The sequence below is a fragment of the Lampris incognitus genome, chromosome 18 (genome assembly GCF_029633865.1).
Source record: "Lampris incognitus isolate fLamInc1 chromosome 18, fLamInc1.hap2, whole genome shotgun sequence".
NCBI lineage: Eukaryota > Metazoa > Chordata > Actinopteri > Lampriformes > Lampridae > Lampris > Lampris incognitus.
In genome coordinates, this window is record NC_079228.1 from 16,630,199 (window position 1) to 16,773,860 (window position 143,662).

Here is a 143,662-nt window from a genome sequence, read left to right on the forward strand (position 1 = left end):
CGAGGAAATGGAAGTGCTCCAGAAACAACTAGAGACCGTCCAGCTACAGTCCAAATTCAGCCTGAGGCGATCTACAAGTTCCGATGAAGACATTCGGTTTTACCCCAGGTATGTCCGATTTGTGTCATGTAAATTAATCGCCCCTGGCAGCTAGCTAATATAACCGGTTATTTTCTTGCCCGGTGCGGGATTCGATACGGCGTATACTGCACCACAAGGCGACATCACTAACCGCTCGGCTAAAGGGGCAGACCAGTTAGCTAGGGACTAATGTGTCTTATTACTAGTTTACACTAACTAGCGCTAGCATAGTTCTAATGATGCCGGTACTCACCCTCGTAGTTGTCGCTGTAGCTGGAAATGTACATCTTATACCCCCTTTCTTTTTTGCTCGTCTGGGCTCCCGAGGAAGCACTCGCGATGCGATGTACATCGTTGACCGTGATTTTAGGGAGGTCCTGCAAACAGCGAGTGTAAAACAAAGCCATCTCTTCTCTCAAAAACCAGACCGGAAGTTCTTGTGCAAGTACTCGTACGTCGGAAGTCGAACGACGCCATTTTACGCACCCAGGCTATTTTCCCAAATCGAGAACTTTTTTTCCGATTCCAACACCACATGAATGCACGATTACTCCTCCGCCGAGTGTCATGCCCTCCATCTGGTGATGGGCGGACCGGTTCCTTCGAGCTGATACATGTAAATGTATTGAACCTTTCGAGTTTTGATACGTTTTGCAAAATATGGCATCAGTTTCTCTGTGACACTCCGTTATACACGTTCGACAACTTGTGCCGACCGCCTCACAGAACTTATCTGCAATGCATTAATCAGTCAATCAAGTTGCATTTTTTATAGAGCTTTTCTGGCTGCAACAGCCACTCAAAGCGCTTTACATTACCAGTCGTCATTATAAGCACATTACCATTATATTATTATCATCATTATATTATTATTAGCGCATTACCAGTCATCATGTATAAGTTCACATTAATAAAGATAAAATACTCGTTTTCAGCATCCCACGTGTTTGTAGGTAGACTACGTATACGATGTTACAGAAATGCCACTGACCAACGATCTGGCGTCCTCGGTCGAGAGAGCAGTTCGTTCAATCTCGTTCAGTTTAACCCGCCGTCTGTCTCGACTCGAGTCCGATTCAGTCACTCCCCAGTTCAAGAGAACGGTTCATTTGATCTCGTTCAGTGAGTAGCAGCCAGGCTGTCTCAACGCGAGTTACTCGTTGACGTCCTCGTTCGAGATAATGATTCCCGCTCATTCATTGGTTGTCCCGCCTCCTATGTTTTGAGCGACTGCACCGCCGTAGCAGGCAGCGTGAGCAGAACCCTACGGTACAGCGAGTGGGCGCGGTCAGTATGAGTGGGGGGGGGGGGGAGTCAGGGATTCATGAGCGCTCGGTGCGTTCGACAGGGTGACCCGGTACATACCGGACACTGAAAAGAGTCGTTCAAAAGATTCGTTCGTTCATTTTCGCCCATCACTACCCCCGTCATTTACAGTAACTTTAACGGAGGAGCTGCTGCCCCTTCGTTACACAGGGATTATGACTGTTTTGAAGATGCGGGACCAGGTAACGTTTCCACACGACCATTAACTAGCCTTAATGTTACGTCATTATAGATTTGCTCACGCTACAGCGTCAGTGCCGCTGAATAGCTCTACTAGGTTAGTAGTAACGGCGCATTGCTAGCCAGTAGTTAGCTCTCTGTTACTTATCGTGTTAGCGATGTTGACAGTTTAAAGTTTGACATGCTGACCTAACGCTCGGCAAGATAGGTACCGTTTTAAATAACTTGGCTCCAAGTATAAAGAAAAGCACACAGTGGTTCGTAACTAACGTAATTTGACCTGGTTGCGGGAAGGAGTTAACTGGCGTTAGCCAATAGAACTGGTTTGTGTTTAACCGCTACTTGGTTAGCGGTCGGTTCACCTGCTTGATAAGTTAGTGAGGTTAGTATTAATACACGTTATCACATCCATATAAAAGCATTGGCGTCTTGGTTATGTTTGTATGAATCTATTTTTTCAGCTGCTGCCTTTGTAGTTGTGGTGGTGACGGTGATGGTTAGCTAGCTAATGTTAGCCATTGAGGTTTTCTTGCGTTAACTGGCTTATCCAGTCTAATGTAGTATCACTTGAGCTCTTGTGTCGACAGGGACAAAACATTAAAAAAAAAACTTTCGGCGACACCCTGTTTCATAGCAAACTTAAAGTTGGTTGCACTTGATGAAGCTATGAGTAGACTAGACCTTTGGCGATATTCTGCCCGGAGAATTTTGCTTTACCATTCAATCTAATCTATTTTAGCTTGCCATTTCTCACTTGGGTCTTAAGGGGAAGTCACCTGTTGCAGAGGCGGAGGAAGGCTGTCAGACTAAAATAACAGGTGGTGGTCGTCATGCCAGAACCCCAGGCTGAGTTGATGTACTTGCCACTGGGCACTATCTTCACACTCAGTTTAGCTGTTAAAAAAAGCCTAGCTATATTGACTGCTATAAAGACAGCGATTCCCAGAACAACACTTGGGGCAGCAGACTGTGTTGAGTATCAAGGTCTAGGGTTTATTATTATTATTACCTTTATCGTGAATAAACATGTCATTACCAAGGGACCATTTGGAAAGATTTGCTACCTTATCGCTCCAATTGGTGTCAGCTGGTTAAAGTTTTATCTTTATATATTGCCCACAAATGATGTTGTTTACCACCACTGTAAACAGTGGATGGTGTTGTTTTGTTAGGTTGTAATTACCCCCACAATATGCAATCTCCAGGAAAATCAGCTAAACATGATGGGGAACTGAGGCAGCTTGATGGTCAGGCATATTGACTCTGTGTGTTTGTTCTTGAGAGAAGGGCCAATAACTGAATGAAAATGCTTTTTCACCCCCCCCTTTCCATTCCCCCTTTTTATTGAAGTCTGTTAGAAATAATCTTATTCGTGATGGCGTGGCAGTCTTGAAGCCCAATAGGCTTCAGCAAAACGAGGTCAATGGCAGTGCAGGGCTGTGGCCTGTCCTGCTCTGACTACTCTTCCGGCGAGTCAACAGGCAGTCAGTCAGCGGAAGAGTGTTTGTCATAGATCCCCCTCTCCATTCTCTATTGTTCTCTGTTTTGCTCACTGAAAAAGGACAAGGCAAATTGACAAAAATAGCCGGACACTGCTGCAGCCTGAAAGAGACACAGAGGGCAAGGCTGGAGAGACAGGATGGAATTTCACTGCTGCCAAATACAAACTACAAAGACAGACTCCTTAGTGTCCTCTAGAGGGCGTCCCCTATCTTTTTAGCAGATATAATTGTCTTGGAAGAGGAGAGTGGTGATAGTTAAGTCTCTCTCTCTCTCTCTCTCTCTCTCTCTCTCTCTCTCTCTCTCTCTCTCTCTCTCTCTCTCTCTCTCTCTCTCTCTCTCTCTCTCTCTCTCTCTCTCTCTCTCTCTCTCTCTCTCTCTCTCTCTCTCGCGCACACACACACACACACACACACACACACACACACACAAGAGTGGTGATAGTTAAGACTGTCACTCACACACACACACACACACACACACACACACACACACACACACACACACACACACACACACACACACACACACACACACACACACACACACAGATAAACGTAAGCAGATCTGTTAAGGAAACGAGAATGAATGCATTTTTCCACCATGAGTGTGTTTATCTGTATTTTCAAATGTATCCACAGTGTGTACAAGAGGAATATGAAAGGAGCATATGTGCTGAAATCCAGATCAAATCTTTGCCCCATTGCAACATCTTGTGTGTCTTTCCATGAGGATGAGACATGCTTGTCCCCTGTGCCCTCTCCTACTGCTAAGAAACAGATTACCTTTATGAGAAGTACAAGGTTAAAAAAAAAAGCACAAAAAAAACAGCAAATTTAGTAATACATAATCTTTTTCATCTATCAGCCTGCTCCACTGTATTTAATATGGTACTTTTTTTGCACTATAAAGAATGACGATGATGATGGTGAATGCGAATTGGAGCAGAAAGGGAAATTAAAATTTTGTTGACAGAGCGTTACAGCAAGAATTACAATTTAATTGTTGTTGGTGTGGATTTTCTGGATGACTCAAATGTTAATTAGATGGTTTTAACAATAAAGTCTTATAATAATACTGTAACTTGTTAAGTAGAGTTATATATGGATGTCCATATCAATGTTAAGGCTAATTAAGTTGGCATAATTAAGGAATATTATTTGGTGCATGTTCACATGAACCAGTTACAATGTGAACAAAACTCTGCATAAAAGGTATGCGTAAGCAGGTAAGCTTGAGAATTGAGTATTTGTGTTTACACTGAATAGATTTTTTTAGTCAATTCAGTCTATTAATGTTGAATAGGCATGAGGCTTATAAGGGCATAATTCACAAAAGAGTTGCAGGCAACTCATAGTGGGAGGGCAAATGGTATGACCCCTCTGATAGGGAGTCACAGGGGGGCTGAACGTGGAGTTCATTTTGATGCTGTGATTGGAGCTGAGTGTTTTTCAGGAATTTCTCCGTTTCCATTTTCTCACTGAACACATCTCACTGAACACATTTTAACTTAAGAGCCCTGCTGCTCTTTTTGCCTCCCCACTCCCCCTCTGACTTGGACTATTCTAGCTAAGCATGAGTATTTGAATGAGTGAGTGAGTAGTTAATGAGCTGCTTTGTGAAAAAATGAATGAAAAATGTTTGTAAAGTATTCACAACCTCTGTATAAAAAAAAAGACCGATTGGAAGCTGTGGATGCCAGTAGATTTTTTTTTTTTAGAGATCTAAATAATGTACTGATTTCTTTTTAACATTACAGAGGTATTAAAAGCTTTATATAGGTTGGACAATTTCAAGTGGAATACACATAGGTGAGCAAACAAAAAAGGCCTCTAGCTGGATTCACAAAGGTTTGCTGCTGTGTTTAAAGAAAAAAAAGAATGTGGGCGTCTGGGTAGCGTAGTGGTCTATTCCGTGCTACCTCCGGCTTGGTCGGGCGTCCCTAGAGACACAATTGACCTTTCGCAAAGTACCCGCCCCAGAACGGTGCTTGTCCAATCCTACCTTAGCAACGGTCCGTCAAGCTTTCAAACGCACAACAAAATGCTGAAACGGTGTGCCTATGGGATGTGCAAATCGGATACTAGATATCTGAAAAGTTTGGATGGGTGTAATTTTCTTTCCCTTCCCGAAACCCAGAACGCAAGAAGCGCAATGTCAGCAATAGATTTTGCAGTATAGCAGAGCCCATGACCAGCTTAATCCATCCAAAATCAACAAAAATACCCGTCTGCTGCAATCTAAGCTTTCTACTAGCTATTATTGATAGCTAATACAGCTAACGTATTATTACTGTTACTTTTATCCACACAATGCGCTGATTTCTTCCTTCATGTTTTGGTGTTTTCCGGCTACTTCCTGGATAGTTCTGAAATGCTTGACGGGCAGTAACTAAGGGGGGCGGGACTTTGCGAAAGGTCAATTGCCCGTATCTGCGGATGGGAAGCCGGATGTGGGTATGTGTCCTGGTCGCTGCACTAGCACCTCCCTGGTCGGTTTGGTCACCTGTTTGGGGGGGGGGGACTGGGGGGCAATAGCGTGATCCTCCCTCGTGATACGTGAGGAGTTTCACCCCCTGGTGAAACTCCTTTGGGTGAAAGTCCTTACTGTCAGGTGAAAAGAAGCAGCTGGCGACTCTACATGTATCGGAGGAGACACATGGTAGTCTGTAGCCCTCCCCGGATCGGCAGAGAGGGTGGAGCAGCGACCAGGACAGCTCAGAAGAGTGGGGTAATTGGCCAAGTACAATTCGGAGAAAAGGGGGTGGGGTGGGATCCACAAAAAAAAAAAAATGTTTTGACATGTTGTCCCTATAGTCATGGTCATGGACAGGCAGTATTGTTGGCCAACATTTCAAAGTTGGGCTTCAGACAACGGGACTATACTGTAAATTGTGACACCTTCTGGAGTTCATGCATTGACATTTAAATGAGGATATTTTATTTAGGTGCTTAGCTTGTATTAATTATAAAATGTAGACGACCTGTACTCCCCAGGAAATAACACCTGGTGTTGTCACAGTGAGCTCACAGAATTGGTCTCTTGTTTATTTTGAAGAGTCTCCTTGTGATGTCACTGCTCATAGTTTAGGGTGTCTTTGTAAACCCATGGAAATGACTTAATCTTGTCCAAACACAAACAAAAATACACTTTTGTAAATGGAACTTTTTGCTTGTGTTGCTGTAAAGCCCCTTGGGGCAAATTTGTAATTTATGATATTGGGCTATACAAATGAAATTGACTTGACTTGCTTCTTTCTGCTGTTTGTGAGCGCAAGAAGGATTACTCTGCATTCAATGTTTCCTGTGTACAGGATCAGAGCAAAGGTCTGAACAAGCCTGCATGATTTCACTCACTGTCGCGCTATGTGACCCTCACATATTCATGGTCATAGCTTGTCCCAGATGTGTGCATCACACGTGTGTGAGATTTAATGAATAAGAGAGAGACAAAACTGCACATGCATTCTCTTGATTTGTTGTGACCGTGGTGTGGTGGCGGGCAGTTAGGCTATGTTTTTTCTCAGGGAGCCACTGCTGTGGAAGCACCAGGTCAGCACTATTATAGAGGGTATTTTAAGCCCTTGCTCCCTCCTGAAAACACACACACACACACACACACACACACGCACACACACGCACGCATGCATGCATGCATGCATGCATGTTAGGGCTGGGCAATACATCAATGTTATAATTTATCTTTCAGTGATATATCGGGATGAAATACAGATGTTGTCTTATCGATACACAATTTTTTTTATCTAAATGATCATGAGCATCTATTAACTAACGTTTATCACAAAAATTAGGTTTGAAATATTTGAGGGAGTACTATTTGAAAACCAGTTTTGGTTTGAGCCAAGTAGTTAATTGTGATAAACCTCACTTGGATTCTGAACGTAGTATTTTTGCGTATGGCAGCAGATATCATGACATACATCTATATTATGTAAAATTCCTTTTGATTATCATAATTTTCATATGATCCATAGGATTTTTCAGTTGTCAGAAGTATTACGGCAACTTTCCTAATGTTTTATGCTTTTATGTGTACGCTCACAGCATATGAACTCTCTAGCTCCCCTTCAGGTAATATAGGACTTGCAGCGTATTTCTGTTGATCTGGAGCTCATTCCCATGGTGAGAGGTTATCTAGTGGATAGACACATGTGATGGGCTATTGTGTTACATGCCTAACCTCACAATTATTATTCTGTATTTCTGCCTCTGAAGAAGTTTTAATTTGTCATGACAAATGCTGACAGGGCATTTGCTGTAGGCTGTCTTTCATATTAAGTTTATAAGTGGCAGACTGATTAAACTGCCAATTTAGGCCTGCAGACGGTCTCCGGTTCTCCCTTTCTCTCTCTCTCTTTCTCTCTCCCTGAGTTAATAGGGTTGTGTGGCTTGGCAAGATTGCTCTTTTTCAGATCTGCCTTGAATATGAAGGGGTACTGGCACAGACACACACGTTGCTCTTGTTAGCTGGCTTTGCATTCTCTTGACAAAGCAAGCCATTTTGTTCCAGTTTTATAATGAGGACGTGGGAATGTTTTGAAGCGATGCCACCAATACACCGAAGGGAATGGTAACACACACTACACACACAGAAACCGGCATCCATTTCTATCTCGTTGTGTTTTGAGAGCAATAGATGTCTCTTCTCGTTCAGTAGCTAGCCTCGTGAGATCACGGACCACTTAAGGGTCATTTTGCTGGTTCACTTTTTCAGCTAAACAGTCGCGGTAATGGGTTTATTTTTGCCACTCTGTAAGATGAAGCTGTTTAGCATATGTCAGATTTGGTAATTTTTCTCTGATTATATACAATGGCCTTGCAGCTCTTTCTAAATCCTATTGGGGAGGGACCTCTATCTGTACAGTCTTGTGTACTCAAGCAAGCTCAGAGCTGTGACTACCAAGAGTGGATCAACATTCGTTCAATACTTAAAACATCAAGTAAATAAGAAGAGAAGCTTACGGTACCTAGAGAACTGTGCACATACATTCCTCCCTGACCACTAAACAGGGTCTAATCCTCCCCAGATTCGAAGCATGGCTTGGCTATTAGTAGATAGAGGCACTATTAGGCAGGTTGCTTTGGGGAGACAGTGGATGGTAGAAAGCTGCAGAGTGGAACTCATTGTCCTCTTTTAAGAACGCTTTCCATTCCTTGCTACTCTTTTTTTTTTGGTTGCTATTATAATTTTTACTCCTTTCTGCCCATAGCCCCCGCAGGCATACAGTCTCTCTCAGATTTTTTGAGTTGTTTTGTTTCCCTTTTAACATCTCAAATTCTGTTTTCTACCACGATTGTCACTGGTCCCCTGGTTTAGTCCTCCTCCCCATTCACGTTCAGGTTTTATTTCTCTTCAATGGAAAGGTCAGATTTATGTGTGACCGAGGTTTTGGTACCTGTCCACAATTATTCTCTCTCTCTCTCTCTCTCTCTCTCTCTCTCTCTCTCTCTCTCTCTCTCTCTCTCTCTCTCTCTCTCTCTCTCTCTCTCTCTCTCTCTCTCTCTCGCTTGCTCTCTCTCTCTCTCTCTCTCTCTCTCTCGCTTGCTCTCTCTCTCTCTCTCTCTCTCTCTCTCGCTTGCTCTCTCTCTCCCCTCCCCCTTTCCCCTTCCCTCATTCCCTCCCCTTCTCTCCTCTTCTCTCCCTGTGAAAGAGCTGGTTTCAGCAGACTGACAAGAGCGACACACATGCGCAGGGTCTACAACTCACAGCATTGTCCGCGTTAATCACAGGGCCTATGTCCGTGCATGTGTGTGGGACGGTGTGTGTTCCCGGCTGCAGTGAGGATATGTAGCTTCCTGTGTGCTGCCTGTTAGCCAGGCTCGTTACGCCGCATGCCGCTATCCACCATCCGCCACCATTATGCAAAGGAGTTCCTTCCTGCCTCCGCTACGATCACTCACAGAAGGTGTGCGTGTATGCTAGAGAGAGACAGGAGAGAAGAGAGAGAGGAGACATGCAGCACAGCAATGCTGAAAGATAGAGGACACCGCTGGCTTTCACATTGGATTGTACCTGAAGACGTGCACTGATGTGTTTGCCAGGAGAGGATTTTTGCTGATTTTGCTGACATCGACACCCCAGAATTGTGCACATATGTGACGAGGAACAGTGTGTAATTGTGTGTGTGTGTGTGAGAGAGAGAGAGCGAGAGAGCGAGAGAGAGTGATTGGTGCAGCGTGTGTATGTGTTCCTGATGCGGTCGGAGCGGGCAAGCCGTGTATGTATTGTGGTGCTGGAGGAGGTGGAAGAGGATGAGTCCTCTTCTTCAACCCCACCTCCTCGCCCCAAATCCTCTCCAGATCACAGATCCCATCATGCCTCTCACAAGGCTAGCGCTCAGGAAGACAAGGTGAGAGGGGTCTTCTGGTTGGTTCTCTATCAGTTTGGATTAGAGAAATCGAGGGAAGGGAAAAATCAAAATTTTTTTCATGTGGACATTTAGTTTGTATCAGCATTTGTTGGCCAAAAATGAATTAGTCTGAAATGGAAATTTCTTGTAAGACAGCCGCTTTTTACCTGGCGTGATGGTGAGCTGAACACATTGGACTGCTATCCTTGCAGCAGATGGCCATGGTTTAGAGATGGAACGTTGCATTTTAGTACATGGCTCCTATTGTTCTGTGTGTTGATACATGTATGTACACAGTCCGTTGCATAAAAATACGATACATTGCCAACACATGACCTGTAGTGCTAAATATAGTGGTAATATACTTCCTCATGTAGCTCTTACACGGTAGGTGCTTGCTGGGTTGTGTATATAGATTAACAGAAAGGCCTCTGTAATCCCTCTGGCTGGCCTGTCTCACAGTAGCTGCCAGTGGTTGCTATATGAATTAAGATTTAGCCTCCCTTAGAAATATTTTAGGCCTTGTCGTCCTGTGAAAACGACACTCTTTCAAGTTTACATCCTATAAAAGAAGGAAGGTGGGCCAGCTTTGATGACAGGATTAGTGCTGTTGGTTCATGCCTGCCTTCTCTCTTCCCTTCCACATTTCCAACGGTCATTAATGTGGAAGGCAGGAGACAGATACCAACATGCCTGACAACCCCACTTATTTTTAGGAACATAGAGAGATGAGAGAGATATAGTAAGAAGAGAGAAAGGCCAAAGGCTGGGTGGAGGAATACAAACTACTCAATGGCATAACTTTAAACTCTCTCTAAGCTGCCAGCCCTCGCAGAGGGAAAGGGGACATGTGGAATGAGAGGGGAACACTTTCTCTCCAAGGCCTTAAGTCCTTGACAAATTGCAAACTGGCTGGGCGGTTTCAACATTTTGGAGAGTGGACAAATGCCCTTGAAAAGGCATAAATCTACAATAAATTCTGTACCCAGACATAATTTACTTGATTGAGTCGAGGGCTTGAAAAGGCAGGAATAGATGCTGACTCGTGGTTCCCTTTAGAAAGATGTTTCAGTTCCTAGAGGTAATCCTTCCCCCCAGACCTCTTCTTACTGACATAAATATGGCTCACATTTGGAGTAGGACCATAATAAGGCATTCAGTCTCTCTTGCAAGGTACAGGCATTGATCTAGCAGCATAATTGGATCTTTTTATATAGGTAGGTCCCTTTTTTGGAACAGGGCTTTTCATATTAAAAAGTAAATTATATACCAGATTTTAATCTAAAGCACACTTAATTGGATTTACTGTATGTCACTGAACAATGTTGTACTGATCCCAGTTTCGACACCGTGCTCAATCCTGTTTACCTTTTTTTCCCCATTGTTTTGTTGTTGTTTTTTTGTTGTTTTTTTACACTCAGCACACACAAACAAATGAAACTGAAGGGAATAATGAGAATGCCAATTCTTCAGTTTTTCCCCCTTTTCTCATTCATCCACACCTGACTTGACTTGTCTCAAGTACCTACATCTGTGTTCCCCCTCCTGGGCTCTGTTGCTGTCACTGTGCCAGCTACCATTTAGTCCAGACGTTGTCCTGGGGGAAAGGTGTTGTGAGGAAGTGAGGAGACAGTTTCGTAGACAGATAAGTAGGTAGCTTAGTGGCTGTGATCAGTTTGACTACCACTTGTTTCATGAGACTATTTACATTCTTATCAGCTGACTTCTTACAAGGTGGCAACAAAAGCATGCAGCTTTAACCTCCATTCATTCTGTGTGTGTGTGTGTGTGTGTGTGTGTGTGCGCACGCGTGTGCGTGCACGTGCTCGCTTATACTTGTGACTGTGTGTGCGCATACATGTGAATATGCTGAACTCCAGCATTTACTGTGAAGTAATCAAACTGGAGGGACACTGCCGTTTGTGGCCTATGGCCACATTTCCAGCCTTGAATTATGGTGTGTGTGTGTGAGACTATGTCAGAGAGGATAATTACTGATTTGAAAATCTGGGATGTTGTGTACCAGCTCTTACCAATGTGTTTCTTTTTGTCTCTGTAGCCGTCTCTGTTGAGAGCCATCTTCAATGTGGACCCTGATGAAGTTCGCTCTCTCATATTCAAGAAAGAAGATGTCAACATGCAGGTAGAACCACCAGTTAAAATGCAGTTTCCTGCTCCATTCATCTAGGCTTTCAGTTTTCTCCTCTGCTTTTCTTCCTTCATATGTTTATCTATCTATCTATCTATCTATCTATCTATCTATCTATCTATCTATCTATCTATCTATCTATCTATCTATCTATCTATCTATCTATCTATCTATCTATCTATCTATCTATCTATCTATCTATCTATCTATCTATCTATCTATCTATCTATCTATCTATCTATCTATCTATCTATCTATTTATTTACTTATGTGTTTTGCATTGCCCAGATCCATTGTTGGGCAAGTAACTTTCAAAATGTAATGTATTACATATTACTAGTTACTTTTATTTGAAAGTAACTGGTTACTTTACAACATTGCTATCTGTGTAGAGTAATGAATTACTGATTACACTACTTCCGCGTTACTTTCACCAAAATAACCACAGAGATACAACTATGGAAGAGGGTTTCGTAGCAGTTAATCAAAACACACAAACTCAAGTTTATTGTTTATTACAAATCCAGCGGTGGGCAATACATATTTATAGCCCAATCAAGCACTAAACCTGAAACAGCTCATATTAACCGCTTATATTAACAATAGTATGATGATATAGAACAATTAAATAGCCTAGACCTTTTGAAATAAATGAATGGCCTAGGACAAAGGGATGGGCAGGCAGACAAAGGATCAAAGTCTAATAAATTATGTTCTTGTACTTTTATTTGATAAACTGAAAGTAATGTGGGTATACCCATTTTGAAAACTCTGCAGCGATCGCATTTCGGTTACAGGAAATTCTTAGGGAGATATTTTTTAATGGTGGTTCACTTGTGGAATTGGTACGGTGTGGATGAATTCTTAAAAAAAAAAACAGTTTACACTTAATGTACGGCCTACATACACCAGGCACGGACGTGGCGTGACATGTCTGCCGTGGCAGAATGTGTCCATTATAATCAACTGAAGCTGCTACACTGACCATGGAAGCCACACGCATCCGCACTGCTGAGCTCTATTTTTGCCTCAATGTACCAGAGGGAATTCAACCTTGTGGGCTTTTTTTTTCATTGCACATTAAAATAAATCAATCAAATCAATGTGTATCCAGGATCCTGTAGTTAAAACTATCTAGTTAGTTAATTCAGTACCAATTAAAGCATTTGTCACCTGCCCATTTTCCAAAGTATTCTATTTGGAATTTCTTAAGAAAACTCCTCAGAAAACACGGCTGGCACACATCCACACGCTACACAGACACAGTTGGTGTAGCAGGTAAATAAGACTAGGTTAAAACCTAGTACAGGTCTGGACCGTGATTACATTTAGAAAGCAGCCGTTTTGACATTGATTCCGTCTATGAACAGCAGCTGTACTGGACAGCGGTTTTCAAACTCTGATTACTTAGACAGTTAAATTGCACAAATGTATTTTTTATATGAAATTACCTGGCTACAATCACTAGCTGCCATGATCACTGAAAGTCTAGGCGTTACACCCCTTAAATGCGCTTCAGTTATTGTGAAGACATTAATAATTTTCACTCTAACTGCATGTGGCTATTTGTGCCGTTTATGAATAGGACTTTTTTGCAATGAGGGCTTTCAGTAGTATCCATGAGCAGCAATATATTACGTTTGTTAGCATGCAAACCATTGCGCCGATTCATGGTCAGTAGGGAAACTCCCAATTCTATGTTTACCAGCGATGGCGTTGGTCAGCTGACCAATCATGTAACTTCAGTGAGGTCATTGGTCACCACTAGCTGGAACCGGTGTTGGTCACCTTATAGGGACATTTGTGTTTGTAGGGCTGGCCCCGCTGGCCGGTCCAGCCAAAAACCCGCTCCGCCCCACCTATGTGACGTGCCACGTCCGTGCCTGGTGTATTTCATGTAGTAACACGTTACTTGACATAGTAACTAATAATATTACTGAAGTCCTATTAGAAATGCGTTATGTTACTTCTTTGCTGCTACAAGTAATGTATTATTGTGATGCGTTACTTTTGTAACATGTTACCCCCCAACACTGCCCAGATCACAACCCTGTATATTTGTCTCTGAGACCTGCACATGCACATTGGCAAGTAAAAAATGTCAAGGAAATGAGCATCAGTTAGCAGGTATGGGCATATTGATTCGGGCTCATGTTGACTGATTGACTAGTGCTTGTTGGCAGGTCCTAAACCTCCCCCTCTCAGGGCAGGAAGCAAAGACTGTTGATAAAGCTCAACCCTGTCCCACTGTTAAGAACATTCTCTCTCTCTCTCTCGCTGTCCCTCCCTCTCTAATGCTGGGGTCATCACTCTGAGTCTTCCTGGAGTCAGCAACGCTGACTCGGGCCTATCGCAGGCTGTCTGGCAAGGTCACATGACATTGTTTATTGACCCCCTCTCCTGATTGCCCTGTACCGCACCATAAGTCAGATGAGGAGGGAAGAACAGAGGATGGCTGGAGGGTTAGATGTAGAAGGAGAAAGAGAGATGAGTTGCCCTATCTATCCCCGCAGAAGCAATAGCATGGTTGGTTAGGGACATAACAGTATGAAAATAAAGATAGTGGAAAGATAGGAAGGAGCATAAACATGCTGGGCAGGGTATCATCAGGGGGAAATCCGCATAGGAATCACTTGGTGGCCCTTTAACATTAGATAAAATACCCTGACTGCCACTGGTCATTTACTTCACCTGTCCTGATGTCAGGCCGAAATTTCTCTCCCAACCAGGATTCAACTACCTTTCCTTTGACTGTGCATTAACAATCTCTGCTGCTGCTGTATTTTCCCTACAACTGTATAGGCTTGATGCACCACTGGGCAGACAAAGGTTTTTGAAAATTTTTGAGATTGGATGAGATGTGTTTCCAGATTTGTGAGACATCTTGAGTTTTTGTGAAACACAATCAAATTAGAAAAAAAAAAACGTTTGCTGCCCTATATCTGTTGAAGCAGACTGTGCCTGTTGTAGCTCATACCACCAGGCTTGAACAACATTCTAGGAGAAACACTGTCTTTGTAGACTGCAGTAGTCTTGTTTTTTTTGTTTTGTTTTGTTTTTTCTTCATAGAAATAAAGACTTTTTCGGAAGTGCTCTTGCTCACTTGGATATATATATATATTATTTTTTTTTGTGTGGATTTTCCCCCATTTTTCTCCCCAATTATACTTGGCCAATTACCCTATTTTCCGAGTTGTTCCGGTTGCTACTCCACCCCCTCTGCCGGTCCGGGGAGGGCTGCAGACTACCACATGCCTCCTCCGATACATATGGAGTCACCATCTGCTTCTTTTCACCTGACTGTGAGGAGTTTCGCCAGGGGGGCGTAGTGTGTGGGAGGATCACGCTATTCCCCCCAGTTCCCCCTCCCCCTCGAACAGGTGCCCCGACCGACCAGAAGAGGCGCTAGTGCAGTGACCAGGACACATACCCACATTCAGCTTCCCTATGGACTACGACAAAGATGCCGAAGGGGTAAGCGAGCTGGAGCGCTTGTTAAACTGTGACAGTGGGGATTTAGAACCATGCTCCCGTCAGTCCACTGGGCTAATGTCCACTCTCTGGCCAACAAGATGGATGAACTCCTACTCATAAATGGACACAACTCTGACTTTTCCAGATCTGCCACCCTGTATCACACTGAAACCTTGGCTTAGTGAGCATATAACAGACAGTACACTTCATCTGCCGCAGTTCCAACTTCTCCAGGTGGACTGTGAAATGGAGCTACTGGGGGAAAAAACAGGGTGGCGGCATATGCTTCTAAATAAACAAAGGTTGGTGTACGGATGTCACAGTGTTAAAGAAATCATGTAGCCCTCACTTGGAGACCTTTTTCATTGACTGTAAACCATTCTATTCACCGCGGAATTTTCATCATTTATTCTGGTCAGTGTCTATATCTCGCCCCAGGCCTGTGTTTGCTCTGATGCCTCGGGACGCCTGGTTGCCCCGTCGCTCAGAGGCCCCTGCTGCCGATCGACCCGGTCACAGCTCTTTTCTGTCCTGGCCCAACAGTGGTGGAATGAACTCCCCACTGATGTCAGGACAGCAGAGTCGCTAACCATTTTTCGGCGTAGGTTGAAAACTCACCTCTTCAAGAACTACTACCCTGTTACTTGCTCTTAGCACTTATTTTATGCACTCGTTTAAAAAAAAAAATCTCTTTCTTGTGCTTTTACTTTAACACTGGTTTTGCTCTTAGATACTTGTTTAGAGAGAAGATGCACTTATGACCTCTGATGACGAGTAGTTCTCCTGATTTCCTACATTAAATGCACTTATTGTAAGTCGCTTTGGATAAAAGCGTCGGCTGAATGACTGTAATGTAATGTAATGTAATGTGTTAAAGAGGCGTTAAAACACCTTGCTGATCAATTTACAAACATAGAGCACAAATATCCAGACTCTCTACTCACTATCCTTGAGGATTTTAACAGAGCGAACCTCAGCGACGAACTGCCAAAATACATGTTAATTGTCTTACCAGGGACAAAGCACTCCAAATCATTGCTACACAATATTAAAGGACACCGATCACTCTGTCCCCCGTGCAGCCCTGGGCCTTTATGATCACTGTCTGATTCATCTTATCCCAACCTACAGGCAGAAACTAAAATCTGTAAAGCCTGTGATTAAAACTGTGAGGAAATGGACCAATGGGTCAAAACTAGAGCTTCAAGCCTACCTAGACTGCACTGACTGGAGTGTTTTAAAGGCTGCATCTACAGACCTGGATGAACTTATTGACACTGTTACATCCTACATCAGTTTTTGTGAGGATATGTGTGCCCACCAAAACTTTCTGTACCTTCAACAATGATAAGTCCTGGTTCAAAGCAAAACTCAGGTTGCTTCGCCAGGCTAAAGAGGAAGCCTATAGGAGTGGAGATAGGATCTGGTACAAAAAAGCTAGAAATAACACTCATAAAGGAGATCAGGGGTCCGCGGTGGCGTAGCGGTCTAAGCATCGGCTTGGTGTCGATGCAGTTGCCCACTGGGGACTGGGGTTCGCGCCCCGGTCTCGTCAGATCCGACTATGGCCGGACTCGATAAAGCAGCAATCATTGGCAACGCTGTCTTCGGGAGGGGGGCGGAGTCGGCTTGTGTTCGTCATGTGAATGCGTCTCTGTGTGTGTCGGAAAAACAGTGGTTCGGCTTGGATTCGCCTTGTCACGAAAGTGGGGAGGCGCTTTCCTTCGAGACTGCCGGCCGGAGAGATGCAGTTGGCGAACGCATGCAATACGAGGGTGGGTGTTTGAATTAAAATAGGGATCAATTGGCCACTAAATTGGGAGAAAAAAGGAAAAAATCAGAAATAAATTTATTAAAAAAAAAAATTAAAAAAAATAAAGGAGATCAGAGTGGAAAAAACGTGCTACTCTGAAAAGTTGAGAGACAGGTTTTCTGCCAACAACCCAGCATCAGTCTTGCATGGTTTGAAAAACATTACCAACTACAGGAGACCCCCCCGCACACACACACACACACACACACACACACTGCAGGGAGCCATCAACTGACTGACGATCTAAATGGGTTTTACTGCAGGTTTGAAAAGCAAACTTTCACACCCCTCACCCCCTCTGGCCACAACACACAACCAACTGCACTCCCTGCCAGCCACTGTCCCCTCCCCACTGAACCCCCACCCGCACTCAGGATCTGTGTTGAGGACGTATGCCAGCTCTTCCAGAGATGGAAGATCAGGAAGGCACTGGGCCGGGATGTCGTGTCACTCTCTTGTCTGAAAGTCTGTGCTGACCAGCTGGCCCCCATTTTCACACTGATCTTAACAAATCACCTTGAGCTGTGTGAAGTCCCCTCCTGCTTCAAGAGCTCCACTATCATCCTGGTCCCCAAGAAACCCCGTATCACAGGATTAAATGACTACAGGCCCATTGCCCTAACGTCTATGGTCATGAAATCCTTCGAGAGACTGGTGTTGGCCCACCTGAAGAAAATCATAGGCCCCCTCCTCGACCCCCTGCAGTTTGCCTACCAAGCAAGCATTGGTGGATGCAGTCAACATGGGATTGCACTACTTCTTCCAACACTTCGACTCACCAGGGACATACACAAGGGTCCTGTTTGTGGGCTTCAGCTCAACGTTCGACACCATCGTCCCTGATATCCTCCACTCCAAACGCACCTGGCTCACTGTACCAGCACCCATCTGCTAGTGGATTAAAAACTTCCTACGAGACAGGAGGCAGCTGGTGAGGCTGGAGAAAATCACATCCAGCACCCAGATAATTAGAACTGGCGCCCCCCAGGGATGTATGGTATCCCCTCTACTCTTCTCCCTCTACACAAGAGCTGTCTCCCCAGGTGACCCGTTTGTTGAACTCCTGAAGTTTGCGGATGACACAATAATCATTGGCCTTATCTGGGATGGTGACGAGTTTGCATATAGATGCAAGGTTGATCAGCTCACCCTCTGGTGTGGCCATAACAACTTAGAGCTGAACACGCTCAAAACAGTGGAGATGACAGTGGTCTTCAGGAGTAGTCCCCCAACACTGCCCCCCCACCATACTCAACAGCACGGTGTCTACGGTGAAAACCTACAGATTTCTGGGTTCCACGATCTCCCAGGACCTAAGGTGGGCATCCAACATGGACACAATTATCAAAAAGGCCCAGCAGAGGATGTAATTTCTCCGCCAGCTCAAGAAGTTCAACCTGCCTCAGGAACAGCTGATTCAGTTTCACACTGCAATAATCCAGTCTGTCCTCTGCTCATCCATCACTGTCTGGTTTGGATTGCCCACCAAAAGGGACAGGGACAGAGTACAACGGACAGTTAAGTCTGCAGAGAAAATCATTGGTGCCAACCTGCCCTCTATTCAGGACTTATACACCTCCAGAGTCAGGAAATGGGCTGGCAACATCACTGCATACCCGTCACACCTTGGGTAGAGCCTGTTCCAACTCCTCCCCTCTGGTAGGCGCTACAGAGCACTGTACCCCCAAAACAACCAGATATAAAAAGTTTCTTTCCGTTGGCTGTCATTCAAATGAACGCTTAACACTGTCAAGTAAATTCAACCATTTTGTATGTACTGTACTGTACATTGTATATATACTGGTACACTCTGTCATGTCCATCTACCTCAGGCATGTATATAAGTAACCTACTAACATTTATTTCAGCATCTCTGATATATTCTCTGTACCATTGCACTTTATTGCCTCTTATTTCACCTGTATATAGTTGATCATTTTGTATATATCAATCAATCAATCATTCAATCAATCAATCAATCATTCAAGTTGTATTTTGTTGTGTTGTAGTGTTGTTATTCTATGTTAAGTACACAGAGTACCATGAATCCAGAGTCAAATTCCATGTAGTGCAAACCTACATGGCCAATAAACATGATTCTGATTCTGAAAGATCTCAGCTAGCACCTTCTCTTGGCAGCAACACAGCAACAGTACAGGAAAAACTCATCAATTAGTCACAATCTGGCCATTAGACTGGGAAAAGTGGGTGCAAATATTGTTCCTTTTTCTGCACCTTTGACCAGTACACCAGCATGGATGCAGATGGTTGAACAGTGTCCCAGAAGGCATGGAAAACCTCTTCTGAAGGAAATCTTGTATAGAAGCGGATATCCTCATCAGAGATACAAAATCTGTGAAAATGCAAATGGCCCACTTTGTCGTGTCAGCTCTGTTTCCAGCTTCTGAACGTCTGTGTCCAGTTGCTGTATGCATACAGATACAGCATCCAGTGCACTTGTATGAGATTTTGGGGTAACAAAAAGAGAAGAAAACATACCAGATTTAAATGTTATTAACTGCAGCCTGCTGAGTCAATAAATCTTTGACATAAGCCCATGTGTCACATAAAAGAGCACGCACTCACAAAGTACAAAATATTTAAAAATGTGTACTATATTTGGTGCACATAAAAACATCTACCAATAACAAATAAAACATTAAGTGCCAGACAGATGCAAAATAGTCTACTTCACGTGTCACTCGCATCAACAAACCTGAAGTAGGAGCAACAGCATATCCAAAGGAGTTGAATCAAGTGCAACTGGACTTGGTATTGCAGTTGATTCAACTCCTTTGGATAACCATGACCTGGATGAATGAGAACATTCACAGACAAGCAACAGCATAGTCATGATCAGGTCCAGCTGTTAACCCAGGGGAGATGTCCTCACACTAACATTCTTTCAGAGAAAGGTCGAGACGAACGTCATGGCCTAAGCGAGTTGTTGCTTTATTGTAAATGGACTCCCGTTGTGACACTCCCCAATTATTCCACTGAAAATGGGATGGGACTGTCCCAATTTTTAGCTGCTTGCAACTGGTACCTGGAGTATAGGCCTGCTTCATTGAAATGCCAGCGACAAACAAATGCACTCCCTCGGAGTATTGTAAAGTCCTGATCTTCATCTTGATGAATTTCTTGAGCCTGTTTCTTTCTTTCAGTTATGTCACTAGGGAAGCCTTGAAAACTCAAGTTAGGTTGCTGTTGTTTGTTCTTTTTACAATGAGGCACACAGCAATGATACTTAGACTGGGCTTTGGCAATACGGGGTGTGCTAACCAGAAGTCAGTTTACACAACAATGACTGGTTCTAGGTTAGGAAACCTGCAAGCATGAAAATGGCCTATTTTGGTGGAAACCATGAGTCATCAAGGATGGACTTTGCGCCCTTTCTTACAATGTTACAATTTCATTTAGCAGATGCTTTTATCCAAAGCGATGTACATCTGAGAATTAATACAACACAAGCAAGGATCTAGTCAGGAGGCAACAACACAGTTAAGTGCTAAAAAAACTAGGTTCAATAGTTCCAATAGGACATAGGTGTCAACAGGCAGTGCACAAAGGCCATACATAGGGTGCATAGAAGTGATTTTTTTTTATATACCATCAGGTGTGGAAGTGTTCTTGTTTGCAATGGTTATAGACAGATTGACAGATGAGATTAGGCAGGAGTCTCCATGGACTATCATGTTCGCAGATGACATTGTGATCTGCAGTGAGAGTAAGGAGCAGGTTGAGGAGTGCCTGGAGAGGTGGAGGTATGCACCAGAGAGAAGAGGAATGAAAGTCAGTAAGAGAAAGGCGGAATACATATGCGTGAACTAGAGGGAGGGCAGTGGAATGGTGAGGATGCAAGGAGTAGAGGTGGTGAAGGTAGATGAGTTTAAATACTTGGGGTCAACTGTTCAAGGTAACGGGGAGTGCGGGAGAGCGGTGACAAAGCAAGTGCAAGCAGGGTGGAGTGGGTGGAGAAGAGTGTCAGGTGTGATTTGCGACAGAAGGGTACCAGCGAGAGTTAAAGGGAAGGTTTACAAGATGGTTGTGAGACCAGCTATGTTGTATGGTTTGGAGACAGTGGCACTGACAAAAAGACAGGAGGCAGAGCTGGAGGTAGCAGAGTTGAAGATGCTAAGATTTTCGTTGGGAGTGACGAAGATGGAGAGGATTAAGTACTAGTATATTAAAGGGATAGCTCAGGTTCAACAGTTTGGAGACAAAGCAAGAGAAGTTAGATTGAGATAGTTTGGACATGTGCGCAGGAGAAATGTTGGATATGTTGGGAGAAGGATGCTAAAGATGGAGATGCCAGGCAAGAGGAAAAGAGGAAAGCTAAAGAGGTTTATGGATGTGGTGAGGGGGGACATACTGGTGGTTGGTGTGATAAAGGAAGATGCAGAGGACAGGAAGAGATGGAAATGGATGATCCGCTGTGGCGACCCCTAACGGGAGCAGTCTAAAGAAGAAGATGGCGCAAACAATGAGTGTGGTAGAAATACCAACGAGTTCCCTTATGTGGCTAAAGGTTGTACTGCAAATATAAATATTAAATAAAGACTGGACAAAATTCTACAAATGTATCCATCCATCCATTATCCAAACTGCTTATCCTGCTGTCAGGGTTGCGGGGATGCTGGAGCCTATCCCAGCAGTCATTCGGCGGCAGGCAGGGAGACGCCCTGGACAGGCTGCCAGTCCATCACAGGGTTAGAGTTAATGGTGTCACTCTAGCGGCCGCAGGCAACAATCACAATCAAAAATAACCAAAATCTCATGACCCAGTCTCTTGGAATGACTGCTCTAAGATATAATCATAAAGTATGATGTGGTTGGATATCATGTTTGCTTCTTTTTGAATATCGGTTGTGATAAACAGGTTATGCTGTAAATTATGTTGATATTTTTAGAGGGGCAGATGAAACAAGACTGTTCCATCTGCCCCCTTTTACCTTGGAGCACCTGCCCCTCTAAAGGTCTGATCTGGTAGGAAGGCTAGCAGGACAGACAGGACAAGTAGAAGGAGCTCAGAGATAAGAATGGCTGGATGATGAATTGAGATTCTCTTGTTCCTCTGGGCTCATGTTTCTCTTGCTTTCCCATGGTGTTGGGCCTACTGATTGTGCGGTTGGGTGTGTGAAGCATGTCACAGCTACGATCTTGTGTGTGTGTGTGTGTGTGTGTGTGTGTGTGTGTGTGTGTGTGTGTGTGTGTGTGTGTGTGTGTGTGTGTGTGTGTGAATACTAGATACAATACTGAAAATATGTTTTTGCTAACAGGATAATGAGAAGCGGACCCCCCTGCATGCAGCAGCCTACCTGGGAGATGCTGAGATCATTGAGTTGCTCATCCTCTCAGGTAATATGCTCCATCTTTGCACTACTAGGAACCATCCATCCATCTGTCTGTTCACTTGTTCTGATGTCAGTTAACCTGTCAGTCTACATATCAGTGTATTTATGGTAACACTTTAGTATGGGGAACATAAAAAAACTTAATTACTAGTGAATTAGTAATGATCAAGATGTCACTTTAGTATGGGGAACATATTCTAAGTAACAAAAACTTAATTTACAGTAATTTAACACTATTAACACTTGTAGTTTTGTGTTTTGTTATGTAAGAACAGACCATATTCATTAAGTGTTAGTAAGGGAGAATAACTCTTCTTGTGGTACTACCACCTTATAAAGTCCATACTAAGCAAAGCATATTGAGATGGTACTACTAATAAGCAATAATTCTGAGGTTATAGAGGGAAAACTCATAGTTAATGGCTTACTGGTTGTATAATAAGGCCATGCAGAATAAGGCATTAATGAGTACGTAATAATGACCAATTAAGAGCCAATATGTTGCTAATTTGCATGCTAATAAGCACCTAATTAATGGTGACTACGTTCCCCATACTAAAGTGTTACCGTGTTTATCACTTCACTTATGAGGCTTACACACTTGAACTTCAAGTATGCCTTACCCCACGCAGCCTTTCCACCTCACTGATCATCTTCATATCCATTTAGCTTATTTACCAAGAGACATGAAACAAAAGCAGACAACGCTGTATTAGGGGGGTTCATCAATGTGGTTTTCCAGGTGGACGCTACCTATCATAGATGTTTTATTGAAATAGGACTACAACACCTTCAGTGGTTTCAGTAGTATGAATAATTTAACTACTTATTCCTGGGCCTCATGTTGAACTTCCACTCTCATCATTGATTAGACCTATACTAATATGCACTACACTATAACAGGGTACTTGACAAATGGAGGTGAAAAGATTTTTATGAAATTGTAATGTTCATAGTCTGAATTTGCCTTAACTCTTAGTTTTTGCCAGGTGTTTTTTCTTTTTCCATTTTATAAGCTTTTCTCACAGCCCTGCACATAAATTGTCCCACATTGTCACATCAAACTACAGTAAAAAAAAAAGAGAAAAAATATTAAGTATAAATCAGTTGTAGTCAAAGTTTAAGGATCCCTTTCTGCAAACCATCATTGATGCTCTGCATATGTATATTATTCATTGCGTTTTTTTGTAATTCCATTCTTTACCTGTAGCCTCTTTTATCGTTCACACTAGAGTAACTGTCTTATAAAATGATAACAATCTGATGAAAATGCTTTGTTTTCTTTTTACAGTTAAATTATGCAGTGTTATACAAAAACACGATGATTGGATTAACTGAACCTTCATAAAAGCCTTTTAATTTTATTTGAAGTGATGTCACATAACATGATGTCACACCACAAGATGAAATGAGACACTAGAAATATTAGTAAAAATTTATCAAGTGCTTTTAGAACAATGGAAATTTTGAAATTTGAACTCAAAATATCTGGGATTGTTATGAGCAAGACATTTTTAACAAAATTTTAAGGACATTTTTAAAACAACTGATACTTTGATCAGTTTGGACACATGTTTGGACATGTAACAGTGGTTTTAAAACTGAGTTGAACGTGAGCCAGTCTAGGTGTGTTAATTTAGCTGCTCTACTGTAGGGCTCAGACTCTGAAATTGGCCCAATGATGTCACTTCGAGATCAGTAGATGCAGTCTTCTTTTTCAGGCCACTGGAAAGCATTCTTCTGACCATACTGTGCCATACAATTAACGTCTATTTCCTCTCCATGAATGCTCAAGATCTGGCCCACATATCACTTGTCATCATATCTGACAATGATGAATTGTCCCACCTCCAGCACATATTGCTTATATGCTTCATCTCTGTCCAGTGGAGGAACTGAGCTTGCCTCTAGATCTGGAGCTGTACTGTCGCCTGTCATGGTAAATTTTGTGACCTTGAAGCAGAAGCACACACTTGGATAGTTGGATAGAAAAGCAATGACTTGCCATTTTTTTTCTGCAGCAGCTTTCTTGTTGGATGGTCTTCAGATTATTATTATTATTTTCAGAATTAAAGAAGGCCGCACTAACTGCCTCTTCCTGTAACAGCTTATTTGCTTTCTACTTCTTTCCCTAAGGATCGCCTCATGCCTGACTTCATCCTGGTTTAACCTTTCCCGGTACCTCCTTGTCCTTTTTTTGCTCATTCCTAAAAACTGACAAAAAACACTTTCAAAACAATTCTCAGTGACTGTTGACATTCTGTACACAACAAACAATGATGAAACAGGGAGGCAAATGCATTATAAAGCCTACATTCTAATAACAACAGGCATGTAACGACTAACACAACTGCTTATGTATGTCACACAGTAAGGCAAGGGAAGTTTATTTGTATGCACCTTATCATCGCAGAGGTCATTCAAAGTGCTTTACAGGCAAAATAAAAGCATAAAATAAGATAAATAAAAGTACAGATGAATTTTATAAAAGTACAGACAAGTTTAAAACGGAGTTAGTAAAATGAATAAAAGTGCCATAAAAACTGATTGATTGAAAGTAACAACAATCGGGGCAGAATATATAAAATTAGCAAAATATACAAAACACACTCACACACATACACACCAAGAGCTTAGCCATAGGTTGTTTTGAAAAGTAAGGTTTTTAACCTGCTTTTAAATGTGTCCGGTGTGGGGGCCTCTCTCAGGTCCTCAGGCAGGGCATTCCATCTACTTGGAGCATAAATAAAAAATACAGCTTCCCCTGCTCTAGACCTAGCATGAGGGATGTTTAAAAGACCACTGCCATTGGACCTGAGAGTTCTTGCTGGTTTGTAAGTAATTGGCGTATCTTTTGTATAGTGTGGTGCAAGGCCGTTTAGCACTTTGTATACAATTAACAGAATTTTAAAATCGATTCAATTTTTTACTTGGAGCCAATGCAGAGATTTAACAACATGTGTAATGTGTTCTACTTTTTCGTTCCAGTGAGAACACATGCTGCCGCATTTTGAATTAACTGTAGTTGGCGCGCATCTGATTTTGGGAGGCCGGTGAATAGTCCATTACAGTAGTCTAGTCTACTTGTTATAAATGCATGGATTAATTTCTCACAGTCTGATTTTGATAGAAAGCCCTTTAGTTTTGAAATGTTTTTACGATGGTAGAAGGCTGATCTTGTGAGATGATTGATGTGGCTCGTAAAATTTGGATCACTGTCTATGGTTACACTGAAATTTCTAGCTTCGCTGTTGCACTCCAGAGACAGAGAGCTGAGATGGGCTGCAATTCTCTGTCTCTGAGTCTTTGCACCAAAAATAAGTATTTCTGTCTTGCCTTTGTTCAATTGTAAAAAGTTCTTTGACATCCATAGATATAATATCATCACTACACTGAGTTAGGGAATGTATGGGATCTAGGTCATTAGGAGATAGGGATATGTACGGTTGTGAATCATCTAGATGATTATGGTAATTTAGTTTGTGTTTCTGTATGACATGCGAGTGGAAGCATATAGAGATTGAATAGTAACAGTCCAAGAATCGAACCTTGGGGTACCCCACACATTATACCCACTTTGTCTGAGGAAAAGTCTCCAAGAGACACAAAGAATTGCCTGTCCTGTAGGTATGTTCTAAACCAGTTGAGAAATGCCAGAGAGGCTGACCCATTTTTCTAATCTCTCTAGCAAAATATCATAATCAACAGTGTCGAAGGCGAGCACAAGAACAGATCATTTTTTAGAATCTGTGTTCATATGCAGATCGTTCACAACTTTGATGTGTTGTTTCTCTGCTATGGTGAGATCGAAAATCTGGTTGATAAATGGCTAAAAGGTTGTTTGATATTAAATAGTTATTAACTTGAGAATGAACTGTTTTTTTCCAAGTATTTTGTTGAGGAATGCCAAGTTGGAGATAGGCCTGTAGTTGGCAGTAGCTGTCACATCAAGGTTGCTCTTCGTCAGAAGTGGTTTAATGACAGTTTAATGACTTAAGTGCTGCAGGAAATATACCTGCCTGAAGAGAGCAGTTAATAATTTGTAAACCATCATGTGCTAAGCAATTAAAAACATTTTTTTAAAAATGTGGTAGGGAGAGGATCCAAGCTTCAGGTGTACCTGAGCTGCCCAACAATATTGTCTAGACGTTTAAGGTCTAGACTTGAATGTCAAAGTGAAACGTGGTGCCAGTGATATTTCAGGAGAACTGGAGGGTAGGTTCATTACTAGATCGTGAGGCACTAATGTTCCATCTAATGGCATAATTTTGTTATTGCAGAATGTAGCGAATTGCTCACATTTTTCAGTGGACAGCATCTCTGATGGGTTCGGAGATGGTGGGTTGATAAGTCGATCAATAGTAGAGAAAAGCACTTCACTGTTATCATTATTTATTTTATTTTATTTTTTTGGATTTTTCCCCCTTTTTCTCCCCAGTTGTACCTGTCCAATTACCCCACTCTTTCGAGCCGTCCCAGTCGCTGCTCCACCCCCTCTGCCGATCCGGGGAGGGCTGCAGACTACCACGTGCCTCCTCCGATACATGTGGAGTCGCCAGCTGCTTCTTTTCACCTGACAGTGAGGAGTTTTGCCAGAGGGACGTAGTGTGTGGGAGGATCACGCTATTCCCCCCAGTTCCCTCTCCCTCCTGAACAAGTACCCCGACCGACCAGAGGAGGCGCTAGTGCAGCGACCAGGACACATACCCATATCCTGCTTCCCACCCAGACACAGCCAGTTGTGTCTGTAGGGATGCCCAACCAAGCCGGAAGTAACATGGGAATTCGAACTGGCGATCCCCATGTTGGTAGGTAACAGAATAGACCGCTACACTACCCGAGATTGGGCATCCGGGTTGCATGGTGTTCTATTCCATTGCCTACCAACTTGGGGATCGCCGGATCGAATCCCCATGTTACCTCCGGCTTGGTCGGACATCCTACAGACACAATTTGCCATGTCTGCAGGTGGGAAGCCGGATGTGGATATGTGTCCTGGTTGCTGCACTGGTGCCTCCTCTGGTCAGTTGGGGTGCCTGTTCGGGAGGGAGGGGGAACTGGGGGAATAGCATGATCCTCCTACACGTTTTGTCCCCCTGGCAAAACACCTCACTGTCAGGTGAAAAGAAGCGGCTGGCGACTCCACATGTATCGGAGGAGGCATGTGGTGGTAGTCTGCAGCCCTCCCTGGATCAGCAGAGGGGTGGAGCAGCGACTGGGACAGCTTGGAAGAGTAGGGTAATTGGCTGGTTACAATTGGGGAGGAAAAAAAAAGGGGGGGATCCACAAAAAAAAAATAATGAGAGGTTAACACTCACCTTCCAAGCTTCACATCACAGTCAAACATCTTGAGGAATTCCTAGTTCTTGTTTGACAAAAGGGCCCCTATATCTGTCCATGAAAGTCATGTTGGTCAGTTTTTTCAGAGATCTAGGGTGTGGAATTATCCTACCCCTTATGTATGCCTTTGACGCTTCCCACACCTTCCACAGTCTCTCCGTTGAGCTAATATTATACTCAAAAAATTCCTTAGGGCAGGTTTCCATAACAGTCTTAAATGTGGGGTCCCGAAGCAGCATGCATTTAGTCTCCACTTATTTACCCTATTTCCACTCGACTTAATCACTATGCTTAACTCTACCGGAGCATGATCAGACAAAGCTATCACCCCAACCTTACAAACCACCACTCCCTCAATATTTTCTCTAGAGACCAGGAATTAGTCTATCCTTGAGTATGATTTATGCATATTGGAAAAGAAGGTACACTCTTTTTTCTCCTTGGGGATTGATCAAGCTCCATGTCTACCAGACCAAGGTCTTTCATCATCAACTGTATAGCTAATCTATCCCTTGGCGTAACTTTATATGTTGTTTGGTCTAATTGGGTATCTTGTACTTGGTTGAAGTCCCCAGCAATCAACATTTGGCCCTCCTAAATTTCTCTTATTGTCTTGTTAACCATATGAATAAAAATCCTCTTTGTTTGGAGCATACACATTACATATGTTAACGTTTACCCCATCAATGGTGGCCTGTATACATATCATCCTGCCCTCGTCATCCTTTTTTTGATTAAGTACAACTAAATTCAGTTTCTTATGCGCTAATATTGCCACTCCATTCTTTTCACTAGAAATAGTTATGAAACACCTGCCCTACCCAGTCACATTTAAGTTTGTCTGCTTCTTTGCCCTCCATGAATCCTGAATCAGGGCTATATCAGCTTTGTTAGATTTCAAATAACTTGACCACTTTTTTCTTTTTATCGAATTCTGGGATCCATTAATATTCCACTTAATCGACTTTATATATTTAGCCATTAGGCTACATATTATTATCTAGCATTTAATTGAGACTGTACCCACATGAGAGGAGAGCACCCACCCCCTTGATCCATCATCTGTGCTGTGCATATCACATAAAACACTGTCCTATACAAACCATAACGAACAATAGGAACACTAAAAGTAAACCCCCTTCCCCCATTCCCTCAACCTTCCATAGGATATCCCTACCCGCACATGGTTTGTGAGGCGCAACAACTGGAAATCCCCCCAACCCCCCCCCCCCATCTTGGATACATTTCACTCCCATGTCATAGCTACTATCGAATGTCTTACTCAAACGTACATGGAAGCGAATCCTCATTTTAACAACATACTGCTTATTAACCAGCTCAAAGTCGCTGTTCTTGTAGAAATAAAAAAGAGAAAAAATAACTATCTGTACACCTATATAAATACCTAGGCTACAGGCCATACTTGCAACAGCTGACATCGCAACTAACTCTGTTGTGTCTAGACTGTCCTCCACGCTCCATGCGCACACGTACCCCAACAGTGAAATTAAGTGTTCCAGTCCAGTTCAAAATTGAAATATCACTTCCAGTCTTGACCTCTTTATCATGTTCGTGTAGCATGACACAATAACTTCTCGTCTTAAACGGTTTAAAGGAAGAAGAAAGAAAGACTTTATCTGTCAATGTAAGCAGCCATACAACGAAATTTAACCTCTGCATTCAACCCATCCTATGGTGTAGGAGCAGTGGGTAGCCGCAGTGCAGTGCCCAGGGACCAACGCCAGTTCTTTTTTCTATTGCCTTGGTCAGAGGCACAAGACGATATTGTTTACATTGTAAGCCCCTTTCTGTCCAACCTTGTCCTTTACCTAAATTCTTAATAGTCTCTTCACTTCTTTTGCCTGTATTACTCATCCTCCTATGTCAATTTTTGGATCCTTTTACACACATGTAACCTGTAGCTGCTGTGGCTGTCACTTGACTGTCGGTGACATTGCTTGCTGCTGGTCATTCATCTGATCTGGTGTACCATTTGGTCTTCTGTGAAGTCAGCTTAGCAGGTGGATAGGTGGGAGTCACTGTTGACATGGAATGCTCACGAGGGTAAAGGGGGAGGGTGTGTGTGTATGTGGACTCTGACTCTGTGACGCTAAGGAATGGCAACAGGTGCACTGCCCCCCTCCACCCCTGCTATCTAGGATCAAGAGGGCTTTACACACCCCACCCCCACCTTCCTCAGTGCCAGCACTCGTGGCTCACGAGATCACCTTTCCTGTTAGGAAAAAAACAGCACCTTCTTTGTCCCTTTAAGCTTTCACTTATCTCTTTCTCTCTCACTCTCTCTCTTTGTCTCTGTTCCCTTGGATGTGTCCACCATTGCTGACATTTCTGTCATCTCTCCTTTCCTATCTATTGCTTCCACTCTACACCTCCTTCCCCCAAGGAGCCAGAGTTAATGCCAAAGATAACAAGTGGTTGACTCCTCTTCACCGAGCTGTTGCCTCTTGTAGTGAGGTAATGCATCACACACACACACACACACACACACACACACACACACACACACACACACACACACACACACACAAACAGAGCATATACATATAATCTGGTATCTATCTTGCATCCTGTACCCGAAGCTGTCATTAAACATTTAATCCTCATTTGATAGGAATGATTCATACCTATGATGTTTAGAAAACTAGAAATAGGGGGCGTCTGGGTAGTGTGGCAGTCTATTCCATTGCTTACCAACACGGGGATCGCCTGTTCGAATCCCCGTGTTACCTCTGGCTTTGTCGGGCGTCCCTACAGACACAATTGCACTAGCACCTCCTCTGGTCAGTTGGAGCACCTGTTTGGGGGGGAGGGGGAACTGGGGGGAATAGCATGGTCCTCCCACGCGCTACGTCCCCCTGGTGAAACGCCTCACTGTCAGGTGAAAATAAGTAGCTGGCGACTCCACATGTATCGGAGGAGTCATGTGGTAGTCTGCAGCCCTCTACAGATCAGCAGAGGGGGTGGAGCAGTGACCGGGACGGCTTGGAGAGTGGGGTGATTGGCCAGGTACAACCCCCAAAAAAAGAAAGAAAACCAGAAACATACACATAGACCCTCTGCAACACACACAGAGTATACATATAATCTGGTATCTATCTTACATCCTGTACCCGAAGCTGTCATTAAACCTTTAAACCTCATTTGATAGAAATGGTTAATACCTATGATAATTAGAAAACCAGAAACATACACATAGACACTCTGCACACACATGCATGTGCCCTTTTATAACAATGAGTGATATTAGCACATATGTGCACCCTCTCACTCTCACTTACCTATGCTCTCTCCCTCCTTTCAGGATGCAGTGTCGGTATTGCTGAAGCATAGTGCTGATGTTAATGCCCGAGACAAAAACTGGCAGACACCACTCCATGTTGCTGCTAGCAACAAGGCTGTCCGCTGTGCCGAGGCTCTGGTCCCTTTGCTTAGCAAACGTTAATGTGTCTGACCGTGCCGGACGCACTGCCTTGCACCATGCTGCCTTCAGTGGACATGTAGAGGTTAGACCTCTCTCTCGTTCTCTCTCTCGTTTCTCTCTCTCTCTCTCTCTCGCTCTCTCTCTCTCTCTCTCTCTCTCTCTCTCTCTCTCTCTCTCTCTCTCTCTCTCTCTCTCTCTCTCTCTCTCTCTCCCTCTCTCTCTCTCTCTCTCTCTCTCTCTCTCTCTCTCTCGCACGCACAGCAACATCCAGTTAAAGGCTGTTTGTCTTTTGTTTAGATGGTGAAGCTGCTTCTGTCCAGAGGAGCTAATATCAATGCGTTTGATAAGAAAGACAGGGAGAGCCATCCACTGGGCAGCTTACATGGGTAAGACTGTTATCTTATCAACTTGGGTAACCACTCTCCATGAATCTACTCTAGCTGAAGCCCATACAAACTCCTATTGGCATGTGTTGCATATGCCCCCACTGCCACCACTTGTCAGCCTGTTTATGTCCTCTTGCTTCCTACCTCTGTTATAAAATTTACAAATAATGCCTTCCAGTTGTTTCTCTCAACTCAAGAGTATTTCTCTATAACTCACACTTGTGCAGTAACAATGACTTATTGTAACACGGGGAAACATTTGCATGAAAGTCATGGGTGTAATGTTAGTGTTATCAAGAAAAACCTTTGGTTGAAATGTGCATATATCTTTCATGCTGATCCACCGCACACCTTGTTTTAGGTCATCTGGAGGTGGTGAGGTTACTGGTGGCAAGTGGCGCAGAGTTCGACTGCAAGGACAAGAAGGCCTACACGCCACTCCATGCAGCCGCCTCCAGTGGCATGAGCAGTACCGTCCACTACCTACTGGGCTTGGGTGTCCAGGTCAGAGCAAAAACACACACATATACAGCAAACACGCCCTGGCAGCCTTGGTGCCTTGGCTTCTGGTGTTGTTAGTGCTAAGAGACATTCACATAAACACTGTAGAAAGAAACAAGATTTGTGTGTGGACTTTTTTTTTTTTCAGTGCCACAAAACATTCACGCCAACAACTGACACTGGCACAGTCCTCGCTGTACACATATGGTGTTGTGGATCTGGGACCAAACTAAACCAATAGCCATGCTTCCATCGATATGTTGGTTGTTAAATGAATGGAAACATTTCAAACAAGAATATTTGAATGGAAGCACTAAATTTGAATTATAAATCCCAAAGGTTTTTTTTTTTTTTTTTGCTCAATTGAGGTGGAAAATGTAGCATGTCAATAGATAGATGCTTGAAGGGTGATGGAGAGGTAATTTTTGAATAAATGATGACATAGGGGATAAGCCATTGCCTCAGCTGTTATGATATAGCCCATTGTATTTCCTTGTCTGGACTGCGAGGAGTACGACCAGGTAGAGCCTAAATAAACTTCCAATAACAACACCTTCGATGGCAGTTAAGACTTAAAACTCTCCATTTCCCTCCCCTTAGAGTTAGCACTTAGCTTTTGTGCTAGCTGTTTTTGCTGAGCAGCTATTATTGGCACTCTTGTGATTATAAAGTCCTGAGCAAAAAGAGCTCAGAATATACACATTTGGATGGAAACATAGCTACTGGCTGTAAAATAGCTGAACAACATGGTACTTGGTATTCATACAGTATTGTCTCTGCTTTTGAGATATAAAAATAGCAACGACGTTTTCTTAGTTCTTGAAAAACATGCAGGTTGTTCAAGACACAATAAGCTATTGAAGTGTGCCTGCTCCTCTGTAGTCATACACTGATGAACGTCTTCTGTTTAGATCAATGATGTGAATAGCTATGGTAACTCCCCGCTCCACGTGGCCTGTTACAACGGACAAGATGTGGTGGTCAATGAGCTCATTGAGGCAGGAGCTAATATCAACCAGGTATGAATTGTTAGAGCATATGCGCTTTGTCTGACAGTGATGGTGGGTATTGGCTAATTGCTTTATATCCTGTCTCAGGTGAATGAGAGGGGGTTCTCCGCACTCCACTTTGCCTCTTCCTCCCGACAGGGAGCGCTGTGCCAGGAGTTGTTGCTGGCCAAAGGAGCTTACGTCAATATGAGAGTGAGTACACAGAGCGTGCACATACAGCCACACGTGTGCATACAATCACAGATTTATCCCAACATTAGGGTTTCCTTTACTTATTTAGCTGCAACAACTAAAATGACAGTGTTTGAATAGTTTTGTTAAATCTGTTTTAATCTGTCAGATCTTTTTCATATTTGTAGCTTTAAATATTCAGTGGAAACTAATCTGAAATGATAACGGCATCCTCATTTGTCCTTATCTCTCACTTCTCTGGCATCTCTGCCTTTTTGTCATTTCCGTCTTCTTCCTTCCTCTCTATCTCTATTTTTTTCCATCTCTTCTTCTCTCCACCTCTCTAGAGCAGGGATGGTAAGACTCCCCTTCACATGGCAGCTGCTCACGGCAGGTTCTCTCGCTCTCGGGCCCTTATTGAAAATGGTAAGACCCCAAAGCCCTTCACACACTCTCTTCTGAGTTTATTTGTGTGTGTGTGTGTGTGTGTGTGTGTGTGTGTGTGTGTGTGTGTGTGTGTGTGTGTGTGTGTGTGTGTGTGTGTGTGCGCGCGCGCGCGCGCGCGCGCATGCATTAACTAAACATGATGGACCCATAGAGGGCAGATGTAATGAGGAGCAGGATAGGGCAGCTGGTCGGTATCAGCTCTTAGCCAGTACAAACGGAGGAGGTGCTGCCTTACCTATCCCTGAATAGCTTTGGATGCACTCACTGGCACTGTGAATTTAGCACATAGGTGAACAACAAAATTATCTGTCCTGTGTCTTTTTTATCGTCATTATGTTATATTAATCGGGAAATGTTTGTGTAGGAGCAGAGGTTGACTGTGAAGACAAGAGCAAAAACTCTGCCCTTCATATTGCTGCCCGCTATGGCCATGAGCTCATTATCACTGCACTCATCAACCAGGGGGCCAACATCGCCAAGTCAGTTACTACGCATGCTGTCAGTTTCTGTCTTTCTTTTTCTCTCTTTCTGTGTCTCTGCGTATTTATCTCTCTGTTTCTCTTTAAGAATGGGTTTTTAAGTTGTTTGCATACACACTGTGATGGCTTGTGGCTGTTTTATGAGTTTTACGTCTCCGTAGGAGAGGTCTTCATGGAATGTTTCCCCTCCACCTGGCAGCCCTCAGCGGCTTTTCAGACTGCTGCAGGAAGCTGCTGTCATCAGGTACACTCTCACACAAATAAACGTGTAGTCCTCCGGCACTGTTCTTACAACATTGTTTTACCACTCACATTACCTACCCGACATCCAAATTAAAGAGGATTGCATTTTTGTTCAGACTTTGATATAGACACCCCGGACGACTTCGGAAGAACCTGTCTACATGCTGCTGCAGCTGGAGGGTTAGTCAGTTTCATCTAACCTTTACATCATCCTTTTATCTTCTGTCTTCTTTCCATGGTCCTTTCATTTCTCCTCTCTTTTTAGTCCTTGTCTTGGCATAGATCTGGTTTGCTTACTGTCTGTGTTCACCTCTAGTCCTCCAGTAAATACTATACAATGAATTAAGTACATTTTTCTGCTTCGTAATAGCCTGACACCAAAGTGATTTCCTGGCAGTTGTTTGTACATAAATGAAATAGTGACTGTTGAACTCCTCTCTCTGACCAGGAATCTGGAGTGCCTGAACCTGCTGTTAAATGCAGGAGCAGACTTCAACAGGAAAGACAAATTTGGAAGGTGCATTCTCCGTCTCCATTCAGTGAAACTTGGTTGGACATATCATCGATGTGGTTGTCCTATTCTTTTTTTCCCCCACTTCTTCCCATCAGCTCCTCTCAGCGGCCATTTTGCATGTGTCTCTTTACACATGTTGTTGTATTCCTTTAGGGATCCTTAGAGTCAGAGTGGGCTGTCCAGCTGAGACAGTCCTGGCCATTCAAATGTATTCTAACAGTACATGTAATCCCTGTTTAACATGAATCACAGCTTAAAGCAGTTTATATCTGTCTCCTCCTTGAACGACATCCCAGGACTCCGCTGCACTATGCATCAGCCAATTGTAACTTCCATTGTGTGTTTGCCCTGGTGGGCTCCGGGGCCAGCGTCAACGAGCTGGACCAGAGAGGCTGCAGTCCCCTGCACTATGCTGCTGCTGGAGACACTGAAGGAAAGTAAGTTTCACTCTGCATGTTTATGTGTGTGTCAGACTGAATTCTGAATTCTGCGTGATTTTTGTCCTCATTTTTTGACCTCACATTGGAGGACAAGCTATGTGATTGGTCAGCACAAGTCCTGTGTTTGATTGAATTATCTATATGTCAGGTGTCTGGAGTACCTGTTGAGGAATGATGCTGATCCCGGAGTTAGAGACAGACGGGGCTACAGCTCAGTGCACTATGCATCAGCCTACGGACACACACTCTGCCTGGAAATGGTGGGAACAACTTCTGTACTGTTTAAACATGTGTCATCTGAAATAGAATCTGGACAAACCAGATTTACAGATCCCGGGTTGTCCTCTGTGTGGAGTTTGCATGTTCTCCCCGTGTCTGCGTGGGTTTCCTCCAGGTGCTCCGGTTTCCTCCCACAGTCCAAAGACATGTAGGTCTGGTGAATCGGCCATACTAGATTGTCCCTAGGTGTGAATGTGTCAGCTCTGTGATGGACTGGCGGCCTGTACATGGTGTCTCCCCCGCCTGCCGCCCAATGACTGCTGAGATAAGCTCCAGCATCCCACGACCTGACTTGGGATTGTTGATGCAGCACTAACTGTGATGTGATTTTACTAAAGGGATTATCCTTTCAAAACAATGCATTTGTGAACTGGAGGACTTGAGCTCACTGCTACTTTCGTAAACAAACAAGTTTGGCCAGTTCAAATGTGGTATGTTGTTTTCAGAACAATAGATTTATTATTTTAATTTGGAATTATTTTCTTCAGTTTCAAAATAGTAGGATTTTTTTGTGTGTTGAGGAAAAGATATTTGTGATTTGTCATACTAGTTTGTAACCTCAGTAAATCATGTTCTCTGCATTTATTTGAGTTTGAAACAAATCTGATAAAAGTCTCCACAGCATTTGCAGAAGGTGTAGGAAGACTAAGAAAGGCAGAGCCAGAAACAAAGCAGGAAGCTGTAACAGACATACCTCTGCTTATCTTGTTTGTTTGATTTTTTTCTTTAGATGGCCAGTGAGACACCTCTTGATGTGGTAAGCACATTGTTTAGTTCAACAAAATCTACTATTTTAACTATTAAAACTATTTTGCCAGTAATGGACTGGCGGCCTGTCCAGGGTGTCTTCCCGCCTGCTGCCCAGTGACTGCTGGGATAGGCTCCAGCGTCCCCACAATCCTGATGAGGATAAGCGACTTGGATAATGGATGGATGGAATGGAACTACTCGTGTGGGGTTTATTTTGTGACAGGGGCTCTTCTCTGGACAAACAAGGATTTATTTATAGTGTCTTGCTTCATGTGGCATGTGAGATGCAATTTGTGTAAACCTGGTTTTAATTTGAGAAAAATTCTGTGGCAGCTGCTGGAGACGTCAGGAACAGACCTCCTGCGTGACTCAGAAAGTCAGGCGCCTGTCAGTCCACTTCATCTGGCGGTGAGTTCTTGTCTATCTCCATCCATCTCTCTCTGTCACGACTCAGCATTCCTTTACCGCCACTGTTGAGTCTGCCAACTGATTACTCTCAGATGTTGATGGTGTGTGCATCTCGATTCTCTAGGCCTACCACGGCCACTGTGGCGCATTAGAAGTCCTCCTGTCCACCCTGCTAGAAGTGGATAGGCGCAGCCCCGATGGCCGGACCCCTTTAAGTCTGGCCTGCTCCAGGGGCCGCCAGGAGTGTGTCTCATTGCTGCTCCACCATGGCGCCTCACCCATGGCCTGTGACTACAGTCAAAAAAGGACGGCCATACACGCTGCAGGTACACATGTACTATACATCCAGCAATGCTGCAGTTAAAAAAACACATCCAACACATATGGCTGTGGAATTGGCGGGTATTACCTCTGGCATGGTCGAGTGTCCCTACAGACACAATTGGCTGTGTCTGCGGTTGGGAAGCCGGATGTGTCCAGGTCGGTGCACTAGCGCCTCCCTCTGGTCGGTCGGAGCGCCTGTTCGGGGAGGAGGGGGAACTGGGGGGAATGGTGTGATCCTCCCACGTGCTATGTCCCCCTGGCGAAACTCCTCACTGTCAGGTGAAAAGAAGCGGCTGGCGACTCCACATGTATCGGAGGACACGTGGTAGTCTGCAGCCCTCCCCGGATCAGCGGAGGGGGTGGAGCAGCGACCAGGACAGCTCGAAAGAGTGGGGTAATTGGACAGGTACAACGGGAGAAAAGAAAGGGGGGGGGGATCTAAAAAAAAAAAAAGAATTGACAGGTATGAAGCATTGACAAATGTTATATATAATATAAATGTTGTTTAGAGCCTGGCTTCCAAATTGTGTTAAATCAAAATACCCTAGAAAGGAAGGTTTAATGGTTAAAGAGAGCATAACTTAAGTTTAATTCCCGAAACGAAGTCAAATATCTATGAGCAAGATATTGAACTACTATGTGCTTGTTTTTTGCTACTCTGCATATGAGCATCTGTTGAATAACTAAGTTATGAAAATATGTATAGATATGATTCTTAAAATAACTTTGAAAAAGTAACTAATACATTTTTATTAGATATTTATTGCAATTTGTGTCACTGTTTACAAGGTCACTTATTAATTTTTCCCAATGTTTTAGAAATGTGTGCTAACCCTGGTCAGCATATCACTAACCCAGTGTGCTGTTGTGTGTGTGTGTGTGTGTGTGTGTGTGTGTGTGTGTGTGTGTGTGTGTGTGTGTGTGTGTGTGTGTGGCACGTGTGGATGTATGCCAACTTTTCAGCTATGAATGGCTATCCAGAGTGCCTACGCCTGCTCATCAGCAACAATGACCAACGCGTTTCTGTGGATATACAAGACATCAATGGAGAGTGAGTTTTTGTGTGTGTGTGTGTGTGTGTGTGTGTGTGTGTGTGTGTGTGTGTGTGTGTGTTGATATACAAAAAAAGTCTTAATCTTTTGCTAAGTGATTTTTTTTTCTCATTTAGGATGTATTTCCCTTTGGTTTAAACGCATTTCTAAATTTAAGTACTTGATCAGTCCGCGTTTACTACATCACTGTGTCATCTTTCTTGTATTATTAGTTGCTGAGTAGCTCTTGTGTCTGTTGGTGTTTTCATGGTGTGTGCAGGACCCCTCTGATGCTGGCAGTACTGAACGGACACACAGAGTGTGTGTACACGCTGCTCAGTCATGGAGCAAGCGTTGAGGCCCGGGATTGCTGGGGCAGGACCGCACTACACCGCGGGGTGAGACATACTTCTGTACACTCACAAACTGCTGATTTCCAACCATTCGAAGCCCATGGAAATGCTTGTTTTTTTTTGTTTTTTTTATCTAGTCAACTGTGCATAATGCATGGATAACAAAAATACATGAAATCACTGGGTCAGGGATGGATTTACTTCTTGGTCCAGATGTAAAAATGGATTGATAGATAAAGGATATATAGATGATACATAAATCACAAAGATAACTCTTAATAGAATATAATTTTGCTTTATAGAAGTTACATTGTTTGTATATTCATTGTTTATAACTTCCCAACTGTGCATATTCAACAACTGGGAAGTTAGAGGGAGATATTTTCCAAGAAATTCTACAGTATGTTAATATTTTCTGATATTTGGACTATAGTTAATTTTTGTGTGACCCAGTACCTTTGAGTTAAACTTTAATCCACGTCAACAAAACTTGTTAAATAAATGTGTTTTGCTAATCCTCTGGCTCTTTCGGACATATAGAAAAAACATTTAATTGTTATCATTTTGGTATAGGAATTCACCAGAAGTGTTCTCAGTTTTGATGAAATATTATTTCAATATAAAATCATTGCTGATTTTCCTTCTTCTCTTTTCCCCTCCAGGCAGTGACCGGCCAGGTGGAGTGTATCGAAGCCCTCCTCCAGCGAGGGGCCAGTGTGTGTGTGAAGGACATCCGAGGCCTCTCGCCCTTTCTCCTGGCTGCTGCCTGCGGACGTTTGGGTGCCCTGGGGGCCTTCCTGCAGGCCATCAACAACTCCCACACCCCCACACACTTTACGGACAACCACGGCTACACACCACTGCACTGGGCATGCTACAACGGTAAATGGAGAATTAAACTGAGAAACACTTCATAAGTACATCTGTACTTTTGTTCTATATAAAGCCACTGCACCACATTTTAAATATGGCTAAGTGTGAAGGGAAACACTGTTCTACTTTACAGTCAATACCGCCAACTGTTTTTTTGGGGGGTTTCTTGGCGATGGCACGTTTTACCAATGAAAGGTTCCCATACAGTTTTTGAATCCTCAAAATTCTCTTGAACCTTTCCTTTTCTCTTTCTATATCCCTGTCCTGTCCCCCATCCCTATCTGTCTCTGTCTCTTTTCTTCTCTCTCTCAGGTTATGATGCATGTGCGGAAGCACTATTGGAGCATGAGCTTTTCCAGAAAATTCAGGGCAACCCTTTTACCGCCCTGCACTGTGCTGTGTAAGACCATGTTTGCATGTATGTGAGCCTTTTTGGGATAAACTATGGGGTTTGTGGGTAATGTGTGTTGATATTGTGTGTATGCTTTTCAGAATTAATGATCATGAGGGGGTGGCGGAGATGTTAATCGACTCTCTGGGCTCCGCCATCATCAACACCGCTGATTCCAAGGGCAGGTAAGAGCCACACACACACAAACTTTTAATCTACATTGTTGTTATTATTTAAATGACATTTATATTCAGCAGGGTGTTTTCATGTTCAGCTTGTCTATGCCAGGGTTCTGTTTTTGAATAAGGGCTTGATTGCTCTGAGTGCATTTGTTATAAAAATGATCATCTTATTTAAGTGATCAGATATAGCCTGATCATCTGGAATGGTAAGGCTATATCTGTAAAAAATGATGCACCACCACATTTTGCGGGAATTCCGTGAGCCCATATGACTGCTGGGCAGATTGCTATACAACAAACACTCAAAATGGCATCTACTCATAAGATGCCATGCCATTATTATGATGATGGGGGAAACTTTGAGATCAATCTTCATCTCTATCAATCTTTATCACAGTGGTTGTGATGAGAACTGCAATAGATAGTGTTGAATATGACAGTACTTCTTTATTACAGATGCATATACACTTAAACACACACAAACTGGTTTCCTTCCTTGAAGTTTGTTTGTTTGTGGTCTTTTTTTATTTTATTCCTGTCCTTTGTTCACTGTGAAGTATTTTGTGATAACCCTGTTTGTGAAAGGGCCTCTATAAATTAATTTGACTTAACTGAGATGCTCTACCCTTGTCAGTATACCTTTGACTATGTGTTTGTATGTGCATGTTACTGTAGAACTCCCCTTCACGCTGCAGCATTCTCTGACCATGTGGAGTGTGTGTCCCTGCTCCTGGGTCATGGAGCTCAGGCCAACACAGCAGACACACACACTCGCAGCACACCGCTGATGATGGCCGCTCACAATGGACAGACAAATGCTGTTGGTATGTACATGGCCACACACATACACATACACACACACAGACATATATGTATATATATATATATATATATATATATATATATATACACATACATACACACACACACACACACACACATGATGGCCTGGCGGTCTGTCCAGGGTGTCTCCCTGCCTGCTGCCCAATGACTGCATTTTGTATATGCCATCTGTGTTTTGCAGAGGTGTTGGTGAGCAGTGCAAAAGCTGACCTCACGAGACAGGATAACAACAGGAACACAGCCTTACATCTAGCTTGCAGCAAGGTAACACATAAACACACACAGTGTCACATACACAAATAAATAAATATCACTATATTCTCCATGGTCCCTCTCTCTCCCTCTCTGTTTCTCCCAGGGTCACGAGACAAGTGCCTTGCTGATTTTGGAGAAGATTAATGACAAGAACTTCATCAACTGCACCAACACTGCTCTGCAGACGTACGTAGTCCTGCTATGCAGACACATTTAACCACACTGTGATTTGTTAGCTGTATTACTTCTGACAGGACTCACTTAAACACTGCCCCCCCCCTTTTCAGGCCCCTACATGTAGCAGCCAGGAACGGTCTGACAGTGGTGGTTCAAGAACTGCTGGGGAAAGGAGCCAGTGTTCAAGCAGTGGATGAGAATGGTCAGCACTCAATTTACACATTTGCACTCAGTCTGTCTTCTCTCTCTCTCTCTCATATATATATATATATATATATATATATATATATATATATACATACACACACACACACACACACACAAACACACTTGCACTTAAATATAAGCAGATACACTTTGTCTCATCCTCCTGTCCTCTAGGTTACACCCCGGCGCTGGCCTGCGCCCCCAACCGGGATGTGGCTGACTGCCTGGCTCTCATCCTCAATTCCATGATGCCCACCTCCCCTATGGTCACCATAGCAGCACTGCCCACCCTTTCTCTCAATCAGACAGCCATCAATCACCGTTCCTCATCCAATCATGTCTCCAAAGGTGTGGCTTTCAGCACCCCGCCTCCTCTGCGGCCTGACCATGGCTCCTACTGTAGGCTGGACCGCCCACTGTCCTGTGTCTCTGCAGACGATGAGCTCAACGACTCTGATTCAGAGACATACTGAATACACCGCCTCCGCCCCAGGGGCAGGGGCTACAGATTCACTGCTAATTGACTGTGACCCCCCCCCCAAAAAAAGATATTAGTGGGATATCCTAACTGAAATCACAGGAGAGGGATGTAAAGAGACAAGTTGGAGCTAAGAACAGGCGTTTTTAGACCTAGATAGGCCTTTGACAATCCCAAAAGCAACCTGTCATATTTGGCAGGGGTGTCTGCTTTGACAACTTGCACGCCCGTGCACGAATCCTGATGAAGTGAGTTGGGTAATTGAGGGGAGGGGATGTAACCTGATGGTCAGTAGACACTCAGAAGCTTTGCCCAACAGCTCCAGTGTTTAGCCAGTATCCTTCTTTTTCACTCAACTTAAAGCAGTGTTGCTTTTTAACCTACTCTCTGCTGATATTTTCTGGGGTGATGTTATGCCTTTCAGCTGTCTCCTGCAATTTTAGGAGGAAAATTGAACTACTGAAGAGACACTCAGAATGCTGCCCTTTGACCACGTCAAGAAACTATTGTGTCTATGGAAAAAAATAGAGGGACAATCTTAAGGGATCACAAGACTGGACTCTCTTCCTTGCAGTATGCTTTGATTTAAGTTTTGTTTTTTGTTTTTCCCACTTTCTTCTCTAGGTTACCATGGCAGGCAATAATGGCTGTCACTGACTCACAATTGTAATGCGGAGTTGATTTTACTGAATCGAATCACTTTTTTGATTCCCACAGGACAGGAGTTCATTTCTGAATCATATCAACCGACTCTGAGAGCAGGTGGATGTAAGGTATATTTCATATATTATTGGTTCAGGTGTGGATTTTCAGAGGGAGTCAGTTGGAGTTGAACTAACTAGAAGGCATTGACAAGCTTCTCTCTGCTATTTGGAGAGCACCTGTTGTGGTGTGGTTTTTTTTTGTTTTTGTTTTTTTGCATTAAATGCTTTTATTGATGTACTTAACTAGTGGGTCCAAACAGAGCAAGTATATTTGACAACCTTCTCACACAGTTTGCCATTTTCTGAAAGGATAATAGTATACAAGTAGGATTCGTGTTGACTAAAAAAGGATTCCAGGCGTTGTGGGAGACTTAGAGAACAAGACTGCATCGAGATGAACATTGGCTTAGAATTTTAAGCCGTTTTAATGTATTTTTATTTGCAAGGGATGCAATGTCTCATCTAGTTGAAATAACTTGAAGTGGCTAGACAGGTCGTTTCAACTGGTACGAAGTGGAAGTAGGCAAAATGGGGCACATTCATTTGCTCAGCAGTGTGCTAATGACTTGTCTGCTACGATGTATTTTACCCCGGTAATGCCTACCTACAGCTTCACTGCAGGCTGGCATTAACCTGTACTACTCCCTTTTGACACTTCTGCGTTTATCCTGAAACATTAGGGATTGATTAATTTGCTTATCTAAAACATTGCAAAGTAAAAATGCAAGCAAAAAGAGTTCATCCAATGTAGACCTGGGGTCAAAAAAACAAACAAAAAAACCCAATCTAAATTACAAAGCATTCAACTAACATCAACTGCGGACCCTTCTACCGATAGTGGCACGGTGGTGGACTATGGTGCTCCGGAGGATGTCTCCTGGCAGGTGGACTATGGCAGGACATAGAATGACGTGGTGGTGTCTGGTACCGTCTCGGAGGAGATCCTCTGTTCTGGTAGGGTGTCAAATAGCGTCCTCTGGATCTGGAGCAGGAACATCATCGCCCCCAGCTTGGTGTACCTCTTTCCTCATAGACACGGATATATGCAGTCTCACCCTGATGGGAATGAAACTCAGTCCTGTCCAACTTACGCAAAGCATATTTCCATATCCGCTCTACGGAGGAATTCGACCAATCCCTCACCATCTTTCTGCACGTCAGCAAAGCACACATCTCCTGCTTCACGCATGTGGCTTCAGGTCCTGCCAGCTCCCAGTTGGTGGCAGTCCAGTCACTGCGACACGGAATTCAGATCTGCGGGTTGAGGGTCCAAATCTCCCCTTAGGTCCTCCTCCACCACCTCCTCCCATAGTACCACCAAATTTAGCCCCAGAAGATCGTGGATATTCTACATGTAGCTCGGAATCTCCATACCCATTCCTTCCATATACGGCATCATCTGCGTCCCATGGGTCTTCAAAGTGGACAAAGGCAAAGGGGATAGTGCCTCTATTGTTCTTCAATCCTCAATATCCTGGATTTTTCCATATTTGAAGAAGAGGTCCTCTGTGTCTCTCTCCTGCACATCCATTGGAGGATTGCCCACATAGATTCGTCCATCCGCCATGGTGGTTAGAGGACTGGTTCTGCTGCTCAGGAGTAAATGTGCTTTTCCTTTGTAGATGCTAATGTTAGCAGTCCGCACGCTGTGCCGTGTGAGACCCCTCCCCACTGGGTTTTTCAACTCACAACTCTAAACTCAGTAGTTGTTTACATACTGTATTAGTCATTTATGTACTGGAGACAGAAAAAGTGGCTGAAGTTTTGTGTGTGTGTCTGTGTGAATGTAAGAAATGGAGAAGCCTTTTTAGAAGCAAAATTTGGGCAGAGGATGAAGTTATCCTTGGTGCAATGTTCTTAAAGAATGAATTATGAATAAAGTAAATACATTTTGTTTTTGAGCTATTGCAGTTTTCTGTAACACAAGTCAAATGATGACAAACATGGGTCAAATAAAGTACAGTATCCATTATTCAGGGGTTAAACAATAGATTATCAATTATTCAAAGGTCCCCTAAAGGTTGAGCACCAGCCGGCGTCTGGGTGGCATGACAGTCTATTCCGTTGCCTACCAACACAGGGATCGCTGGTTTGGATCCCTGTTTCACCTCCGGCTTGGTCGGGCGTCCCTACAGATACAATTGGCTGTGTCTGCGGGTGGGAAGCCAGATGTGGGTATGTGTCCAGGTCGCTGCACTAGCACCTCCTCTGGTCCGTCGGGGCGCCTGTTCGGGGCGGGGGGGGGGGACTGGGGGGAATAGCGTGATCCTCTCACTCGCTACGTCCCCCTGGCGAAACTCCTCACTGTCAGGTGAAAAGTGGCTGGTGACTCCACATGTATTGGAGGAGGCATGTGGTAAGTCTACAGCCCTCCTCGGATCGGCAGAGGGGGTGGAGCAGAGACCAGGATGGCTCGAAGAGTGGGGTAATTGGCCGGATACAACTGGGGAGAAAGGGGAAGGGGGGGAAATCCCAGAAAAAAAGGTTGAATACCAGCCAATTTTGTCATAGACACACGCATTCTAAAATCATTTGAAATCTCAGTCATACACCATGGCCGATGGTACATAATCATGTCTCAGAGCTTTTTCTGGTCACTCTGATTCCATCAACTAAAACACCCACCCACACCTTATAGGATCAGGAACATTTCAGTTGTGGTCCAGGTGATACATGCGGCCGTAGAGACAGGCAGTGATGAGTCCAGCAGTCATCTTTGAGTGTTTCATAGCCACCCTGCCGTCTGCCGTCTGGTCCAGCCAGTCTGGCTGCTCTAGGATCAGATCACTGGCCAGTATCGAAGGGTAGACATGCCATGTCCCAAATTTCCCTTCCAACAGGAAGTCCATTTTAGTCTCTGCCTCCTCCACTTCCTGTCCACAGGAACTGGCCACCGTCCCCGCACAGCGAACTAATGCACACACCTTCGGATAAAGATGAAGCGAGAGCTATTTTAGCAATCCAAATTGCAACGATCCATTGAACATAAAACACAATCACCAGAACTATTACATCACCTCCTCTACTGCCAAACAAAACATACTTGAACCTGGCTTTTACCTATTGATGTTGCTGTATCAGCATGTTTATTATCTGCTTTCTAGTCATAAAAGTTAGCATCCTCTTCAAAATAACTTCCTGCCCTCTTCTTCCAAATTTGGCCGATTTGGTAAAGAAAAAAGGTCAAACACTATGTGGTAACAAATATAATGGTGTTTATGATTCAGTTATTTGTGGATTAGCCATCATCTTTAATATATAGGCATTAAAGTATCAAAACGGACAACATTTTGCATGTAAATGATCAGGAATGTAGCTTTTAAATATTCATTTTCTCTAATGAAGCTCTGATCTAATGCATAGGTGATAAAATCACGCCAACCAAACAGACCAAAGCAGGTCAACAGACACTTTGCTGATGGAGCATACCATGAATATTAAGAACAGAGAAACAAGATCAAAGATGCTCTTGTTCTGTACCTGCAGGGCATAGCGCCCGTTGACTGTGTGTGTTCCAGCAAACGCTCCCAAAGCATAAAGCTCTGTACTGCCCTCCTGTACGGACCGCTGGTACTGCAGGTGGCAGCAAAAAGGTCCATCGCAGACGCTCACCTTGCCTTCTGTGCCACTTAGTAGGATAAAGGTGAAGGGGTCATACATCATGGAGGAGGTGACAGGGGACAGAGGGAGTGAAGGAGTGATGAAAGGAGGAGGAGGGCAAGGAGCAGAATCCAAGCAACTCTCTTTCTGCAGGCAGTATCTGGAGTCCACAGGCTGGGTTGGCCAGGACTCACCCATTGCCTCCCCCTTAGTCTCTCCTCGTACTCCTTCTGATTCTCCTCCATTCACAGACTTCACATCTGTGGTCACCTGTCCTCTTTCTCCCTCTCTCTGCACCTCCTCCCTCTCAGTGGCCATTTTACTCGCCCTCCACAGTGGGTCTAGTACAGGTAGCCTGGCCACCAGCAGCTTGCCCTCCTCCGGTTCTCCCTGCCGAGCGTGGTGATGGAGAGCAGAGACGGGGCTGAAGATACCGCTGCCAGTCATACCCAGCAGGTCACTGCGAATGTTGGCTGCGAGTATGGAGACATTGGCGCCCAAGCTGAATGCCCGCTGGAACTGGACTGCTGCCAGCAGGGGCAGCTGATTCATCCAGGCCGTGGGGTAGACGAGCTGACGCACACCCTGAGAGGAGGATAGAGAGGGAAAGCACTTTTTCTCAATTGCAATTCCTGAAACATTGGGCGGCACGATGGCCCAGTGGTTAGCGCTGTCGCCTCACACCAAAAAGGTCCTAGGTTCGAACCCCGGGGTTGTCCAGTCCAACCTTGCGGGGTCATCCCAGGTCGTCCTCTGTGTGGACTTTGCATGTCCTCCCCTTATCTGTGGTGGGTTTTCTCCGGGTGCTCCGGTTTCCCCCCACCATCAAAAGAAACATGCATGTTAGGGTTTATACTCCTGTCTGTGCCCCTGACCAAGGCAATGGGAAAAGAACTGAAGTTGGTCCCCGGGCGCAGCATGAAGGCGTCAGCCCGCTGCTCTTAGCTACACAGATCACAGCTAGGATGGGTTAATTTGCAGTAACAAAATTTCCCCAAGGGGATTAATGAAGGAAACTTAACTTAATCTTAACCGTCTGCATTCTCAAAACTTGAGGTGCAATCCACGCAACAATAAAAGTCCCCGAAAGTCTCAAAATGTCAAACTCTTCTTATAAAATTAAATCAATTTGTCAATGATTATAGCAATGTCACCGAAGTGGAAATACTATGTCTATTAAAGCATAAAAAAGACATGCAAAAGATTCAGAATCAATATGAAATGTTCGCATCCTCCTGTACCTTACGCACCATAGTTAGACCAGGCGATTACCAAGCTACTGTAAATAGTCTAGAGACTATGGCATCTAATTTTGCTGTCAATACAGATGGTTTCACTCACTAAAAGTCTACAAAAATATTCATTACAGCATTTGAAACCCCTGTAACGTAAAGGAAATTAAAAAATTGGCTAGCATCTCACTGGTCACCCAGTCTCCTCTCTGTTTGGCCACAACATTTCGTCCACATCCCAGTTTCAGTGCATTGATTGTTGGATTTAGTATTTTGCATGTGAGGACCCCCCCCCTTTTTTTCTCCACAATTGCACTTGGCCAATTACCCCACACCGAGCCGTCTCAGTCGCTGCTCCACCCCCTCTGCCGAGGGCTGCAGACTACCACATGCCTCCTCTGATACATGTGGAGTCACCAGCCGCTTCTTTTCACCTGACAGTGAGGAGTTTCACCAGGGGGACGTAGCGCGTGGGAGGATCATGTTATTCCCCTCAGTTTCCCCTCCCCCCTGAACAGGCACCCCAACCGACCAGAGGTGGCGCTAGTGCAGCGGAGGTAACAAGGGGATTCGATCCGGCGATCTCTGTGTTGGTAGGCTACGGAATAGACTGCTATGCTACCTGGACGCCCCCCACGTGAGGATTTTTTTTAAATGAACACATGCATGTGAGGATGACAGAGTTCAACTGAACACAATGTTTTGATTAGTGAGACATAATTGATTTGTGTATCAACTGTATGACACTGGTGGTCTACATGTACATGTGCTATACATGTACATTATGGGTAAATGAATTAATGGTGTGAGATTTTGATTACTTGTGTGTCTTACCTTTTCCACTAGGGTAATGGTTGGCTTGTGGAAAAGCAGGTCGAAGCAGGTGATAACACCAAACCTCCCCGCAAAGGGGGTGTCAAATGTTACCAACTCTGGGGCGGGCGGCTGGTCGAAGGCCTTCTCAAAGTAGAGGTTGTGTTTGTGGTACCGCGCCACCAGCAGACCATCAGACCTGAATCAACACCGTGATTAATTTACATCAACCGAAAGTGGGTGATGAGCATCTGTTTTAGCTTAAATTAGCTGGGTAGTGGCAAGATAAGCGTCCTAAAGTATCCAACTAATATCTCACAGTGACTGCAGACATTTGTCTGGCTTGCAAGATGTGGTGGGAAGGATAATGATGAACGTTTGTTTGATAGGGTATGGTGGCTGTTGGTAGCCATTGTAGCATTGTGGTTTTCATAGATGTATTTAGGCTCAACATAATGATTGTCTTGATAATATTTAAATTACATTTGAAGTATAAAAGACTAGGGCTGTATTTTCTGTTCAGACTGGCTTTTAAGATTAACGATTAACATCACCCCCAAATATCAGCTGTTCCCTGCCCCCTCCTCATCCTTTGAAAGATGTACAGAAATGTGAGCATTCAGGACTCATCACCCGTGGCATAGTTAAACTAGCAAGGTCACAAATGTGTGCAGGTTTATACCAGGAAATACAGATGATATTATATTTGCAAAAAAGTGTTTAGATTTCATCCAGAACTGATGTCTTTCACTGAACAAAGCCATATAATTCAGTTTTGCACACAAAAGTTAAGTTGCTCTTTAAAATGTAATTTATTCCGTCGCTGTGTCTGTGCCATGTGTTTATGTGTCTGTGTGTGTGGGGGGGGGGGCAGGGTTGTTGGGATGGGAGAGTGAGTATCACTGCTGCAATTTACTCAATGGTCAACCAATTAACAAACCTAGCATCTAATATTAAAATTTGAGAGAACCTCGAAATTAAAACACGAGTCAAAAAAGTAAAGCGATGATGTCATCCTTTTAAAATCCTAGTTGTGAATCACTGGTCACATCAACAAATCGCATGAATATAGTGACCAGAGAGACAAACTGGCTTTAGAAAGCACCACTGGCCTTGATCTTTACAAAACCTTTCTCTGACTCTGATGCCACGATAAGGTCGGATCAGGGTCACGTTGGTTTGCACAAAAACTAGATGTGTTGGCATCGTAGGCTGCACCTGAAAACCACGTCGGTGTTGAACTGCCAGCGTCCATCAGAGGGACAGGAGGAGGAGGGATCAGTGCTCAGAGGACAAGGCTGCAGGTCGGCCATGTTGGCCACCAGGTAAAGACTGTAGCGACGGGCCATGCAGCTTAACCTCTGGAGAATCTGTGAGAGGGCCACACACACACACGCGCACGTTATATTTGGTGAGTACAGAGTGGTTGATCTCGAGAAACTCCACGGAGTGCCCGCAGCCACGGATTCAATTCCAACAACAACCAAGCACGTCACATGGAAGCGTCCATGTTGTGGTGCTTTTGTGTGTACCTCAGTGTTGTTGTGTGTGCCTGGCTCTGTGCAGGGGTTCCAGCTCTCCTGCTGGGGGTCAGGGACGGTCTCCAGGAAGCCAGAGATGGACAAACGGCTGTGGTTGAAACCCTGTAGACCATCCTCCGGAAACACCAGGATCTGGGCACCCTGACACAAGAATGGGGAGGGGATATGGCTCGCTTGAAACTTAGCAGATATATTCAAATACATCATACAGTCGTATCCTCCTTACATCGAATGCACCCAGTATGCGCTCTGATCTCATACTTTTGAGTTAATTTCACTCAGCTGCAAAATGCCTCTCGCCTGCAAATAGAGGGGCTATAACTGTGCATTGAATCCCTACCTTGTAGAAATACACACACACACACACACACACACACACACACACACACACACACACACACACACACACACACACACACACACACACACACACACACACACACACACACACACACACACACACACACACACACACACTCTCTCTCTCACTCACTCACTCACTCACTCACTCACTCACTCACTCGCCTCTTGTGCCGCGCGTGCAGCTTGCTCCTCGTAGATGGCCATGTTTTTCCACACATGCTCAAGCGCGGCCGAACGAGGCAGCTGCACATGCGGCTCCGGGTTGAGGATCACACGGTGCTCATACACAGCTGCGACGTATGACGGACCCCCCCCAGTATCCTCCAACGGCCCCCGGGCCCCCGCAGACGGCGATGAACAGAGACCGGCCACAATGAACAGACACACCGACAGACTTCTGAGAGACATGGCGGACGCTGCAGCGGGAGGTGGTCTCCTATTCTGTGGACGAGGAGACCGATAAGGGGGGCAAAGGACAACAGGAAAGGAAAACATCAGTGAACACATGACGGCAATGGACTTTGGAAGGTGAAGTGAAATGGTCTGGAAAAAAAGATGCTGCAGAGTAAATAGAATAGAATAGAATGGAATCACTATTCCATTCTATTCTATTACGTATTTGAAACTTAAAAAAAAAAATCACTGCTGCCTACCCCCATGCGCATCCAGAGAATGTGTCTTCGACTACAATTTAACAGTCAAGTACAGGAGGGGAAAGGACATGGAGCTGCCTGACACGCTGTCCAGAGCAGAGCACAGCTTCTAGAGAGCACGCCTGAGATGGATGGCCTAGAGTGTCTCCATGCTCAGCTTTGTTGCAGTTAGCGCCCAGAAGTACACAGAACTGCGGGAGCGCACAAAAGAAGAGCTAAGCTGTCTCTAACAGACAATTCAGCATGGCTGGCCAGAACACAGACGGGCAGTGCCCATTCCTGTTCAGCCATATTGGGACTCGAGAAGCCAGCTTGTGCTACCTGATGGAGTTGTATACAAAGGACTATGTATAGTTGTGCCCCCCCCCCACCACGCGAGAGCACATGCTAAGGCTTATACAACAGGATAGTGACGTGGAAACAGCGAGCCCTTTACGTGTTATACTGGCCAGGCATGAGTGCTGAAATCGAAGAAATGGTCAGAAATTGCAGCAAGTGTGCTGATTTACAAAATAAACTGCCCAGTCAACCACTCAAGCCGACAGAAACACCAGAGCTGCCATTTGAGGAGGTGGCCTCAGATCTGTTTGAGTTTGAAGGCAAGCAGTATACCCTCCTAGTGAATTACTTCTCAGAATTTGCTTGAAGTAAACTAACTGAAATACATGCGCAGTCGCACCACCATAGAGACTCTGAAAGCTCAGTTCATCAGGCATGGCATCCCTGCCACTCTATGGACAGACAACGGTCCGCAGTATTCCTTAGAGGAATTTAAGGACTTCTGTAAGAGTTATGGTATTTCACACAAGACATCTTCACCACACATGCCACACTCAAATGGTGAAGCAGAGCGTGGAGTGCAAACTGTGAAGAGGTTTTGGTGTAAAGCACCAGACAAACACTTTGCACTGTTGAACTACAGAATTACTCAACTTGAGTGAGTAGGCTTGTCGCTTAATTTAGTGATAATAGTAATGTAACATAGTGTAGGCATATTCAATTCCCACTAGAGTCCTCCTGTGGTACACAATTGAAATGCTCTTTAATAATCAGTCTAAAACGTTTGCTAATACTAATTAGGTCATCCACATTATGTTCGTTTGTATAGTGAGAAAGAGCATTATGCTTTGATTGTATCTGATTATTGTAGGATACTACAGCTGTATTTCCGTTATTATCATAGGCCTACTGATTGTGCACAGTGCTTATTTTTGCTACCGTATATTATTATGGTGCCAGTGACTGACATGTACCCTCCTGCTGAGATGCTCTGACAAAGGCATTATGCCATAACGCGTAAGCCCAAATAAAAAAATATGAGTAACGTGAGCCAAAGTCTTGCATCTAACTTTTATGGAGTGCCACTTTCTCCACCCATTGGGTGGTTTCTCTTTCTACATGTTTCTGTGTTTGTTTCTGACACCACACATACTCCTTACAAGAGACCCAATACGGATGTAGTGGTCCCAGCATGAAAATCATAGACATAAAGAAGTTGTTTCAGTACAGTAGCTGTTATTAGCCTACCTTCATTTATGGATTGATGATCTCATTACTTCAGCACGACGGCCAACCCTACCAGAGAATGGGTGTTTTCTGGGGACCGTGCTGAGAGGTTTGATGTGGTGTCTTGCTTTCTTGGAGGGTGGCGTGTAAGAGAGAGGAAGGGTCTCATTGTGAGGAGTATGTAGCCTCACATCCTCCGAAAGGTCGGTGAGTCGGCCAATCGCTGAGTCCAGAAAGGGCTCATCCTGTAGATGGTAAGTAAGGTCCGAAATTTCACGCAGTAAGCTGCTGCGCTTCTGCCTTTTCTTGATCAATCAACCCAGAGAAAAGGCTGCGGCAATAATCAAGGCGGGAGGAGATAAAAGCATGGTCAACAGTTTCTGCATCTCTAAATTTTAAGATAGATCTTAATTTTGCAATATTCCTGAGGTGATAAAAACATGTTTGGACAAGCTTTGTGATATGCTGCTATCAAACAAGACACCAAGATTTCTTGCAACAGGCTTGATATGCTCTGACAGGTAACCAGTAGATGGCAGTATTTGTTTTGTGAGATGCTGGGACCCAATAACAAGGATTTCTGTTTTATTAGAATTGAGCCGAATAAATTCATCGACATCCATTATTTATATATATATATATATATATATATATATATATATATATATATATATATATATATATATATATATATATATATATATATATGGTGACGTGCATGGATAAGTAGACACGTTGACCGCTGGCTGGCGGGTTTGGCCCTTTAGTCTAGCGGTTAGCGATGTCTCCTGCGGTGCGGGCGATACAGGTCCGCTTCCCGGCCGCGGCAGTTCCTGTGGTTGCGTTGTCCCCCGTATTCGCAACAATATGTTAATCAGAAAATCCCGAGGAGAATTCAGCATACTGAGGTCAACTGAGCTTAACAGGGAGGCAATGACCGGCATCCGCGCTTTGAGGATAATTTTGGGTCACTGATGTGCTGAAGCGGCAAGGTGGAGCGCGGTCGGTCGCCTCACAACAAGTTTGGGTTCGAGCCCCGGGGTAGTCCAACCTTGGTGGGTCGTCCGGGGTCGTCCTCTGTGTGGAGTTTGCATGTTCTCCCCGTGTCTGCGTGGGTTTCCTCTGGGTGCTCCTGTTTCCTCCCACAGTCCAAATACATGTAGGTCAAGTGAATCGGCCGTACTAAATTGTCCCTGTGTGTGTGTGTGTGTGTGTGTGTGTGTGTGTGTGTGTGTGTGTGTGTGTGTGTGTGTGTGTGTGTGTGTGTGTGTGTGTGTGTGTGTGTGTGTGATGGCCTGGCGGCCTGTCCAGGATATCTCCCTGCCTGCTGCCCAATGACTGCTGGGATTGGCTCCAGCATCCTCGCGACCCTGAGAGCAGGATAAGCGGTTCAGATAATGGGTGGATGGATGGATGATGTACTGAAGCTCAACAACAGGCAATGACTGTCATGTGAGTGTCCATGGCATGTCGTCATTAGATGCGTTGAAAGAAGGTCTGAAACACCTATGCAGGGAGACGTCTGCTAGCCTATACAACTTGACCAAACCTACTCTCGGCACTGTTCAAACGACTGTATTAACCTAGTTTAAACTCTAGCTGCTGCAGTGTCCGTTAGGGAAGTGGACAAAGATGCTTAATTTGAAATATCCCGGGGAAAACTGGTTCAGATATGAATTGGTAGAAAAATAATCGTCAAAAGTCACATTCTGGCTCTGTTACATCAGTCTCTACGGGGCTCGGGTTTTTTTTTGTGGGGGTTTAAGTGCGCGTGCGTTTTATAACGCGCACGTGCGCCCTTATTAAAGCCCACGCCCCCTACCCTAGGAGTAAAATAGTTCTCAAGTGTAATATAATAGCTAACTACACATTCTCAACTTATGTAAAACGCAAGTCCGCTATTCGTGCGCCTTACCGTTTTCAAAAGTGGAGCTCCGGCCAGGCGCTAACGAGCACTGAAATACAGTAGTAGGGCAAGGGCGTGCACAGTCAAGCGTGCGTGCGACATACTAATGGGCGCGTGCGAGTTAATCATAAAACGCACGCGTGCTTTATTTATTTTTTTTAAAAATACGGCCATGTCACTTCCCGGGATCCGTAAGTAGCTTACTTTGTTTAAAGAAGTAAATGCCGAACGGAAATATTATTAATTTTATTTTGAGAGGAAAAAAAGGTAACCCGGAAAAAGTTGTGCCTTGACCCGGAAATATTTCTTAGTTTTGACCTACGCTGCGTTGTTATTCCGGTGAAACATTTGCAAACATATCGTGTCCCGTGTTGTGACCTGCGCCGTCGTTCGTGGAAACTACGCCAGGACAGTCCGTAGGGGAACGATGTCCGGAGAAACCGACCAGGCGTCCGCAGGAGAGGCGCCCTTATCGAAAACAAAGCAGCTGTTGAAGAACTGCTGGAGCTGCCGGGTCCTCTCCGGAGGGGGCTGTATTTTAGCTGCGCTCTTTGTTTACAACGAAGCGAAGAAAACCATGCGCCTCGGCTATCCCACCACCTTTGGGACAGTGGTTCAACTTACTTTTGCTGCAAGTGAGTTTGAGCTTGCAGCTCCGAGTTATATATTATTATTCATTAATTTATTTATTTATTCCTAAAATAGGAGTCATCTGTTTATATTGAGGCATAACGAATACAAACCTCTCTGCCTTTCAGGTCTGGCTGCATGGGGAATTGTTGTTATTGGTAATCCTGACGAGAAACCAAAGCGGACGGCGTGATTTTTTTTTTTGTTGTTGAAGAAGAAGAAGAAATGTACATAGAAATGTAAAATAATAGACGCAAAGAGTTCATTTTGACTGACAGGTGTTGTATACTGTTGTTCAGTGCGGTTCACTGCACCTAACAGCCTGCACGAGCAAGTGTCAAATGAATTTAACTGAATTATGCCTACTTGTTGCTCTTTAGCTGTAAACGTGTGTAATTTAAAGATGAATGGGAACATCTGCAGTGTTTCTGTCCTGATTAGGGGCCCCTCCTGGCCCGTAATCAGTAAATATAAATTGTGAATGCTGAATTCAGCAGTGTGTAGTTTATTTGTACATCTGTTTTATGTATCGCACAACAGCACTCCAACAGACACGATTTAAAACATCGGTTTTCATTTGCACATTGTTAAAAAAAATAGTAAAATATAAATCTTGCTTAACTCTCATTAAAATGTGTAAAATTTTACTATTTGGAAATATTTCAAGATGAATCACTGTTTCTATGTGGCAGTGAATTGAATTCAGAATCTGAGAAGCTTTCCATATTGATAACATGAAATCAGACAATTATCATTGTTGCTTTTGTTTTATTACTTTGTGATTTGGTTCTACTGTAGGCCCTGGAGCTCTAAATTGGAATAAGCAAGTTAAAATAATAGATGGTTTTGCTTTAGGTGTTACTGTCTCCATTGACATTTAATTCAATCGTCCCCAATGATTTCTTTCACTATTTTGTGGTAACATATGCAAGGCATATCCTTGGTCTTGCTTAGTCCCCCCCCCCCCCCATATTGTCCAAAACCAAAACCAACAAACATGCAACAAAATATAATAACAATAATCACTGCATTTATGTAGTGCTTTTCTAGATACCCAGAATGCTTATATGGTTTTTCACGCTGAACACAAAATCAACGCAACCATGACTGCAAAATCATCCATACTTGTGTTTCTTTTTTTTAAAAATTAAACATGCATGTATGCATGTTATACACCAGTACAGAAAGAAAAAACTTGTTTTTGGATAATGATATCATATGAAAATGGAATAAACAGAAGTAGGCCAGATCCATATGGAGCCTCTAGCTGTAATGGAGAATCTCACAAGAACGCATCTCAAATACAAGTGGTGTTTTCTGTTTGTCTTCTTACATATTCCTTCTTACCAGTGCAAGAAGAATATTTTTCATGTGACCAACAATACAGACTTGTGTTCTCTATATTGATAAATGCCCAAGCTGACTCATTCAGTACTATGTCAGGAAGACATGGAGCAGAAAACGCCATTTTCTCAAAGCACGTCAGATGTTGGCTTCCTGGTGAACATGGTGTATGGCCAAGAGGTGAAGAGAGGAGAGCTTCGTTTAGTTGGCTGGCTGGAAAGAGAACGTTTGGTATTAAAATGTAGACGGGAGAAACCAGGGGAGGGAGAGAAAGAAACGATCCAAGTTTCCTCTGTTGGTCCTTGAAATCTCACTATGATACTTCTCTCATTCTCAGCTACTGTCTCGGGGGTTTGATTGGCAGCCGACAGAGATAGCAGTTCAGCATACAAGAGGCCGAAGTGCTGAAAGACGAATTGTCACTCTTCATCAGCCTTGCACAAATAATTTTCACACATCCTACACAGCAAAGAGATCATTCATCGAGGGTGCCTGTTTGAGCGTACCAGCAATTACATGAAATGGAAACGCTTTATGGTAGCAGAGCGCCGATGGGTCTTTAAACGATTAATCGCACAAAAAACTTTCCTTTAAAACCATTTTAGTGATGTCTTCTTAGGGAAGGATATGTGCTGGAGCTAACTAGGGAATGGGGAACAGGTGTGGGATAAACTGGGTTGACTGATGACCAAACCAGGGGCAGGAACTGACATGACGAGACAGGTGAGTACTTCAAAATAAAACAGGAAAAACAACAATGATTGAGGTTATTTGATCAAGTAACCAATTTGATCAAGTACCGATAACAATCGACAACTCTGTTTTTTCACAAAGTGTGACAGCCAAAAATCTTGGTGTTACGTTTGATCCCAGCTTTTCCTTCATCTACTACTACTACTTTAGGCTGCTCCCGTTAGGGGTCGCCACAGCGGATCATCTGTTTCCATCTCTTCCTGTCCTCTGCATCGTCCTCTGTCACACCAGCCACCTGCCTGTCCTCCCTCACCACATCCATAAACCTCCTCTATGGAACTCCGTCTTGTCCTCATCCCTGGCAGCTCCATAGTCAGCATCCTTCTCCCAATATACCCAGCATCTCTCCTCCACACGTCCAAACCATCTCAATCTTGCCTCTTGCTTTGTCTCCAAACCGTTCAACCTGAGCTGTCCCTCTAATATACTCGTTCCTAATCTTGTTCTTCTTCATAACTCCCAGTGAAAATCTTATCACCTTCAATTCTGCCACCTCCAGCTCCGCCTGCTGTCTTTTCGTCAGTGCCACTGTCTCCAGACCATATAACATAGCTGGTCTCACAACCATCCTGTAAACCTTCCCTTTAACTCTTGCTGGCACCCTTCTGTAGCAAATAACTCCTGACACTCTTCTCCACCCATTCCATCCTGCCTGCACTCTCTTCTTCACCTCTCTTCCTCCCACCCTGTTACTTTGAACAGTTGACCCCAAGTATTTAAACTCATCCACCTTCGTCACCTCTACTCCTTGCATCCTCAACATTCCAGTCCTCCCTCTCGTTCACGCACATGTATTCTGTTTTATCGTACTAAGTTTCATTCCTCTCCTCTCCTGTGCATACCGCTACTTCTCCAGGCTCTCCTCAACCTGTACCCTATCTCGCTACAGATCACAATATCATCCGTGAACATCATAGTCCACGGAGATACCTGCCTGATCTCGTCCGTCAACCTGTCCATCACCATTGCAAACAAGAAAGAGCTCAGAGCCGATCCTTGATGTAATCCCTCCTCCACCTTGAACCCATCTGTCATTCCAACCGCACACCTCACCACTGTCACACTTCCCTCATACATATCCTGCACCACTCCTACATACTTCTCTGCAACTCCTGACTTCCTCATACAATACCACACCTCCTCTCTTGGCACCCTGTCGTATGCTTTCTCTAAATCTACAAAGACACAATGCAACTCTTTCTGGCCTTCTCTATACTTGTCAGCCAACATTCTCAAAGCAAACATCGCATCTGTGGTGCTCTTTCGTGGCATGAAACCATACTGCTGCTTGCTAATCGTCACCTCTCCTCTTAACCTAGCTTCTATTACTCTTTCCCAAATCTTCATGCTGTGGCTGATCAACTTTATACCTCTGTATTTGCTATAGTTCTGCACATCCTTATTCTTGAAATTATTAAATTGAATTTATTTAAATTCAATAATTTATTTATTTTATTAAAATACTTTAAATTATATTATATACAGACACCAATTTACAAACTGCATACTGATTTCATTATTGTCACAGTTCTCCAAAATACTGGAAAAATTATTTGCCGCTAGACTAGACAAATACATTGAGAAGCACTATTGCTGACCGATAGCCAGTACGGATTTTAATCAAACAGATCAACATCTGTGGCACTCATTGAATTAACTGAAGAAATAACTAATTGCATACACACACAAAAAAAGTTCGCTGTGGGAATATTTATAGATCTAAAAGAGTCCTTGACGCTATTGATCACAGTAGATTTATAGATAAATTGGAAAGATATGATATCAGAGGGGTGGTACAGAATTGCCTGAGAAGCTAAGTAACAGGCAGCAGTTTGTAAAGATAGGCGAATATAACTCATTATGCATGGATATTACTTGTGGCGTACCCCAGGGGTCGGTTTTAGGCCAACACTGTTTATTCTGTACTGAATTTGTTCTATTTGCGGATGGCAAGAATACATTTTGTTCTGGTGAGAATTTACAGCAGCGTTTGGAGGTGACCACGGTAGAAATTGAAAATGAAAACAGTGGTTTGACAAAAACAAATTATCCTTAAATCTGGACAAAACAAAGTTTATTTTGTTTGGAAATTATAAATAAACACCAAAGTAAAAGAAGTGATTGACAATTTCCAGCTAGAAAGAGAATATGAAAAAAAAATCCTAGGTGTGATACTATATCAAAAAGTCTGCTGGAAATCTCACATTACATATGTGTGAGCAACGCTGGCAAGGAGCATTGCAGTCATGGGAAAAGCAAGACACATTCTGGATCATAAGTCACTGCACACTCTGTATTGTTGAATTATTTCACCATATTGTAGCGATTTCAGGGGGGCAGCCTGGGTACAGCCACAGCCGGGACACGAACCTGTGTCTCCCACTCCGCAAGCGACAACGTTAACCAGTCGACTAAGGAATCCGACCTGTTAATCAAGGACCAACGTGTCTACTTATCCATGCACGTTACACTACCCCCCTCCTTCAGGAAGCGCGTCCCCGCGCTTAAGCATATCTATTGTATTTAGAAATCACGTCAGGACACAGCGCTGTCGCTCGACACAACCTCTCCGTGGCATTCTTTATTTAGACTGACACAGCATCAAAGGCAGACCCGATCAAACAACCCAGAGCCCGCAGGCATCACCAATCGATCCCAGCACAATAGAACAGCACCAAATCAAATGCAGCACTGTCGATGTGTGCATACATAACATTCCCCCCCCCCCCCCCCGGCAGGATTTCAAACATGAAAGGTTGACACAAAGTCCTCTAGGTGGCCAGGGCGTAAACGTGTGCGAACAGGTCGCGGGGCGGCCTGAGGCTGGGCAGGCCGAGGTGGGGAGGGAGATGGCAGGGGAAGCTGAGGCCCAGAAATGTCTGGGGCCCGTGTAGGAGCTGCATGAAGCCCCGGGGCGTCTCGCCATGCTGAGGGAATGGCTATGGTTGTGTCACCAGCTGTGTGTGGCGGAGCTGACACCTTCCGTAGACGACTGGAGTGCCACCGAGTGCCATCGCTGAGGAGGTAAGTGGCTGGGCCCAGCTGACGGGTGACTTGGAGAGGAGAGGACCAGTATGAAGCCATTTTATTGTCCCTGTGGGGCCTGCGGACCCTGACCCAGTCTGACACATTGATGTCTGGCACCCTGGTTCGTTTTGACTGGTCAAACCGTTGCTTCATCCGCGTCTGCTGACGAGTGACTGAGGCTCTGACCCCAGAGGGAGGTGCCTGAGGTGTGGAGGGGCGGAGCCTGTCAAGGGGCATGCACAGTTCCCGGCCTAACATGAGAGAGGCTGGGGAGACGCCTGTGGTCGAGTGCTGTGTGGCCCGATAGTGCAGCAGAGTGTGACGGATGGCCTGCGTGAAAGAGCACCCTTGGGCCATGTGTGCTCTGAGGCCGTTCTTCAGTGACTGGTGAAAACGTTCAACGCCGCCATTGGCCTGGGGGTGGTAGTACGCAGTGCGTATATGACGGATGCCCTTGCTTTCGAGATAAGCAGTGAACTCAGCAGAGACCCGCTGAGGGCCGTTGTCAGTGGTGATGGCCTTTGGGAGGCCCCAGCGAGAGAAAAGAGAGTCCAGGAAGTTGATGATGTAATTTTCAAAACTATGTAGCCAGCGAGTCCATGGTACCGGAGGCTCGCCAGGTAATGCCAGGAAGGGGGCAGGTGGTGGGAGAGAGATATCAGCCATCCTCGCCGCCAATATTGTATTTAGAAATCACGTCAGGACACAGCGCTGTCGCTTGACACAACCTCTCCGTGGCATTCTTTATTTAGACTGACACAGCATCAAAGGCAGACTCGATCAAACAACCCAGAGCCCGCAGGCATCACCAATCGATCCCAGCACAATAGAACAGCACCAAATCAAATGCAGCACTGTCGATGTGTGCATACATAACGAAATCAGCTCCTTCACGCCTCTGTGCGCACGCGCTTCCCTTCCGATGACCTCACGGTCCCACCGTCCCACTTCTGACACCAATGTAGCGAATTCAGGGGGGCAGCCCGGGTACCGCCACAGCCGGGACGCGAAACCGTGTCTTCCGCACCCTAAGCGACAACGTTAACCGGTGGACTAAAGGGTCCGAGCCGTTAGTCAAGGAACAACGTGTCTACTTATCCATGCACGTTACAATATGTAAAAACCTAGTGTAATAACCTGATTTATATCGGTTGTTTGTATTTTTCGCTCATTTTAAATATTGCCAGTTATTGAGGAGATGCATTTTCAGTTGATGTTAATGTGCATTATATAATTTACAGTTAATATATGTGTTTTTTCAAGAGGTTTCAAGGATTGTTCATTATCTTAAAACGTTTAACAATTCATGTCGTTTTAGAGAACTGTGACCCGGAAGAGTTGATTTCAGGTTGACCTGGGAGGTAATCAGGGGAGAAGGAAGTGAGTTGGAGAGGAACAAATGGCGTTAGAAAATGGGGTAGAGTAGCGAGTTAAACACAAGTGAGAGTTGTAATGGACTATGTATTGTTTACCGTGTGGTTTCATTTAAGGTTGAACTGTGAGCTGTTGTTGGTTAACTCGCTCGGATGTACGCGAGTTTGGGTCTGTTTACTGTGACAAAGTGTTGTTGTTTTTTATCCTGCCGTGAAGCCGGACAGCTAGGCTAGCGTAGCTGCCGCCATCTTGAAGAGACGTCGGACACTTTTTTTCCCCCTCCTTGCACGGACGAGAGCGGAGACTGCGGTCAGGAGGGGAGTCAGCGGTCGTCGCTGTCAGCTGTCGTTGAGGATGTGGATCTTGCTGCTCATCGCTGCTGCAGACTGAGAAAGGTCTGGCGACTGGAGTGATTTCTACAGACGCGGTAGGAGCTGTTTTCACTCTCCACCAGTAGGTATTGCTGTTCTGTTTCTTCTTGAGCTCCAACGTTAAGCGCGCCAACAAACCTTAATGCAAGTTTGCTTTACGAACTAATTCAAACAAAAGGTGCACTCGGGTTAACACAGACTAAATACTAAATTGCCCGGGACTTTCTGTTTTATTTTAAATTTGTTTTTCATACTGGGGTTTCTGCATATTGAATGTGGACGTTTTATGTTCAGCTAATACAAAGTTGAAGCTGAGATACTGCGTTTGTGTTATTTTCTTATCATATGCTGTGCAACTGAAGAGATTAATTCATATATTTTGTACCATAACATTATCAAAATCAGTATTTTCCCCATAGCCTCTCATCAGTTATTAAAGGGAGTGAGAGTCATAGTTTACAGGATTGTTTTACAATGAGATGTCTCTTTCATCATCTTGCCATATACACTACCGTTCAAAAGTTTGGGATCACCCAAACAATTTTGTGTTTTCCATGAAAAGTCACACTTATTCACCACCATATGTTGTGAAATGAATAGAAAATAGAGTCAAGACATTGACAAGGTTAGAAATAATGATTTGTATTTGAAATAAGATTTTTTTTACATCAAACTTTGCTTTCGTCAAAGAATCCTCCATTTGCAGCAATTACAGCATTGCAGACCTTTGGCATTCTAGCTGTTAATTTGTTGAGGTAATCTGGAGAAATTGCACCCCACGCTTCCAGAAGCAGCTCCCACAAGTTGGATTGGTTGGATGGGCACTTCTTGCGTACCATACGGTCAAGCTGCTCCCACAACAGCTCAATGGGGTTCAGATCTGGTGACTGCGCTGGCCACTCCATTACCGATAGAATACCAGCTGCCTGCTTCTGCTCTAAATAGTTCTTGCACAATTTGGAGGTGTGTTTAGGGTCATTGTCCTGTTGTAGGATGAAATTGGCTCCAATCAAGCGCTGTCCACTGGGTATGGCATGGCGTTGCAAAATGGAGTGATAGCCTTCCTTATTCAGAATCCCTTTTACCCTGTACAAATCTCCCACCTTACCAGCACCAAAGCAACCCCAGACCATCACATTACCTCCACCATGCTTAACAGATGGCGTCAGGCATTCTTCCAGCATCTTTTCATTTGTTCTGCGTCTCACAAACGTTCTTCTTTGTGATCCAAACACCTCAAACTTGGATTCATCCGTCCACAACACTTTTTTCCAGTCTTCCTCTGTCCAATGTCTGTGTTCTTTTGCCCATCTTAATCTTTTTCTTTTATTGGTCAGTCTCAGATATGGCTTTTTCTTTGCCACTCTGCCCTGAAGCCCAGAATCCCGCAGCCGCCTCTTCACTGTAGATGTTGACACTGGTGTTTTGCGGGTACTATTTAATGAAGATGCCAGTTGGGGACCTGTGAGGCGTCTGTTTCTCAAACTAGAGACTCTAATGTACTTATCTTCTTGCTCAGTTGTGCAACGCGGCCTCCCACTTCTTTTTCTACTCTGGTTAGAGCCTGTTTGTGCTGTCCTCTGAAGGGAGTAGTACACACCGGTGTAGGAAATCTTCAATTTCTTAGCAATTTCTCGCATGGAATAGCCTTCATTTCTAAGAACAAGAATAGACTGTCGAGTTTCAGATGAAAGTTCTCTTTTTCTGGCCATTTTGAGCGTTTAATTGACCCCACAAATGTGATGCTCCAGAAACTCAATCTGCTCAAAGGAAGGTCAGTTTTGTAGCTTCTGTAACGAGCTAAACTGTTTTCAGATGTGTGAACATGATTGCACAAGGGTTTTCTAATCATCAAATAGCCTTCTGAGCCAATGAGCAAACACCTTGTACCATTAGAACACTGGAGTGATAGTTGCTTGAAATGGGCCTCTATACACCTATGTAGATATTGCACCAAAAACCAGACATTTGCAGCTAGAATAGTCATTTACCACATTAGCAATGTATAGAGTGTATTTCTTTAAAGTTAAGACTAGTTTAAAGTTATCTTCATTGAAAAGTACAGTGCTTTTCCTTCAAAAATATGGACATTTCAATGTGATCCCAAACTTTTGAACGGTAGTGTAATTGGGTTTAAGGCGGTTTAGTACCTTGTTCGTTGCAGCATGAAGCATTCTACTGCTATGCTGATGACACATATCTGTAACGCAACTCTAAACCATCCACTCAGCTTCCCCCACAACTTTCTGCACCAGATAAAAATCTAGATATGATCAAATCTACTCAAACTAAATAGCAATAAGACAGAGCTTATGGTTGTGACTCCCAGAGCGCTGCTCCGGAGGTTGGAGGTCTTCTCGAGGTGGACAGCTGCTCCATCTGCCCATCCCCAGAAGTCCGCAACCTGGGTGTCATTCTGGACTCCACTCTGATTCCAGTCACACATCAAATCCATCACTAAATCAGCTTTCTTTCACCTCATAAACATCTCTAGACTCCGGCCATCACACTCAGATTCCATGGCAGAGACCCTCATCCATGCCTTCGTTGCCTCCCATCTGGATTATTGCAATGGAGTCCTGTCCGGGGTGCCCAGCAAAGCCCTGGATAGGCTTCATTCAGTATGTGCAGAACTCAGCTGCCAGGGTTCTCACCTGCACCAAGGCCTGGCAGCACATCACCCCCACTCTCGTTCAACTTCACTGGCTCCCGGTCCCCCATTTCCTACAAAATTCTTCTCTTCACCTACAAATACCTCCATGCTCTTGCCCCCGAGTACCTATCAGACATCCTCCACCCATATATTCTGTCCTGGAATCTGTGATCCGCAGACACGGGCCTGCTTTACATCCCCCCCACCAGCCTACAGACTTTTGGGGACAGAACCTTCAGTGTTGCAGCCCCCACCATTTGAACACTCTCCCATAGAGATCTGCCACGCTGCTTCTTTGGACACTTTTAACTCCTGAAAATTCACCTGTTCACCAAGGCCTATGATCTCTAGTCACTTCTCTAACCCCCGGCAACCTTTGATATTTTTATTTTCTGCTCTTATATATTTTTTTTGTCTGCTTCACTATGTGTAAAGCGTCCTTGGGTCCCTTGAAAGGCGCTATATAAATTTAAGTTGTCGTTGTTGTTGCATGGCTGAGATCATTCCATTTGTCAAAATAGTAGCATGCATCTCTTCACCTATCTCCTTTTTAAGATCTTTTGGTAATTTCAGGGGACCGATTGAAGAAAAACCAGGGCCTCCCTTACAATTACAATTTCATTTAGCAGATACTTTAATCCGAAGTGACGTACATCTGAGAGTTAATACAACACAAGTAAGGATCTAGTCAGAAGACAACAACTCAAGTAAGTGCCAAAAAACTAGGTTCAAGTCCAATAGGACATAGGGGTCAACAGGCAGTGCACAAACACAATGCACAGGGTGCATAGAAGCGTTTTTTTTAATCTGATTTAATTAGGATTTTATAGTTGTCTTCATTGTTTTACTCTTTTTTTTTTTATTCCTGCGAACAACATTCTCCCCCACTCTCACCCACATCCACCTCCTGTGGGCATGGGCTGGCTCTGATTTATTACCGAAAATACTGAATTTCGAACAGTCCTGTAAGGGTCAAAATCCGTACCAATTTTCTTCCTTTGCAAAGGACTCACCCTGCACCTTCTTCCTTCTGTGCACCAAACACACATACCCTATCCGTGCTGGCTGCCGATATGTTCTGCACGTGCTGACTTTGGCGCATGTGCAGAATTTTTACAACATTGCTAGATCAGTTCCCTACCCCTAACATTACAGCAGAGATAAGCACGTGCATGTGCAGAACGGATTGGGCAGCCAGCATGAATTGAGCACTGACACACACGACTGACCATCTCATCAAACCTCTTCTTCTTGGTTTTTTTATGGTGGTTGGTAAATAATGTTATAGTGCATTACCTAGTGGATTGGAAATAAGCCTAAATTTACCTTTCGCAAATACCTTTGCAACATTCACAGAGGACTAGGGAAAAGTGCATTGATAGTGTACACTGTTAAGTGCTGGGATGATTGCTGTGACTTGTACATTGTGGAAACCAAGCAGACGCTGGCGAAGAGGATGGCACAACACAGAAGAGCTACCTTGTCAGGTCAGGACTCCGCGGTCTACACCCATCTACAGGCTGGTGGCCACTCTTTCAAGGATGAGGATGTGCACATCCTTGATAGGGAGGAACGCTGGTTTGAACAGGGAGTCAAAGAGGCCATCTATGTTGAGAGGTAATGACCGTCCCTGAACTGAGTGGGGGGTGGGGGTGGGGCTGAGAGTACGTTTGTCACCATCTTACAATGCTGTGATTGTAACTATTCCCCAATCCTCTTGTCAATAGTACACATGGCCATTTTAACTCTAGTTAATGGTCACAGCAGTTTGCATATGAAACTGATCGTTGGTTTCGATCGTTATACAACTGTATTGTTTATAAGGGTGGGGATACCTGCAGTCAGTTTAGACTGAATAAGTCACTTGGATGAGTGATGAAACGTTTCTTCCAATAAATGTTGTGTCCAGATGAACGGATTAAACTTTCTACTAGTAAAGTCTCATTTGTAGGCTCTTGAAAACAAATAATCTTGAAAAAGGAAACGTTTTGAAAAGAGGTCTGATTTTGTGTGTCAAAGAGCAAGACGACTAGATGTGATTTCAAACGGACACATAGAATTGTGTACTAAAGTTCAGTTGGGTGCAGTTAAAGCCGAGTTAAACTTTGGCTGGCAATTGAAACAAGTAAATGACTGTAACTCAGAAGAGAACTACTCTCAGAAAAGGATCTATTTTGCAAGACGGCCTCCCTGCATAATTAATGTTGTCCATAAATTCTCCTGGCTGGTGATTTCCAGTAGCTCTAATATGTCTCGTTGTTTTAGCACATCATGAATCAACTGTTCATATGATTAAATAAAAAAGCCAAATTCAGTGCTACATGGCCCCCTCATGTAAAGAGAACAGCTTTGTCCAGACACCGTCCCATGAAGATGAATGGCTGACTTTTCCCTCAGTGAAGTACAGTCACCTCCGACAACCTTTATGGAGAAACTAGTAACTACTCTATTATCTGGAATGAAAAAAACACAGGTATACTTCAGTACTTTACAATAATATCAGTGTGAAATGATGGAAATTTTAGAAACTTTTGAAATTTGCTAGGTAGCCTTTGCTTGATTTTTATTTTGCCAGATAGTAAGATAGACCAGATAGATTTCTGGATGTTAAAAAATCGTTTTTATTTGAAATTAGATCAGTTGGTAGATGATAGGAAGGATGAACACACCAACAGGAACAGGACGTAGACTCTTAAGTTTACAGCAAAAATTAAAATGGACTATACCCCTTAGTCCCTTAATTTGTTAAGTCAGTATGGGATGAATCATCAGCCAATACTGCAATGTGATAATAATACATTCCTTTACTCATCACTAATGCAAAACCACCACTTGGACAAGTCGTGTTTGAAGAAATACCAGTAGAATACCATTGAGGAGTATATATCTGGTTTTAGTGGGTTTGCTCTCTATTTATGGATTGTTCATTAGTCAAGGTAATGTCTGCATGTTGCTGTTTTTTTTTTTAAAGCTGTATCCCAGTATGGACAATTCGCTGCTATCCCAACCAGAAGCCCTGGATTAACAGCAACATTTGCCTGAGGATGAGGGAGCTACAAATGCTACAAAAATCCAGGTGTGATATATGGAGAGCCATCAAAGCCACTAAAAGGCAATATAGGGACAAACTGGCAAATGACTACAGTGGTTGTGACTCGTAGCACACGTGAAGGGGATTGCAGGCAATTGTGGACTATAAATCTAAGCCCAGCGTGGTTATCAACTCCTCTGCCTCTCTCTTGGATGAGCTTAATAACTTGTATGCCCGTTTTGAAGCTCACAACTTGGATCCATTGACAGCAACACAGTGCCCACCCGATGAAGTCGATCTACAGCAGCGGTGGCTAACCATGTGCCATGGAGAGCCATGTGTACACAGGTTTTCATTCCAACCCGACTCCACACCAGGCGATTTCACTGATACATTCTTCCTCATTGGTTGAAGGGTTGCTAATCAGCGAAATCACCTGGTGTGGAGACTGGTTGGAATGAAAACCTGGATACACATGGCTCTCCATGGCACATGGTTAGCCACCCCTGATCTACAGGTTACAGAGGCTGATGAGAGTAAAACTTTTAAAAAGGGATAAGGCTCATAAAGCATCTGGCCTAGATGGTATCCCTTCCTGTTTCCTCAAGGCATGTTGCGCTCAGGTATCTCAGGTTTTTACTGGGATTTTTAACCTGTCACTTTCATTGTGTGCGGTTCCACTGCGTTTTAAGAAAACCATCACTGTGCTTGCACCTAAGAAAACGCCTGACTGTTACCTTTATGATTACCAACCTGTTGCTTTGACCTCTGTTATTATGAAGTGCCTGGAAAGATTGGTTATATCGTATGTAAAATGTAAAATTCCTGGTACCCTTGACTCATTACAATTTGCCTACTGTTCCAACAGATCTGACGCTATCTCACTTGCTGTATGTACTGCTTTAGTACACACTGAAAAGAAAAATACCTATGTCAGAATATTGTTTATTGATGAAAGCCCTGCTTTCAATACAATTGTACCATCCAAACCGGTGTTGAAACTCAGGGCTCTGGGCAGCTCTATCTGTAATTGGCTCTTTGATTTCCAGAGAGGCAGGCCCCAGATTGTGAGAATAGGTAAAACATACTCATCCACCTTGGTCCTTGGCACCGGTGCACCTCAGGGCTGCTGTCTCAGTCCCCTATTGTACAGCCTGTTTACACGTGAATGTGTTGCCAAATATGACAACAACAGCATCATTAAATTCACAGATGACACCACATGGATTGGACTATCAAGCGATAGTGATGAGAGGACCTATAGGAGGGAAATGGAAGATTTAACCATATGGTGCCATGATAACAACCTCTCTCTAAATGTCAATAAGAAAAAAATCATTGTTGACTTTAGAATGATCAGAGAAAATCACATTCCTATTTCCGTCATTGGGTTATTTGTTGAAATTGTGGACAGTTTTAGATTTCTTGGTTTACACATCACAGACACCCTCACATTGTCTCTGCAGCCTGAAGAAGGCACAGCAGACTGTATTTTCTGAGGCTTCTGAAGAGTTTCGGTATGAGTACCACAACTCTTATTAACTTTTATGGCAGTACCTTTGAGAGTGTCTTGACAGGCTGTATCACAGTGGAGTTTGGCAACCTGACAGCTCAGGACTGCAGACTGCTTCAAAGGATAGTAATGACAGCAGCAAAAATCATTGGCATGGAACTACCACAACGTCATAATATTTACACCACTTGCTCCAAAAAGGAAAGCCCAAAATATCATTAAGGACACCAGCCACCACGCTCATGTTCTGTTGTCATTCCTTCCATCTAAAAAAGCATCACCGGAGCATCAAATCACACGCCACCCATCTTAATTATAGTTGCTTTCAGCAGGCAGTCAGGTTGCTAAACGGCTGACACACCCTTGGTGGTGTTTTCGTGTGCGATATATATATATATATATATATATATATATATATATATATATATATATATGTTGGGGATGGTGTGACCTTTTTCCTTGTGACCTTTGTGTTAAGGCACAGAGAGCCAGAGCACAAGAATTTCATTGTACTCTGCAGATAACAATAAATTGAACTTGAAGTGACATAGATTAAAGTTTGTATGAAATCAAAATATAAATTCAGAATATAAATACACAAATAAAAGTCATTAGCCACCCAGCAATAAAAAAAACCGTTGTTCAAAAAGGTTGAAAACTTGAAATCTAGTGTAGGTAACAAAAAAATAAAAATGAAGAACTGCTCTTACCAGCAAGTGGCGCCAAAGCAAACAATAAAAAAGTATAAAATGAGACGGTTTAGGACTTTTAAGACTTTTCACAACCCTTCATTTACACATTTTTTGAATATTTCATTGGTTTTTTTCTCTTTGTAATATGAAGTAAAGTGTAGTTAAAACCTATTTGGAGAGGCTCATATAAATATGATTTAGACAGTTTCTGTGATTGTGGTTGTTGGTGGCCTTCTTAATTTTTTTAAATTTTTTTTTATTTTAGAGAACACATACACATTAACAGTATTTACACACAAAACTGTCCATACCAGGGGTACATGTACAGAGTTACATGCCGTAGGAACAAAAACAAGTAAGAAGAAAAGTAATACAAATTCAGAATAAATGATCATCGGTCCATACGAAATTTATCAAAACACAATTGGTGGGTGTCCGGGTAGCGTAGCGGGCCTACCAACACGGGGATTGCTGGTTTGAATCCCCGTGTTACCTCCGGCTTGGTCAGGCGTCCGTACAGACACAATTGGCCGTGTCTGCAGGTGGGAAGCCGGATGTGGGTATGTGTCCTGGTCACTTCACTAGCATCTCCTCTGGTTGTTCGGGGGGACTGGGGGGGGATAGTGTTATCCTCCCAAGCACTACATTCCCCTGGTGAAACTTCTCACCGTCCGGTGAAAAGAAGCGGCTGGTGACTCCACATGTATCAGAGGAAGCATATGGTAGTCAGCAGCCCTCCCCTGATCAGCAGAGGGGGTGGAGCAGCCACCAGGATGGCTCGGAAGGGTGGGGGTAATTGGCTGGATCCAATTGGGAAGAAAAGGGGGGGGATAAAACAAAATTGGTTTTAATTGCCTTTTTATCTTAAGGCCTGTTATTGTGGTGCTATATTGATGCAGTTCTTGATAAAAAAATGTCCACAATTTGGTTTGGAGCCCGCCCATCTCTTCTTATAAATATGGAATTTTCCCAATAATGAAATTAACTGCACAAAAAACAATTCCGATTAGCTACCTTCAAAACATATAAAAATATCTTTGTTTTGAAATTGGATTGTTTGTCCAGTTTTCCTTCTTTATATAAAGTTGAACATCCACCAAAAATATTCTGGTATATATATTTATTGATAAAACAAATAACAGATTGTTTCTTCCTCTAGTCCATAGAAATTACAAGAATATCATCTAAAACTGTAAGGTTTTTTTTTTTTTTGCTAGATGTAGTCGATGCAAAATTTTAAAGGAAACTTTTTTAACTTGACTTGAAGATACATTCTAGGATGCGCAGGGACACATCATCAGTGATGTTTCCTGAGGTCCTCGGCTGTTTCAGGTCTTTCAGCATCATACACCCTCTCTCAGGCGACCCAGCCAGGGTTGATCAGGCCCTGGCTTGTGTCCCAGCAGCATTGGCCCACAGATCACTCCTTCTGATCCAAAGCCATCTGGAGGCCCTCTCAGCAGCCTCCATGAAAGACTTGATGGCTTTCCTTTTAGCAGCCCCAGTGATGCCAAGTAAAGTGTAGAGCTTGCACAGTGAGCGGCCAGCAAAGCCTCTACACCCCACTTCAATGGGCTCACAACGCGCCTTCCAGCCTCTCCTCTGGCACTGATCCACCAGCTCCTGGTACTTGGACTGCTTCCGCTCATTTGCCTCCTCCATCCGGTCCTCCCAGGGAACCATCAGCTCCACTCTTTTGAAGAGGCTGACAATAGCACTAAGTCTGGCCTCAACGAAGTTATCACAATGTGGCCTGGGAACCTGAGCTGCCCCTCTGCCCCAAAGTCAACTCGCAGCTCCCAGTCTGACACAGAGGTGAGGAGACCGGCTGCTGATCTAGGCTGTGACTGAGGCTGCTCACCAGCCCTGACAAGGGCAATGTTCCTCTGTCCATGAGCTTGCTTGTTGGCCCCAGCTTTGGAGATGGCCTTTGCAACTGTCTTCAGCACCTGGTCATGTCGCCACCTTCAGCACATGGTCATGTCGCGGTAACAGCCCCCCTCCAGGGCTGATGGGCTGCTGCTGAGGATGTGCTTGAGTGAACGAAGTTATCACAATGTGGCCTGGGAACCTGAGCTGCCCCTCTGCCCCAAAGTCAACTCGCAGCTCCCAGTCTGACACAGAGGTGAGGAGACCGGCTGCTGATCTAGGCTGTGACTGAGGCTGCTCACCAGCCCTGACAAGGGCAATGTTCCTCTGTCCATGAGCTTGCTTGTTGGCCCCAGCTTTGGAGATGGCCTTTGCAACTGTCTTCAGCACCTGGTCATGTCGCCACCTTCAGCACATGGTCATGTCGCGGTAACAGCCCCCCTCCAGGGCTGATGGGCTGCTGCTGAGGATGTGCTTGAGTGAACCTTTTCCAGGGCACAGAGGTCATGATGGAGAATCAATCTTGCCCCAGAGATGGAGATTTGCTGGGCTAGGCAGAAAATAATACACAGCATGTACCATGAACTTGATTTGCTGTGGTTCTGCCTGCCAGGTATCTGCTCAGAATATCTTCCTCTCCAGCACACCCTCCCACCTTGTCCATGCTCCCTGCTACCGTATGCTCACCATTCTGCTGGTCCTTTCCTCCTCGACACCTACCCGCACCTCTTCCAGGACTAGATGGCGTTTGTCCTTGCCATGAGCCTTATCATAGCGAGGTTGTAGGATGGCGTCCAGGTCTGCCTGTCCAGTTGCCACTGTGCCCACCAAAGCCCTGTGTCTCAGCAGAGACTCTGCTATCTCCACGCCTCCCTGGGCTCTCTACATCTTGCCTGTCTGCACCATAGTACCTGCTGATGCCACTCTAGAGTCCTTGGAGCCCGATAGAGCAGTGCCTCTTTTGTTAAGAAACCCTGAACTCATCGAGGCTGCTGATATGGAGCTGGAGTTTGTTGCTCCTCCCATACAGTGCTGCACTACTAAGGCTGCACAGCAGACCCAACCATCTTCGGAGGTAGCTACTGATCTTGCTCTCCAAGGTCTTCACTGTCGACAGGTTTACCTTGTAAAGCCGCATAGGCCAGAGGACTCAGGGTAAGATGCCATGTGGTAAAGCCTAGCTGTGAACCTGCCAGGTAGGCCAGACTTGCCTACTGTGGTAAGCCAATTCTCAAGCTCCTTGATGGTTGCTTGGATTGCTGCTGTATATCTAAGGCTACAGTCAAAGACCTTGCCTGGACTCTTGACTGGTTTCTTGGTAATGGATAGGATTTCAGTGCTATCCAGAAAGAAGCGAAACTGGTCCACCACTTTTCCCCTCTTCAACACACTTCCAGCCCATTTCATTTACACACCTTAATTTATGCCTCCTCACATCTTCCTCAAACCCAGTTTTGTTCCAACCCAATAGTGTGCCTTTCAGTTAGAATTTGGTCCCAATTTAGGAAACATTTTAAGTTGCATACGACATTAGTACTTTCCCCTATCCAAAATAATTACAAATTCCTACCTTGTCTCTCTGATTTTACCTTTGGAGTTTGGTTCTCAAAGGGAATCAAGTCACTTTCTAACTTATACATTGATGGAGGATTTGGTTCATTTACACAACTTTCCCAAAAGTACAATCTGCCAAAATGTCACTTTTTCTGATATCTCCAAATCCGACACTTTGCCCAGAAAAACATTACTTCTTTTCCAGATTTGCCAACAAATAATACAGTCGATCACATTCTTTCTTTATACCGCAAAGGCTTAATATCAATTCTTTATGACTGTCACGTATCAGGAAAGAACCCAAAAGCAGACGGGACAACCAGGTAAGGGAAGAAATCAAGTCTTTATTGAAGTGACCGATCTCAGGGGTAGAGCAGGAGTTGGCTCAGTGGCAGGTAGACTGGCAGGCAGAAGTCCATGAATGGCGACGTTCCAGCGAAGACTGGTCCACAGTGGAGGCTTTTTAAGGGTGATGGCGATTGCTTTGATGTCAAGGGAGAGAGGCGATTGCTTTGATGGCCAGCTGGTGTACCAGGGTGAAGGGGGGGGGGTCAGCAGGTGTCAAGGGCGATTGCTTTGATGTCAAGGGAGAGAGGGCGATTGCTTTGATGTCAAGGGAGAGGGGGCGATTGCTTTGATGTCAAGGGAGAGAGGCTGTGACCAGCTGGTGTACCGGGGTGAAGGGGGGGGTCAGCAGGTGTCAAGGGAGAGGGGGCGATTGCTTTGATGTCAAGGGAGAGAGGCTGTGACAATGACAGAATAAGTAATATTTCCCCTCATTCACTGCAAGTTGTTAAGAGACTTTGGGAAGAGGACCTTGGAGGGGAAATGACTGATGATGCCTGGGAGACTGCACTTGGCTTAGTACATACCTCCTCACTATGTGCAAGACACAGCTTAATACAACTAAAGGTTGTTTTGAGAGCATATTTGACCAATGCTAGACTGGCCAAAATTTTCCCTAATGCAGACCCTTCCTGTCCTCGCTGTAAAAGTCAACCAGCAGATCCCACACATATGTTCTTGTCATGCCCTAACCTTAACACATTTTGCACCCATATTTTTAACGCCTATAGCAAGATGTTTCAAAAAGACATTCCTTCTAACCCCATATGTGCCCTATTTGGTTTGGCTGCAGAAACTCGTACCCTTAAAGATAAAGCACGTGTAATTATAGCATTCACCTCCTTGCTTGCTAGACATCTCATTGTTCTCTTGTGGAAGCAACAAGCATCACCTAATATTTCCAGATGGATTAAAGGCATGCGGTTTTTGAAGCTAGAGAATTGGCTTACCACAATAGCCAAGCTGTGAACCTGCCAGGTAGGCCAGACTTGCCTACTGTGGTAAGCCAATTCTCAAGCTCCTTGATGGTTGCTTGGATTGCTGCTGTATCTCTAAGGCTACAGTCAAAGACCTTGCCTGGACTCTTGACCGATTTCTTGGTAATGGATGCGATTTCAGTGCTATCCAGAAAGAAGCGAAACTGGTCCACCACCATGGCTCTGAATTTGGCTGTTTTGTTTTTTTTTAATTTATTGCTGATTTTTCCCTTTTTTCCTCCCAATTTAATGGCCAATCGATCCCTATTTTAGTTCAAACACCCACCCTCGTACTGCATGCATTCGCCAACTGCATCTCTCCGGCCGGCAGTCTTGAAGGAGATGCCTTACCACTTTTGTGGCAAGGCGAATCCAGGCCGAACCACTGCTTTTTCCGACACACCCAGAGACACATTCATGTGACGAACACAAGCCGACTCCACCCCCCTCCCGAAGACAGCATTGCCAATTATTACTGCTTCATCGAGTCCGGCCATAGTCTGATCTGATGAGACCGAGGCGCGAACCCCGGTCCGCAGTGGGCAACTGCATTGTGGATTTGGCTGGTTTAACACTCATCCTTGCCAAGGAGATGAGCCTCTCCAGGCCCTGGAGGATCCACCTGCCACCAGGCGCCGATGATGTGGTGACAGTGAGATCGTCCAAAAAAGCTCTGATAGGGGGCTGCCAAATGCCAGACTTGGACAGAAGGCCTCTGCACTCAGTTTCAGCTGCCTTGACTGCCATATTCATGGCAAGGGTGAAGCATGTAACTGAGATGGTACACCCAGTTATGATCCCCTTTTCAAGCTAGTGCCAGTCAGATGTTGAGTTCCCAGAAGTGACTCTGAGCCTGCAGTTCCCATAGTAGTTCAGGATGAGGTCGTTGATCTTACTGAGTACATGGTGTCAATGGTGTCCCGATCTCGATCAGCTTGCGGGGTATTGAGCCGTATATGTTGGCAAGGTCAAGCCAAAGCACAACTAGGTCGCCCTTTCCTTCGTGTGCCTCCCTGATCAGCTGGGTGACAACTCCAGTGTGTTCTAGGCACACTGGAACTCCAGAAATGCCGCCTTTCTGTACCAAAGTATCAATGTAGGCATCCTTACAGAGGAAGTCTGTCATCCTTCTGGATAGGACACTGAAGATTTTCCCCTCCACACTGAGGAGTGAGATGGATCGTAACTGCTCCAGCTTGTTTGCGTTCTCTTCCTTCAGTATCCAGACTCCCTCTGCCTGCCTCCACTGGTCTGCTACAGTTCCCCTGCGCCAAATGACCTGCAGAATCTTCTAGAGGATACTTAGGAGCTCTGGGCAGTGCTTTTACACCTTATAGGGTACTCCACTGGGTCCCGGAGCAGAGCTGGCTCTGGCTGCAGTAATCACCTCCTGGATTTCCTTGAAGGTGGGCTCTCTGGTGTTGAACTTCACTGTGGGTGCTGATATGTCCAAAAGGGCTCTGTGGGGCCCTAGCTCTTGCTCTCTATCAGGGTCACACAGAGTGTTGTGCAGGAAGTGGTCTACCTCTTCTTTAGAGCAGGCAAGATGACTTCTGCGCTTCTGCCCTAACAGCTGCCTTGTGAATCCAAATGGATCAGCTATAAACACAGTACGCTTGCTGGCTCTCTCTCTCCTCCGTTTCTTGTGCCATTCTGCTGTGCGCAGGGTCATGAGCTTCTTCCTGATGATGTAACAGAGCTCAACCAGCGGTGGTTTCTCCTCCTCGGTTGCTACTTTGACCTGCCTTGCCAGAGTCCGAAGCTCTTACCACAGTTGGTGGATCTTGTCTGTCCTTGGGTTCATGGTGTAGATGGTCTGGTGGTCTTGCCCTCTTCAACACCAAACCTCTCTGCTGCAAAACTGACAATGATGATTGTCGTCATCAGAAGTCATCGGTCTGCGTCTCCTTTTGCTGTTGACATGATGATTCTCGCCGTGTCCTCGTCAGATTGGCGCCACTCTGTGCTGGCTTGCTGGAGGCCACTTGATTCGACTCTGCTGAACTACTGGGGATGGTGTACCTTTGTCCTTGTGACCTTTGTGTTAAGGCAGAGAGCGCCAGAGCACAAGAATTTCATTGTATTTTACAGATGACAGTAAATTGAACTTGAAGTGACAGAGATTAAAGTTTGTATGAAATCAAAATATAAATTCAGAATATTAATACACAAATGACAAAGTCATTATCCACTCAGCCGTATTGAGAAAAAAAGTGTTCAAAAAGGTTGAAAACTACTGTAACAAAAATATGAAGAACCGCTCTTACCAGCAGGTGGCGCCAAAGCAAAAAATACAAAAGTATAAAATGAGACGGTTTCGGACCTTTAAGACTTAACTTTTCACAACCCTTCATTTACGCCTTTATTTGAACATTTCATTGATATTTTTCTCTTTTTAATGTTAAGTAAAGTGTAGTTAAAACCTGTCTGGAGAGGCTCATATGAATCAGTAAATGTGATTTAGCCAGTTTTCTGTGGTGGTTGTTTGTTGTTTTGTTCTTAATTTTTTGTTCTTTTTTTATTTTAGAGAACGCTTGCACATTAACAATTAATAACGCATTAATTGCCTTTTTATCTTGAGGTCTGTTATCGTGGTGCCATATTGATGCAGTTCTTGATAAAAATGTCCACGATTTGGTTTGGAGTCCACCCATCTCTTCTTATATATGGAATTTTCCCAATAATAAAATTAACTGTCCAAAAAATAATTTCTTCCCATTACCTTCAAAATGTATAAAAATATCTTTATTTTGAGATTGGATTGTTTGTCCAGTTTTCCTTCTTTATATGTATAATGTTGGACATCTACCAAAAATATTCTTGTATATATACAGTGATAAAACAAATAACAGATTGTTTCTTCTTCGACTACTAGTACTAACTAGAGATGCAAGAATATTCAATATCAATTCTAATCTATCTCTTGCTGGATATATTCAATGCAAAATTTTAAAGGAAACCTCTTTAACTTTATTATTAAGAAAAAATTTGTCCCCAGCTAGCCAAATTTCCTGCCAGTTAATTTCTTCATAAAGCGAAGCCCGAAAGAATCTTCCTGGAGGCAGAGTTACAGCTTGTATGTAATTCTTGATGTATCTATTCGAGCATTTATAATTGGTAATATCAACCGCTCCAAGTAATATACCACTATTTAATGGATTGATCATTGACACCTTGATTACTGAACCTCTAAAAAGCTGCAGCACACCCCTTGGGAAAGCATCAAAAACCACTGCATACTCTTTTTGCATAACTGGTAACCTGAGTTCAGAGAGGAATTTATTATATGTTAATAACTGCCCATCCAATACAATACTATTGTCAACTCATTTTTTATAATATAGTGATTTATTTTCATATTGAAAATTATTGTTATTATAAATGTAGTTGCTAGTTGATGAAAAATTGTGTTTATAAATCAGTTTGCAGGCCAGTAGAGCTTATTTATGAAAAGTTGATAACTTTACGGGTAACATCAATTTTGTAATCACATTTAAGCAGAAATTTAATTCCACCCATTAAACTAAATACATATTTAGTGACAGTATCCCAAATGTTGTCTTTTTCTTTATCAAATTAGTTAACCATTTCACTTTGTAAGTATTATCTAACGTTTCAAAACTTAGTACCTCCAGACCACCGTTTCTTTTTATGTTGCATAACATATCTTTTCTTGAATATTGACATTTTTACCTCCAAATTAAATTAAATAATATCTTCTTTTTTTTGTATATTTCAGTATGCATTTCCAACGATAAAGACACAGACAGATATGACTAAAAATCTTCTTCAAACAACCAAAAACAAAAAAAACAAAAACAGAAAAAAGAAACACTTGTTAACTTACTGCTTCAATCTTGCATGACAGCCTTTGGCTATTGGGTAATCTAGCTCAGTAGATGATTTATCTGATATTTGCAAACCAAACCTTTGTACTTTGCTAAGTCAGTGTGGAATTGAATTTGATGAAAATCTTCCACAATTTGTGTCCTTCCTGGAGAACCTAACATTCCCCTCAGTCTTGGTCCTACAAAACCACTCTCTGGGTGGTGAGATTTCTGAGACAGACATTCTAGAAGCTATTAAATCCTTACAAAATAATAAGACACCTGGACCAGATAGCTTCACCTCTGAATTTTACAAAAAATGTGCTTCCAATTTATCCCCCCTGCTTCAAGCCATGTTTAATAAATCTCTGTCAGTGGAGTACGTTCCGCAAACCCTACAAGCGTTGATAACACTTCTGCCAACAAAGGATAAAGTCCTACTTCAGTGGGCTTGATACTATCCAATTTCCTTGTTAAATGTACACTACCGTTCAAAAGTTTGGGATCACCCAAACAATTTTGTGTTTTCCATGAAAAGTCACACTTATTCACCACCATATGTTGTGAAATGAATAGAAAATAGAGTCAAGACATTGACAAGGTTAGAAATAATGATTTGTATTTGAAATAAGATTTTTTTTACATCAAACTTTGCTTTCGTCAAAGAATCCTCCATTTGCAGCAATTACAGCATTGCAGACCTTTGGCATTCTAGCTGTTAATTTGTTGAGGTAATCTGGAGAAATTGCACCCCACGCTTCCAGAAGCAGCTCCCACAAGTTGGATTGGTTGGATGGGCACTTCTTGCGTACCATACGGTCAAGCTGCTCCCACAACAGCTCAATGGGGTTCAGATCTGGTGACTGCGCTGGCCACTCCATTACCGATAGAATACCAGCTGCCTGCTTCTGCTCTAAATAGTTCTTGCACAATTTGGAGGTGTGTTTAGGGTCATTGTCCTGTTGTAGGATGAAATTGGCTCCAATCAAGCGCTGTCCACTGGGTATGGCATGGCGTTGCAAAATGGAGTGATAGCCTTCCTTATTCAGAATCCCTTTTACCCTGTACAAATCTCCCACCTTACCAGCACCAAAGCAACCCCAGACCATCACATTACCTCCACCATGCTTAACAGATGGCGTCAGGCATTCTTCCAGCATCTTTTCATTTGTTCTGCGTCTCACAAACGTTCTTCTTTGTGATCCAAACACCTCAAACTTGGATTCATCCGTCCACAACACTTTTTTCCAGTCTTCCTCTGTCCAATGTCTGTGTTCTTTTGCCCATCTTAATCTTTTTCTTTTATTGGTCAGTCTCAGATATGGCTTTTTCTTTGCCACTCTGCCCTGAAGCCCAGAATCCCGCAGCCGCCTCTTCACTGTAGATGTTGACACTGGTGTTTTGCGGGTACTATTTAATGAAGATGCCAGTTGGGGACCTGTGAGGCGTCTGTTTCTCAAACTAGAGACTCTAATGTACTTATCTTCTTGCTCAGTTGTGCAACGCGGCCTCCCACTTCTTTTTCTACTCTGGTTAGAGCCTGTTTGTGCTGTCCTCTGAAGGGAGTAGTACACACCGGTGTAGGAAATCTTCAATGTCTTAGCAATTTCTCGCATGGAATAGCCTTCATTTCTAAGAACAAGAATAGACTGTCGAGTTTCAGATGAAAGTTCTCTTTTTCTGGCCATTTTGAGCGTTTAATTGACCCCACAAATGTGATGCTCCAGAAACTCAATCTGCTCAAAGGAAGGTCAGTTTTGTAGCTTCTGTAACGAGCTAAACTGTTTTCAGATGTGTGAACATGATTGCACAAGGGTTTTCTAATCATCAATTAGCCTTCTGAGCCAATGAGCAAACACATTGTACCATTAGAACACTGGAGTGATAGTTGCTTGAAATGGGCCTCTATACACCTATGTAGATATTGCACCAAAAACCAGACATTTGCAGCTAGAATAGTCATTTACCACATTAGCAATGTATAGAGTGTATTTCTTTAAAGTTAAGACTAGTTTAAAGTTATCTTCATTGAAAAGTACAGTGCTTTTCCTTCAAAAATATGGACATTTCAATGTGATCCCAAACTTTTGAACGGTAGTGTACATTAGAAGACATTATCTAAAATTCTAGCAGCTAGATTGGAAAATATTTTGCCTCAGATCATATCTCCAGACCAAACGGGTTTCATTCTAAATAGGCATTCCAGCTCAAACTTGAGAAAATTATTAAATATTATGTACCCCCCTCCGAGCCGCTCCCCTGAAATGGTTGTATCGATTGACGCTGAAAAAGCGTTAAATCAGGTTGAATGGCAATATTTGTTTCAACCCTAAATAAATTCGGATTTGACGCCTTCATCTTTTGAATTAGAGTACTTTACTCTCATCCTTTGGCCAGTGTGATCACCAATGGACAAAAATCTAAATATTTCTCACTTGGCAGGGCTGCCCCTTGTTGCTCCTTCTTTTCATGATTGCCATTGAGCCCCTAGCCATCACTCTTAGACAGTCCAGGGAGTGGGTGTGGAGTGTGTGGGCCCAACTTATAAACTGTCTTTGTATGCAGATGATCTTCTGTTTTATATTTCGAACCCTCTAACTTCCATTCCTCCCATTATTGATATTTTGACTTAAGCTTGGAAAGTTTCAGGATACAAAGTTGATTTTCAAAAAAAGTTAAATGTTCCTCCTTAATCAGGCAGCTACCCTAATTTCTATCTCATATTTCCCATTCAAGATAGTCAAAAACGGTTTTAAATATCTTGGGGTTGAAATCACATGCACTTTCTCAGATCTTTTCACCAAGAATTTTGGTATTCTATTTGAAAAATGTAAACAAATTATGGCTGGATGGATGAAGCTCCCACTGTCCATAGTTAGATGAGTTAATCTTGTTAAAATGATATTACGAAAATTTACTTAGTTATTCAAAAGTATCCCCATTTTGATCAAGAAGTCAATTTTTAATTCATTAGAGAAGAGTTGACTTCATTTATCTGGAACGGTAAAGCACATAGAATTAAAAGAAGCGCGCTGCAGATACCTTAAAAGCTTCATGGCCTTGCTCTACCTCATTTCACTCATTATTATTGGGCTTGTAACATCAAGAAATTATTATCCTGGATAGGGGGCTGTTAGACAGACGGCTGTGAGACCTGGGTACAAATGGAACACACTTCCAGCCCATTTCATTTACGCACCTTAATTTATGCCTCCTCACATCTTCCTCAAATCCAGTTTTGTTCCAACCCAATAGTGTGCCTTTCAGTTAGAATTTGGTCCCAATTTAGGAAACATTTTAAGTTGCATACGACATTAGTACTTTCCCCTATCCAAAATAATTACAAATTCCTACCTTGTCTCTCTGATTTTACCTTTGGAGTTTGGTTCTCAAAGGGAATCAAGTCACTTTTTAATTTATACATTGATGGAGGATTTGGTTCATTTACACAACTTTCCCAAAAGTACAATCTGCCAAAATGTCACTTTTTCTGATATCTCCAAATCCGACACTTTGCCCAGAAAAACATTACTTCTTTTCCAAATTGCCAACAAATAACAGTCGATCACATTCTTTCTTTATGCCCATACCACAAAGGCTTAATATCAATTCTTTATGAAAGACATTCCTTCTAACCCCATATGTGCCCTATTTGGTTTGGCTGCAGAAACTCGTGCCCTTAAAGATAAAGCACGTGTAATTATAGCATTCACCTCCTTGCTTGCTAGACATCTCATTGTTCTCTCATGGAAGCAACAAGCATCACCTAATATTTCCAGATGGATTAAAGGCATGCAGTTTTTGAAGCTACAGAAAATCAGATATACAAATGTTTATGAAGATTTGGACTCCGTTTTATGAGTATTACAAGAGCTTATAAAGAGGGAACAAGCTGAAAGAAGACAAGAGCTTACAAATCCCACTCAATAAGGAAGATTAGCGTTAGATTGAGGCAGCAGAGAACTTCCCCCCTCTCCCGCCTTTTTGTTGTCTGTTTTCCTTTTTCTCTTTTCTATATGTATGTGTGTATTATGAGTAATATGTATGGCAAGATATGTGCGATCTGTGCGCTAATCTCTATGTATATGGTTTCAATATAATGCATTTATGGGACATGTAGTTGCATATATACTTAGCACAAAAAGTAAGGAAATTTGTGTTTGGTAGATTATTTCTTTGTTGTAACAATGCTTCTTGGCAATAAATCTTATACCATTGTAAAGCCTGTTTATTTCCCTTTTTAAACGGTGTCGCATTTGTAAGGAACATGAATTTGTGGGATGAGCAGCAGAGCTGAGTATGTGGGTTGCGCCCATGAAAAATTTGCCAAATCTCTGCCAACGCCAAACAGCTTATTTTGCTGTTGCTATTGACTCTTGTTTTGAGCTTCTGGTACCCCAGGTGCTGACAATCAGGTGCCTGATATAGGATTTATTGCCAAGAAGCATTGTTACAACAAAGAAATAATCTACCAAACACAAATTTCCTTACTTTTTGTGCTAAGTTTATATTCATGTATATGTGCATGAAAAGTTTAAAAAAAAGAGAAGAAGAATACACTATTCCTCGCTGTCGCTGCCAATACTGCAGTTTTAATTAGATAGGCAAAAAGCTTTGGGAGTTCTGTTGCTTTAACACCGATGTATTGATTGTTATTTCTATAGATTGAACTTTGTGTTCTCTGTTGGCAGTGCAGGTGTCGCAGGGGAAATCTACTACTACATGCTTGCCTCTGTTGTTCAGCATCTTCTAATGTGAATGGACCTGTGAGTTATTCAGATAATGCAGCAAAAGTCTGAATAAATAAAGATGTCACTCCATTAAAAAAAATAAATCTTCACATCTTTTGGCAATGAAAGGATGTTATAAGAAGAGTTTGTGTTGTAATTTCTAAATTTTTCCGCTAACGCCACAAAGTATGACTAGTCATAGCTCCATCTTAACTCTCCAAACCACCTCCTCCTCCGCCGCCTCCTCCTCCTCCTCCTTCGTCTTTTTCTTCTTCTGCAGTTTTACACCAGGTGGCGTCCCTGAAGTTGTATTACTGCCACCTTCACGATTTATTCTTGCTAAGTGTCCATTCATTTTAAATCCGTCTTTCCAGTCCAATCGTCCACAAAAAACTAAATAACCATTTCCTCCCGTCAACACTGTCTCCACATTCTAATATAATTTTAACGGTGTCCTCTACCAGCCCTATTTTCTGTTATTGTGTTATGATTTCTTGTCTTTCATGCATAAATTTCCTGCATGTTGTAAGGATATGCTCAACTCTCAGCCATTAATCGCAAAGACCCGTTGGATTTTTTTCCTGTGTGCTGTTAAGGTTACTGTGCCCAATTCTCAACCACTTGCTCTTTCTGTTTTGTTCCCCTACTTCTTAACATACCAACTCTGCTTTGGATTGAGTTTGAATGTCTCTCTTTTATTGTGTCATCCCAATGCTGTTGCCACTGTTGATTTACCTTTCTCCACACTATGCCTTTCCCTCTGATTTTGATCATTTTATATTGATTTCAGCAATTCCTCTTTTAACTGCTTCTTTTTCCAATTTGTCTGCTCTCTCATTTCCTGGGATACCTGAATGTGCTTGGACCCACTTGTGACAGCGTTGGTAACCAAGATTTCATTAAGCAGATTCTGATGACTTCTGGCTCTATTTGTCTTAATGCTTGCGAGGGCCAGCACAGAATCCCTACATATTAGTATTTTGCAGCAACTAACTTGTTCAATCCATTCTAATGCCATCAATATGGCAAACAATTCAAACTCTGAATGTGATTAAAGAAGGTTGAATCATTTCATCTGGATGCAGTGTTTATTAAAAGACATGATTCATCACTCAACTAAGTGACATCTTCAGTCTAAACTGACTGCAGATGTCCCCACCCCTTATAAACAATACAGTTAGGTCACACTGGCCAAGAAGATGACACAACACAGAGGAGCTAATGCGTCAGGCCAGGACTCCGGCAGTCTACACCCATCTACAGGCCAGTGGCCACTCTTTCAGGGATGAGGATGTGCACATCCTTGAGAGGGAGGAACGCTGGTTTGACCGGGGAGTCAAAGAGGGCATCTATGTTAAGAGGAAATGACCATCCCTGAACTGAGGGGGGGGGGGGTTAAGAGTACATCTGTCACCATCTTGCAGTACATTCGCAGGTGTGGAACCCCCACCTGTGATTTTACTGTTTAGATTACAAACATCCCCAAATCCTCTGTGAATAGTACAGATGGCCCTCCAAACTCTAGTTAATGGTCGCACCCATATTTGCATTTGAAACTGATCCTTGGTTTTGGTCTTTATGCATCTGTCGCCATTTTACAATACTGTGATTGCAACAAACCCTAATCCTCTGTGAATATAGTACACATGGCCATCGGAACTCTTAGTTAATGGTCACTCCCACATTTGCATATGAAACTGGTCGTTGGTTTCGGTCTTATGCAACTATTGTACTGTGTTGTTTATAAGGGTGGGGATACCTGCAGTCAGTTTAGACTGAAGATGTCACTTAAATGAGTGATGAAACGTTTCTCTCAATAAACGTTGTGTCCAGATAAGCTGATTCAACCTTCTTTGATTTTCTTACCTGGATTATTGAGTGCGCATCAAGACATCTGAATGTGATTACCATTCACCAAGGTTACCTTTGGATCATGATACCAAGTCCAGTTGCACTCGATTCCATTCCTTTGGATAACCATGACCTGGATGAATGAGAACATTCACAGACATGTTGGGATCATGACAAATTTCATTCTTGTGTCAAACCACAGGTGGGCGACTGTGGCTCAGGAGATAGAGTGGATCGTCCACTCATCACAGGGTTGACGGGTCGATCCCCACCTCTTCCTGGCCACATGTCGAAGGGTCTGTATGGTGGCTCACTGCTGTCAGTCTGTGAGCGTGTGCATGAACAGGTGAATGAGCAGCAAAAACCTTGTAAAGTGCTTTGGATAAAAGTGCTATATCAAATAGAGCCATTTAAGTGGACCCCTATTTGTGGAGAAAAAAACAAAACATCACCCTGGCGGTCCCCTGGTGATTAGGGGGCCCCTTGCAGTTCCTTATAATCATCATCATCGGTTCCGTAACCTGTGGAGGTCATAGGAGCACAGCTGATGCCTCAACAAGTCTCACTTGAGCCATCATTGTGTTTCAGTAGGGGGAGTACCTGGTGGTCCCTATCTCTCCAGGTATGGAATGACCGTTGGTTCACAGAGGAACTCATCTGCCCTTCGGCAGGTTTTGTTTTTAGTCCTGCTGGGTGTCCACACAGCGTTCTCACAGCAACCCAAGGGATTGAAATGGGGGGGCCAGTTTAGTCGCTAATGACCCGACGGTTGCAGTTTAACGTCGTACCCAGGACCATGCTTATAATGCCAATAGGTAAAAACAGGCCTGCGGATGTGCACTAAACAAACAAACAAAATTAACTTAAAACTCACCTCTGGACAATGGCCAGGGGATTTTATTAAAAAAAGTATGAGTAAAAATCTTTAAACAACCAAAAAAACAAAACAAAACACTTGTTAACTCACTGCTTCAATCATTAAATCACTGCTTCAATCTTGTTTAACAGCCTTTGGCTATTGTGTATCTGGCTCAGTCGATGGTTTATCTGGTATTTACAAAGCAAATGTATGCAGTTTGCTAAGTCAATATGGGATGAGTCTTCAGTCAATGTTACGTCACAATGATACAGCCCTTACTCCTCATCAGTTTTGTGAAACCATCCCTTGACAAATCGTGTTTGAAGAAGCTCGCGTCGAATATCACCGAGACACGAAAAATGGGTTTATATCCGGTTTTAGTGGGTTTGCTCTTTATTTGTGGATTGTGCTTTAGTGAAGGTAATATCTGTATGTTTTGTTTTTTTTTAACCAGTGCAACCTTGTAGTGTCGACACAAATCTAAAAGTATGCTTCTGTTTCTGCATGTACACCGCGTCCACAATTATTAGGCAAGTTGTATTTTTGATGATTAATTTTATTTTTTAACAACTACAGCGCTCTCGCTCAATCCAAAATGTTAATAAAGCTCAAACCTGAATATTTAAGAAAGTAAAAGTCCGGTTTTGTCTTTCTTAAGAGAATATCTCAGTGTGCACAATTATTTTGCAAATATTGGTGCGCAGAATTATTAGGCAACTAAATGAAAATCGAATATTTTCCCATCTCACTTGTTTATTTTCATCTGTTAAAATGAAAATAATGAAAAAACAACTGAAAATTTACAAATAAACATTTCCACAAAAAAAAAATCAGTAACCAGTTAGCCACCCTTCTTTCAATAACCGTCACAAGCCTTCCATCCATGGAGTCTGTCAATTTCTTTATCTGTTGACAATCAACTTTTTGTGCAGTAGCAACCACAGCCTCCCAGACACTGTTCAGAGAGGTGTACTGTTTTCCTTCATGGTAAATCTCCCGTTTAAGAAGAGCCCATAAGTTCTCAATAGGGTTTAAGTCAGGTGAGGAAGGGGGCCATGTCATTTTCCTGTCATCTTTAAGGCCTTTACTGGCAAGCCATGCAGTTGAGTACTTTGATGCATGTGATGGAGCATTGTCCTGCATAAAAATCATGGTCTTCTTGAAAGATGCAGGCTTTTTTCTGTACCACTGCTTGAAGAAAGTGTCTTCTAAAAACTGGCAGTAGTTCTGGGAGTTGATTTTAAGTCCGTCTTCAACCCGAAAAGGTCCAACTAGCTCATCTTTAATGATACTGTGGCGGACACTAGGGGCTATACCTCTGAGATGAGCTAGATGGACCTTTTTGGGTTGAAGATCAACAAAAAGTTGATTGTCAACAGATAAAGAAAATGACAGACTCCATGGATGGAAGGCTTGTGACGGTTATTGAAAAGAAGGGTGGCTATATTGGTCACTGATTTTTTTTTTGTGGAAATGTTAGAAATGTTTATTTGTACATTTTCAGTTGTTTGTTCATTATTTTCACTTTAACAGATGAAAATAAACAAGTGAGATGGGAAAATATTAGTTGCCTAATAATTCTGCGCACCAATATTTGCCAAATAATTGTGCGCGCTGAGATATTCTCTTAAGAAAGACAAAACCTGACTTTTACTTTCTTGAATATTCAGGTTTGAGCTTTATTAAAATTTTGGATTGAGCGAGAGCGCTGTAGTTGTTAAAAAATAAAATTAATCGTCAAAAATACAACTTGCCTAATAATTGTGCACGCATGTGTATTTGTGTGTGTGTGTTTGTCCTGCCATTTCTTCAGTGTGCGTGAAAGAGTTGTTGGAGGATGTGGACTTCCCAGGGTCAGACTTGAAGTTTGTCTTTTCGCCTGATGCAGAACATTGCCAGCTGTTGTGCACCCAACATCCATCCTGTCTTTTTTTCTCTTTTGTAAAGCCTGGCATCACAAAAGTTGAGCGGTAGGCCTACACAACTGCCAAACTGTTCAATTGACTATAGATCGACTATATATTTCGGAAGTAAAGTCTCACATGTCTTATCTTCCAAAAATGTCTTTTTGCATTTGGCCCCAGAAATAAGTTTCACAAGACAAAGCCTCTGTGCTAAAGGAGGAAAGTAAAGCGTGTGGCAAAAGTATTGCCATGTATTGTGTATTGTACCTTTTTTCACATGAGTTTAGCAGTTACTGTACAATAGGTCAACACTGTTTGTTGTCCTGAATCTATCTACTCGGTTGTATGTGCTGTCAGTCGTTGACTCCGGATTTAGAAACCTTTATCTCCACCAGGCCTTTCCACTGCTACCTGAAGTCCTCCTCCTCCGGAGGGCCCAGTGCACAGGCTGAACTAGTTGGGGTCACCTCTGGCTACTCGCTCAAACCATGCGAACCCCAACCTGGTAGGAACTCAACTCATTTTGAACCAATTCAATCCCAGAGTCCTCTGGTACAATGGATGATCCGTGATCAATTCTTTTTTTTGCCCCCCCCCCCCCCAACAACCTGTGTTTCTGCCAGATACTTTTTTGCCCGAGCTGTACCATGAAACAGACTTCTTGGGGGCAGACTACCAGAGTCTGTTTACTGCAGACTACGAGTCGTGTCAGAGAGCCTGCACCCAAGACCCTGCATGCCAGTTCTTCACGTTTGTCAACGAGCTTTTCGCATTGGAAAAGAAAAGGTAAGGGGATCGCATGCCAGCGTAGGAGACTTTGGCCAATCTGGTCTAAGACCTTGTCCTAAAGGCCTGCATAGCTTCCTTTAGTCTTGGGGAATGTGTCAGTTGAATCCATAGCCAGTGCTTTGATTTATGGAAAAGGTCGTATTGTGGCGGACACTAGGGGCTATGCCTCTCACCGAGCAGGGCTATAAGCTGGGGGCGTGGTTTACGTTTCCGGGCTCTGTGGTGCAAGGTTGTTCCTGTTTCAGTTTGGTTTTGGAGCTGAGGAATAAAGTTCAAACTCGCCTTCGTCTCCTGTGTTTTTCCTCATCCTGCCACATTGGTGACCCCCGAATTGAACATGTTTGGAGCAGAAGAAGAGTGTGAATCCACTTCGGCCATGCCACCCCAACTCTCACAGCCGGCCGTTCTCGCCGCGGCTGTGAAGCTCCCAGAGTTCTGGCAGAGCGACCCGGCTTTGTGGTTCCAGCATGTTGAGGCGCTGTTCCACCTGCGTGGAATCTCCGCGGACGACTCCAGATACTATTTGGCCGTAGCTGCGCTGGACCAGCAGTCCACGCCGTGCCATGCAGCTGTTGCACCCCCCCCCCCCGCAACACGGTAAATACGTCGCCCTCAAACATCTTCTGCTCTGGAGGTACAGCCTATCTGCCGCAGAGAGGGCAGATAGAATCCTTTCCCTATCCGGTTTGGGCGACGGGACCAGCTGTGGATCTCATGGACAATATGCTGTCGCTGCTAGGCTCGGACAAAGGTGGGTTCCTTTTCCCGCACGTTTTCCTGCGCCAGCTCCCGTCTCCTGTGCGCGCGGCTTTGGCTAACTCCCCGTGTCTGGCCACTGGTGACTGCCGAGGTTTGGCTGAGGAGGCCGATCGGGTCATGCTGGCTACCAGACGGTTCTCTGTGCAGAGTGTGGCATCGGAGCCTCTGCAGCCGGCATCGGAGGACGTGGACCCGGCAGTGGTGGCTGGAGTGACTGCCCGGAGACGGCGCGGGAGAAGCCTCTGTTTCTTCCACCAGCGGTTCGGCGGCAAGGCAAGGCGCTGCGTCCCTCCATGCACGTTTGAGGCGCCGGGAAACTCCAGGGCCAGCGCTCAGTAGCAGCTGTGGGCGCTGGTGGACGTAGTGAGCTGCTCTTCATTAAGGACTCAATGTCAGGAAGACGGTTTCTGGTGGACTTTGGCTCGCAAAAGAGCCTACTCCCTCCTGCTAGCACAGACATGTCAGCCGAAGGCGGCGGCACACAGTTGAGTGTAGCTAACGGTTCGTCCATTGCGACGTTTGGCACAAGGTTGGTGCCTGTTTGTTTCCATGGGCGCTATTTCGAGTGGGACTTTGTAGTCGCCTCCATTACTGTTCCTATTATCGGCGCGGATTTTCTGTGTGCTAATGGTCTGCTTGTTGATGTTGCAAACCGCCGTTTGATTGATGCTGTGTCTTTCGCCACTTTTCCGTGCGAGACAGGGGGAGCCGGGCCGTTAACACACGCTAACTTTTTAGCATTAGGTGATGTTTTTCAACGTTTGCTGGTGGATTTTCCATCAGTGACTACACCTGCCTTTTCCACCGCGGTTACTAAACACAGAGTAGAACATTTCATTCCCACTGTGGGACCGCCAGTTTTTGCACCCGCGCGGCACCTCAACACGGTAAAATTGGCTACAGCGAAGGAGGAGTTCGCCATCATGGAGCGTCTGGGTATAGTGAGGCGTTCCAACAGCCCGTGGGCCTCGCCGCTTCACATGGTGCCCAAGGCCGATGGGTCGTGGCGGCCTTGTGGCGACTTTCGCCACCTGAACAACGTCACCGCCAATGACCGCTATCCCATCCCACACATACAGGACTTTTCCATACGCCTGGCAGGTACCACTATTTTCTCTAAGGTGGACCTGGTGCGCGGCTATCATCAGGTTCCCGTACGCGCAGAGGACATGCCCAAGACCGCAGTGATCACCCCATTTGGGCTTTTTGAGTTCATGCGCATGCCTTTTGGCTTGAAGGGGGCAGCGCAAACCTTTCAGAGGCTGATGGGCTCGGTGTTGCGTGACCTTGCTTTTGTGTTCGTTTATCTTGACGACATATTAGTGGCCAGTCCGTCAGCTGAAGAGCACCTGGCGCACCTGAAACAGGTTTTCCGTCGTCTGGACGAACACGACCTGATAGTCAACCCAGCCAGCCAAGTGTCAGTTTGGACTGCCGATGATTGACTTCTTGGGTCACTGCATTTCGCCGCAAGACGCAGTCCCATTGCCTTCTAAGGTGCAAGCGGTGGCGGAATTTCCCCACCCAGTCTCTGTTAAGGCATTGCAGGAATTCTTGGGCATGGTGAATTTCTATAACCGTTTCCTCCCTCGCGCTGCCCACCTCCTTCAGCCACTTTACGAAGCCCTGCGGCTTAAGAAGGCTAACGACCCTGTCGACTGGACTCCCGAATGGGTCCAGGCCTTTGACGGAGCTAAGTGCGCCCTGGCTAACGCTGCCCTCTTCGCCCATCCCACACCCACGGCGTCCATAGCTTTAACAACTGATGCATCTGACATAGCCGTGGGGGCTGTGGTTGAACAGCGTGTGGTGAATGCGTGGCAGCCACTCGCATTTTTTAGCCGCAAACTGCGAGATAGCGAGCGCAAGTACAGCATTTTTGACCGGGAGTTGCTGGCACTGCACTTTGCAACCCGTAATTTCCGCTTCCTGCTGGAGGGTCACTCCTTCACGCCTTATGTGGATCATAAACCGCTGACTTTCGCCATGTCCAAGGTGACTGAGCCATGGTTTGCTCGTCAGCAGCGCCATCTAGCGGCCATCTCTGAGTTCACAACGGACATTCAGCATGTGGCCGGGAAGTCCAACCCTGTTGCTGATTGTCTGTTGCGTGTGCTTTTGTGTCCTGTGCACCTCGGTGTGGATTTCTCTGCTATGGCTGCCGACCAGCCCAGCGACCCGGACGTCCTTGCCCTCAGGTCAACGCATACCGGCCTCAAGCTAGAGGATGCTGTGATGCAGGAAGGCAGTCCTGCCCTCCTCTGCGATGTCTCCACCGGCCGTCCCCGCCCCGTTGTTCCAGTGGCCTGGCGCCGTCGAGTTTTCGAATCGATTCACTCCCTCTCGCACCCTGGAGTTTGAGCGTCGGTGAAGTTGGTCGGTTCCAAGTTCGTCTGGCCTGGCTTCCACAAGGACGTCAAGGGGTGGGCGGCTGCATGTGTAGCGTGCCAGCGCGCTAAGGTCCACCAGCACACTAAGTTGCCCCTCGAACCGTTTCCGATCCCGGCCAGATGTTTCGACGACGTGCATGTGGACCTGGTGGGCCCTCTACCTTCTTCACAGGGTTTTACGCACATGCTCACAATGGTAGATCAGACCACCAGGTGGCCAGAGGCTGTCCCTCTGTCCTCCACAACATCCTCGGACGTTGCACACGCGTTTCTTTCCTGCTGGGTCGCCCGTTTCGGCACTCCGTTAGATATCACCTCAGACAGGGGCCCCCAGTTCGTGTCAGAGCTCTGGTCGGCACTTGTGCGATCCTTGGGTGTGCAGGTACACCGCACTACCGCGTATCCCCCTCAGGCTAACGGGTTGTGTGAACGTTTTCACCGGTCGCTCAAGGCAGCATTGCGCGCTGCGCTCTCGGATGGTAACTGGGTGGACCATTTACCTTGGGTTATGCTCGGGTTGCGTTCGGCTCCTAAGGAGGACCTCGACGCTTCGCCTGCTGAGCTGGTGCTCGGTCAGTCGCTCCGCATCCCTGGGGAATTTTTGCCTGGGAGCTCCGCTCCTCAACCCCGTCCGGCCGTTTATCCTTTTTTGTCCGACAGCACTCGGGTTCCAGGCCCCGTTCACCACTGTTTTCCGCGGTCGTTCGTGCCTGTGGAGCTCATGTCGGCTCGTTTTGTTTTTGTACAGCATGATGCTCACTGCTCGCCCCTCCAACCCTCATACGATGGCCCATTTCGGGTTCTTGAGACGGGTCCTAAGGGTTTTGTGCTGGATATGGGTGGCCTAGGGAGCGTGTCACGCTTGATAGGCTTAAACCGGCGCACAGGGTGGCAGAAGAAGTTGTGTTTCTGGCCCACGTTCCCCGTCGGGGTCGCCCTCCTACCAGGACCCCGGCAGTGTCTTCACAGGTTCAGCGTTCTGCTTCTCAGCCGGCTTTGGACTGTGTTTCACCTACTGTTTCGGCTGAGGGACGGCACAGCCGTTATGGCAGGCAACTTAAGCTTCCAGTGAGAAACTGATTTTCTTTCCTGGGGTCCCTTCTGGGTGTTCGGGGGGAGGCTGTGTGGCGGACACTAGGGGCTATGCCTCTCACCCAGCAGGGCTGTGAGCTGGGGGCGTGGTTTACGTTCCCGGGCTCTCTGGTGCAAGGTTGTTCCTGTTTCAGTTTGCTTTTGGAGCTGAGGAAAATAGTTCAAACTCGCCTTCGTCTCCTGTGTTTTTCCTCGTCCTGCCACAGTATTTGGTATTTGTATCTACTTATACCCAACATTGAGGAAAACTAAGTGCCCTTTATTTTCAACCCATTTCAGATTTTCGAAGCAGGCATTTGTATTAGAGTTTTGTTTAATTTTCACTTTATTTATATATTTATGTTTTTATTTTCATTTAAATTTTCTATTTTCTTGATAGATTGAAGTGCTGGCTGAAATTTAGCTGGCCAGTACCCATACCTCCTGTAGTAAAGGCAACAGCCGGTGTGGTGTCTGGATTCTCCCACGCATTGAAAACAACAAACCACAATTACCCAGGTATGAGACCTTTATTATGGAGGATTATGGAGGGATGCAGGTATGCAAATAATCACCTCTCAGTTCCGATAATACCAAAATATGTTGAGAGAGTTGGTTATAAAAACTGTGGAACATGTCCTTGTGTGTTTCTGTGTGTGTGTGTGTGTGTGTGTGTGTGTGTGTGTGTCTGTGTACTTACGCATGTTTATACACATGTTCGTATTCACACAGCTTGTGCGACCAAGTTATTCCCAGACACTGACATCCCAGGAAGCGACTTCCAAACTGTGCCTGCTGTGTCGGCCGATCACTGTCTGAGCCTGTGTTCTGCTCATCCTCGTTGCACCTACTTCTCTTATGCAAGGTAGTCATGTGTGTCTGATGTGTATGTGTGTGTGTGGATGTGTGTACAGTTGTATTACACTTGGCAATACAGCTTTTAAACATGTTATTACACAGATTTTCCTGGCCAAGCCTGTTTTGCTACAGTTTCTACTACAACGAATGTCCGAAACACATGAACGCATTAAAAAAGTCAATTCATGGGGGCATCCAGGTAGTGTAGCAGTCTAATCCGTTGCATACCAACATGGGGATTGCCAGTTTGAATCCCTGTGTTACCTCCAGCTTGGTCGGGCATCCCTACAGACACAATTGGCCGTGTCTGCGGGTGGGAAGCCGGATGTAGGTATGTGTCCTGGTCGCTGCACTAGCGCCTCCTCTGGTTGGTCAGGAAGCCTGTTCGGGGGGGAGGGGGAACTGGGGGGAATAGCGTGATCTCCCACGCGCTACGTCCCCCTGGCGAAACTCCTCACTGTCAGGTGAAACGAAGCGGCTGGCGACTCCACATGTATCGGAGGAGGCATGTGGTAGTCTGGAGCAGCGACCGGGACGGCTCGGAAGAGTGGGGTAATTTGCCAAGTACAGTTGGGGAGAAAAAAAAAGGGGGGGTGGGGGAGTCAATTTATGCCTTGGTGTGACTGACAGTTTGACTGAGACTGCCTCAGTTGTCCTAATGTAGCATATGTCACCCATCTTCTGCCGTTAAATGAAACATGGTCTGTGTATAATATACAGTTTTAGGTGCTACCTGAAGAGCAACGATGTTGACATGGTGAGCAGTCCTAAGAAGGGATTCACCTCCGGGATACCAGCACGCCATTGTCAGCTTGATAACAGTGCGTCGGCAAAATTTAAACACTGTCACTGACACAGGACCAAAACTGACACAACACTTTGACAAACTGTAACCAACTCAGATTAAAGAATAATCCAAAAATGGGGGAGGACAGACAAATTTACCAGCATGAATAGATGCTTGCCCCACTACCAGGGTTTTATCCTACCTTTCTGTGTATATTTTGCATAGGTCATTCCTTCTCTGCTTAGTTTCACTCTTGTGTTTCCCCAGCTGCTAGTGTCTGATGCCATTATTCTCCCTTAATAGGTTGGCAGTTGGCTTCATTTGAAGGAGTCGACTTTACCGGATCTGACATCCGTTATTTGTTGCTGAACGACAAGGAGACATGCCAGAGGACGTGCACTGAATATCATAACTGCCAGTTCTACAGCTATGTCGGTGATGAGTTCCACCAATCTGATCACAGGTATGCTCACACCGCTTGCCTACATGGGTATACACACACTTGCAGTCTTGCACACAAGTCAAACTGAGTTATTGTTTGTACTTCACAACACCTGAGATGCCGTATTTGATGATTTTGTTTTGTAGGCTACGCTGCTACCTGAAGCGGGTCATCACTATGCCCGCCCCTCCTAAAGTTAACATCCTGGCCAATGCCGTGTCTGGCTTCTCCCTGAGGAACTATCTGACTACTCCTCACTGAAGAGATGCAAACATAAACACACCTGCACAGGTGTGTGTGTGCATTAAAATGAATGTGCATTAAAAATGAAATAAAGAATTCACTCAAAACACGCAGCACCTGTAGAATTGAATGGAGTGAGTGTGAGTGATCGCAGTGAGTAGGAATGTACCACCCCCCCTCCTCCTCCTCCCCCCTCTGTACCGCTCTCTTCCTCATTCCACATGGACCACAAAGTCCCTCCCCCCCTCCCCGCCCCCTCCCCCGTGGGAAACCCAGTGCAGTGTGATTGTGGTTGTCCTTCCTGGAAGCTGTGGTGGTGACTCTGGCTCCTCTGCTCAGAGGCCAGAATAGTGCCAGCCAGCCTGTGTTGTGTGTGTGTGTGTGTGTGTGTGTGTGTGTGTGGGCGCGCTCACGCGCTCCACAGACATTCCACCACCATACCGTCCGTCCGACCGCTGGCCAGCCCTCACACGAGAGCCACGCCGCCTCTGGGTTGCAGTCCTGACGCCAGCCCTAAGGGCTCGCATAATGGTTCGCTCTCACACACACACACACACACACACAGCCACACTGCCACACAAAAGGGTGCACACCACACCACATAAACAAAAAACTCAGCAATGCATCAAGAAACACACGCACAGGACAAGAAACAGACAGACTGCCCAGCATACACACTTGCACACTCGCTCAAATAAACAATGCGCACACTGCGGCGCGCACACATTTTGGACTGGAAACCACAGACATTGTATCCTTAAGTAGATCAAAGCGTTCTCCAGCAGTAAACACACACAAGGCTCCTCTCTGCTCTTTCATCCCCACAGAGCTGTTTTGGTGAGGAGCGGTACAATTATGATCCTTAGAAAAAACTCGTTACTGCCGTCAGCCATCAATCTCGTTTCTTTTCTCGTTATGGACGGGCCGGATGACTTTCACTGTTGACACCGTTTCCTTCTCTGTCCTTTTAACCTTCAGAATCCCTGTCTTCCCTCTGCACCCCCCCCCCCCACCAATTTATTGAACTTCCACACCGTATCAGTCACTCAACCGCAACACCTCAGATCCTTCTCTTTGTTTGCCTCGCTCTTGTTTTCTCTCTCTAGGTCTCCCTCCCACCCTCCCGTCTTTCCATCTGCCCCATGTTGAGGAGACAGTGGCCCAGACAAACAGAGAGAGAAGATATCCGCTGGTAGACCACAGGATTGGAGAGAAAGAATGGCAAGTGAGTCGGCGAAGGGGGAGGGAGATAGATAGATTGATATGAGGGTGAGGCTAATTACAGAGTTCTGTCAATGATAGGGCGAAGCGATCGGTCTGTTTGCCTCTCCGCGGCATCCCGAAAACATCACCCGCGTCCACCATGTTTATCCTCTGCCGCCACAAAACCACAGCTCCCATCAGCCACGACTGGAGACGACTCAGAAACCGAGGGGGGTTACGGCTGGGCAACATACAGGCGATGTTTTCAGACAAGGCTAATGTGACAAAGTGGGTGAGATGCAGTTTTCATTCAGCTATTCATTTGCCAGTCTTGACAGAGGAGAATGTATCGCTGTAAACACGAAGCAGCCATTTGATTGTGGTTTGTAAAAAGACACCCCGTTGTGTTTGTATGTGCAGTATGCACACACACACACATGCACACGCACACACTCATGCATGCATGCACACACACACATGCACACACACACTCATGCATGCACGCACACACACACTCAGTAAAAGGAGAGATAAGACTGAAGGCACTTAGGCTTTATAAAGGTTTTTGCCAAACATTCCTTGTCAATCAGACAGAATCATTAAATGTACTCGTATGTATAAATGATCAACAACATCAAATATCACAGTAAAAAGATAAGTGAAGCTTCAGCTTCGGTCACTGTCATGAGTTATGTTTTAAGGCTCTGGTTTGTGTGTGTGTATGTGTGTGTGTGCGTGTGTGTCTATTCATGTGTATGTCCTTGGTCTACATGTGCATGTGTTTAAGTCTGTGTCTGTGAGTTTGAGCCTTTCTGCAAACATGAAGCTGCTTAAAATCTTATTTGCTTTTGCACTTTGTTTCTCACTCCATGATGTCTTCTATTACTTCAACCCCCCCATGCTAATCTTCATTTATCCATTGCTTGATTGTTCTTCCCCCACAGTCTGATATGGCTTTAGAGTCCCTTTCATTTGGAGACAATAGTGAAATGTCCAATAAAATTTCTGCAGAGGCATCCAGCCTGCTACACAGTGTACATGTGAGCTTCACGTGTGCTGCACACCATCCGTTCACTGGGGATGCACCGTCGGAGTTCACCTCAGAAGGCCCCGATCTCGGTCCCCCACCCTTGGGCCGACTTGGCGGATCCTCCCAGGCCCCGGCGCTGGATTGTGGGAGACCCGTGAGGTGCAAAGGGCCTGAAGGAGACTTGCAGAGGGGCGGAGGAGGAAGATGATGATGAAGTGGAAGTGGCGGAAGTGGAAGGAGAGGAGGAGGAAGGGGCAAGAAGAGGAAGAGGCGAGGCCCTGGAGGCACTGTGGGGAGATGGCTGGGTGTGTCTGTGGGCCGGGGAGGAAGGAAGGGAGGGCACCCTGCGCACAGAGGCCAGGGCCGCGGGCGCAAGAAGGGGCGGTGCTCCTTGCTGGCAGCCGGCCAGGGGAGCGAGGCGGAGGGAGGCGGGCGACGGGTAGCTCCCCAGGAGGGCCAGCTCCCTTCGCCCTCCAGGGAAGGGAGGTGAGGAGGACGCCGGCGTGGAGGGGGAGAGCTGAGGGAAGGAGGCCCACGGCCAAGGGGAGAAGGGCAGAGCGGAGGTGGGGGGCGACTGGAGGAGAAGGGGGTCCAGCTCGCTCGCACAGTGGGAGAGGTGGGAGACCAGTCGGGCTCCGATGGGGTCCGGGGAGTCTGCTCCTCCTTCGAGAGAGTTGAGATACCTCACCACTTCACCAACACACTCCCTGAATCCCAGTGTCCTGTAGTCCACTGCCAGGGCCCTTGCATCAAAGTAGCCTGAGAGAGAGAGAGAGATCTGATAAAAACATCTTTAACATATACAGATGTTGGGAGGAGAGTACCAGAGACGGTTGCTTTACCTTTTCCCCCCATGGCATGCAGAAGTTTGAGGTGATCCACTGTCATTTGCAGAATCTCGGCCTTCTCCAGCTTAGAGGACCCCTAGACACAATATCAATCCATATTTTTGACAATATAGCCTTGCATTAAATGATTTCCTTTTACTGTAATTTTTGTTCAGTTGCGGCCATTTTTGTAACTGACGAGGAGTTACCTGTTTCTCAAAAGCACTGGGTACCAGTCTCCTCAGCTCTGATAGGCTGTGGTTGATACGGTCCCTGCGCCTTTTCTCTATAATCTTACACAGCAGGAGGAGCAGAGGAACAGTTGAGAAAGACACGACTGAAACGTGTGAGTCAAGAAAAGTTTCATCCGTCTATCGGTGACACATGACGCGGAGTACAAGGACATTATGATCCACTTACCCCTCTCCTCTTTTTGCGGGCCAGAATCTGTGAGGTGCTGCCAGGGGACATGGACCCGGTGACTGGGCTGCACCATAGAAGAAGAAAAGTGACAGAGAGAGAGAGAGAGAGGGGCGAGAGAGCAAGAGGGAGACAGAAAGAGAGAGGAGAGAGGGGGGGGGTGAGAGAGTGAAAGAGAGAGAGAGAGAAAGAGGGGAGAGCAAGAGGAGAGAGAGAAGAGGGGGGTGAGAGAACGAGAGAGAAAGAGAGGGCGAGAGAAGGAGAGAGAAAGTGGACAGAGCAAGAGGGAGACAAAGACAGGAGAGAGGGGTGAGAGAGTGAGAACAAGAGAGAGAGGGCGAGAGAGAAAGAAGGGAGAGAGCAAGAGGAGAGAGGGGTGAGGGAGAGTGAGAATGAGAGAAACAGAGGAGAGAGAAACAGGGAGGGAGGGTTGGCACAGAGAGCAGCATGTTAACTTTGATGCCCCTGCATATTGTTATTGTTACCCGCCCTAATATGACACAGGGCCCGGATGGCACATCAGCTGCCCTCAATCTAATTTGTTTTTCTGGTCACAGTGAGGCACGGGGAGCGCCCGGGAGAAAAGGGCGGACAAGATATGTTTTGGTTTTAAAGCGTTTCTGGACATTAGTCTCAGTCCAACGACATGCTGTTCTCCTTCCATCCAAGCAAAGCACTTTTAGAAGGATGATTATATAGCTGCAGGGCGACGCTTTGGCTCACATGGGGCTCCAATATGCCGCTTTGGTTCTGGGATCCACTGAGCACAGCCTCTCAATATGGATCCTGTTTGTTTGTGAGCGTCTTCTTACAGGCTCAGAAGAGCCTGACAGCTTGGAGCCCCTTTTCAACTGCCTCACCAAAGACTTATTGCATTTCTATTAGATTTGAACGTGGGGTCTGCCAGCTTATATGCATGTTTTCTGTTTAGCTTTATGTTTGATGGTTTGTGTCCTGAAAAGCGGGCGCTGGCCTCCATTTGAATGTCATGTGGCATTTGGATATCTCTAAATGTTTTTTTAGTGTTGCTCGCCGCCGGCGTTGGCATTTTAATCCGAGGGGCCTGATGTTGGCAATATGTAGGACCATGTTTGTTTTCATCACCGTGCGTAGCCTCAAATATTCCGTGATGGATATTAATTTAAATTTCCACATTTGAAGGCAAGCAAAAAACTTTCTAAATGAACCCGAGTGTGCTTCGGTAAGAAATCATGGGGAAAAAATGTTTGCCTAATTATTTTTTTTTAATTCTGTCATGGGATCTGAATGTTGGTCTGATATGTGAATATCATGCAAGAAATTATATGATCTGAAATCCAACAATATAACCCCCCCAGCGACGACATCGAGCACTCGAGCAAATAAACACAGCTGTTAAGAGGCGAGGTATTACATTAATAATAATAATAAAGCATAGGAATAAGGGCTGTGTATGTCTCGGCAACATCAAGCAACGTTTTCAGATTTCACGAAAAAACCTCATTTAACCAATTTAATCCGCAATTTCACCCACTCGGTCTTCATAAAACCAAAAGACGAGGTGGGAGTTTTGTAAGTTTGAGCTCGCAAGTTTCTCTTTTCAGAAAAGGGAATTAAAAAAAGGAAAGATAAAACCTTGCAAAATTTTGCGAGAATTAATTTCCACCGATTTTGTGCGGTTAGTGATATGGCTCATGTAAAAGACAAACGTTCCCATGTAATCTAGAGAGCTACAAAAAATCCTATTCAACTCTGCAGACTGACTTTTCCCTACAGTGTGTTATATTGTCTTTTATTGTATTACAACCTCTGTTGTACTTTTTGTTATGCTGCTAGTTGATAATCAGTATTATTTATTATTCATTATTATCAATTGATACAACCTTGAGAAAATAAGGTCAGGTCAGATTTTGCTGTTAAAAATAAGGGTGTAAAACACTTTTTTTTTTCCATGTGCAGATGTGAGCAATTCAGTGAACAAATTGAATATATAACTCGGACTGGGCCGGTACAGCCAAACTTGAAGATGACCCCGTCATCATGTAGCTGAGTGTAAATGATTCTGTCATGAAGTTGAAGGCTCTTGAGCTTTGCTTTTTACGCCCGATACCACACAACGCACATTTCAGACATGACAAGAGTTACACAACTTCTCTATATGGCCGTCCAGCTGTTGTATAGCCTAGTGTAACGCCATCCGCCGTCGTCACTCGGATAAGCTGTCAGGACTGTTGGGAGATTTGATGGAGTGATGTTGGCCGAGTTCGAGCTTTCACAGTCACCGTTTCGCGGTCAGCAGTCAGCCGCTTTACAAAAACTTTGCAAATACACAAATGACACCCCCCCGGTTGTTTATGCCAGTGTGCTGCTTACATATCTGTGTGCAGGGGAATTGCCCCCTCAGAAAACCATATTTATTCATGTAGCTTACATGATTTCCCAGTCACCCGCGCTGCTTATTCAGTAGGCCTGACGATGCTCAGCGGAGTCGTTGGTTCAGATCTCTGATAAAGAGCATCGTTTACTGGCGTCGCCACGTATTTAAACAGCACGTTTGTCTTGAATTACAGCTTTCTTTTTCACGCTAAGCCAGCAGATTTGAGTAAAGACACAGATGGCAGTCTGAGGTGTGTTGCGTGGATGTGCTGAACTCACCAGTAGCCGTCCTCTTGTCCCACATCGATGAACTCGTCTGTGTCCGAGTCTGGAGAGCTATAGTCATGAGGTCTCTTCATCTCTCCGGCTCTTCCTCAGCGGATGGATGATAGATGGGCAGATGAATGGATGGTCGTAAAGTGGAGCTGTGTAAATGGTTGGCGGCCGCTGTCTTTGCCCCCCCCTCCCCGCCCCCCCCTGGAGGTAACACTGCAAAGACTATGTGTCCTCTGGAGCAAAAGCCCACCCTGGTGCCCCTAACACACACACACACAGTCTGTGTCTCTCTCCCTCCCTCTCTCTCTCTCGCTCTCTGAAAAAGCGTTGGTCTCCAAAGTAACTTGTTGTCTTTTTGTTTCTCGGTGTCTTCTGTCCTTCCTTCTGTGATTCAGCGCTGCCACTTGGTCGTCCCCCGAGGACCCATGACAACTAAATGTTTTTACTAGCTGCTTTAGTCCTTTACTCTATCAGTGGCATCCAATCACACTGCTACCTCTCTCTCTCTCTCTCTCTCTTTCTCTCTCTCTCTCTCTCTCTCTCTCTCTCTCTCTCTCTCTCTCTCTCACTCGCTCTCACTCGCTCTCAGTTCCTCTCTTGGCTCCGTCTCGGTGTCACAGCCACCCAATGACAAAACACGACTTTGGCACTCGGGGCAGGGTTGCCAGTTTTGGCTCCCCCCCCCTTCCCTCCTCCCCTCCCTCCCTTCCCTTCATCTACCCTTCACTGGCTTCTCACCAAGCCCTCTCTTCTTTCCGTGCCCTGGCTCGGTCATACTCAGTCAATTAGCCTCCTCTGTCCTCAGTCTCATTTTGCTCTCCTTCCCTGTCTCTCTTTTCTCTCTTCTTCTGCTCCTTTAATTATGCTCCCTCCCTTCAAGAACAATAGCAGAGAGCTAGCGGGGGGGGGGACTGTGGGAACGATGGACCATGAAAACACTTCATAATGTATCGGGGAGTGTGTGAAGATACACAACACCCAACCTCTTGTACAGACACACAGGTGACGCAGAATCGAGTTACCGTATATATTTCTACCTCTCGTGCTGTGTGTGTGTGTGTGTGTGTGTGTGTGTGTGTGTGTGTGTGTGTGTGTGTGTGTGTGTGTGTGTGTGTGTGTGTAAAAAGGGGCGGTGACAGAGATAAAGAACCAGTAGATCAGAGTCCAGACACAGACCCTTGAGCTAAGCTGCCCATCCGTCTGTTTTTCTGTCTGTCTGTCTGTAAGGAGAAGAGGAGGACAGGTAGGTCAAGAGAGGAATCAGCTAGTGAGTGTCTGTACCAAGCAGCTCTTCACCAGACAAGATAGTTCTGTCTGTAAACACACACACACACACACACACACACACACACGCGGTTCTCATTCGGCCTTCTCGGCCTTCTCTTAAACACTTTACACTGGGTTCCACTGTCACCGTGGGAAGATAGTTGGTACAGGTTGCCATAGCAACCAGAGAGCCAGGCGCCTGTTGTTAGGAGCGGTGTCTTACTGACCCGGCACTGTGTGTGTGTGTGTGTGTGTGTGTGTGTGTGTGTGTGTGTGTGTGTGTGTGTGTGTGTGTGTGTGTGAAAGAGGCCAAATGGCATGCCCCCTTCCACACAATGCCCAGCTGAGTCCTCCTCTTCCTGCCTGGCAGACTGGGAGGGTGTGTTAGTTTAAAACCTACCACAATGCATGTGAACAAGATCTTTGTGTATGTTTTTGAATGAGCCGTCTGTTGTGCGCTTATTTCGGGCCATATCTCATGTGTGCGGTGTTTCCATTGTGAGCTCCTCGGGAGTGAGAGTGTGTGTCCCCCCCCCCCCCCCCCCCCGCAGTAAGTCGACGTGCGCGCCCTTTGTTCTGCGCTCCCTCGCCGCTCTTTCTCACACCATTTAGAAACGCACGCCACCACGCACCGACACACACTCTTCTTCGGTGATATTTTGGCTCTGTTGCCCATTTTTCCCTGCCTTGCTTGCTGTTTCTCCGAGTGCTATTTTTTTCTTTTCTTCCCCCTGACCGTAGTGTTTTCTTTTATTTATTTCTTTTGCTTCATAAATCAGCATGTTTAGTCATTTTAGTGGCGCGCTTTCTTTTGCTCCTTCTTTTCTTTCTTTTTTTCTTTGTCTTTCTTTCTGTCTTTCTTTCTGTCTTTTAAGGCAAGATGTTTTATAATCACTTATTTTTTTTCCATCTCATTTGTTCTAACTGTAGGCATCAGGGCATTCTTGTGCGCTCTCTACTTTTGGGACTTTATCATTATAAGTAAATGAAAAAAAATTAATTAAAAACTTGTGTGTCTGCATGTATGTGTGTGTATCGGTGTGTGTGTGGGGGGGGGGGGCATGTGTGTGCAATACTCCACAAGTGTCATAATCAGTCTGACCATCACCAGAGGCCTTATGGTGTGGTGAATATGAGTCAGAAGTGGTGGAAAAAAGATCTCCCCCCCCCCCTCTCTTTTTCTCTCTCCCACCCTCCTTCCAAACAAACCCTCTTACACCCCCTTCCACATATCCTTTCATTACCAATCATTCCTTAATTCAGATCTGGATCTCATTTTAGCCCCCTCCGTCAAAAAACACAAAAAAAACAGAGAAGAAAGAAGTTGAAAGAAAAGAGACATCTATGAAGTCAGGCCCGTCTGCTCTGTTATTTTTATGATCCCCCCTTTTCTTTTTTTGCCTTAAAAGATGAACTTTCTTCTCTGTATCAGCAGCTGTCATTTTTTTTCCTTTTATTTTTTTAATTAGAATCAGTTTGCTTTTTTCATTCATCGTTTCACCCCTCGGATGGACAACAGTCCCTCTTTCTTGCCGAGGATGAGGCGAGCTGCACGGAAGACACGCGTGTAATGGAAATTAATTAAGAAGATTAATTAACAAATTAGGCAATTCTCAAAATAGCTTTGGGAGGGGGTGGGGGGTGTCGAGGAAGAGAGCCGTCCGTCGCTGGATGCCAGGGCTGGAATTCTGGGAGATTTCTGGCAATCTTGGTTGGCCACTTCAGTCCTCTCGGCCCCCACCCACCCCGACTCCCCGTCCCCCCTCCAAACCACAACAAGGCTGCATCCCTTATTGAAATTAACAAGCTCATGCTTTTACAATTTGAGCACGCACGCACGCAAATCCTCGCACACACACCGAGACAGAGCTATGAACGCGAACGTGTGAACGGCCGCAGACACGCATACAAACACACACATGGACTCTCCTCAATCACACGAACGTGGACCACGCATACCCACACTTCATGCGGCCCCGGCACTCAGCTGCCATTACCGTCCCTGATGCATGACTCTTGCTATTGTTTGAGAGTCTGTGAGATGGAACCGGCCCAGCGTGGCGTGTTGTTTGCGACTTTTCCTCCGCGGTCCTGTCGTCAGATGCGGGGAACTGCAGGGGGCGAGATACGTTCCACGGCATGTTTTGACTTTTTTCTCCCCCTTTTGCATTCTTTGAGAATTTTTTTTGGTGGGGGGGGGGGGGGTTGGCCAATTACCCCGCTCTTCCGAGCCGTCCCGGTCGCTGCTCCACCCCCCTCTGCCGATCCGGGGAGGGCTGCAGACTACCACCTTGCCTCCTCCGATACACGCGGTGTCGCCGGCCGCTTCTTTTTCACCTGACAGCGAGGAGTTTCGCCAGGGAGACGCAGCGCGTGGGAGGATCACGCTACCTCCCCCCCCCCCGCCCCCCAGTGTCTGTAGGGACGCCCGACCGAGCCGGGGGTAACACGGGGATTCTTTGAGAGTTTGAAACAAGTGGATGAATCCGTTTCACCCCCCTCCCCTTCTTTTTGGGGTCCAGTGTAGATATCAGTTTGTTTCTAGAAGCTGCGGCACGAGTTTAGGCCAGGTCTCGTGTGATTGTCGTGTTCGTCAAAGGGTGAAGCGACACACGGTTTCGGCGTTTCTCTGTCCAGTAACTACTTGTGAAAAGGGGTGGAGGGTGTGTGACGTGTCTCCCAAACTAGGAGGCATGAGGAAGCACCCCTTGACTGACAGTTTTACAATCTTTTTTCTTTCTTTCTTTCTTTTTAGCTTTTTGCCCCACTGATGTCTGACTACCGCGAAATCTCTGGCTCTGCCTCGCCAGTCAGGATGGTGCCTTCAGCAGCGGCAGGGGGGCAACGTTTCACATTTCAAGAGGGCAGCGCGACGACACCGTTTCCTTTTCTCTCTCTCTTTTCTTTTCCACCGAAAGTGGCTCGATGACGCTATCTCGACCCAACGCTGAAGCTTTGATACGACTCGTGGTTGGCAAAGCAGCTCAAACTAACCTTTGAATGTGCAATAAATCCGACCTGCCTCTCCTCCCTTACGCCGCGCAGCAGATAGTAGATGGTGTGCTGCGAACAGCTTCATCACGTTTCAGAAGCTCGGCTTTTCCTTTTATTCGCGGCAGATCTTTGACTGACACATTAATGGGCCAAACAGTTGGAGGGGGGAATACGTATAAATCATACACACAGCGGATCTTTGATATTTTATGTGGTAAGTTTTGCATGTATTCAAGTGTGAGTATTGACACAGAGGCGTATCCCGGGGATAAATATGAGATTGGTGAGGCCGGCCGGCGTGTGGAGCAGGGGGCCGCTGGGGCGAGCTCACTCCCATTTAGACTTAAGGTTACAGTGGCTTAGGGCTTGTTCCACTGGTGAGAACATTATGGGCTGGGCTTTGCATGATTCAAACCCAATTCACTTTAAATAAAGTGTTGGCATCTTACTGGATGTAAATCATTATAATTAGAGTTGACTGATGAAATGGCATCGCATGTAAACTCCACATACTTGGCGAATACCAGTTAGTGCTGAAAAAAAAAGTCAAAACGCTATTCTTCTGGATATGGGTGCGGTTTAGGAATGCGTCATCTGGCTCAAACAAAGTTGTCTGTTATTTATTTATTTATTTTTGTAAACTCACTTTTGAGGTAGGCTGACATTAAGGTTTTACACAATGGTGGGCATCAACCATGTCAGAGACTTGCACTTATCATGAGCTGGCTGGTGTTGGATGATGGTAAACAACTTGCACCAGAGACTAGCAAGTGGAAATGTGCTGGAAAAGAAAAGGTCAGGGAATGAAGGGGTACAAACAAGATGGATCTATGGCCTTTGAGGTATGGCACAACAAATGAAAGCAGTGATTTATGTGAAAGGCTAATTTGAAGACAACATTTGTTTGGAGGATATTTTGTGGGTGCAACATCTTATAAATTTCCAAAATCCCAAGTAATGGTTTTTAACCAAAATACCCCTAAATCTCCACTTAGGATGCTAGCAGTTGCTGATCGCTGCTGGCTCTCAAGCAGTCGTCGCGGTTAGGGGTGGTGGTGTGTGTGTGTGTGTGTGTTGGTCTTTCAATCTGTGTTGCAGACACCATGTTCAGCTGTGCCCAGTAGTCTATCAGGTTTATAGTAGAGACCTTAAGAAATTCCTGTCTCCAGTTGGCAGCTGCTTCAGTGCATCAACACTAATCTGCCACAATAACCTCTATTTAACTTCAGGTCTGCACACTGCTCCCTGCTGCACCAGCCCAGGCTGCACCTGGCCCGTCACCAACTCTCACTGAAAATGAATGGAGCTTTTGCTTCTTATGACGTTTTTGGTGTGAGCACAATGTAATGCCACCAAACCCCTCAAATAGCTGGAAAATTATGGTTTCCACTGAAATGGACCTTTAAATAGCATTAGTATTTGTCAAAATAGAATTTCTTCTTACGATCTGGAAGTAGTCCAATGGAGGCCCAAAAGAAAGAATATTTGGAAAGCAGTGCATTTCAAGAGGCCCCACATGAGACCCTGATGTACTTTATGCATTAGCTTTGTCACATACATCCAAGACAACAGTTGATTTCTTAACAGTATGAAGCCTGTGGTCTGGGACTCCATGGTTAGAGTCAAGATTGAATTGGCATGGGAACTGGCACCGCAGTACTTTGCCATTGTATGAGTTGACCCCAGAGGGAATTATCTGCCCATCAGACATGGTAGGAATGCCGAAGCCTATGGGGCTGTCTGCCCGGCCCACTTCACTTTTCACCGGGAATACCCTGGATGTATTAGTTGCTGCCGGGAACACCGAATTTGTCTCTGCAGCCCGGCTTTGATAGGGTGCTTCCAAAGGCTCCAGCATGTGGTTATAGTCTGACTTGGATGATATGCAGCATGCAAAGAGCTGGAAAAGACAGAGGGGTCAGAATTGGTATTTAATTGGAGTGATGGAGATAGTGATTGCCATGGTGTGAGGAGTCAAGAGGGCAGAGCATTGCTGGAATAGGCCATGCAGCCTGTCAGAGAACGAGGGAGCGAGAGCAACTCCCGCCTCGTCCGTCTACCCAACGTAAAGATAAATAAAGAGGCTAAAAGCCAAAGAGAGGAAGCAGAAAGGGGCTTTTGTGGCTCCAAAGTGGGGTCCCTTTCATGGTGGTTCCCACAGCATCGGGTCTGTGATGACATCCACCATGTTTCTCTCTTTCTCTCACACACACACACACACACGCATACACACACATACACACGCGCATGCGCGCGCACACACACACACAAATACACGCACACACAGAACATGCTGATGGGGCCTGTGACTGCGGTGACTTTCGCTGGTGCCGGGCCCCAGACGGAACGGCGAGGGCCCCGAGAGCCACAGGCAGCCATTGTGCTGTCGCCGCGGAAACCAGCCTCTTCATGTCAGACATGTTTTTCTGTTTGTTTTCTTTTTTATGTCTTTAATGTGGGCAAGGGGGAATGTTTCCCCTCTCATCTCCCCCCTCCCCACTGCTCTGCGTTCTCCCCCCCACCCCTCTTCCTCCTCCTCTGCCTCCCACCAATCCATCCACATTTGTTTCTCTTCTCACCCCCCTCCCCCCACTCCTTTGCTCTCCCTCCTCCTCCTCCTCCTCCTCCTCTTCGGCTGCGTTCTTCCCTGAAGTTTGTCTCCCTTTTTTCCCCCTGGAGATCGTCATTTGTAAAGCTCTTTGCTTATAGACAGCCCATATCTTTGTCGTGGTGTTGCGGCCTCCCTCTCACTCAGCTCCTTTTTATCTTTACTTTATGAGGTTTTGGCACAAACCGGTACTTTTCTTCCTGGACTGAAGGAAGAAAAAAAAAAAAAAACAATACACACAACTCTAAAACAACAAAACCTATCTCCAAAGAATTCTGCCTTTCCCACGCTAAGCCAATTTTCTTCACAAGATTAAACAAACTCCAACAACAAAAAGAAAAAGAGAGAGAGGGAGAGCACGAGAGAGAGAGAGAGAGAGAGAGAGAGAGAGAGAGGCTGAGTGAGTGAAAAAAAATCTGGTTATGATTCGAGTCTCCAAAAAAGCCAACAGAGGATGCCCCAAAGACCTTCAACGCGGAAAAACAAATCCGAGGAAAAGCCAACTGTTACTATTTTTAAGTGGCTGAAGAATGTCGTTTGGTGCCATGTCTCAAAGGCACGCCGGCTCTTGTCCGTAATCAGTTCATTCTGACTGCACTCCTTTGCCACATCACACACAGGACACAATCTTTTATGGGCCGCAGAGAGAGAGGAGGGGGGGGGGGAAAGTGAAAAATGAAAGAGTTTAGGGTTAATCCGCTCTCTGCCTTCAGCCCCCGCACGCGACTGTATCCGATTTGACGACTGGGGTTTTAAGACTTGGCTAATATTAGCCACTGTAAAATTGGTTTGACGACTGGAATTTCAAGGCCCTCGCTTATATGAGCTGCTGTGAAACTGTCTTTTATCAAATCAAGGACTTTAACTTGGATTTGAAAGCGTCGTTTAAGCTCATGGTATAGCCAAGGCCTCATTGTATGCAACCGTCTCAGTAAAATTAGCTAGCACCTCCAGTCCTTATGCACATTTTAAAAACAATCATATTTATATCCTAATAATTCTTCAATCAATCGTATACTGTAGCAGCAGTTACACGTCTTCGCTATGTGTTGGTGCTGTTAACCGGTCTTTTTGCAACGTGGAGGTTCAGATAAATAGCTGTGGTGTAGCCCAGCATCATAAAATAATTGCCTAACAAGTTCAAAAAGCAGTGAGCTTGTTCACCATCAGTGTGTTTGAGCAGTCCCCGCTCCACATCTGCCACGCTTTTCTGACACCCTCTCACTTTCTCAAATCCTTCTTTAACTTTACACCTCTCGTTGACGCCTTATCAAGGGGAGGCCTCCAGTCGACACCTTGTCCTGATGGCAGGTCAGGAGAGCCGGCGTAAAGCCCCCCGAAACCAACGCAGAAACCTCCGCTTTGCCGTGCGGGCTGTCGGGTGATTGTGGCGTTCCCGGAAGAGGATTACGGTGAGTGTGCTGAAAGAGTAGACGGAAAGGCGAGGAGGGGTGCCCGGGAAGGAAACTAGAGAGGAGAATAGCTGTCTTCAGTGGAAAGTACGACTGGAGACAATTGGCAGAGTCGGCACGACCATCACGGCGTCGTCTGCAGAAACAGAACCCAACCAAATGTGTCAGAGCACGTGACTGTTCACATGCTAACCAGCATGCCGATGCGTTTCGCTAACAGCACTGTGGAGGCCATGAGTACTGGGATGGCGTCCAGCGCTCTACCCGTGCCCCTGGCCTTAAGGTTAGTGGGGGTGTCAGGAAGGGCATCCAACGTAAAATGTTGCCAAATCAACATGCGGATTGACAAGACCATACCGGATCGGTCAAGACCCGGGATTAACAACAGCCACCATTGGTGCTGTGCCTACTGATGGAAACTGTAAAATCTGCTGTTGTGAGCCCTGAGAAACGGGGAATAAATCGAAAGAAGACTGCGATGAGTGTGCAGACGCATGTTTGGAGTTACAGCCTCGGCCACATGTCTGGTATGTTTTAAGCGTGAGTGATTTGTTTTCTCTTCCGTCCATGTGCACACATGACACAATACATTTGTGACAAAGGTAAAAGCACAGAGATGTGGAATGGACACACGCACTCAAGCACATGTTTGCACGCACGCACACACACACACACACACACACACACACACACACACAGAAATTCAACAAAAGCATGCTCGTGCACAATCTGCTCCAATAATAGGTCGTTTATGTAACGAACGACGAATGTTGACATGCACGTTTAACATGAAAATCTCTTCAACTCCGTTCCTGTACGCACACTGTGTTACTTTAGAGAGCATGGCAACACACAGAAACACTCTGACCTTACACAGCAGGCCTTGTCCTATGCCAGCCAGTTAGCTCTGCTCTGTTTGGGCCTTCTGCTACCGGAAGCTTGTGGTCTGGGTCTGCTCCACTTACTACTCTCCTCTGCTGCTAAAAATACAATAATAAAAAGGCTGACAGATTTATTTCAGGCTGTGATACATTTCCGGCGAGGGAAGAAAAGTCTAGGAAAGAGACAGACGTCTCCCGATCACCGAGGAACATCAAGTGGTAATTACAGAGAGAAGGAGCAAGAGAGAGAGAGAGAGTGTGTGTGAGAGAGAGAGAGGAGGTCTCTCTCTCTCTCTCGCTCTCTCTCTTTTCTTCTCTTTCTCTTCCTCTTCCAACACCACCACAGAGTGGCGTCTCCAAACTAGAGAAGGGCGCCCATAGTATTAGACTTCCAATGATTGGCTATAATTGCATTATCTGATCCCACAAAGGATAAAGAGACAGGGACACGCACACTGACACACACACACAAAATGCACACCCCACATGCCTGCATTTCATTGGGCAAATGACCACTCCCCCCTCAGAAGTCAAATATGGCTTTTTACATAACATATAGTAATAAAGCAAAATATGAATCAATTTCAAACAATGTCTTCATCTTTTTCAAGTAAATTCTCCGAAACAGGGCCATGCTTGCACACACACACACACACACACACACACACACACTCCTCTATGTACTCCACTTCACCACCAAGTCCACCACACTCCACTCAGCGCTCTTTGATCCCCGGTTGAGGGTCCTCTCCGCGGTGCCTCCGTCTGAATTCCAAAGATTCTGGGATAATTCAAACGTTTCACGGCACATACTCGGTCCCCCCAGGAGACAGCGGCAGGGATGGAAAATGCCACCACGGTCCCCGGCTCTCTCTCACTCCATTGTCCCTAGTCTTTAATCAGGCCCTCTCTGTGGCTCGCGCTGCCACCGTGGTGTGTTGTCTCACCCTGGGAAAATGCCGGCCTAAGTGGCTGTTGTGTGCTGAGGTCCAGACCACAGGGACCCAGAGGGGTGATGCTGGAGCCCTCTGTGCCAGCCGTGGGTCTCCGAGTGGCTGACACACACAATGAGAGGTCCCAAATCTGGATGGAGCCTTACATAACAGCCATCACTGCATCTATTTAGGCTTTTGTGACTAGCCCTTGATCAATAAATCACAAACCCTCATCATAGGCAAGAGTCATAATCTGATCATAAATCACAGGATGTTATTTTGTTCCCAGCGGTTGGTGGGGGTGTGGAGCAGTGTCGAGCTGCCACACGGATTAGGTGATATTGGACAGCAGCAGATTCTCTACCTCCTTTATTTCCTGCTGTTCTGGTTTCGGTGCGATGGCTTGGCTTTGTAATGTTCAGAGAGCAAGGAGTTTCCTGTCCTCTTACCACAACAAGAAATGGCCCGAAGAAAGGCCCTGTGCATGTTTCCCTTACTCAGATGGAGAAGCAGGGTCAGCATCCAGGGTTACCTCAGAGTTCACCTCAGTTCAGCTATGTTTTGGAGTAGCCCGTACTGGGGCCGGGCGATGGGTCAGCCCTCAGTTTGCCCGCCTGAAAGAACCCTCCATCAGGTCAGCTTAACAGGGGATAAGACACACCATTCTAGTTTACGCTGGTTTATATTTAGGGGTTATGAGCGTGAATAGAGTTTTTACGGGTTGCCGTAAATTTCATTTTCAAAAGGGGGTGAGTATGGAGGCTCATGTACGCCTACCCTGTGGTTTCCCTGGGCCACCACGAAGCCTTTGTGTTTGCCCCATTTACCATGGGAAAATATCTGAAACAAATAAGTCGCCCAGTTGGCACCCCTCAGTGTAAAAAACACTTCTAAGGGTTGTGGATTGTGCTGAGAGGGTGTGGCACAGCACTGAAGGAACTACATGTTTACTTTTGCTAGATCCAAAAATAAAAAAGGGGACTATTTTCTCTCCAGAATGAAAAGCAAATAAACAGGCATTCTAGTGCAGACAATGAGGGCAGGCGTGAACCGACTGTGGTTGTGCAGCAGCATGCTGGAGTTAGGGACATGCAAGGAAGGGGCCATGTAAAGGCTCTTCCTCCTCAACATATTTATCATTGTCGTCATCAATAGTCATCATCATCATTAGCATCAGCAGCAGCAGCAGCAATATCACTGCACCTCTGTGACAGAGAAAAACAGACAGATGAATGCAAACTTCATTAAAGCTAAGGACGTATGTGTGAAGTTTGTTGTGTGGATTGCGATGTAGGACGGGGGTCTCATTTAAACTCAAGTTTGATTTGAATCTACATTTTCAGTCCCCATTTATGGTTGTGACTAGTTTGGAAATTGCAAGCCTTATTCAGATACACAGGTTCAGGATGAGAGCGTGTCACTCTGGAAATATGCAAAGCACATAATGTTACACAGCCCAAAGTGCACAAGATAAATGTCAGATGTACTAAGTGTTCCTATTGCAATTTCTGGATTATTATTATTTTTTTTACATTTTTTGGGGGGGGGGGTTTCTCCCTTTTCTCCCCAATTATATGCCTCCTCCCATACATGTGGAGTCGCCAGCCGCTGCTTTTCACCCGACAGTGAGGAGTTTCGCCAGGGGGACGTAGCACGTGGGAGGATCACGCCATTCCCCTCAGTTCCCTCTCCCCCTTGAAGAGGCGCCCTGACCGACCAGAGGAGGCGCCAGTGCAGCAACCAGGACACATACCCACATCCGGCTTCCCACCCGCAGACACGGCCAATTGTGTCTGTAGGGACGCCCGACCAAGCCAGGGGTAACAAGGGGATTCGAACCAGCAATCCCTGTGTTGTTAGGCAGTGGAATAGACCGCCACGCTACCGGGACGCCCCTAGAATTAATTTTCCTAACTTCACAGTTTGCACAGTGATGATACTCTTATTTTATTGCTTTACCTCTCTTAAGCGACGAATCAAGTTTACATAAAGAACTCTTGTTGGTTATACCTCTGATCCTTAACCATCCAAAACTCTGATAGGGCAGTTACTCAGCCAAGATTCATGGAAAGGCTGTTGCGGGTCCTTACCTTAAAATGATTGGGGATGACACACACTACTGCAAATGAGCAATTGTGCAGAATTTTAGAGTCAAAATTCCCAAATTGGTATAGACATTGGAATTAGTTGTCATAATCTTACTGGAAAGAACACAAACAACGGCATCTGTGTGCTGTGTGACTGGCTCCAGAGAGAGAGAGAGGAAAAGAGAGAGAGATTTAAATGTTTATCTATATCATGTCTTGTAGTCAGTAACCACTAAATTCAAACGTCAAATCCAATTAGTTTGTGAAATCCATTTATATAAGAGTGACATTACATCCAGACTGTCATCTTAGAAATAAGCGGATATACAGTCATTATAGGCTTAATACACCGATCAGCGGAAACATTAAAACCACTGAGAGGTAAGTGAATAACACTGATTATCTCGTTACAATGCCACCTGTCAAGGGGTGGGATATATTAGCCAGCAAGTGAACAGTCAGTTCTTGAAGTGGATATGTTGGAAACAGAAAAAAATGGGCAAGTTTAAGGATCTGAGTGACTTTGACAAGTGCCAAACTGTGATGGCTAGATAACTGGGTCAGAGCATCTGCAAAACGGCAGGTCTTGTGGGGTGCTCCAGGTAGTGGTCAGTTCCTTCCAAAAGTGGTCCAAGGAGGGACAACCAGTGAAGAGGCGACAGGGTCATGCGCACCCAAGGCTCATTGATGGGCATGGGGAGCGAAGGCTAGCCCGTCTGGTCTGATCCCACAGAAGAGCTACTGTAGCTCAAATTGCTGAAAAAGTTAATGCTGGCTATGATAGACAGGTGTCAGAACACACAGTGCATCACAGCTTGCTGTGTATGGGTCTGTGTAGTCGCAGACCAGCCAGAGTGTCCATGATGACCCCTGTCCTCCGCTGAAAGTGTCTACAGTGGGTACGTGAGCATCAGAACTGGACTACGGAGCAGTGGGAGAATGTGGCCTATTCTAATAAACCATGTTTTCCTTTACATCATGTGGACGGCCGCGTGCGTGTGTGTCGAGAGACCGACACAATATTAGGCACGTGGTTTTAATGTTTTGGCTAATCGACGTAAGTAACCAACGTGCCCGCCTCCACCGATCTGTGATTGGGCGACTCGCGGGTCACGGCTTGCTGAATGCGGAAGTTCTCTGCTGCGATAGACTGGGAGATGTCGACCTGTATCCTCATCCTAATGTAGAAGTCCTGGGATTTCCAAACGTTTAGACAGGTAAGATAGGTTTAATACGTCTACATAACGCGTATTGGAACAATAGTATTGGGAAAGTAGGGCCATTTCTGTTCTGTGCTTTTTCTTATTTCAAGAAATCGCTTTGTGTCGACAGCAACAGCCGCTAACGTTTTACACAATGAGTGAGAATCAGCGTTATGTTGGCAGTGTTTTGTGTGTGTGTGTGTGTGTGTGTGTGTGTGTGTGTGTGTGTGTGTGTGTGTGTGTGTTTTATTGTCCATCCACTAACGTCAGCTGAGTTGTGTCCACGGTGTAACTCCTGTTGATTATTCTAATAAAGGCACTGTATTTCCCTCCTTGGCAATTAAAGTCGGCTCATTTGGCTGGGTTCAAGAAGAGAAGGCATGGGGAAGGGCAGCTGTGGCAGGGTCAGGTCGAAGCAGGGGCGTTGGCGACTTTTAACCATCGGGGGCTGAGCCCAGAGTCTTCTCCATCTTTAAGAGAATACTCCTAACTGGACTGGCTCCATGTAAACATTGCTTAAAAACGCGACAATTTGAGAAGGAGGAAAGAGTTCGGGTTTGATTTACAATATAATCTACAAATTGATATTGCAGACACTCGAACGTCTCAAACCAAAGTGAGTGTCATATCAGATACCTACTACCATTAATTATGACTAGGCCTACATGATGGAAAATCCGCACAACCGACAATACAACGGCAGTTTCACGAATGAGACTTGAAAACGGCCAACTACTCAAAATGACGGAGTAAACTCTCAGAATTTGGTTGCAAAATCATTGCTGGTGGGCCTACTTGATATGAACCACAATTCTTACCTCATTGGTACAGGTAGTAAAACATGAGAAAATATTGTTACCTGTGGAAAAATGAAGGCAATGACTGAATTCTGTCATTTAAAATTATATTATCTGCTTAAATTTAGCCTATTTCAGTATTGTTATGATCCAACTTGTCCAGGCTGCAGTGTAAGAAGGGAAACGCAGCTAGTAGCCTAAAGTTTTGTTTTGACACGATCAGAAAAAGAGATGGGCCATAAAACTTGGACTACCAGACCGATAAAATATACAACTTTTTGACTATCTAACATGAGATTGGCTAGTTTGGTGTCCCTAGCCAAGGGGAGGCGCCACTCATTACTAACATCAAAGAAGGTTGAATCAGTTCATCTGGATACAACGTTTACTGACGGATACGGGTCATCACTCGTCTGAGTGACCTCTTCAGTCTACACTGACTTCAGATATCCTGACCCTTATAAACGATACAGTTGCCTAACGACCGAAATCAACGACCAGTTTCCTAAGTAAATATGGGTGTGACCATAAAGATGACACCGGTCGTGATGAAACTTATCTGTCAATAAACGTTATATCCAGATGAACCAATTCAACCTTCTTTGGTTTTCTTACCCTGGATTATTGAGCATGCATAAAGACTCATTACTAACAGTTTAGTGGAATGCAAAATAGTTTAGCTGTATGTAACTTATGCTCCGCACATATCATGTTCACAGAACTTGGGACTCATACAGACATTTACACACTTTGTTTTCCTGGCTCAGCATGAAGTACCAGTAAAAAAAATCTGCGTATATGCATTTTTTCCCCTCACACTGACTGTGCGAGCTAGTATTTGGCATAGTAACCCCGACAGATATGTACCGGTCAGCCAATAAGACATGAGTATTTCCATGTATTTTCCTGTAAACCCTCTCTGATTGCCTCCATTCATTGAAGATAAAATACAACATTGTTCACTGACGATACAAAATTACAACACTGCTGTCTTCTTTTACTGACATTCAGTTACATAGAGACAAACTGCTCAAAGTGGAGAGTTATTCAGCGCTAAAGAAAAAATATTCGGGGCTGTAGCCAGGCTAGGCGATGCCTCTGGGTCAAAGGTCACAAAATCAGATTACATCAGAAAATGGGGGGACAGTGATTTTAAAAAAAAGAAAAGAAAAAAGATACTGCCATAATAGTGACAGTAGGACGAAAAACCCTGGTCAGAGTCACGTGGAGAAGTGTGGTAATGACTTTCCATCCATCCATCCATCTGTTCTTTATTTCTATTTCATCGAATTCAGGGTCGCTGGGAATATCATATCAACAAACCAATATTGTGGAATAACCATTAAAATGTCTCTGGAAGTGATAAAAAATAATACATTGATGTTGAGATGACCGCATGAAAACGTTTATGATTAGAAATAAACCTAAGGTTTTCTCATCCTTGAAACAGTTTCAAACTTAAACCACAGAAATAACTCCTTGGTCTCGAACTGGTAAATCTCAATCTTAGTTTACACTAGTTTGATTTCAGGGACATATTTAATCAATGATATTCTTTCCAGCAGAAATGTCTGCAATGTGCTTTTGAAAGCTTCTAATACATCAAGGAACTGTTATAATTAGATTCGTTTATTTGGAGAGATTGCCAGAATCCTTTGATTCACTTGAATAATCTTTGCGAGAGATACTGATTTGCCAGATTTATGTTGTACAGTTTACTTGAGGAATTTATTTGAACATTACTTTTCAATCTATTTCCATTGCAAAGGTCTATTAAATTGAAACACTTAACATTGCATTGGGCCTTTTCTCCTGTTGAACATTTTATATTCAATAGGTTATAATGAGAATTTTAGCAAAACAGCTCTATCTATTAGGGTTGTGAATCACTTTTTTCACATCTACCTGTATTCCCATTGCATCGACGAATAAGGGAGTGTGGTAATCAGAACGACTTGAGTGCTGTTTAACTAATCACTGTAGCCCTTGTGTTGGAAAAATTAAATTAGGTGGATGTAAACTGAGAAATTCTATGTTCAAAGTTCTCAGTTTTGGCAGGAACGAAAAAGAACTTCTTGTAGTCATTAAAATAGCTTAGCCATGGAAATGTTTCTTAACAGTACTGCACAACTCTTAGCTTGTTATTTTTGTATTCGCTTATTAAATTCTCTTTTTTAAATATTTTTTTTAGCAAACTCATGGTATTACAGCGGCAAATTAAACTGTTTCTAATTTGTTTTTGTTGAATAGTACAGGGTTTATTTGTCTCTCCAACCCTTCCCAAACTCCATCTTTTTCAATACTCACACAGTCTTCTGACCACACTTCTCTCTTCCTTCTCCCTGGCAGCACCCTCTGTGGTGTGAAGATATGGAAGTGCCTTGTTACCTGTCCAAGCTGCTCTTTGAACTCAATGAGCAGCGTAAGCGTGACTTCTTCTGTGACTGTAGCATCCTCGTCGAGGGGCGGGTCTTCAAGGCCCATCGTAATGTCCTATTTGCTGGGAGTGGCTACTTTCGGGCTCTTTTGGTTCATTACCTGCAGGTGAGGAAACCTAAGTGGCTACTGGCACAACAAATCTGCACAGCTGTGCTTAATTTTTATGCTGCCTTTGAATCGTATTGCCATTTTAAGCTTTTGTGGGTTTCAATTAAAGTAAATTCTTATCAAACTGATTAATGGTTACCTCATCAGGACAGTGGTCAGCGCCACAGCACAGCATCGCTGGATATTGTGACAGCTGATGCCTTCTCTATCATCCTGGACTTCCTCTACTCTGGTCGCCTGGCCCTGAGCAGCAGCAATGTCATTGAGGTGATGTCAGCAGCCAGTTACCTGCAGATGACTGACCTCGTCAGCTTCTGCAAGGGATACATCCGCTCCTCTCTGGAGATATGCAACAGGGAGAAAGAGCGAGACAAAGAGAGAGAGAACAGGGAACAGGATGGAGGAGAAGGTCCTGCTGATAGCGGTACCCCTACCTTGTCCATCTCCAGTGTTGCAGGAGCTGGAGAGCCTTTTTCACAGGTTGCGGAGGCAGATAGAGGGACAGGTTCAGGATCTGAGTGCGTCGCCTCAGCTGGAGCTCCCTCCTCTGTGCCTGTGTCCAGCCTTGCACGTGGCAGCAGGGACACAGAGAATGACTGTAGTGCCAGGGGTGACTTTGCCTCTGGGAGAGATGGACAAAAGGGACACAGAGATCAGACCAACCTCTCTTCCTCCTCATCCTCTGGGTTGACCCCGGAGCTAGTGAACCCCAAGATTGAGTACGACCCTGACGAAGAGCTGGTGGAGTCCCCTGACACCAAAGAGCTTTCTTTGTATTCAGGACCCTCTCTTAATCACCCTCATCATAACAGGCTACTTCCCCCCAGTCCTTCTCCCAGCAATGACCGCTCCCCATCAGGATACAGTAACTCCATAAATGCAAGACAGTTTATGGAGATGCATCCCAGAGGCGAAGGATCCAGTCCTCTTGGAGACAGAGTAGAGCAAGGCCAGCGCTTTACCCATGGACTAGGTACTGGAGGACGGGTGGATGAGGGCCTGGGTTTGGGAGGATCATCAATCATGGAAATTCAGTCAGACTGGTTTGGAGAGGACACAGGTAATTGCATAAAAATGGCCTTAGTAAAAGCCTGATCAGTTTAATAGGTCAACTTAATTTTATTTTTTATTTTCCGTTGTCTCAAGATATCTTGAAATATTATGTTCTTGTTCTCTAAAAGCATTTTAGGGCGTTTTAATATTTTACAGCCCTAAACCTTTGAGATGTTATGTTGGTCTCTCTTGCCCTCTACAGGCGATGGTTTGGTAGTGCCAGTGAAACTCCACAAATGCCCATTCTGCCCATACACTGCCAAGCAGAAGGGAATTATGAAGAGACACATTCGCTGTCACACTGGAGAGAGACCCTTCCCCTGTCCCATGTGCGGCAAGAGGTTCACACGGCAGGAACACCTGCGAAGTCACGCACTCAGTGTAAGACTGTGTTTATATCAAGAGGAGTGGTTGAGTATTGATCGTCTACTGCTATATGTATGCCTTCGCACCTGGTTTTGGTCTTGGAAAAAGATGAAAACATCACCATATTTTTATAACGCTTAGAGTTGTTAAGATAGAGGACAGTCATATACACTGATCAGCCAAAATATTAAAACCACTGACAGGTAAGTGAATAACATTGATTATCTCATTACAGTGGTGCTTGTCAAGGGGTGGGATATATTAGGCAGCAAGTGAACAGTCAGTTCTTGAACTTGATGTGTCAGAAGCAGGAAAATCTGAGTGACTTTAACAATGGTCAAATTGTGATGGCTAGATGACTGGGTCAGAACATCTCCAAAACGGCAGGTCTTGTGGGGTGTTCCTGGTATGCAGTGGTCAATACCTACCAAAAGTGGTCCAAAGAAGGACAACCAGTGAACCGGCAACAGGGTCATGGGCACCCAAGGCTCACTGATAAATGCGGGGAGTGAAGGCTAGCCCAGCTGGTCTGATCCCACGGAAGAGCTACTGTACCTCAAATTGCTGAAAAAGTTAATGCTTGCTATGATAGACAGGTATCACAACTTCACATCGCAGCTTGCTGAGTATGGGGCTGTGTAGCCGCAGACTGGTCAGAGTGACCATGCCAAAAGTGGGCATGTGAGCGTCAGAACTGGAGCATGGACTAATGGAAGAAGGTGGCCTTGTCTGATAAATCACGTTTTCTTTTACATCATGTGGACAGCCAGGTGCGTGTGCGTTGTTTACCTTGAGAAGATATGGCACCAGGATGCACTGTGGGGAGAAAGCAAGCCAGTGGAGGCAGTGTGATGCTCTGGGCAATGTTGTGCTGGGAAACCTTGGGTCCTGGCATTCATGTGGCTGTTACTTTGACACGTGCCACCTACCTTAACATTGTTGCAGATCAAGTACACGCCTTCATGGCAAGGGTACTCCCTGATGGCAGTGGTCTCTTTCAGCAGGATAATGTGCCCTGCCACACTGCAAAAGTTGTTCACCAGTGTCCAAAGGAGTTGAATCAAGTGCAACTGGACTTGGTATATATCCGTGAAGACGTTTCGCCTCTCATCCAAGAGGCTTCCTCAGTTCGTGCCTTTCTGACTAGACGAAGCTAGTCTGGCTGGTGATGAGACTCAGAATTTATCCTCTTGGAGTCGTTGTCAGAGCTATGGATGTCCATGGCTCTTTGTGTCCCGATGTTTACCAACGCCCGTCGCTAACAGAGCCATAGATATGAGTGGCTCTTTTGTGTACTGATGTTTGGCCACGCCCGTCATTATCGGAGCTATTGATATGCGTGGCTCTTCTGTGCGCCGATGTCCAGCCGCGCCCGTCGCCATCGGAGATATTGATTTGCATTTGTTTAGCAGCGACGATTGTTGGGGGTGTTAGTTTCGACTTCATTATTCAGTGGTCATGAGTCGTTGGAGCTGTTAGTGACCGACTGTTGTTCTTGGAGGCTAGGCTTCTTGAGTCTCCTGGGTAGACATGAAAGGACGGCACTGTAAGTGGGAGATAGGTGGTGTCGCAGACCTCCTCCTCTGTTGAGGGATGGTTTTTCCAGTTTCGCATACATGGCTTCCTTCACCCCTCTTTCAAACCGTCTATCTTCTCTGTCCAAAATGTGTACATTGCTGTCCTCGAAGGAGTGTGTCTTCTCCTTTAGGTGTAGATAGACTGCTGAGTCTTGTCCTGAGGAGTTTGGCCTTCTGTGTTGGGCCATCCGTTTGTGTAGTGGTTGTTTGGTTTCTCCTATGTATAGGTCAGCGCAATCCTCATTGCATTGTATAGCATACACCAGATTGCTTTTTTTGGTGTGTGGTACACGGTCTTTGGGATGAACCAGTCTTTGTCGGAGTGTGTTGCTGGGTTTGAAGTATACCGGGATGCGGTGTTTGTTGAAAATTCTCCTGAGTTTCTCGGAGTTTCTCAGCAGTGGTTTTAGGAACATGACAGAGGGTGTTTCCTTGGCCTCCAAATTTCCCAGATCTCTGTCCGATTGAGCATCTGTGGGATGTGCTCAAAAAACAAGTCTGATCCATGGAGGTCCCACCTTGCAACTTACAGGACTTGAAGGATCTCCTGCTAGCATCTTGGTGCCAGATACCAGAGGACACCTTCAGAGACCTTGTGGAGTCCATGTCTCGACAGGTCAGTGCTGTTTTGGCAGCACGAGGGGACCTACACAATATTAGGCAGGTGATTTTAATGTTTTTGCTGATCGGTGTATATATCTACTATATCTAATCCTCTAACTCTTGGTTCCAATCAAAACTGTGTTGCTACAATTTTTTTTTGGATTTTGTTTTTCCCCCCTGCTTCCCAATTGTATCCATCAATCACCCCACTCTTCTGAGCCGTCCCGGTCGCTGCTCCATCCCTCTACCGATCCGGGGAGGGCTGCAGACTACCACATGCCTCCTCCAATACATATGGAGTCACCAGCCACTTCTTTTCACCTGACAGTGAGGAGTTTTCACCTGGGGAACGTAGTGCATGGGAGGATCACGCTATTCCCACCCAGTTCCCCCTCCTCCCCGAACAGGTGTCCCAACTGACTGGAGGAGGTGCTAGTGCAGCGACCGGGACACACACCTACATCCAGCTTCCGACCCGCAGACCAAGCCGGCGGTAACACGGGGATTCAAACCGCCGATCCCCGTGTTGGTAGGCAACGGAATAGACCACTACGCTACTTGGATGCCCTGTGTTGATACAAATTGTAGTAGCTGCTTAAATGAAAGAGGCAGGGTAAAATATTAATTTGCACATTGGGGGTAAACCATTTTGGAAAGGGTATAGGGATCTTCCCCAGAAAAAATTAATCTTTAAAAAAAAAAACCACACACACACACACACACACACACACACAAACACACACACACACACAAACACTTCCTGCTCTTATACATGCTTTCATATCAATTTTTCTCTTATCCACAGAAGAAACAGCCCTGCTTAATATTTAAGTCAGTATTTCTGCCCTATTTGCTCCATTCTTATCTGGTTTGTTAATGAAATATTATAAAAAATTTAAATGGAGTGCTCTGAAATACTTTGGTTTTGTGTTTTTTCTTGTGTTTGTGGGCAGAGCAAAGAAAGTAAAAGAGGAACAACAGGGAAACTTATTTTTCTTGGGGGGAATTAATTTGTTTTGTATTGTCTGGTTTGTTTTTCTGCACATTAAACTCATGCAGGCTTTCCGCTGTCTGTCTTAAACAGGTCCACAGGCACTGCTGGCCAGTAGCATGTAAGAGCTGTAGGCGAACCTTCACTGGCTCCAATGTTTCCCCGGGACTCAGACGTTTTGGGGTTTGTGATAGCTGCAACTGTGTGACAACCACCCATGATGACTCTATCCCCATCCATCCTGCTAGCCATCCAGAGGCAATGGAGCGCGGAGAGGGCAGCACTGACTGGTCCAGTTTTATGGATGATGTAGATGAGGTCGAGGTTGGCAGAGTTGAGGACTTGGTGGAGAAACAAATGCTTGACAGGCAGCTGGATGATTCTGGGGGGATGTAGGTTACCCAGTTTATGTCTGTATCCATACTCAAAAAGTAAATAAGTAGATAAACATATTCCTGAACTGTTCTGCATCAAGATTTTTTATTGTCTGTGCTGATGCTATTACTACTACTACTACTACTATTACTGTTTTCGTCTGCTTCCATTAGGGGTCATCATAGCGGATCATCTATTTCCATCTCTTCCTGTCCTCTGCATCTTCTTCTGTTACGCTAACCACCTGCATGTCTCCCTCACCACATCCATAAGCTGCCTCTTTGGTCTTACTCTTTTCCTCTTCCCTGGCAGCTCCATGTTTGGCATCCTTTTCCCAATATACCCAGCATCTCTCCTCTGCACATGTCCAAACCATCTCAATCTTGCCTCTTTTGCTTTGTCTCCGAACCATCCAACTTGTACTATCCCTCTTATATATTTGTTGCTAATCCTGTCTTTCTTTGTCACTCCCAGCGAAAATCTTAGTTTCTTCAACTCTGCCATCTCCAGCTCTGCCTCCTGTCTTTTTGTCAGTGCCACCGTCTCAAAACCATATAACATAGCTGGTCTCACTACCATCTTGTAAACCTTCCCTTTAACTCTTGCTGGTACCTTTCTGTCACAAATCACTCCTGACACTCTTCTCCACCCTGCCTGCCCTCTCTTCTTCACCTCTCTTCCGCACCCCCTGTTACTTTGAACAGTCTACCCCAAGTATTTAAACTCATCCACCTTCGTCACCTCTACTCCTTGCATCCTCACCATTCTGCTTTCCTCCCTCTCGTTTACGCGTATGTATTCTGTCTTGCTCCTACTGACTTTCATTCCTCTTCTCTACAGTGCATACCTCCACCTCTCCAGGTTCTCCTCAACCTGCTCAGGGTCTCCTCAAACCTGACCGCTGAGGTCATATTTTTACAAGAAACGCATATTAGACCCACAAAAGAAAAGCTGCTTAGATGTAGCTGGGCCAACCAGATTTTTCAGTCCACGTTTCAGTCCAGTGACAGATGAGATCAGACTCTGCCTGATCTCATCTGTCAACCTCATCGCCATTGCAAACAAGGAAGGGCTCAGCCGATCATTGATTTAATCCTGCCTCCACCTTGAACCCATCTGTCATTCCTACCACACACCTCACCACTTTCACACTGCCCTTGTACATATCCTGCACCACTTACATACTTCTGTTACTCCTGACTTCCTCATACAATACCACACCTCCTCTCTTGGCACCCTGCCATATGCTTTCTCTAAATCCACAAAGACACAATGAAACTCCTTCTGATCTTCTCCATCAACATTCTTGAAGCAAACATTGCATCTGTAGTGCTCTTTCGTGGCATGAAACCATACTGCTGTTCGCTAATCATCACCTCTTCACTTAACCTAGCTTCCACTACTCTTTCCCATGTCTTCATTCTGTGGCTGATCAAATTTATACCCCTGTAGTTATTACAGCTCTGCACATCACCTTTGTTCTTGAAAATCAGTACGAGTACCCTTCATCTCCACTCCTCAGGCATCCTCTCACTTTCCAAAGATTATGTTAAACAATCTAGTTAAAAAAACTCCACTGCCATCTCTCCTAAACACCTCCATGCCTCCACAGGTATGTCATCTGGACCAGCCGTCTTTCCACTCTTCATCTTCTTCATAGCTGCCCTCACTTCATCTTTGCTAATCCACTGCACTTCCTGATTCACTATCCCCACATCATCCAACCCTCTCCTGCTCTCATTTTCTTCATTCGTTAGCCCCTCAAAGTACTCATTCCACCTTCTCAACACATTTTCCTTGCTTCTCAGCATATTTCCATCTCTATCCTTCATCCCCCTAAACTGCTGTACATCCTTCCCAGCTCAGTCCCTCTTGTCTAGCCAATCGTTAAGTCATTTTCTACCTTCCTTACTGTCTAACCTCTCATACAACTTGCCATATGCCTTTTCCTTTGCCTTAGCCAGCTCTCTCTTCACCTTATGCCGCATCTTCTTGTACTCCTGTCTTTCTCCATCTCTCTGACTATCCCACTTCTTCTTTGCCAATGTCTTCCTCTATATCTTGCTGTACTTCCTCATTCCACCACCAAGTCTTCTTATCTTCATTCCCCTGTCCAGATGACACACCAAGTACCTTCCTACCTGTCTCTGTCACTATTTCTGCAGTGGTTGCCTTCACTCACTTCTTCTTCTTGATCTTCAAAGTCATCCTTCAGACCGCCGTCTTATGCTGCCTAGCTCTGTTCTCCCCTGTCACCACCTTGCAGTCTCCAATCCCTTTCAGATCGCGCCTCCTGCATAAGATATAGTCCACCTGTGTGCACTTTTCTCCACTCTTATACGTCAACATGTGTTCCTCCCTTTTATTGAAATATGTATTCACCTCAGCCATTTCCATCCTTTTTGCAAAATCCACCACCATCTGTTCCTCCACATTCTTCTCCTTGGCACCTTACCTGCCCATTACCTCCGCATCACATCTGTTCCCTTCACCAACATGCCTCTTGAAGTCCGCTCCAATCAGCTCTCTCCTCCTTGGGTACCCTGTCCACCACTTCATCCAACTTAATCCAGAATTCTTCTTTCTCTTCCATCTCACACCCAACTTGCGGGACATATGCGCTGATAACATTCATCATCACACCTTCGATTTCCAGCTTCATACTCATCACTCTGTCCGAGAACACTCTTCACCTCCAACACATTCTTGACAAACTCTTTCTTCTTCAGAATTACCCCTACCCCATTTCTCCTCCCATCCACACCATGGTAGAAGAGTTTGAAACCACCTCCAATGCTCCTGGCCTTATTCCCCTTCCACCTGGTCTCTTGCACACAGTATATAAGATGGTGGCGTGCTGGACGCAGCGGCTACTGCGGCTCCCTGTTCAGTGCTATGTTTTTGTTGTTATTCACACGTTAGTTTTAAGTTTATTTACAAGTGTGGGTCATGCTCTCTTCTACAGCTGTCAGGAACTTTTAATCCCTCATTTCATTTTTAACATGTGCCTGCACATTGTTTTTAATGACAATAAATTGAATTGAATATACCTTCCTTCTCTCCATCATATCAGCCCGCTCTCTCCCATTACCAGTCATAGTGCCAACTTTCAAAGTTCTGACTCTCACCTCCACACCTCTACCCTTCCTCCTCCCGCTGCCTCTGGAGATGCTTTCTCCCTCTCCTTTGCCCAACAATAGCAAAGTTTCCACTGGCACCCTCCTGGCCAACAGTACTGGTGGTGATCGTTGGTAACCCGGGCCTCAACCTATCCGGTATGGAAATCTGATTCATGATCCGCATATTTGATTTGGCAAAGGTTTTACGCTGGATGCCCTCCCTGATGCAACCGTCCTCATTTATCTGGGCTTGGGACCGGCACTAAGAATGCACTGGCTTGTGCATCCTCAGTGGCTGGGTTGTGCTGATGCTATTACTGCTATTAAGTTTTTACAGAAAGTCTGATTTTATTTACTTGCGTGTTTACGATGATACAGTTATATTGTTGACTGAAGCGGCCCTGTGTTTTTCTATCTTGTTATTGACTGGTCAGTAGATTACCTTTGGAGGCTATTCAAAACATTTGTGTCACCTGTATGTCTAGTTAATTTCCTTGGTTTTTCATCACAGGGAAGATATCAATTGTCAGTCCTCGTTGTCACAGATGTATTTATGACAAAATTGGACATTGGATAAAGTGTAGTTTTCTAGATGATTAAGAACTGTATTAAGCATAATAGAAGCTTGACGCTTGCTGTGTTTTTCCTTCTTCCCAAAATGATTATTGCATTTTATGGACATTCAGATAACCTCTGTTACAATGATGGGTCTATTGTGGATATCCAGTTATTGTGGTTGGTAGCTGTGAATTTGGGTTAATTTTATTTATTTATGCTTTTGTCTGTTCACTGTGTGGAAGGTTTTTTTATCTTCATGTTACTTTCCCACCAAATAAACACTACTATTGTGCAAATGTTTTTTTTTTTTTTGGCAAGCCCTCTGTACAACAAAGGAAATGGTGGATGAAAAATTTTTTGATATGCAGATCCTAGTTAGCCCCCTACACAGAGCATATAGTGAAACTTGTGTTATGTAACCAAAATAGATGGCATTAACAATTAATATTTCCAGTTACAGATCTGAGAATTACAGTAGTAGGCCTCTTTGAGAACTGACATCAATAGGTGCTTTCAGACCAAATAGTTCCGGGGACTTTTTTAGAGGAACTACCTGAAGAGGAGGTTACCTGAGAACTACAAACCTTCAAGGGCTTTTTTTCTGTTTGCATTCGCTCTGCCAGGAATGCTGAAGTGACGTAAACTGGCGGTTAATATACTGACATAGTATGCCAACGTCTAAACCAAAAAAAGAAAAAGATAAACGAAGTATTGAGAATTGGAGACCAATTAATCTTTTAAGTAATGATGCCAATTATTTCCATTGGTCTTTGCTAAAAGATTAAAATTAGGATTGGATGATATTATTGACGAAGAACAATCTGGATTTATGCCAGGAAGAAATATATCTAATAACATACGATTGATATTGGACATGATTGATTTTAATTGATATATATTGGACAATAGTTTTATTTGTTGATTTTAACAAAGCATTTGATACAATAAGCCACCAATTTATATTTAAAGTTATTAAGTGTTCTGGATTTGGGAACCAATTTTTGTGAGCTGTCAAAACATTATATAAAGGATTCAACAGCTCAGTTAAGCTAGCACATGATACGACTCCTAGGGTTGATATTTGTTGTGCGATAAGACAAGGATGTCCAATTAGCCCGTTTTTATTCCTTCTTGTCACACAAATTATGGCCATACATATTAAAAAAGGTCAGTTCCAAGGTATTACGACCTTAAACAGAGAATTTAAATTATCCCAACTGGCTGATGATATGACAATATTTCTAGCTAATAGACATGAGGTGACCAAAGCAGTTAGATGTATTAAGGAATTTTCTGCTGTGTCAGGTTTGAAAATGAACTTGAGCAAATCTGTTCTATTACCACTCAAGGAATGTATGTGACCTAAAGGTATCCCTGTGAAGAACACAGTTGCATACCTGGGTGTTGTCATCGATAAGAATGAAAAACTTCGCAGTAATTTAAACTTCAGCCCTATAGTTGAACAAATAACAAAAAAATGTAATATGTGGTTGATGAGAGATCTTTCATTAAATGGTGGAGTTTTGTCTGAAGCTGAGGGAATATCCAGATCCATTTATATATGCTTATCACTGGAATTGCCTACTGGAATATACAAAAAATAGGATAAGATTTTATTTAATTTCATTTGGAGGAACAAATGTCATTACACAAGAAAATATATCTTATTCAACACAAAAAGAAATGGTTAAGGCGCCCGGGTGGCGTAGCGGTCTATTCCGTTGCCTACCAACACGGGGATCACCGGTTCGAATCCCTGTTACCTCCGGCTTGGTCGGGGGTCCCTACTGATACAGTTGGCCGTGTCTGCGGGTGGGAGGCTGGATGTGGATATGTGTCCTGGTCGCTGCACTAGCGTCTCCTCTGGTCGGTCGGGGCACCTGTTCGGGGGGAGGGGGAACTGGGGGGAATAGTGTGATCCTCCCAAGCGCTATGTCCCCCTGGCGCAACTCCTCATTGTCAGGCGAAAAGAAGCGGCTAGCGACTCCACATGTATCGGAGGAGGCATGTGGTAGTCTGCAGTCCTCTCTGGATCAGCAGAAGGGGTAGAGCAGTGACCGGGAGGGCTTGGAAGAGTGGGGTAATTGGCCGGATACAACTGGGGAGAAAAAAAAGGGGGGGGTCTGGAGGTTTTAAATTTTGAGATGTTAAATAATACTTTTAAAGTGAACTGGTTGATGGTTAACTTCAACTCCGTCACCTCCAGTTCCGCCTCCTGTCTTTTCATCAGTGCCACTGTATCCAAACCATATAACATAGCTGGTCTCGCAACCATCTTGTAAACCTTCCCTTTAACTCTTACTGGTACCCTTCTGTTGCAAATCACTCATGCCACTCTTCTCCACCCAACCCCTGCCTGCACCTGCTTCTTCACCTTTCTTCCGCACTCTCTGTTAATTTGGACAGTCTACACCAAGTATTTAAATTCATACACCTTTGACTCACCTCTACTCCTTGCATCCTCACCATTCCACTGTCCTCCCTCTCATTCACGCATATGTATTCTGTCTTGCTCCTACTGACTTTCATTCCTCTTCTCTCCAGTGCATACTTCCACCTCTCCAGATCACAATTTCATCCGCAAACATCATAGTCCAGGGAGACTCCTGCCTGATCTCGTCCATCAACCTGCCCATCATCATTGCAAACAAGAAATGTGATTATAAAATTGACAAGTTACTTGTAAAGTTATCAAATTTTCATAAACAAGCTCTGCTGGCCTGGAACTGATTTACAAACATTATTTTTTCACCAACTAATTACTACATCTGGAATAACAAGGTTTTTCAATATAAAAATAAATCTATATATTGTAACAAATGGGTTGATAATGGTCTTGTATTGGTTAAACAACTTCTTAATGCCGATGGACTGTGATTAACGTATAGTGAAGTTCTCTCTAAATTCAGGCGACCAGTTACGCCAAACGAGTATGCAGTAGTTTTTGATGCTATGCCAAGAGGTGTGCTGCAGCTTCTTAGAGGTTCAGTAACCAAGAGCTCAATGATTGATCCATTCAGTGGTGGTATATTTCTTGGAGAAGTTGATATTACTAAGAATGAATGCTCGAACAAATACACCAGAAATCACATACAAGCTGTAACTCTACCCCCAGGAAGATTCTTTTCGGCCTCCCTTTATGGAGAAATTAATTGGCAGAAAATTTGACTAATTGGGGACAACTTTTGTTTCAATAATAAAGTTAAGGAGGTCTCCTTTAAAATTATGCATCGTATATATCAGCAAAGAAGACATTAGAGAAATTTAAAACTGATATTAAATATTCTTGTAATTTTTGTGAACTAAAAGAAAACCTGTCATTTGTTTTATCACTGTATGTATACCAGAATTTTTTTTGGGTGGCTGTTCAGCATTATATAAGAAGGAAAACTGGACAAACAATCCACTTTCAGGATAAAGAAATTTTTATTTGTCTTGAAGATAATGAGATGGGAAAAATATTGTTTTCTTTACACAGTTAATTTTATTATTGGGAAAATTGTACATTCGTAAGAAGAGATGGACAGACTCCAAACCAAATTTTGGATATTTTGATCAAGAACTGCTCAATACGGCACTACGATAAGAGGACTTAAAAACAGGAAGGCAATTAGAACTTATTGTGTTTTTTGATAAATTTCTAATAGACTGACAACACCTTATTTTGAAGGAAAAAGTATTATCTTTTCATACATAGTATTCTCCTTTTGTTTTGGCCTGGCGGCCCGTCCAGTGTGTCTCATCGCCTGCCGCCCAATGACTGCTGGGATAGGCTCCAGCATCCCGTGACCCTGATGTCATACAGTTAATACGGTAATGTGCACGACAGTGACGGAAACTGTGAGGTGTGGCTGTACATGAAAGGGGTTTTACGACAGTAAACTTTATACGTGAAGGTCAGGTTGCATACATGTGAGCTGACCTATTAGCTGAATAAAGTAGACACTTAACCCGCTCCGTTTGACTGGACATTCCGTGATTTATTACATGGTGTCAGAAGTGAGGCATATATTCACAAAGATAGTGAATTATGGCGAAGTTTAGCCCACCAGAAAACTTTTGCTTTGATAAACCGACGGAATGGACTGACTGGAAAAGACGCTTCGAGAGATTCAGAATGGCGACCAAGCTTCACAAGGAAGATGGTGAAGTTAGTTCTCTAATATATGCGATGGGGAGTGAAGCAGAGGATATTTTCAAGTCTTTCACTTTTGCTGAAGCAGCACACAAGAAGGATTACAATATAGTCATGGATAAATACCAGGAGTACTTTTTCCCTAAACAGAATATAATCCACGAGCGAGCCATTTTCCACCAGCGGGGGCAGCAGCCAGGTGAGAAAGCAGAGACATTTATCAGAGCCCTTTATGAGCTATCAAAGCACTGCGGGTTCGGGATAAACAGGGATGAGAATATTCGTGACCGGATCGAGGTAGGGATTCTAGATAAAGAGCAGTCTCGTAAGTTGCAACTCATGAATGATCTCACGCTCGCCCAAACAATTCAGTCAGAGATCGTTAGCATGCAAATTAGCAAGCAAGGGGAAGCTACAAGCGCTGCAGCAGCTGTGCAAGAGGTGCACGCACAGGGCGCTTGGAAGAAAAGCCCAAAATGGCGACGCAACGCTAAACAGAAAGGAGGCAAAGACTCCAGAAACACGGAGCGCGGAGGAAAGTGCGGCAGATGTGGAAAAATGCAACACAAAAACCAGGAAAGATGCCCAGCGTTCAAATCAGCATGCAACAAGTGCAACAAAATGGACATTGGGAGAAAATGTGCAAGAGCGAATCGATGAGTGAGGTTACAAAGACTGATGAGCAGAATGCATACTTTTTGGGATCAGTGAATGCAAAATTGAGTCATGAAAAATGGGCAGCGCAGCTTCTCATTGGTGCAACACCAGTGGAGTTTAAGATTGATACTGGAGCAGACGCTAGTGTTTTGTGTGAAGAGACTTTCAATATGCTAATTCCAGAAAGAGATCTAAAGCAGACCAGCATTTCACAATGCAGCCCAGGGGGTCAACTGAATTGTCAAGGGCAATTTCAAGCATGCACCATGTGCAAGGGCAAGTCATACTCATTCCCAGTGTATGTTATCAGAGGGCAGAGTGTCAATAACTTACTCAGCCGTTCCACTGCAGCAGAGATGGGCCTTGTGAAGCGAGTCGAGGCGGTCCATAATGCATTTGGAGAGCATAGCACTCTCAAGACAGAGCCTGTAAAGATACAGTTAAAGGACAATGCCACACCATGTGCAGTGCACACAGTGCGCAGGGTCCCATTACCGCTAATGCACAAGGTTAGAGAGGAGCTGCGCTGGATGGAGGAGAACGGCATTATAGAGGAGGTAACAGAGCCGACAGATTGGTGTGCCCCTACGGTGCCCGTCCTGAAAAGGTCTGGAAAAGTGCGAATATGCATGAATCTAAAGAAACTGAATGAACAGGTCAAGAGAGAGAGATTCGTCTTACCTACACCGGAGGAGATTATAGCCAAGCTGAGCAGAGCATAGTGTTCTCCAGCCTCGATGCAGCCTCGAGATTTTTCCAGATCCCTTTGCACAGCGACAATGCCAGGCTGACGGCGTTCATCACTCCATTCACCAGGTACTGTTTCCGACGCTTATCATTTGGAATAACGAGCACACCAGATATTTCAAAGAAAAATGACAGAGACACTGCATGGCCTACAGGGGGCAGCTGTGTACATGGACGACATAGTCGTGTACGCAAGGGACATGGAAGAACACAACCTTCGGCTTCAGAAAGTCCTGGAGAGAGTCGAGTCCGCTGGACTTCTGCTCAACAAGGAAAAGTGTGTGCTGAGGCAGAAACAGCTTCACTGCTTGGGGCATGTGATCGATGCTGCTGGTGTGCGACCAGATCCAACCAAAGTGGAGGATATCCGAGAGCTTACCACACCAGAGAATGTGCAGGACCTGTAACGAGTCCTTGGCATGGTGAACTATCTTGGTAAATATGTGCCAAACCTATCCACAGTGGGCCAGCCACTGTATGAGCTGCTAAGGTCCAAGACAGCATGGACCTGGGGCCAGCACAACAGACAGCGTTTGAGAGGCTTAAAGAGCTCCTCATGACATCGCCTGTGTTGACATTCTTTGACGTCAACAAAGCCACCTCAGTGTCAGCTGATGCAAGTAGCTATGGGATTGGTGGCGTGCTACTGCAGCTCCATGGGGAAGACTGGAAGCCAGTAGCATACTGTTCCAGGAGATTGACTGATGCAGAAACCAGATACGAGCAGATCGAGAAACAGTGTTTGGCATGTGTCTCGGCCTGCGAGCGGTTTGAAAAATGCCTCTATGGCCTCGAGAGTTTCAAACTACTAGTGACAGACCACAAGCCCTTGGTCCCACTAATGAGCAGCAAGGACTTACACAATGTTCCACTACAGTGCCAGAGACTTCTTATGTGGCTCATGAGGTTTAAACCCATAGCTGAGTATGCACCTGGAAAGACACTCGTTGTGGCAAACACACTGTCAAGGAGCCCTGTGCGCCACACCGAGAACGAGAGGGACACACTAAGACTTGGAGTGCTACATTGCAGCTGTCATTGAGAAATTGCCTGCTATTCCACAGAATCTGGCCAGCATCAGAGCAGCCATAGCAGCAGATGAGATGCTACAGACGGTGATCAGACACATCAGGTCATGGTGGCCTGAAGACGTGAGTCAAGTCCCAGGTAATATAAGAGAGTATTTTCCAATGAAAAGTGAATTTTCAGAGTATAATGGAATGGTTACTAGGGGATGTCGAATAGTGATACCTGAGACATTGAGGACAGACATTCTTAATAAGATTCATGATGGACATCAGGCCCTCACAAAATGTCAGGAGAGGGCAAACACCTCTGTCTGGTGGCTGGGCATTTTCTCACAGATAAAACACAAGGTCTCGTCATGTCAGTTTTGACATGAGTCAAGAAGAGCACAGAAAAAGGAGCCATTGATCTGTATTCCGCTCCCTGACAGGCCATGGAAGCGTATAGCTCTGGACCTGTGTGAGTACAACAAACAGAACTATTTAGTTATCTCAGACTACTACTCCAGATACATAGAGATTCTACACATGACAACAACAACCAGTGCTCAAGTCGCTCTGAAGCTAAAAGCAACATGTGCCCGGTACGGCGTACCGGATGTGGTCGTGAGTGACAATGGGCCACAGTTCTCGAGCGCCTAGTTTCAAGACCTGGCCCATGAGCTTGATTTTAAACATATCACCTCGAGCCTGCACAACGCACAAGGAAATGGTCACGCTGAAAGGGCCGTGCAGACTGCAAAGAGAATCCTGAAACAGAAAGACCCTCTCATTGCACTCATGTGCTACAGGTCGACTCCATGCAGCACCACGGGAGCCAGCACAGCTGAGCTCCTAATGGGCCGGAAGATCAGGACGATGCTTCCTACCCTCGGGAGAAACCTGCAACCTAGATGGCCTAATTTGCAATGGCTCAAGCAGAAGGACAAGGCCGAAAAGAAGAAGCAAGCCTTCTATTATAACCAACGTCACGGGGTGAGAGCCCTACCTCCACTACAGCCAGGTGGTCATGTTCTCACCAAGCTGGACCACCAGAAATCCTTAACAACTCCTGCAGTAGTGACCAGTGAGTGTCACACCATGCTCTTACCTCATTGAGGCACAGCAGGGTGGAACGTTCCGGCGTAACCGTCGCCATCTCCACGCGATGCCTGCTCCAGAGCCAGCTGGGAGCATAGCACCTGTCTCACCTGTTCGCAAGGATGCCAGTCAAGAGCCCTACGACACAGTTGGACATGAGTCTGGTCCACACACACCCCTATACATGCTGATACAGAGAAACTATCACAGACCAGGTAGGACAAGTCATTAAACCAGCTGTTAGACTGGACTTATGAGTGACTGTGTTCTCACATTTCATGGCCTTTGGGGGGACATACGTGTATGAAAATAGGGGGGAAGAAAAGGGTGAACAAAATAAGAAGAGGAAAAAATAGTTCCAGATGGTAAACTATATAACTAAGGAGTTATTTGGAAATGCCAAAAGAGTTCCAGAGTGTAATAGGTTGTGAAATGTTAAACTGAATGTTGAAGCCTTATTGTTGCTGTCAGTGTGGTAAGAGTTTTATTGATGCTACAGAAGAATAGCACTGTTTACGTAATGTTTAACATAATGTTATATCTGTTTACTTTAAAAGGTGAAAGAAAAACTAAAAGGGGGAGATGTCATAGTATTACAGTTCATACGGTAATGTGCACGACAGTGACGGAAACTGTGAGATGTGGCTGTACATGAAAGGGGTTTTACGACAGTAAACTTTATGCGTGAAGGTCATGTTGCATACATGTGAGCTGACCTATTAGCTGAATAAAGTAGACACTTAACCCGCTCCGTTTGAATGGACATTCCGTGATTTATTACACCTGAGAGCTGGATAAGCTGATGGATAATGTAATGTATATGTAATAAATAAATAAATAGATGTAATGTAATGTAATGTACATGTGTTTTGTTGCGGGGATGCTGGCGCCTATCCCAGCAGTCATTGGGCGGCAGGCGGCCGACCCTGCGCAGGATAAGCGGTTTGGATAATGGATGGATGGACAAGTGTTTTGTACAATAAAGGAAAAAAAAGTATGCCAACGTCATTTCTGCGCGATTAATATACCGACGTCAAATGTGTATGAATACAAACGTTTAAACGTCTTATTCTGCGCGCGATACATAAACTACAAGATGGAGGACGCCGTGATCGGAGCTGTGTGATCTGTGTCGTGGGTGTCATGTTAAAAACGGAGTTGGAAAGCAGACGTGCAAATTTAGACTATGCGGTTGCCCAGAGGCTCAATAAATCCTGGACTTCACTGGAGCTGTGTCATTTTTTTCTCATCACTTAAGGTTCATGGAGTAGGAGGATGTTATAGAACTCGCTGAATTGATAGCAGAACTTGAATTTGCAGTGTTTCATTCTGTGCCACACTCTTAATTGCTCCCCGGAACCACAAACTAGTGTAACCTGTTATTTTCTCGCCCGGTGCGGGATTCGATACGGGTGTATTGCGCCACAAGGCGACATCACTAACCGCTCGGCTAAAGGCTCAGACCCGTTAGCTAGAGGCTAACGTGTCTTATTAGTAGTTTACACTAGGAATAACAATCCTAGTTGTTACACAGAGAACCCCTAGGACTCCACTCTCTTACCTTTATGTATTTAATTTTATGTATTTGATTTTCTTAATTTTCCTTGCTTTTATCCGCCCCCCTCTTGCTTTTGTTTTATGTGTTGTATGTAGAATTTAAACATGCACACCCCCCCAAAACAAAAACAGTCTGGGCCAATTACGTAAACTTGTGCTGGGAGAGTACCTACTCTCAAGTAGGAGCTAAAAAAAAAGTCCCTCAAAACTATGAGTATGAAAAAGTTCCTCCGGATCAGCTTCGTTGTACACAGAGTGGAGAAGATTTTTCTAATTTTGGTTTTACTTTAACAAAGAAAATATCCATTTGTGTGTCGGCCCTGTGATGGCCCGGCGGTCTGTCCAGGGTGTCTCCCGCCTCCCCGACAGCTGGAATAGGCTCCAGCATCCCCGCGACCCTGAGAGCAGGATACGCGGCACAGACGATGGATGGATGGACGTCCATTAGCGTGCCGTCTGAACTCTATGGAGAATGTTTTTGAAGTAAGGCCTCAAGATAACTTTAAACAAATCCTCTTTTTTTGAAATCTTGTTAATTCTGGAATAATTGTAAATTGTAGAAGTGACCGGTATTTTAGGATGTAAAACCAAGAGTCAAGTACAAAAATAATTTACCTCGGTACCTGTTGGATAATGTGTAGGCATGGGCAAATGCCAATCCTAACGTTGTTGTTTGGGCCAGTTTATTTAGTTCGTGTTACGTGTAAAACAAAGATTTAAATGTTGAGTTTTTCATTACATGACGTTTTAATCAGTTGCGCCATTGCTGCTTATTGTACCGTTGAAATAATACAGCGGTACTCATACCGCGGCTCGCGACGCTTTCAATCAAATCTTTCGGAGACACTTGTAGCGGCAACGTTCTTCTTCTGATGAATTTGCTAAAGACTAGACGCAGTAAACGCGTATTGCTGCCCTCCGCAGGTCATTTATTGAATTTCAATGAATGACCCAAATCCTTAGAGTCTAGTGGGATGGAGAAAATTAATAATAAGTTATTGTTGTTTCTCAGTATTCCGCGCTGAGTACTGGTTTCAATGAATCCTCTGTAACTCCATTTTTTCCCGCTTGCATGAGGCTCTCTGTGTGATAGGCAGTGAATTCCATCAAAGCACGATTCACCGTTTCCAGCAATGACGTCATTCTCAATAACATTTCCCATTAAGAGCAATAATCTATGGCCGCACGAAAGTTGGGTTGAGGAGGCACATTTTTGTAACGTGGCTCTTTAAAAAAAAATGGTCAGTTTGTCTTCTGAGTTGGCCAAGTCTGAGCGCCACTGATCTAACCGCGTCACAATCACGTGACACAACTAGAGTCACATGATACGGGACTTGATCCCAAACAGTTGCAGCAAATCCACAAACGAAACGTCGGTTCAGTGTTTCAGCGGTAGATTCGCAGATCCGATTTTGCTCTTAATACCGAGAAAATAGCGACACTGAAAGTGTGGTCGTGTTTGTGCATATAACAGTTTACAACAGGAACTTTCACAATGTTTTTTCACGCCGTGTATTTCCTGCTGGGTACAGTTGTAACAGTGACCATTGCGAGGTACACGGCGGACTGGAACAGTTTGGACGCAAGGCCTTTACCTTCGTGGTACGACGAAGCGAAATTTGGCATTTTTATCCACTGGGGGGTGTTTTCTGTACCTGGGTTTGGCAGTGAATGGTTCTGGTGGCACTGGCAAGGCCAGAAACCGCCGGACCCAAAGTGTGTGCGATTCATGTCGGACAATTATCCGCCTGGCTTCAGTTACCCGGAGTTTGCGCCTCAGTTTCATGCCCAGTTTTTTGATCCGCGGGAGTGGGCCGATATATTTAAAGCATCTGGTGCGAAGTGAGCGTTTTCTCTTCACAGTGTTATATGTTACTACATGTGTTGAATTGAACATGCTGCATCCAGCTGTCAAACTTACCATGTATGAATGATTTCAGGTATGTCGTCTTGACTGCCAAGCACCATGAAGGATTTAACAACTGGGGATCTCCAAACTCCTGGAACTGGAATTCAGTCGACATTGGCCCACACAGAGACCTTGTAGGAGACCTGGGAGAGGCAGTGCGCAACAGGTTGGCCTTTAGATTTTATTCATTGGCACGCATCAAAACTAAATTATGCTTGGGGCCTGACTGCATTTACACTTACTGATGATTTGGTAGATATCGATATCTAAAGCGAGTTACAATAGTGTCAACAATTAGATTTGAGTGTCACAAACTGGCATCATAGAGCACTACATCATATCATAGTAGTATTATATGAAATTGCAACAGCAGTACATTTGCCACATAGTAGTCATACTGATACTATACAAAGTAGTAGTGGTAGTAGTACATGTGCTACATAGTAATCATCTCTTAGCCAAGCATGTCATGTAGGGTGCATTAATGTAAATGCATCTTAGGTTGTCAAGAGGTGTACAATTGTAAAATTACAGCACAAAGTGGTTTTATATCACTACATATCAGTATGACAGGCATATTTTTGCCATAAGAACATAGAAGGTCAAGTGCTGGTAGGAGGAGGGCACAATAGAGTCAGATAATCATGGCATTTAAGTAAGTAAGGGCACAATAGTAATAACTGACACTGATGGCGGTAGACTACTTGAAGTTGTCCGATATGTAAGTGATAGGATAATGACATGGTAATGTAGGTGAAAGATATACAATGCCTGGACTATTTGACGGATTGGTGTCAGAAGTGGGATGGTGAGGCCACAGGAAGCGCGTGCGCCCAGAGGTGTGAGGGAGCTGATATGCTGAAGCGCGGTGATGCGCTTCCCGAAGGATGGGGTAGCGTAACGACCACTGATGTGTTGACTCACTAGCCCTTGGCTAACAGGTCGGACCCCTTAGTTGACTGGTTAGCGCAGTTGGCTGTGGTGCGGGAGACCCGGGTTCATGTTCTGGCTGCGGCGGTTCCTGGCAGCCCCCTGAATTTGCTATGTCTATGCTATTGTATGCCCTGTTGTTGTTTTTTTAATGTTAGTTTCCTTATTGGATGTTATTTATTTCCACTTGTAATTTAGATCGTTGCACTATGGACTCTACAACTCCTTATATGAGTGGTTCCACCCACTCTACCTGTCTGACAAGAAGAATGGCTTCAAAACACAAGATTTTGTGTTGCATAAACTGCTACCAGAGCTTTATAACATGGTTGTAAGGTAAGTAGCATTATAATTGTACCATAAATAAAAGTTGCTTCCGATACTGAGGTGTTTGGGTTTATCTCGTGTGTGTGTGTCTGTGTGTGCGTGTGTGCGTGTGTGCGTGCGTGCGTGCGTGCGTGCGTGTGCGCCAATGCTGTAGTATACTACTTTACATTACTGTCAGACATAATTTTTTTTATTTCCCCGCATGATGTGTGGGCCAGAAAAAAACACGGCAGCGTCTGTGTTGAACCTGTCTTTCTCCGCTGCCCTATAGGTATAGGCCTGAGGTGATCTGGTCTGATGGAGACTGGGAGGCACCAGACACCTACTGGAACTCCACTGAGTTCCTGGCCTGGCTCTACAATGACAGTCCAATTAAAGTGAGTATGCTTTAGGCACATTAACTTTGTTCAAGAGTTTATATGCTGTCCTCTAGTGTGTGCAGAAATGGCACAGTAGCGGATAAATCTACCCATTTCATTTAAGCCATCCTCCACTGTTTCCATTCTGTGTATTTTTTTGTTGATGTGCATTAATGTAAATGCATCTTAGGTTGTCAAGAGGTGTAGAATTGGAGAATTACAGTACAAAGTAGTTTTACATTGCTACGTATCAGTATGACAGGCATATTTTTGTCATAAGAGCATAGCAAGTCAAGTGCAGGTCGAAGGAGGGCACAATAGTAGAGCCAGATAATGTGTTATTGTGTCACATTCATATGCGTGAATGAGAGGGAGGACAGTGGAATGGTGAGGATGCAAGGAGTAGAGGTGATGAAGGTAGATGAGTTTAAATACTTGGGATCAACTGTTCAAAGTAATGGGGAGTGCAGAAGAGAGGTAAAGAACAGAGTGCAGGCTGGATGCAGTGGGTGGAGAAGAGTGTCAGGAAGTGAGTTGCCACAGAAGGGTACCAGCAAGAGTTAAAGGGAAGGTTTACAAGATGGTAGTGAGACCAGTGGCACTGACAAAGACAGGAGGCAGAGCTGGAGGTGGCAGAGTTGAAGATTTTCATTGGGATTGATGAAGGACAGGATTAGGAATGAGTATATTAGAGGAATAGCTAATGTTGGCTGGTTTGGAGACAAAGCAAGAGAGGCAAGATTGAGATGGTTTGGACACGTGTGGAGGAGAGATGCTGGGTATATTGGGAGAAGGATGCTTAAGATGGAGCTGCCAGGCAAGAGGAAATGAGGAAGGCCAAAGAGGAGGTTTATGGATGTGGTGAGGGAGGACATGCAGGTGGCTGGTGTGACAGAGGAAGATGCAGAGGACAGGAAGAGATGGAAATGGATGATCCGCTGTGGTGACCCTAACGGAAGCAGCCTAAGGTAGTAGTGGTAGTAGTAGTATGTTTTTGTTGATGCATATTTGTTGCTTATCAGTGTAGTCTATTCTGCAATACTAAATGTGAGAATGGTTGTAGTAGCGACCTGATTTATGCTTATTTTTTTTCCCCCATCCTGTAAAACTGTTAGTTCTTGCCTTTTGCGCTCCAGAAATATGGCTATCATTCTCTACTTGAATTTCTTGCCAACTTTGATATTCCCAGGTTCACAGATACTCCTAAACCCTATTCAGACAGACTAGTTTCTACCAGGGGAAATCCTTTTGTTTTGTGTATCACAGGTGCACCCCATGATTTTAATCTCGTCCAGATCGGCCATGGCTGTGTTTTTCCACACACCATCTTAATGAAAATTATGCATTAAATTACCTACTGTTTTTCATCACTCAGGAATACTCCGAGAAATTTGATGCTGTTGGGGTTGATACAAGATCATACTTCTGTCAAAAATTGAATAAGCATCATGATGTTTAAACACCATGGTGTTTATTACATTCTTGACAGAAGTCTGATCCCCCATTATGAACAGATTATGTGATGATTGGAATAAAAACATTCTACAATGTCAGTTCAATAAAATTTGTCTTTGCAACTGTCCTGATGATGACAAGTTGCTCATCACTCAACATGTGAACCAAAAGTTGTTGCCGCCAATCATCAAATGTAATTATTGTCAGTTACAATGATTGTAAATCATCAAGCTATAAACTGGCCTTAACAATGACCAGGTGCAATACATATACATCTGGAGACAAACCATTCCCAGCTCCCTATCATTGAAAAGAAACTACAGTGACTCTCCTCCTGTCTGAATGGGTACATGAAAAGAGAGACCTGGGCGTCCGGGTGGTGTGGCGGTCTATTCCATTGCCTACCAATACGGGGGTCGCCGGTTCGAATCCCCATGTTACCTCCGGCTTGGTCGGGCGTCCCTACAGACACAATTGGCCATGTCTGCGGGTGGGAAGCCAGATGTGGGTATGTGTCCTGGTCGCTGCACTAGCGCCTCCTCTGGTTGGGTGGAGTACCTGTTCAGGGGGGAGGGGGAACTGGGAGGAATAGCATGATCCTCCCACGCACTATGTCCACCTGGCGAAACTCCTCACTGTCAGGTGAAACGAAGCGACTGGCGAATCCACATGTATTGTGGGAGGCATGTGGTAGTCTGCAGCCCTCCCTGGATCAGCAGAAGGGGTGGAGCAGCAACCAGGACGGCTCGGAAGAGTTGGGTAATTGGCCAGATACAATTGGGGAGAAAAAGGGAGAGAAAAAAAGACGTCTGTTAGATATTATATCTCAGATGTCTAAACAAGGCTTTAAAGACTTATCTACTTAGGAAAGTTGTGCTTAGCTTATTTCCTTTGGGTTTCTTAATGGTAATAATTATACCATTAATTAAGACTCCTTAATGTGTACATGTACTTGGCTCAAAAAATGTGGTAATAATACCACTAAGTAAAACTCCTTAATGTTCATATGTGCTTGGCTCAAAAAATGTGAATGTTAAAATCAGGAAGTTTTGTTTTTTGTTACCTGGTTGCGACTGGATATTATTTGGGTCTTCCCTATGGCAGGACACTGTTGTTACCAATGACAGGTGGGGGGCAGGCTGTGCCTGCAAACATGGCGGCTACTATAACTGTGAAGACAAGTACACTCCAGGGCAGCTGCCCAAGCACAAGTGGGAGAAATGTACATCAGTGGACATTTTTTCCTGGGGTTATCGTAGAAACATGAAGATGAGTGAGCTGATGGATCTGCACAGTATCGTAGAGGTGAGGGGAACATAATTCATTAACTTCATCCAGGGTCATGCTGCTGTATACCGGAGTCAAATTCCTTGTGTGTATAGGCACACTTGGCCAGTAAAGTTGATTCTGAGATACTCACATTGTTGAGTTTGAATATGGTTTTTATGAGTCAGTATTTGGTTGCAGTGTGTCCTGAATTAAGCCGTGTGGTACATTTGCTGTATTTCACCAACTGCATTTATACCGAGTCACTAAGTTAATGGTGTCAGTTGATTGTTTTATTTTACTTTTATTTTTGTGGTTGATGTTAATGATTTTAGGTTTTTTCCCCCCCGGTTCCCCCCCCCCCCTGCAGGATTTGGTCCGCACTGTGGCTCTGGGAGGCAACTACCTTCTGAATGTAGGTCCCACCCCTGATGGGATGATCCCGCCACTGTTTGAAGAGAGACTCAGGGGTGTTGGCGCCTGGCTAGACATCAATGGCGAGGCTATTTATGCCACAAAGCCCTGGAGAGTCCAGATGGAGAACACCACTGTACCAGTCTGGTGAGAGAGAGAGAAAGGGATAATATGTCTCCTCTTTCATTCTTCTTTTCCTTCCCTTGTCATGAAACAATATTTAGACTTGGGGGGGCGTCGGGGTAGTGTAGCAGTCTATTCCGTTGCCTACCAACACGGGGATCACCAGTTCAAATCCCTGTGTTACCTCCGGCTTGGTTGGGCGTCCCCGCAGACACAATTGACTGTGTTGGCGGGTGGGAAGCCAGATGTGGGTATGTGTCTTGGTCGCTGCACTAGAGCCTCCTCTGGTTGGTCGCCTGTTCGGGGGGAGGGGGAACTGTGGGGAATAGCGTGATCCTCCCACGCGTTACATCCCCCTGGTGAAACTCCTCACTGTCAGGTGAAAAGAAGCAGCTGGTGACTCCACATGTATTGGAGGAAGCATGTGGTAGTCTGCAGCCCTCCCCTGATCGGTAGAGGGGGTGGAGGAGCGATCGGGACAGCTCGGAAGAGTGGGGTAACTGTCTGTATACAATTGGGTAGAAAAAGGGGGGAAGTCTGATTTTATTTATATATATATATATATATATATATATATATATATAATCCTGGATTATTTTGCTCCTTATTTGTTGAGCACTTTCCCTGTTGAGTGTTTCTTTTAACAAAGTTGTATAGTATATATATTTAGACTTAGGGAGGACATATACTAGCTAAGCCCATGAATGTCCTCTAGCATAACACCTTGGACTTCATTTGCACCTTTTAGTGGTCACAGACAGGTTATTTTTTTATTTAACTGGGGTTGCAAGTACATTAAGTTTTTCCTAATTTTGTACTTTCAACATTTTGAACTGACCTTGGCAAAACCCTCTTGGTGCCTGTTGTAGAAAAGACAGATCAAAAGAAAGATAACTTTGCTGACTGCAATTTAACAGCGAAGGTATTGATCAAATTATAGATGTGCAAAATACTGATTATAGTTTTGAACTCCCGACTCTAGGTATACCTCTAAAGGCGACTCTGTATATGCCACCTTTACTGCCAAGCCTTCTGCGTCCACATTCCACCTACTTGAACCCAGGTCATCAGAATACACCAAAGTAAGTTATTAGAGAGATTGTTTTTCTTGCATTCACATGTCTGAAAATCTCTTGAGTCACCAGTGAAGCCTTGAGAAAACTACAGCTGTAGGCAACTTTTGATTGTTCTTATCCTCAAGAGAACTGCATATGTACAGTGATATGGTTGATTCACATGGTTCGTACGATTTGAAATGTGCATGTTTACACTACCGGTGAATGTGTAACTGCTACTGTCAAATATTGAATTGTATAACAGACTTAATTTTTTTCTGGGGTACTTCATTCATCCATCAAAGGGTGGGGATTTTCCTTTTTTGTTGGGTAAACCAGTTAGTGTTGAATCCTTGGAGCATGTTAGGGGTATCTTGCTCAATTTGAGGGATGACACGTGTACCCCAAA

At 44.6% G+C, this 143,662-nt stretch overlaps 6 protein-coding genes, 1 long non-coding RNA gene and 2 pseudogenes across 8 annotated transcripts in view; 5 read left to right on the forward strand and 4 right to left on the reverse strand.

Moving 5' to 3' along the window:
• The first annotated feature begins 9,289 nt into the window (after positions 1–9,289).
• LOC130129106 (serine/threonine-protein phosphatase 6 regulatory ankyrin repeat subunit A) lies at positions 9,290–41,766 on the forward strand. The gene is given in 31 exon segments (XM_056298906.1): positions 9,290–9,457; positions 11,517–11,600; positions 22,173–22,251; positions 29,992–30,062; positions 30,910–31,041; positions 31,043–31,111; positions 31,327–31,386; positions 31,388–31,415; positions 31,777–31,919; positions 32,828–32,935; positions 33,014–33,118; positions 33,445–33,523; positions 33,909–34,023; positions 34,185–34,267; positions 34,383–34,446; positions 34,715–34,783; positions 35,077–35,217; positions 35,369–35,480; positions 36,230–36,256; positions 36,583–36,657; positions 36,782–36,983; positions 37,945–38,032; positions 38,293–38,410; positions 39,028–39,247; positions 39,551–39,638; positions 39,731–39,814; positions 40,487–40,635; positions 40,836–40,918; positions 41,013–41,095; positions 41,197–41,288; positions 41,468–41,766. Coding segments are annotated over 31 exon segments (3,306 nt in total). The 5' UTR covers positions 9,290–9,301.
• A 1,537-nt stretch (positions 41,767–43,303) lies between these two features.
• Positions 43,304–44,044, reverse strand: LOC130129107 (serine/arginine-rich splicing factor 9-like; annotated as a pseudogene).
• Positions 44,045–44,789: 745 nt separating this feature from the next.
• On the reverse strand, positions 44,790–52,296 carry btd (biotinidase). The gene is made up of 9 exons (XM_056298907.1): positions 52,205–52,296; positions 50,187–50,465; positions 49,653–49,802; positions 49,339–49,490; positions 48,142–48,319; positions 46,399–46,660; positions 45,956–46,311; positions 45,107–45,399; positions 44,790–44,918 (listed from the first exon to the last, which is right to left on the reverse strand). The coding sequence occupies exons 1-8, from the start codon at positions 52,208–52,210 to the stop codon at positions 45,127–45,129; spliced, it is 1,656 nt and encodes a 551-aa protein (XP_056154882.1). The 5' UTR covers positions 52,211–52,296; the 3' UTR covers positions 44,790–44,918; positions 45,107–45,126.
• Positions 52,297–61,575: 9,279 nt separating this feature from the next.
• Positions 61,576–65,771, forward strand: LOC130128295 (uncharacterized). Its single transcript, XR_008811910.1, has 3 exons — positions 61,576–61,644; positions 64,871–64,948; positions 65,683–65,771. It is a non-coding gene; the product is annotated as an uncharacterized LOC130128295 (long non-coding RNA).
• A 4,923-nt stretch (positions 65,772–70,694) lies between these two features.
• LOC130129182 (uncharacterized) lies at positions 70,695–76,121 on the reverse strand (annotated as a pseudogene).
• A 9,727-nt stretch (positions 76,122–85,848) lies between these two features.
• LOC130128355 (plasma kallikrein-like) lies at positions 85,849–94,827 on the forward strand. The gene is made up of 9 exons (XM_056297980.1): positions 85,849–85,909; positions 87,303–87,459; positions 87,789–87,898; positions 88,017–88,179; positions 92,803–92,921; positions 93,135–93,267; positions 93,981–94,081; positions 94,351–94,510; positions 94,636–94,827. The coding sequence occupies exons 1-9, from the start codon at positions 85,849–85,851 to the stop codon at positions 94,748–94,750; spliced, it is 1,119 nt and encodes a 372-aa protein (XP_056153955.1). The 3' UTR covers positions 94,751–94,827.
• A 2,208-nt stretch (positions 94,828–97,035) lies between these two features.
• heyl (hes related family bHLH transcription factor with YRPW motif like) lies at positions 97,036–100,926 on the reverse strand. The gene is made up of 5 exons (XM_056298862.1): positions 100,847–100,926; positions 98,213–98,279; positions 98,002–98,085; positions 97,808–97,889; positions 97,036–97,724 (listed from the first exon to the last, which is right to left on the reverse strand). The coding sequence occupies exons 1-5, from the start codon at positions 100,924–100,926 to the stop codon at positions 97,036–97,038; spliced, it is 1,002 nt and encodes a 333-aa protein (XP_056154837.1).
• Positions 100,927–117,395: 16,469 nt separating this feature from the next.
• zbtb8b (zinc finger and BTB domain containing 8B) lies at positions 117,396–128,980 on the forward strand. Its single transcript, XM_056298733.1, has 5 exons — positions 117,396–117,569; positions 117,720–118,632; positions 118,828–119,006; positions 122,256–122,554; positions 128,759–128,980. Exons 1-5 carry the CDS (start codon positions 117,396–117,398, stop codon positions 128,805–128,807), a joined length of 1,614 nt encoding a protein of 537 aa, XP_056154708.1. The 3' UTR covers positions 128,808–128,980.
• Positions 128,981–136,776: 7,796 nt separating this feature from the next.
• The window catches only part of LOC130128817 (tissue alpha-L-fucosidase-like), an 8,225-nt gene continuing 1,339 nt past the window's right edge, over positions 136,777–143,662 (forward strand). The window contains exons 1-7 of one of the 2 annotated variants that reach the window (XM_056298560.1): positions 136,777–137,257; positions 137,356–137,490; positions 138,453–138,590; positions 138,853–138,958; positions 141,500–141,700; positions 142,032–142,222; positions 143,181–143,280. In XM_056298560.1, the coding sequence (XP_056154535.1) occupies positions 136,911–137,257; positions 137,356–137,490; positions 138,453–138,590; positions 138,853–138,958; positions 141,500–141,700; positions 142,032–142,222; positions 143,181–143,280 (1,218 nt within the window). In that variant the 5' untranslated portion in view covers positions 136,777–136,910. The remainder of the gene's footprint in view (positions 137,258–137,355; positions 137,491–138,452; positions 138,591–138,852; positions 138,959–141,499; positions 141,701–142,031; positions 142,223–143,180; positions 143,281–143,662) is intronic. The other variant, XM_056298561.1, reaches the window with a different exon arrangement.

What these genes read in the sequence shown, in the direction of transcription:
- btd (XM_056298907.1), bottom strand. An exon ending in GCACACACAACAACACTGAG is followed by an intron (nt 49,491 to 49,652) that starts GTACACACAAAA and finishes GCCCTCTCACAG; the next exon opens with ATTCTCCAGAGGTTAAGCTG. An exon ending in ACGGGCGCTATGCCCTGCAG is followed by an intron (nt 45,400 to 45,955) that starts GTACAGAACAAG and finishes CTTTATCCGAAG; the next exon opens with GTGTGTGCATTAGTTCGCTG.
- LOC130128355 (XM_056297980.1), top strand. Translation starts at nt 85,849, where the DNA reads ATGGGTTTATATCCGGTTTTAGTGGGTTTGCTCTTTATTTGTGGATTG. An exon ending in ACCATGCGAACCCCAACCTG is followed by an intron (nt 87,899 to 88,016) that starts GTAGGAACTCAA and finishes TGTTTCTGCCAG; the next exon opens with ATACTTTTTTGCCCGAGCTG. An exon ending in TTCCACCAATCTGATCACAG is followed by an intron (nt 94,511 to 94,635) that starts GTATGCTCACAC and finishes TTTGTTTTGTAG; the next exon opens with GCTACGCTGCTACCTGAAGC.
- heyl (XM_056298862.1), bottom strand. Translation starts at nt 100,926, where the DNA reads ATGAAGAGACCTCATGACTATAGCTCTCCAGACTCGGACACAGACGAG. An exon ending in CCCGCAAAAAGAGGAGAGGG is followed by an intron (nt 98,086 to 98,212) that starts GTAAGTGGATCA and finishes CTGCTGTGTAAG; the next exon opens with ATTATAGAGAAAAGGCGCAG. An exon ending in CCAGTGCTTTTGAGAAACAG is followed by an intron (nt 97,890 to 98,001) that starts GTAACTCCTCGT and finishes TATTGTGTCTAG; the next exon opens with GGGTCCTCTAAGCTGGAGAA.
- zbtb8b (XM_056298733.1), top strand. Translation starts at nt 117,396, where the DNA reads ATGGAAGTGCCTTGTTACCTGTCCAAGCTGCTCTTTGAACTCAATGAG. An exon ending in TTTTGGTTCATTACCTGCAG is followed by an intron (nt 117,570 to 117,719) that starts GTGAGGAAACCT and finishes TTACCTCATCAG; the next exon opens with GACAGTGGTCAGCGCCACAG. An exon ending in CTGGATGATTCTGGGGGGAT is followed by an intron (nt 122,555 to 128,758) that starts GTAGGTTACCCA and finishes TCTTCTCTCCAG; the next exon opens with TGCATACTTCCACCTCTCCA.